This window comes from Oncorhynchus kisutch, linkage group LG1 (genome assembly GCF_002021735.2).
Source record: "Oncorhynchus kisutch isolate 150728-3 linkage group LG1, Okis_V2, whole genome shotgun sequence".
NCBI lineage: Eukaryota > Metazoa > Chordata > Actinopteri > Salmoniformes > Salmonidae > Oncorhynchus > Oncorhynchus kisutch.
In genome coordinates, this window is record NC_034174.2 from 11574297 (window position 1) to 11697553 (window position 123257).

Consider the following 123257-nt stretch of genomic DNA (forward strand, 5'->3'; position numbering starts at 1 on the left):
GACAGAGAGCCCAGCTACATGGTGAAGTTAGACAGAGAGCCCAGCTACATGGTGAAGTTAGACAGAGAGCCCAGCTACATGGTGACAGTTAGACAGAGAGCCCAGCTACATGGTGAAGTTAGACAGAGAGCCCAGCTACATGGTGACAGTTAGACAGAGAGCCCAGCTACATGGTGAAGTTAGACAGAGAGCCCAGCTACATGGTGAAGTTAGACAGAGAGCCCAGCTACATGGTGAAGTTAGACAGAGAGCCCAGCTACATGGTGAAGTTAGACAGAGAGCCCAGCTACATGGTGAAGTTAGACAGAGAGCCCAGCTACATGGTGACAGTTAGACAGAGAGCCCAGCTACATGGTGAAGTTAGACAGAGAGCCCAGCTACATGGTGACAGTTAGACAGAGAGCCCAGCTACATGGTGAAGTTAGACAGAGAGCCCAGCTACATGGTGAAGTTAGATAGAGAGCCCAGCTACATGGTGAAGTTAGACAGAGAGCCCAGCTACGTCCATCAAAGAGAGCCCAGCTACGTCCATCAGAGAGCCCAGGCACGTCCATCAAAGAGAGCCCAGCTACGTCCATCAGAGAGCCCAGGCACGTCCATCAAAGAGAGCCCAGCTACATCCATCAAAGAGAGCCCAGCTACGTCCATCAGAGAGCCCAGCCACGTCCATCAGAGAGCCCAGCTACGTCTATCAGAGAGCCCAGCCACGTCCATCAGAGAGCCCAGGCACGTCCATCAGAGAGCCCAGCCACGTCCAGAGAGCCCAGCCACGTCCATCAGAGAGCCCAGCCACGTCCATCAGAGAGCCCAGGCACGTCCATCAGAGAGCCCAGCTACGTCCATCAGAGAGCCCAGCCACGTCCATCAGAGAGCCCAGCTACGTCTATCAGAGAGCCCAGCCACGTCCATCAGAGAGCTATAAGTGAATCCACATGTAGTAGCTGAACAGAGACGGGAGACAGACAACACAGAGTCAGGAGGGTAGAGGTCAGGATAGATCTGGAGGTCTGGTCCAGCAGATACAGATACTGTGTGTTTGTGTGTGTGTGTCACTCATCCATCACACTGGGTTATTCTAGCTACACCTGCAGGATAAAAGTTGTGTCTGCCATCATCATTGTTACCTGAGTTTGTCCAATTTGTCATTTTTCAATGATGACCAGAAAATATTAACAAATAAACTAAAATATTGTGTAACTAACATTATAATGAGAACAGTATTTGGCGGAAGGCGTGTCACATGGTGAAGTTAGACAGAGAGCCCAGCTACATGGTGAAGTTAGACAGAGAGCCCAGCTACATGGTGACAGTTAGACAGAAAGCCCAGCTACATGGTGAAGTTAGACAGAGAGCCCAGCTACATGGTGACAGTTAGACAGAAAGCCCAGCTACATGGTGACAGTTAGACAGAGAGCCCAGCTACATGGTGACAGTTAGACAGAGAGCCCAGCTACATGGTGAAGTTAGACAGAGAGCCCAGCTACATGGTGAAGTTAGACAGAGAGCCCAGCTACATGGTGAAGTTAGACAGAGAGCCCAGCTACATGGTGAAGTTAGACAGAGAGCCCAGCTACATGGTGAAGTTAGACAGAGAGCCCAGCTACATGGTGACAGTTAGACAGAAAGCCCAGCTACATGGTGACAGTTAGACAGAGAGCCCAGCTACATGGTGAAGTTAGACAGAGAGCCCAGCTACATGGTGACAGTTAGACAGAGAGCCCAGCTACACGGTGACAGTTAGACAGAGAGCCCAGCTACATGGTGACAGTTAGACAGAGAGCCCAGCTAAATGGTGACAGTTAGACAGAGAGCCCAGCTACATGGTGAAGTTAGACAGAGAGCCCAGCTAGATGGTGAAGTTAGACAGAGAGCCCAGCTACATGGTGAAGTTAGACAGAGAGCCCAGCTACATGGTGAAGTTAGACAGAGAGCTCAGCTACATGGTGAAGTTAGACAGAAAGCCCAGCTACATGGTTACAGTTAGACAGAGAGCCCAGCTACATGGTGAAGTTAGACAGAAAGCCCAGCTACATGGTTACAGTTAGACAGAGAGCCCAGCTACATGGTGAAGTTAGACAGAAAGCCCAGCTACATGGTTACAGTTAGACAGAGAGCCCAGCTACATGGTGACAGTTAGACAGAGAGCCCAGCTACATGGTGACAGTTAGACAGAGAGCCCAGCTACATGGTGAAGTTAGACAGAGAGCTCAGCTACATGGTTACAGTTAGACAGAGAGCCCAGCTACATGGTGACAGTTAGACAGAGAGCCCAGCTACATGGTGAAGTTAGACAGAGAGCCCAGCTACATGGTGAAGTTAGACAGAGAGCCCAGCTAGATGGTGAAGTTAGACAGAGAGCCCAGCTACATGGTGAAGTTAGACAGAGAGCCCAGCTACATGGTGAAGTTAGACAGAGAGCCCAGCTACATGGTGAAGTTAGACAGAGAGCCCAGCTAGATGGTGAAGTTAGACAGAGAGCCCAGCTACATGGTGACAGTTAGACAGAGAGCCCAGCTACATGGTGACAGTTAGACAGTCTCAGTATCTGAAGCAGACGCGCTTTGATTTGAACATCACTCTTTCTCAGATTTACTTAGGCATCCTGCACCTTGTTTCTATGGAAACAGACTAAAAAAAGGGCAGAGAAAACGAGAGAGAGGAGGGGGGTGCTGAGAAGACACAAAAACGCTCTTAGGACAGAGTTAACACACATACACCCACACACACACACACACACACACACACACACACACACACACACACACACACACACACACACCTGGAAGAGTGCAGCATCAATGAATCACATGACTCTGGTCTGTCTGTCTCTACACCCCAGAGCCCAGGACACCAGCAGACCAACCCCATTTATATATGCAGATAGATATCTCTGTCTGTACAGACCTAAACCCATTAATATAGACAGGTAGATATCTCTGTCTGTACAGACCTAAACCCATTAATATAGACAGGTAGATATCTCTGTCTGTACAGACCTAAACCCATTTATATAGACAGGTAGACATCTCTGTCTGTACAGACCCAAACCCATTAATATAGACAGGTAGATATCTCTGTCTGTACAGACCCAAACCCATTTATATAGACAGGTAGATATCTCTGTCTGTACAGACCTAAACCCATTAATATAGACAGGTAGATATCTCTGTCTGTACAGACCTAAACCCATTTATATAGACAGGTAGATATCTCTGTCTGTACCCTCCTAAACCCATTAATATAGACAGGTAGATATCTCTGTCTGTACAGACCCAAACCCATTTATATAGACAGGTAGATATCTCTGTCTGTACCCTCCTAAACCCATTTATATAGACAGGTAGATATCTCTGTCTGTACAGACCCAAACCCATTTATATAGACAGGTAGATATCTCTGTCTGTACAGACCTAAACCCATTAATATAGACAGGTAGATATCTCTGTCTGTACAGACCCAAACCCATTAATATAGACAGGTAGATATCTCTGTCTGTACAGACCTAAACCCATTTATATAGACAGGTAGATATCTCTGTCTGTACAGACCTAAACCCATTAATATAGACAGGTAGATATCTCTGTCTGTACAGACCCAAACCCATTTATATAGACAGGTAGATATCTCTGTCTGTACAGACCTAAACCCATTTATATAGACAGGTAGATATCTCTGTCTGTACAGACCTAAACCCATTAATATAGACAGGTAGATATCTCTGTCTGTACAGACCCAAACCCATTTATATAGACAGGTAGATATCTCTGTCTGTACAGACCTAAACCCATTAATATAGACAGGTAGATATCTCTGTCTGTACAGACCCAAACCCATTTATATAGACAGGTAGATATCTCTGTCTGTACAGACCTAAACCCATTAATATAGACAGACATCTCTCTGTCTGTACAGACCCAAACCCATTTATATAGACAGGTAGATATCTCTGTCTGTACAGACCTAAACCCATTAATATAGACAGGTAGATATCTCTGTCTGTACAGACCTAAACCCATTTATATAGACAGGTAGATATATCTGTCTGTACAGACCTAAACCCATTAATATAGACAGGTAGATATCTCTGTCCGTACAGACCTAAACCCATTTATATAGACAGGTAGATATCTCTGTCTGTACAGACCTAAACCCATTAATATAGACAGGTAGATATCTCTGTCTGTACAGACCTAAACCCATTTATATAGACAGGTAGATATCTCTGTCTGTACAGACCCAAACCCATTTATATAGACAGGTAGATATCTCTGTCTCTACAGACCTAAACCCATTTATATAGACAGGTAGATATCTCTGTCTGTACAGACCCAAACCCATTTATATAGACAGGTAGATATCTCTGTCTGTACAGACCTAAACCCATTTATATAGACAGGTAGATATCTCTGTCTGTACAGACCCAAACCCATTTATATAGACAGGTAGATATCTCTGTCTGTACAGACCCAAACCCATTAATATAGACAGGTAGATATCTCTGTCCGTACAGACCCAAACCCATTTATATAGACAGACATCTCTCTGTCTGTACAGACCTAAACCCATTTATATAGACAGGTAGATATCTCTGTCTGTACAGACCTAAACCCATTTATATAGACAGGTAGATATCTCTGTCTGTACCCTCCTAAACCCATTTATATAGACAGGTAGATATCTCTGTCCGTACAGACCTAAACCCATTTATATAGACAGGTAGATATCTCTGTCTGTACCCTCCTAAACCCATTAATATAGACAGGTAGATATCTCTGTCCGTACAGACCTAAACCCATTTATATAGACAGGTAGATATCTCTGTCCGTACAGACCTAAACCCATTTATATAGACAGGTAGATATCTCTGTCTGTACAGACCTAAACCCATTTATATAGACAGGTAGATATCTCTGTCTGTACCCTCCTAAACCCATTAATATAGACAGGTAGATATCTCTGTCTGTACAGACCTAAACCCATTTATATAGACAGGTAGACATCTCTGTCTGTACAGACCTAAACCCATTAATATAGACAGGTAGAATAACTTGATTATAAACGGCCAACCTGAAGTGCTGAGCAATATCACTTAATAAAGCTGAGCGCATTGACACTAGGGAGCACACACAGTATACACACACACACACACACACACACACGCAGAGAGAGAGCACACACACACACACAGAGTACACACACACACACACACACACACAGAGAGAGCACACACACACACACAGAGAGAGAGCACACACACACAGAGAGAGCACACACACACACACAGAGTACACACACACAGTACACACACACACACACACACACACACAGAGCACACACACAGAGCACACACAGAGTACACACACACACACACACAGTGCACACACACACACAGAGTGCACACACACACACAGAGTACACACACACACACAGAGAACACACACACACACACGCACACACACAGAGTACACACACACACAGAGTACACACACACACACACAGAGTGCACACACAGAGTACACACACACACACACACACAGAGTACACACACACACACAGAGTACACACACACAGAGTACACACAGAGTACACACACACACACACAGAGTACACACACACACACAGAGTACACACACACACACAGTACACACACAGAGTACACACAGTACACACACAGAGTACACACAGTACACACACACAGAGTACACACAGTACACACACAGAGTACACACTACAACTATATAATGCAGGGATGCAAGACATTCTACTGGGTTGTGTTTCTCCTTCATGCTCAATACCGATTGGGTAGAGAATGAACACACCGGGTGTCCCAGTCTATCGAATCAAATTAATCCCTGTATCCTGTCTCAAATAGTTCCACTGAGCCTGTCGATTAACTACAAGTCAGCTTTGTTTGTGACCTGTTGATAACTGAGGGGTTATCTGATACACTGGATCACACTTAGTAAACAGGCTACTCCTCTCCAATCACAGGACACCCTCTTGTCCTTAGTTGACACAACAAACTTTTCCCTGGGGGAGAGAAGGACAGTTGCTGATGACAACTGCTGATGGGCATCATTGATTTATGTGGATAGGTCTTTCCCTTGTTCTTTCTTTCTCTCTCTATGCATGTCTCTCTCTCCCGCAATCTCTCTATGCATGTCTCTCTCTCTCTCTCTCTCTCTCTCCCTATGCATGTCTCTCTCTCCCGCAATCTCTCTATGCATGTCTCTCTCTCTCTATGCATGTCTCTCTCTCTCTATGCATGTCTCTCTCTCCCGCAATCTCTCTATGCATGTCTCTCTCTCTCTATGCATGTCTCTCTCTCCCGCAATCTCTCTATGCATGTCTCTCTCTCTCTCTCTCCATCTCTCTATGCATGTCTCTCTCCATGCATGTTTCTCTCTCTCTGCATGTCTCTCTCTCTCCATCTCTCTATGCATGTCTCTCTCTCCATCTCTCTCTCTCTATGCATGTCTCTCTCTCCCGCAATCTCTCTATGCATGTCTCTCTCTCTCTCTCTATGCATGTCTCTCTCTCTCTATGCATGTCTCTCTCTCCCGCAATCTCTCTATGCATGTCTCTCTCTCTATGCATGTCTCTCTCTCTCCCGCATCTCTTTATGCATGTCTCTCTCTCTCCCGCCAACTCTCTATGCATGTCTCTCTCTCTCTATGCATGTCTCTCTCTCTCTATGCATGTCTCTCTCTCTCCCGCCATCTCTCTATGCATGTCTCTCTCTCTCTCCCGCCAACTCTCTATGCATGTCTCTCTCTCTATGCATGTCTCTCTCTTTCTATGCATGTCTCTCTCTCTATGCATGTATCTCTCTTTCTATGCATGTCTCTCTCTCTCTATGCATGTCTCTCTCTCTATGCATATCTCTCTCTTTCTATGCATGTCTCTCTCTCCCGCCATCTCTCTATGCATGTCTCTCTCTCTCTCCCGCCATCTCTCTATGCATGTCTCTCTCTCTCTCCCATCATCTCTCTATGCATGTCTCTCTCTCTCTCCCATCATCTCTCTATGCATGTCTCTCTCTCTCTCCCATCATCTCTCTATGCATGTCTCTCTCTCTCTCCCATCATCTCTCTATGCATGTCTCTCTCTCTCTCCCGCCATCTCTCTATGCATGTCTCTCTCTCTCTCCATGCATGTCTCTCTCTCTCTCCCATCATCTCTCTATGCATGTCTCTCTCTCTCTGCCCAAACAGTGAGAAATATTACTATAAAAGTTGTTGTTATAGTTCCATAGTCTTCTGGTAGACTATGTGTATAGCTAGAATGGATAAGTTGTTATAGTTCCATAGTCTTCTGGTAGACTATGTGTATAGCTAGAATGGATAAGTTGTTATAGTTCCATAGTCTTCTGGTAGACTATGTGTATAGCTAGAATGGATAAGTTGTTATAGTTCCATAGTCTTCTGGTAGAGTATGTGTATAGCTAGAATGGATAAGTTGTTGCTGTAGAATTATCCCAGTATTCATAGAGTTATCACATTTAATCATTTTATCGCATATTAGTCGGCCCATTTCCTAAACATAAAAATTACATTTGTATGACATTTAACGTCTATTCTATTCAAAAAAAAAAAGGCCTTCATTATCAGTGGAAGCAGATGGTCATTTCCCTCAGAGAGGAAGAGGAGAAGCAGATGGTCATTTCCCTCAGAGAGGAAGAGGAGAAGCAGATGGTCACTTCCCTCAGAGAGGAAGAGGAGAAGCAGATGGACACTTCCCTCAGAGAGGAAGAGGAGAAGCAGATGGACACTTCCCTCAGAGAGGAAGAGGAGAAGCAGATGATCACTTCCCTCAGAGAGGAAGAGGAGAAGCAGATGGACACTTCCCTCAGAGAGGAAGAGGAGAAGCAGATGGACACTTCCCTCAGAGAGGAAGAGGAGAAGCAGATGGACACTTCCCTCAGAGAGGAAGAGGAGAAGCAGATGGACACTTCCCTCAAAGAGGAAGAGGAGAAGCAGATGGTCATTTCCCTCAGAGAGGAAGAGGAGAAGCAGATGGTCACTTCCCTCAGAGAGGAAGAGGAGAAGCAGATGGACACTTCCCTCAGAGAGGAAGAGGAGAAGCAGATGGTCACTTCCCTCAGAGAGGAAGAGGAGAAGCAGATGGACACTTCCCTCAGAGAGGAAGAGGAGAAGCTAGTAGCCTTTTTTTGTTTCGCTCACCAAGCCAGGAGTTTTTGCATGGATGTCAACGAGATTGTGTTGAATTTGACAAAAAGCACATTTTTGTTTCATCCATTTTTAGGACATAGACAATTTGACTCTGTGATAACTAGTGGAAACCGTTGTGCCTGTTGTTCACACGCGTATCTGTCCTCTCATTGGCTAGCATGGTCCCACCTGCTCTTGCCTCCTCCCGAATACCATCCATTTTTTAAAGACATTTATTTTCATTGTTAGAACAATATAATGAATCAGCTGTGTTTCCGTTCGTCACGAGACGCGTGTCTTCCGTCTGGTGTTCTATCCATGAGAGGTGGCGCGCGCGGCGGCGGAGATGGATGCAGGAGCAGATGAGCGGTTATGGGTTTTTATTGATTTACCGGCGCTCCCACTAGATCGCAGCATTGTTCGATTTTCTCACGGCCTGTTAATTCGTTTCAATAATCCTGACATATTGTGAAATTATGCGACAAGGCAGACGCCGGTTACTATGCTTTGCCTATAATTCTCCTTTAATGTCATGATCATCTGCACATGTCATTGTGAGAGTTGACAGTGATCATGCAAAAATAATGTAATATGCAAATGAGGGTAATTTCATGGGCACTGGGCCTAATAAATGTTGGGGTGGACAGATGGATCTCTCAGTTTAAAAATAGTCAAAAGAAAAGCACCATCCATCTGTTTCTGTTTGTATGATGATTAACATTTTAGATGTACCCATAGCCTCTTACCAAATTTAGGAATAGACCTATGTTTTCTGATTTTAGTCTGACTGTTCATGTGTGTGAAGACCCATTAAAGAGAACTGCAGCTATTTCAATTATAAAGCTATAGCGTCACCTACTGGTGAACATGGCCCTGAACTGAACCTCCAATTTGAATTAAACTATAAAATAGCCCAACATGGCAATCGACCTTTTCACATCCTATACCACTATTGTAACATCGTCATGACATTGTCATGCATGATAGGCCTTCATATAGGCTATAAGACGACACCATTCTGTATACGTCTGGCCCTTCTTTGGTCACTGTGTTAACTAACCCCCAGATGAGCTTCAATGCCATACAACTCTCCTTCCATGGCCTCCAACTGCTCTTACATGCAAGTAAAACTAAATGCATGCTCTTCAACCGATCGCTGCCTGCACCTGCCCGCCCGTCCAACATCACTACTCTGGACGGTTCTGACTTAGAATATGTGGACAACTATAAATACCTAGGTGTCTGGTTAGACTGTAAACTCTCCTTCCAGGTCTCTGCTGCTGGAACGAATGACTGGAACGAACTGCGAAAATCACTGAAGCTGGAGACTCATATGTCCCTCACTAACTTTAAGCATCAGCTGTCAGAGCAGCGTACAGATCATTGCACCTGTACACAGCTCATCTGTAAAATAGCCCACCCAACTACATCATCCCCATATTGTTATTATTTTGCTCCTTTGCACCCCAGTATCTCTACTTGCACATCATCTTCTGCACATCTATCACTCCAATGTTTAATTGCTCAATTGTAATTATTTCGCCACTATGGCCTATTTATTGCCTTACCTCCCTAATCTTACTACATTTGCACACACTGTATATATACTTTTCTATTGTGTTATTGACTGTGCGTTTGTTTATTCCATGTATAACTCTGTGTTGTTGTTTGTGTCGCACTGCTTTGCTTTATCTTGGCCAGGTCACAGTTGTAAATGAGAACTTGTTTTCAACTGGCCTACCTGGTGAAAAAAAAATAATAATAAATAAACTCACTAACTCGACTAACCGGTGCCCCCGCACATTGACTCTGTACCGGTACCCCCTGTATATAGTCTCCACATTGACTCTTTACCGGTACCCCCTGTATATAGCCTCCACATTGACTCTGTACTGGTACCCCCTGTATATAGCCTCCACATTGACTCTGTACTGGTACCCCCTGTATATAGCCTCCACATTGACTCTGTACCGGTACCCCCTGTATATAGTCTCCACATTGACTCTTTACCGGTACCCCCTGTATATAGCCTCCACATTGACTCTGTACTGGTACCCCCTGTATATAGCCTCCACATTGACTCTGTACCGGTACCCCCTGTATATAGCCTGCACATTGACTCTGTACCGGTACCCCCTGTATATAGTCTCCACATTGACTCTGTACCGGTACCCCCTGTATATAGCCCCCGCACATTGACTCTGTACCGGTACCCCCTGTATATAGCCCCCGCACATTGACTCTGTACCGGTACCCCCTGTATATAGCCCCCGCACATTGACTCTGTACCGGTACCCCCTGTATATAGCCCCCGCACATTGACTCTGTACCGGTACCCCCTGTAAATAGTCTCCACATTGACTCTGTACCGGTACCCCCTGTATATAGTCTCCACATTGACTCTGTACCGGTACCCCCTGTATATAGTCTCCACATTGACTCTGTACCGGTACCCCCTGTATATAGTCTCCACATTGACTCTGTACCGGTACCCCCTGTATATAGTCTCCACATTGACTCTGTACCGGTACCCCCTGTATATAGCCTCCACATTGACTCTGTACCTGTACCCCCTGTATATAGTCTCCACATTGACTCTGTACCGGTAGCCCCTGTATATAGTCTCCACATTGACTCTGTACCGGTACCCCCTGTATATAGTCTCCACATTGACTCTGTACCGGTAGCCCCTGTATATAGTCTCCACATTGACTCTGTACCGGTACCCCCTGTATATAGTCTCCACATTGACTCTGTACTGGTACCCCCTGTATATAGTCTCCACATTGACTCTGTACCAGTACCTCCTGTATATAGTCTCCACATTGACTCAGTACCAGTACCCCCTGTATATAGCCTCCACATTGACTCTGTACCGGTACCCTCTGTATATAGTCTCCACATTGACTCTGTACCGGTACCCCCTGTATATAGCCTCCACATTGACTCTGTACCGGTACCCCCTGTATATAGTCTCCACATTGACTCTGTACCGGTACCCCCTGTATATAGTCTCCACATTGACTCTGTACCGGTACCCCCTGTATATAGCCTCCACATTGACTCTGTACCGGTACCCCCTGTATATAGTCTCCACATTGACTCTGTACCGGTACCCCCTGTATATAGTCTCCACATTGACTCTGTACCGGTACCCCCTGTATTTAGCCTCCACATTGACTCTGTACCAGTACCCCCTGTATATAGCCTCCACATTGACTCTGTACCAGTACCCCCTGTATTTAGCCTCGCTATTGTTATTTTACTGCTGCTCTTTCATTATTTGTTACTGTTATTTTTATTTTCTACTTATCTATTCATTACTTAACACTTATGTTTTCTTAAAACTACATTGTTGGTTATGGCCTTGTAAGTAAGCAGTTGTATTCGGCACAGGTGACAAATAACATTTGATTTGAAGTGTCTGAAACTCACCTGTATGACATGGATGTTTTCAGATGCCTGAGTAGAGATGCCTGAGTAGAGATGCCTGAGTAGAGATGCCTGAGTAGAGATGCCTGAGTAGAGATGCCTGAGTAGGGATGCCTGAGTAGGGATGCCTGAGTAGGGATGCCTGAGTAGAGATGCCTGAGTAGGGATGCCTGAGTAGGGATGCCTGAGTAGGGATGCCTGAGTAGGGATGCCTGAATAGGGATGCCTGAGTAGGGATGCCTGAATAGGGATGCCTGAGTAGGGATGCCTAGGCTACCTTGCCTTTTCTCTGTAGACAACAAAATGATCAGTGTCATCGTCACCAAATGACTCTCACTATCCATGTCACTATTACTCTCACTATCCATGTCACTATGACTCTCACTATCCATGTCACTATTACTCTCACTATCCATGTCACTATCCATGTCAACTGTACGAGTCTGTCTTTTATCCGTCCATGATCATTAAGTGAAAGTAGCCAAGCGTTTTCCCCGCTCTCCATCTGGTTGCCAGGGGGAGCGATGTCATTCTATTCCAAGGATCTGTTTCCCACCATCAATTAATCATTATTTGACATTATTTGATAATAGAGGCGTTACCCACTAGGACCATTTATTATGAGTGAGTTTTCTTAAATTATTTTTTTACCTTTATTTAACTAGGCAAGTCAGTTAAGAACAAATTCTTATCTTCAATGACGGCCTAGGAACAGTGGGTTAACTACCTGTTCAGGGGGCAGAACGACAGATTTGTACCTTGTCAGCTCGGGGGTTTGAACTTGCAACCTTCCAATTACTAGTCCAACGCTCTAACCACTAGGCTACCACTAGGCTACCCTGCTGCCCCAATTAGTGAGTGAGTGAGTGAGTGAGTGAGTGAGTGAGTGAGTGAGTGAGTGAGTGAGTGAGTGAGTGAGTGAGTGAGTGAGTGAGTGAGTGAGTGAGTGAGTGAGTTGAGAGCGAGAGAGTGTGTGAAACAGCGAAGGGACTCAGGGGGTATGCTAATGTTGTATAGAGCAGTCCTAACTCACTCATTTAAATGAATCAAAACAGGAACATTTAACATTTGGCTAGAAATTCAAAAGGAAATGAATCTTAGCAGAGAAAAATGTCCTGGAGGGGAAAATCAATCATTTCCAGGCCCAGGGACAAGTACTAGTCCGTGGCAACCTAAATGCCAGAACCGGACAAGAACCTGACACCCTCAGCACACAGGGGGACAAACACCTGCCTGGAGGTGACAGCATTCCCTCCCCCATATGCCCCCCTAGGCACAACTATGACAACATAACCAACAAAAACGGGCCACAACTCCTGCAGCTCTGTCAGACGCTGGGTATGTACATAGTCAGTGGTAGGCTGAGGAGACTATAGCTGGTAGGTACAGCTATAGCTCATCTCTTGGCAGTAGTACTGCAGACTACTTTATCACTGACCTCAACCCAGAGTCTCTTAGAGCGTTCACAGTCAGCCCACTGACCTCAACCCAGAGTCTCTTAGAGCGTTCACAGTCAGCCCACTGACCTCAACCCAGAGTCTCTTAGAGCGTTCACACTCAGCCCACTGACTTCAACCCAGAGTCTCTTAGAGCGTTCACAGTCAGCCCACTGACCTCAACCCAGAGTCTCTTAGAGCGTTCACAGTCAGCCCACTGACCTCAACCCAGAGTCTCTTAGAGCGTTCACAGTCAGCCCACTGACCTCAACCCAGAGTCTCTTAGAGCTTTCACAGTCAGCCCACTGACTTCAACCCAGAGTCTCTCAGAGCGTTCACAGTCAGCCCACTGACCTCAACCCAGAGTCTCTTAGAGCGTTCACAGTCAGCCCACTGACTTCAACCCAGAGTCTCTTAGAGCGTTCACAGTCAGCCCACTGACCTCAACCCAGAGTCTCTTAGAGCGTTCACAGTCAGCCCACTGACCTCAACCCAGAGTCTCTCAGAGCATTCAGTCAGCCCACTGACCAGCCAATCAGATCACAGTCTATTTGAACAGAGCAAGACTCAATCTTGAGGCATCAAATCCAAAGGAACTGAGTAATATTAAATAAAATAAAATAAATGTATTCATTTAAGCCCTTCTTACATCAGCTGATATCTCAAAGTGCTGTATAGAAACCCAGCCTAAAACCCCAAACAGCAAGCAATGCAGGTGTAGAAGCACGGTGGCTAGGAAAAACTCCCTAGAAAGTAAAGCTATAAGAAATGCTATAGATGGAAGGAATGTAGTGTGGAAACCTACCAAAAAACAATTAGGCAACAACAAATTGAATTTCTTTGAGACAAATTCCTGGACAAAACGTTCCACTGTAATAGTGAAGGTGTAAACTTGGCAGGAGAAATTCTAAACAGTATATTTGACCTCTCAGCTTCCATAACAAATCTAAACATTTCAAACAGAAAACCAAAAGATAATGAACAACAAAAGGTGACAAATGGTTTGATGAAGAATGCAAAAACCTAAGAAAGAAATTGAGAAACCTGTCCAACCAAAAACATAGAGACCCAGAAAACCTGAGTCTACGCCTTCACTAATGGTAATAAAAAAAAGTATATTTGTATATATATATATATATAAGTATATATATTGTCACGTGCCGAATACAACAGGTACAGCCTTACCTGTGAAAATGCTTCCTCTAACCAATAGTGCAAAAAGGTGTTAGGTGAACAATAGGTAGGTAAAGAAATAAAACAACAGTAAAAAGACTACTATATAGAAACTACTATATACAGTAGCTAGGCTACATACAGACACCGGTTAGTCAGGCTGATTGAGGTAGTATGTACATGTAGATATGTATGATCTACCCGGACAACGAGGAGGTGAAGAGGATGTGTGGACAGAGAACAGATAAGTACATCCTGGCAGCATGGACTCTCTCATCCTCTCCTTCCTAGCTTTCCCCCTGGGGAACAAACAGGACTAACTACTGCCTGACAACTTTCAGGTGGAGGGGAAAGAAAAATAATACATGTATGGAGAGATGAGGAGGAAATGTATGGAGAGATGAGGAGGAAATGTATGGAGAGATGAGGAGGAAATGTATGGAGAGATGAGGAGGAAATGTATGGAGAGATGAGAAGGAAATGTATGGAGAGATGAGGAGGAAATGTATGGAGAGATGAGGAGGAAATGTATGGAGAGATGAGAAGGAAATGTATGGAGAGATGAGGAGGAAATGTATGGAGAGATGAGGAGGAAATGTATGGAGAGATGAGGAGGAAATGTATGGAGAGATGAGGAGGAAATGTATGGAGAGATGAGGAGGAAATGTATGGAGAGATGAGAAGGAAATGTATGGAGAGATGAGGAGGAAATGTATGGAGAGATGAGGAGGAAATGTATGGAGAGATGAGGAGGAAATGTATGGAGAGATGAGAAGGAAATGTATGGAGAGATGAGGAGGAAATGTATGGAGAGATACCAGTACAGAGTCAATGTGGAGGCTATATACAGGGTGTTACGGTACTGAGTCAATGTGGAGGCTATATACAGGGTGTTACGGTACCGAGTCAATGTGGAGGCTATATACAGGGTGTTACGGTACCTAGTCAATGTGGAGGCTATATACAGGTGGTACCGGTACAGAGTCAATGTGGAGACTATATACAGGGTGTTACGGTACCCAGTCAATGTGGAGATTATATACAGGGGGTACAGGTACAGATTCAATGTGGAGGCTATATACAGGGGGTAAAGAGTCAATGTGGAGGCTATATACAGGGGGTACCAGTACAGAGTCAATGTGGAGGCTATATACAGGGTGTTACGGTACTGAGTCAATGTGGAGGCTATATACAGGGTGTTACGGTACCGAGTCAATGTGGAGGCTATATACAGGGTGTTACGGTACCTAGTCAATGTGGAGGCTATATACAGGTGGTACCGGTACAGAGTCAATGTGGAGACTATATACAGGGTGTTACGGTACCCAGTCAATGTGGAGGTTATATTCAGGGGGTACAGGTACAGAGTCAATGTGGAGGCTATATACAGGGGGTACCGAGTCAATGTGGAGGCTATATACAGGGGGTACCGAGTCGATGTGGAGGTTATATACAGGGTGTTACGGTACCCAGTCAATGTGGAGGCTATATACAGGGGGTACCGAGTCAATGTGGAGGCTATATACAGGGGGTACCGAGTCAATGTGGAGGCTATTTACAAGGGGTACCGAGTCAATGTGGAGGCTATATACAGGGTGTACCGAGTCAATGTGGAGGCTATATACAGGGGGTACAGGTACAGAGTCAATGTGGAGGCTATATACAGGGGGTGCCGGTACAGAGTCAATGTGGGTGCTATATACAGGGGGTACAGGTACCGAGTCAATGTGGAGGCTATATACAGGGGGTGCCGGTAGCGAGTCAATGTGGAGGCTATATACAGGGTGTTACGGTACCGAGTCAATGTGGAGGCTATATACAGGGGGTACCGGTACTGAGTCAATGTGGAGGCTATATACAGGGGGTACCGGTACTGAGTCAATGTGGAGGCTATATACAGGGGGTACCGGTACTGAGTCAATGTGGAGGCTATATACAGGGTGTTACGGTACTGAGTCAATGTGGAGGCTATATACAGGGGGTACCGGTACAGAGTCAATGTGGAGGCTATATACAGGGTGTTACGGTACTGAGTCAATGTGGAGGCTATATACAGGGGGTACCGGTACTGAGTCAATGTGGAGGCTATATACAGGGTGTTACGGTACTGAGTCAATGTGGAGGCTATATACAGGGTGTTACGGTACTGAGTCAATGTGGAGGCTATATACAGGGTGTTAAGGGTACTGAGTCAATGTGGAGGCTATATACAGGGTGTTACGGTACTGAGTCAATGTGGAGGCTATATACAGGGTGTTACGGTACTGAGTCAATGTGGAGGTTATATACAGGGTGTTACGGTACTGAGTCAATGTGGAGGCTATATACAGGGTGTTACGGTACTGAGTCAATGTGGAGGCTATATACAGGGTGTTACGGTACTGAGTCAATGTGGAGGCTATATACAGGGTGTTACGGTACTGAGTCAATGTGGAGACTATATACAGGGTGTTACGGTACCCAGTCAATGTGGAGTTTATATACAGGGGGTACAGGTACAGAGTCAATGTGGAGGCTATATACAGGGGGTACCGAGTCAATGTGGAGGCTATATACAGGGGGTACCAGTACAGAGTCAATGTGGAGGCTATATACAGGGTGTTACGGTACTGAGTCAATGTGGAGGCTATATACAGGGTGTTACGGTACCGAGTCAATGTGGAGGCTATATACAGGGTGTTACGGTACCTAGTCAATGTGGAGGCTATATACAGGTGGTACCGGTACAGAGTCAATGTGGAGACTATATACAGGGTGTTACGGTACCCAGTCAATGTGGAGGTTATATACAGGGGGTACAGGTACAGAGTCAATGTGGAGGCTATATACAGGGGGTACCGAGTCAATGTGGAGGCTATATACAGGGGGTACCAGTACAGAGTCAATGTGGAGGCTATATACAGGGTGTTACGGTACTGAGTCAATGTGGAGGCTATATACAGGGTGTTACGGTACCGAGTCAATGTGGAGGCTATATACAGGGTGTTACGGTACCTAGTCAATGTGGAGGCTATATACAGGTGGTACCGGTACAGAGTCAATGTGGAGACTATATACAGGGTGTTACGGTACCCAGTCAATGTGGAGGTTATATACAGGGGGTACAGGTACAGAGTCAATGTGGAGGCTATATACAGGGGGTACCGAGTCAATGTGGAGGCTATATACAGGGGGTACCGAGTCGATGTGGAGGTTTAATACAGGGTGTTACGGTACCCAGTCAATGTGGAGGCTATATACAGGGGGTAACGAGTCAATGTGGAGGCTATATACAGGGGGTACCGAGTCAATGTGGAGGCTATTTACAAGGGGTACCGAGTCAATGTGGAGGCTATATACAGGGTGTACCGAGTCAATGTGGAGGCTATATACAGGGGGTACAGGTACAGAGTCAATGTGGAGGCTATATACAGGGGGTGCCGGTACAGAGTCAATGTGGGTGCTATATACAGGGGGTACAGGTACCGAGTCAATGTGGAGGCTATATACAGGGGGTGCCGGTAGCGAGTCAATGTGGAGGCTATATACAGGGTGTTACGGTACCGAGTCAATGTGGAGGCTATATACAGGGGGTCCCGGTACCGAGTCAATGTGCAGGGGTACAGGTTAGTTGAGGTTAGTGTTTTTTGTTATTTTCCTGCTGAAAGGTGGATTCATCTCCCAGTGTGGTGGAAAGCAGACTGAACCAGGTTTTCCTCTAGGATTTTGACTGTGCTTAGCTCTATTCAGTTTCTTTTTTCATCCTGAAAAACTCCCGGTCTTTAACGACTACAAGCATATCCATAACATGATGCAGCCACAACTATGCTTGAAAAGAAGGAGAGCGGTACTCAGTAATGTGTTGTATAAGGACTGCATCCTTATGTAATACATGTATCACTAGCCACTTCAACTATGCCACTTTGTTTACATACTCATCTCATATGTATATACTGTACTCGATATCATCTACTGTATCTTGCCTATACTGCTCTGTACCATCACTCATTCATATATCCTTATGTACATATTCTTTATCCCCTTACACTGTGTATAAGACAGTAGTTTTTTGGAATTGTTAGTTAGATTACTTGTTCGTTATTACTGCATTGTCGGAACTAGAAGCACAAGCATTTCGCTACACTCGCATTAACATCTGCTAACCATGTGTATGTGACAAATACAATTTGATTTGATTTGATTTGATTTATTACATTTGCCCCAAAAATAACACAATGTGTTTAGGACAAAAAGTTAATCGCTTTGCCACATTTTTTAAAGTATTACTTTAGTGCCTTGATGCAAGCAGCATGCATATTTTTAAATATTTGTTATTATGTACAGGCTTCCTTCTTTTCACTGTCAATTAGATTAGTATTGTGGAGTAACTACAGTGTTGATCCATCCTCAGTTTTTTATTTTATTTTTTACCTTTATTTAACACGGCAAGTCAGTTAAGAACAAATTCTTATTTTCAATGACGGCCTAGGAACAGTGGGTTAACTGCCTGTTCAGGAGCAGAACAACAGATTTGTACCTTGTCAGCTTGGTGGTTTGAACTTGCAACCTTACAGTTACTAGTCCAACACTCTAACCACTAGGCTACCCTTTGCCCTATCATAACCATTAAACTCTGTAACTGTTTTGAAGTCACCATTGGCCTCATGGTGAAATCCCTGAGCGGTTTCATCCCTCTCCGGCAACTGAGTTATAAAGGACACCTGTATCTTTGTAGTGACTGGGTGTATTGATACACCATGCTCAAAGGGATATTCAATGTCTGACCTCCCTGGTCTTTGTGGTGGAAAAGGTGTTTGAAATGTACTGCTCGACTGAGGGACTCCACATATTATTGAATGTCTGGGGTACAGAGACAAGGTCGTATTTCAAAAAACAAGTTATTAATCAAGTTACTATTATTGCACACAAGAGTACATACAACTTGTGAAGCACATCTTTACTCCTGAACTTAATTAGGCCTGTTGTAAATAAGTGGTTAAATACTAATTGACAATTCAGCTTTTCATTTTTAATTAATTTGTTAACAATTGTAATATATATAATTCCACTTTGCCATTATGGGGTATTGTGTTTAGGCCGGAGATGCAAAATAATTTTTACATTCAGGCTGTAACAACATGTTGGTGTGAACACTGAGGGCTCTGTATTCACTGGGAGAATATAACGTAGTATTGGCTTTATAGAAATGTGACAACATATTAAGAACACCTTCCTGATACTGAGTTGCAGCCCCTTTGCCCTCAGAACAGCCTCAATTCGTCAGGGCACTGACTCTACAAGGTATTGAAAGCGTTCCACAGGGATGCTGGCTCCTATGCTTCCCACAGTGGTCAAGGTGCTTCTACACCTGCATTGCTTGCGGTTTGGGGTTTCAGGCTGGGTTTCTGTACAGCACTTTGAGATATCAGCTGATGTACAAAGGGCTTTATAAATACATTTGATTTGATGTCCTTTGGGTAGATCATTCTTGATACACAGGTAACTGTTGAGTGTGAAAAACCCAGCAGTGTTACAGTTCTTGACACAAACCGGTGCGCTTGGTACCTACTACCAAACCCCGTTCAAAGGCACTTACAGATTTTGTTCCTTGTCCATTCACCCTTTGAATGGCACACATTCACAATCCATGTCTCAATTGTCTCAAGGATTAAACATAATGAACCAGTCTCCTCCCCTTTATCTACACCAGGTATGAGCAACTGACGGGTGGGGGACACAAAAAAACAAAACTCATCATGAGGGGCCGCAGTGGCTCCTGGGTCTGTGTACCCACATCCATAACCCCCTACACATTTTGTCCTGGGGTGTAGATAAAAATTTTTTTTTAAAAAACGTTTTAAAGTTTGCTGTAATTTTACACAATGGACCCCATCCTGGTCGGTAATTCAACCAGGCTTTACTACAGGTTTAGATAGCTGGCCACTAGACTAAGTTGCCACTAGACTAAGTTGCCACTAGACTAAGTTACCACTAGACTAAGTTGCCACTAGACTAAGTTGCCACTAGACTAAGTTACCACTAGACTAAGTTACCACTAGACTAAGTTACCACTAGACTAAGTTACCACTGGACTAATTTACCACTAGACTAACTTACCACTAGACTAATTTACCAATCTAAAACATGTTAGCTGACATGGGCTAATTGAGTGACTGTGTACAACCAACATTTCTAATTTCTGCGATAATCTATTATTCTAAATCTCAACAGTAAATTCCCCAAAAATACAAATCGTTTACTTCTTTTTGTTGTATTTGACCTTTTTCTCCCCAATTACGATCTTGTCTCATCGCTGCAACTCCCCAACAGGCTCTGTAGAGGCGAAGGTGGAGTCATGCGCCCTCCGAAATATGACCCGCCTGTCCACGCTTCTTAACACCTGCCTGCTTAACCTGGAAGCCAGCCGCACCAATGCGTTGGACGGAGGAAAGAACGTGCAAACTGACGACCAAAGCCCGGACCGCCAAAACGAGATGCTAGAGCGCTATGAGCCAAGTAACCCTCCCCTAACCAGGACGACACAGGGACAATTATGCGCCGCCCTATTGGACACCGCCTGGGATCGAACCCGGGTCTGTAGTGATGCCTCAATCAGTGCGATGCAGTTCCTTAGACTGCTGTACCACTCGGGAAGCCCAAACTTATTTTTGCATTTAAATGTTTTTTTTTACTCATTGGTACGCAGGCCGCCAGCTGCCCATCCCTGATCTACAGAGTGAAGTGGATTTAACAAGTGACATCAATAAGGGATCATAGCTGTCACCTGGTCAGTCTATCATAGAAAGAGCAGGTGTTCCTAATGTTTTGTACACTCAGTGTATGTTCCATTCAGAAGAGAACGAGGCTAGTCTAGCACACAGGATGTAATAGAGAAATCATATTTTTTGTCATAGAAAGAGCAGGTGTTGCTAATGTTTTGTACTCAGTTCCATTCAGAAGAGAACGAGGCTAGTCTAGCCCACACAGGATGTAATAGAGAAATTATATTTTAGCTTTGAACTTTGCCCCCTGCAGTTCTAGTCATTAGGATACTCATCCAAACCACTAATGACCACTTATCTTCCTCCGAGTCTTCAACATGACCAAACTTTAGTCATGTAGTTTCTTCAGTGCAGTAGTTACTGTAGAATGTCCGTGGTGTACTAACAGATACCAGTGTGTAAAATGTTGTGAATACCACTAACTAGTGTGTAATAACCACAAATACCACTCCAATAGTATTGTCTTGCATCAGATCGCATGAGAGCCTGCCCTCATTGTCGGTTGAGGAACGAGCGTCGCACACGAGTGAGGCCACCTGTCTGGAAGAGAATGTCCTCATGTTGTAACAGTCAGAGAGAACTATTTCAGAGGCAGCCTGAGGTAATCGAAGACAGACTTACTACATTAACATGAGTGAAGGCTCAGAAGTGGTGTTGATTGAGTAAAGCCCAGCTAGTTGATAGGCAATATAAACTCCGATACAAGGACTCCTTTCCAATAATTCATGTAGACAGTAGATAATAAAAATGTTCCAGACTAATATTTGCCAATCGTATGTAATGACGTTTCCCCAACCTGGGCTCGAACCATGGACCCTCTGAACATAGACAACTTTCACCCACCAAGCATCGGGTACCTCACACCCCTAAATTAGCAAGCATTTGACACATCGGCAACAGATATTTTACTGGAATATAGAAAATACTATACAGCATCCTAACAATTACAAGTCAGCCATTTTTAAAATGTTCATTTTTTTATTAAGTACAGAAAAGAGGCTCGATTTAGCAGTAAACAATCAAAGGCAGAGGAGGAGGAAGAGGCAAGGGGCGGTCAGGGAAAGAGAGAAGGGAGAGAGGCTTCTAGAAAAAGAGCAACAGGTGAGGGGGGGGGGGGAGCCTTCAAAGCCTTATTCCAGCCTCATTATTATTACAATCCACGATTTAGTTTCTCTTCGATGCAGTTAAAACAGCAGACCACTGCAAGCGGGGCAACATCAGTATGAAAATATGCTTTTAAATGCAGCAAAAAACTAGCAAATGCGTCTCAAGGCATCAGTTGACACCCTAAACGACGCAGACATGTTCCGTCCCGAGTAGCACCCTATTCCCTATATAGTGCACCACTTTTGAACTGGGCCCTTAAGAATCTGGTCAAAAGTAGTGCACTATGTAGGGAGTAGGGTGCCATTTGGGACGTAGGCAGCATCCTCTCAGCGGTGTAAACGTACACCGTTGAAACAGCAGCTGTTCTGTAGAGGGAAAGCAGAGAACCAAGGGCAACGTTTTGAGCACAGATATGTACAACACAGGGGGCCGTTCAAAATGGCACCCTGTTCCTAACTTTATAGGGAACAGGGTGGACATTTTTGGAAGGCAACCACGACCTTCTGAATAGAAAATAAAAATCGGATGTTCTTGAATCAGATACAGTAGTACTCCCATTCTGATTATATTGTGAAAGTGGAAACTTCTCATGATATTGTATCACACCACCTAGCTAACACCCAAAGATTTTTTTCTTCTTTTCTTTCTGAGGCAAACCTTGTCTGGAACGTTAAACACCACAGGAGAGAACATATGAAACATGGTTATTCAGTAGCATTAGTCATGGTCTGTGGACCCATGCAGGTAACAAAGTAGAAAATTACATTTGGTTCATGGTACTATCCCCACATTGTGCGAAGTGCTATTACAAAGCTGCTACCCGGAGCGTGACAACGAAGGACAGGGACGATCTTACGGAACCAGACGGTTCCATTCCGTTCAGGAAGTTTCAGTTCATTCACATCGGTTCCCAGTTCAGGAAGATTTCATGGAGAATCCTTAGAATCTATGACAGTCCAAACCTTCTTTATCGTATTCTAGGTAGCTACTCTTCCCCACAAACACAAAATAAAGATCCAAACTAACCTCTATCAATACTGTACATAAAAAAAAAACAATTCTGATGTGCTAGTCTAGTGGTACAGACAGTTGGTGTTCTGGAGATATGATCCATTGGAGGTCTGTAAGGTTTGATCTTAACTCTTGACAGGTGTGTATTCAAACAAGACAAAAAACAAAAAAAAAGACAGGATATTCTCAGAACAAAAAGAGAGTTACCTAGGTGTCATCGTTGGTACAGAGAGAAAAGACATTGATACTCAAGTGATATCCAGTCAGTTGAAACAAGGAACCAAATAACAGACGAACAGATAAGAGTTCTACTGGATTATACCTAGGACACGAGGGTGTTCAGCAGTGTGTGTGTGTTGAACCACTAGGTGGAGATGCAGTCATAGTGAAAGCCCTGGCTCTCCGTTGAGGTGTGTTTACGTATGTTTGAATGTGTGTTTATGCACATGTCTGTCTGTATGTACTGCATATGTGCTGCTTGTGGCTGTGGTAGCGCCGGGGATCCTCTAGGGGGCGATCCATGCGTGTCGGAGGCACTCCGCAGCCGTGGCTCTCTTCTCTGGTATCAGGTCTAACATTGGGAGCAGGAAGCTGGAGAAGGTAGCTGCCTCCTCTTTAGACCACTCATACTTCTCTACCAGCACCTCCAACAGACCCCACGGCTTCAGCTTGGTGATGTGCCGGAGGTCCCCTACACAGAGAGAAGGGAGTTAACTCCACACATACCGCGGACAGACATACACCCTCACACGTAGACAAGGCTCAACATTAAATCAAACTTTGTCACATGCGCCGAATACAACGCAGTTAAGAAAATATTTACAAAAATATAGTAAAAAAAATCGAATTGAAAAAGAACTAATACTTTAAAGAGCAACATTAAAATAACAAAAGCAAGATACAGGGGGTACCAGTACAGTGTCAATGTGGAGGCTATATACAGGGGGTACCAGTACAGAGTCAATGTGGAGGCTATATACAGGGGGTACCAGTACAGAGTCAATGTGGAGGCTATATACAGGGGGGTACCAGTACAGAGTCAATGTGGAGGCTATATACAGGGGGGTACCAGTACAGAGTCAATGTGGAGGCTATAGACAGGGGGTACCAGTACAGAGTCAATGTGGAGGCTATAGACAGGGGGTACCAGTACAGAGTCAATGTGGAGGCTATATACAGGGGGGTACCAGTACAGAGTCAATGTGGAGGCTATATACAGGGGGGTACCAGTACAGAGTCAATGTGGAGGCTATAGACAGGGGGTACCAGTACAGAGTCAATGTGGAGGCTATAGACAGGGGGTACCAGTACAGAGTCAATGTGGAGGCTATATACAGGGGGGTACCAGTACAGAGTCAATGTGGAGGCTATATACAGGGGGGTACCAGTACAGAGTCAATGTGGAGGCTATAGACAGGGGGTACCAGTACAGAGTCAATGTGGAGGCTATATACAGGGGGGTACCAGTACAGAGTCAATGTGGAGGCTATATACAGGGGGGTACCAGTACAGAGTCAATGTGGAGGCTATATACAGGGGGTACCAGTACAGAGTCAATGTGGAGGCTATATACAGGGGGGTACCAGTACAGAGTCAATGTGGAGGCTATATACAGGGGGGTACCAGTACAGAGTCAATGTGGAGGCTATATACAGGGGGGTACCAGTACAGAGTCAATGTGGAGGCTATATACAGGGGGTACCAGTACAGAGTCAATGTGGAGGCTATATACAGGGGGGTACCGGTACAGAGTCAATGTGGAGGCTATATACAGGGGGTACCGGTACAGAGTCAATGTGGAGGCTATATACAGGGGGTACCAGTACAGAGTCAATGTGGAGGCTATATACAGGGGGGTACCAGTACAGAGTCAATGTGGAGGCTATATACAGGGGGTACCGGTACAGAGTCAATGTGGAGGCTATATACAGGGGGGTACCAGTACAGAGTCAATGTGGAGGCTACAGACAGGGGGTACCAGTACAGAGTCAATGTGGAGGCTATATACAGGGGGTACCAGTACAGAGTCAATGTGGAGGCTATATACAGGGGGGTACCGGTACAGAGTCAATGTGGAGGCTATATACAGGGTGTTACGGTACCTAGTCAATGTGGAGGCTATATACAGGTGGTACCGGTACAGAGTCAATGTGGAGACTATATACAGGGTGTTACGGTACCCAGTCAATGTGGAGATTATATACAGGGGGTACAGGTACAGAGTCAATGTGGAGGCTATATACAGGGGGTAAAGAGTCAATGTGGAGGCTATATACAGGGGGTACCAGTACAGAGTCAATGTGGAGGCTATATACAGGGTGTTACGGTACTGAGTCAATGTGGAGGCTATATACAGGGTGTTACGGTACCGAGTCAATGTGGAGGCTATATACAGGGTGTTACGGTACCTAGTCAATGTGGAGGCTATATACAGGTGGTACCGGTACAGAGTCAATGTGGAGACTATATACAGGGTGTTACGGTACCCAGTCAATGTGGAGGTTATATTCAGGGGGTACAGGTACAGAGTCAATGTGGAGGCTATATACAGGGGGTACCGAGTCAATGTGGAGGCTATATACAGGGGGTACCGAGTCGATGTGGAGGTTATATACAGGGTGTTACGGTACCCAGTCAATGTGGAGGCTATATACAGGGGGTACCGAGTCAATGTGGAGGCTATATACAGGGGGTACCGAGTCAATGTGGAGGCTATTTACAAGGGGTACCGAGTCAATGTGGAGGCTATATACAGGGTGTACCGAGTCAATGTGGAGGCTATATACAGGGGGTACAGGTACAGAGTCAATGTGGAGGCTATATACAGGGGGTGCCGGTACAGAGTCAATGTGGGTGCTATATACAGGGGGTACAGGTACCGAGTCAATGTGGAGGCTATATACAGGGGGTGCCGGTAGCGAGTCAATGTGGAGGCTATATACAGGGTGTTACGGTACCGAGTCAATGTGGAGGCTATATACAGGGGGTACCGGTACTGAGTCAATGTGGAGGCTATATACAGGGGGTACCGGTACTGAGTCAATGTGGAGGCTATATACAGGGGGTACCGGTACTGAGTCAATGTGGAGGCTATATACAGGGTGTTACGGTACTGAGTCAATGTGGAGGCTATATACAGGGGGTACCGGTACAGAGTCAATGTGGAGGCTATATACAGGGTGTTACGGTACTGAGTCAATGTGGAGGCTATATACAGGGGGTACCGGTACTGAGTCAATGTGGAGGCTATATACAGGGTGTTACGGTACTGAGTCAATGTGGAGGCTATATACAGGGTGTTACGGTACTGAGTCAATGTGGAGGCTATATACAGGGTGTTAAGGGTACTGAGTCAATGTGGAGGCTATATACAGGGTGTTACGGTACTGAGTCAATGTGGAGGCTATATACAGGGTGTTACGGTACTGAGTCAATGTGGAGGTTATATACAGGGTGTTACGGTACTGAGTCAATGTGGAGGCTATATACAGGGTGTTACGGTACTGAGTCAATGTGGAGGCTATATACAGGGTGTTACGGTACTGAGTCAATGTGGAGGCTATATACAGGGTGTTACGGTACTGAGTCAATGTGGAGACTATATACAGGGTGTTACGGTACCCAGTCAATGTGGAGTTTATATACAGGGGGTACAGGTACAGAGTCAATGTGGAGGCTATATACAGGGGGTACCGAGTCAATGTGGAGGCTATATACAGGGGGTACCAGTACAGAGTCAATGTGGAGGCTATATACAGGGTGTTACGGTACTGAGTCAATGTGGAGGCTATATACAGGGTGTTACGGTACCGAGTCAATGTGGAGGCTATATACAGGGTGTTACGGTACCTAGTCAATGTGGAGGCTATATACAGGTGGTACCGGTACAGAGTCAATGTGGAGACTATATACAGGGTGTTACGGTACCCAGTCAATGTGGAGGTTATATACAGGGGGTACAGGTACAGAGTCAATGTGGAGGCTATATACAGGGGGTACCGAGTCAATGTGGAGGCTATATACAGGGGGTACCAGTACAGAGTCAATGTGGAGGCTATATACAGGGTGTTACGGTACTGAGTCAATGTGGAGGCTATATACAGGGTGTTACGGTACCGAGTCAATGTGGAGGCTATATACAGGGTGTTACGGTACCTAGTCAATGTGGAGGCTATATACAGGTGGTACCGGTACAGAGTCAATGTGGAGACTATATACAGGGTGTTACGGTACCCAGTCAATGTGGAGGTTATATACAGGGGGTACAGGTACAGAGTCAATGTGGAGGCTATATACAGGGGGTACCGAGTCAATGTGGAGGCTATATACAGGGGGTACCGAGTCGATGTGGAGGTTTAATACAGGGTGTTACGGTACCCAGTCAATGTGGAGGCTATATACAGGGGGTAACGAGTCAATGTGGAGGCTATATACAGGGGGTACCGAGTCAATGTGGAGGCTATTTACAAGGGGTACCGAGTCAATGTGGAGGCTATATACAGGGTGTACCGAGTCAATGTGGAGGCTATATACAGGGGGTAGAGGTACAGAGTCAATGTGGAGGCTATATACAGGGGGTGCCGGTACAGAGTCAATGTGGGTGCTATATACAGGGGGTACAGGTACCGAGTCAATGTGGAGGCTATATACAGGGGGTGCCGGTAGCGAGTCAATGTGGAGGCTATATACAGGGTGTTACGGTACCGAGTCAATGTGGAGGCTATATACAGGGGGTCCCGGTACCGAGTCAATGTGCAGGGGTACAGGTTAGTTGAGGTTAGTGTTTTTTGTTATTTTCCTGCTGAAAGGTGGATTCATCTCCCAGTGTGGTGGAAAGCAGACTGAACCAGGTTTTCCTCTAGGATTTTGACTGTGCTTAGCTCTATTCAGTTTCTTTTTTCATCCTGAAAAACTCCCGGTCTTTAACGACTACAAGCATATCCATAACATGATGCAGCCACAACTATGCTTGAAAAGAAGGAGAGCGGTACTCAGTAATGTGTTGTATAAGGACTGCATCCTTATGTAATACATGTATCACTAGCCACTTCAACTATGCCACTTTGTTTACATACTCATCTCATATGTATATACTGTACTCGATATCATCTACTGTATCTTGCCTATACTGCTCTGTACCATCACTCATTCATATATCCTTATGTACATATTCTTTATCCCCTTACACTGTGTATAAGACAGTAGTTTTTTGGAATTGTTAGTTAGATTACTTGTTCGTTATTACTGCATTGTCGGAACTAGAAGCACAAGCATTTCGCTACACTCGCATTAACATCTGCTAACCATGTGTATGTGACAAATACAATTTGATTTGATTTGATTTGATTTATTACATTTGCCCCAAAAATAACACAATGTGTTTAGGACAAAAAGTTAATCGCTTTGCCACATTTTTTAAAGTATTACTTTAGTGCCTTGATGCAAGCAGCATGCATATTTTTAAATATTTGTTATTATGTACAGGCTTCCTTCTTTTCACTGTCAATTAGATTAGTATTGTGGAGTAACTACAGTGTTGATCCATCCTCAGTTTTTTATTTTATTTTTTACCTTTATTTAACACGGCAAGTCAGTTAAGAACAAATTCTTATTTTCAATGACGGCCTAGGAACAGTGGGTTAACTGCCTGTTCAGGAGCAGAACAACAGATTTGTACCTTGTCAGCTTGGTGGTTTGAACTTGCAACCTTACAGTTACTAGTCCAACACTCTAACCACTAGGCTACCCTTTGCCCTATCATAACCATTAAACTCTGTAACTGTTTTGAAGTCACCATTGGCCTCATGGTGAAATCCCTGAGCGGTTTCATCCCTCTCCGGCAACTGAGTTATAAAGGACACCTGTATCTTTGTAGTGACTGGGTGTATTGATACACCATGCTCAAAGGGATATTCAATGTCTGACCTCCCTGGTCTTTGTGGTGGAAAAGGTGTTTGAAATGTACTGCTCGACTGAGGGACTCCACATATTATTGAATGTCTGGGGTACAGAGACAAGGTCGTATTTCAAAAAACAAGTTATTAATCAAGTTACTATTATTGCACACAAGAGTACATACAACTTGTGAAGCACATCTTTACTCCTGAACTTAATTAGGCCTGTTGTAAATAAGTGGTTAAATACTAATTGACAATTCAGCTTTTCATTTTTAATTAATTTGTTAACAATTGTAATATATATAATTCCACTTTGCCATTATGGGGTATTGTGTTTAGGCCGGAGATGCAAAATAATTTTTACATTCAGGCTGTAACAACATGTTGGTGTGAACACTGAGGGCTCTGTATTCACTGGGAGAATATAACGTAGTATTGGCTTTATAGAAATGTGACAACATATTAAGAACACCTTCCTGATACTGAGTTGCAGCCCCTTTGCCCTCAGAACAGCCTCAATTCGTCAGGGCACTGACTCTACAAGGTATTGAAAGCGTTCCACAGGGATGCTGGCTCCTATGCTTCCCACAGTGGTCAAGGTGCTTCTACACCTGCATTGCTTGCGGTTTGGGGTTTCAGGCTGGGTTTCTGTACAGCACTTTGAGATATCAGCTGATGTACAAAGGGCTTTATAAATACATTTGATTTGATGTCCTTTGGGTAGATCATTCTTGATACACAGGTAACTGTTGAGTGTGAAAAACCCAGCAGTGTTACAGTTCTTGACACAAACCGGTGCGCTTGGTACCTACTACCAAACCCCGTTCAAAGGCACTTACAGATTTTGTTCCTTGTCCATTCACCCTTTGAATGGCACACATTCACAATCCATGTCTCAATTGTCTCAAGGATTAAACATAATGAACCAGTCTCCTCCCCTTTATCTACACCAGGTATGAGCAACTGACGGGTGGGGGACACAAAAAAACAAAACTCATCATGAGGGGCCGCAGTGGCTCCTGGGTCTGTGTACCCACATCCATAACCCCCTACACATTTTGTCCTGGGGTGTAGATAAAAAAATTTTTTTTAAAAACGTTTTAAAGTTTGCTGTAATTTTACACAATGGACCCCATCCTGGTCGGTAATTCAACCAGGCTTTACTACAGGTTTAGATAGCTGGCCACTAGACTAAGTTGCCACTAGACTAAGTTGCCACTAGACTAAGTTACCACTAGACTAAGTTGCCACTAGACTAAGTTGCCACTAGACTAAGTTACCACTAGACTAAGTTACCACTAGACTAAGTTACCACTAGACTAAGTTACCACTGGACTAATTTACCACTAGACTAACTTACCACTAGACTAATTTACCAATCTAAAACATGTTAGCTGACATGGGCTAATTGAGTGACTGTGTACAACCAACATTTCTAATTTCTGCGATAATCTATTATTCTAAATCTCAACAGTAAATTCCCCAAAAATACAAATCGTTTACTTCTTTTTGTTGTATTTGACCTTTTTCTCCCCAATTACGATCTTGTCTCATCGCTGCAACTCCCCAACAGGCTCTGTAGAGGCGAAGGTGGAGTCATGCGCCCTCCGAAATATGACCCGCCTGTCCACGCTTCTTAACACCTGCCTGCTTAACCTGGAAGCCAGCCGCACCAATGCGTTGGACGGAGGAAAGAACGTGCAAACTGACGACCAAAGCCCGGACCGCCAAAACGAGATGCTAGAGCGCTATGAGCCAAGTAACCCTCCCCTAACCAGGACGACACAGGGACAATTATGCGCCGCCCTATTGGACACCGCCTGGGATCGAACCCGGGTCTGTAGTGATGCCTCAATCAGTGCGATGCAGTTCCTTAGACTGCTGTACCACTCGGGAAGCCCAAACTTATTTTTGCATTTAAATGTTTTTTTTTTACTCATTGGTACGCAGGCCGCCAGCTGCCCATCCCTGATCTACAGAGTGAAGTGGATTTAACAAGTGACATCAATAAGGGATCATAGCTGTCACCTGGTCAGTCTATCATAGAAAGAGCAGGTGTTCCTAATGTTTTGTACACTCAGTGTATGTTCCATTCAGAAGAGAACGAGGCTAGTCTAGCACACAGGATGTAATAGAGAAATCATATTTTTTGTCATAGAAAGAGCAGGTGTTGCTAATGTTTTGTACTCAGTTCCATTCAGAAGAGAACGAGGCTAGTCTAGCCCACACAGGATGTAATAGAGAAATTATATTTTAGCTTTGAACTTTGCCCCCTGCAGTTCTAGTCATTAGGATACTCATCCAAACCACTAATGACCACTTATCTTCCTCCGAGTCTTCAACATGACCAAACTTTAGTCATGTAGTTTCTTCAGTGCAGTAGTTACTGTAGAATGTCCGTGGTGTACTAACAGATACCAGTGTGTAAAATGTTGTGAATACCACTAACTAGTGTGTAATAACCACAAATACCACTCCAATAGTATTGTCTTGCATCAGATCGCATGAGAGCCTGCCCTCATTGTCGGTTGAGGAACGAGCGTCGCACACGAGTGAGGCCACCTGTCTGGAAGAGAATGTCCTCATGTTGTAACAGTCAGAGAGAACTATTTCAGAGGCAGCCTGAGGTAATCGAAGACAGACTTACTACATTAACATGAGTGAAGGCTCAGAAGTGGTGTTGATTGAGTAAAGCCCAGCTAGTTGATAGGCAATATAAACTCCGATACAAGGACTCCTTTCCAATAATTCATGTAGACAGTAGATAATAAAAATGTTCCAGACTAATATTTGCCAATCGTATGTAATGACGTTTCCCCAACCTGGGCTCGAACCATGGACCCTCTGAACATAGACAACTTTCACCCACCAAGCATCGGGTACCTCACACCCCTAAATTAGCAAGCATTTGACACATCGGCAACAGATATTTTACTGGAATATAGAAAATACTATACAGCATCCTAACAATTACAAGTCAGCCATTTTTAAAATGTTCATTTTTTTATTAAGTACAGAAAAGAGGCTCGATTTAGCAGTAAACAATCAAAGGCAGAGGAGGAGGAAGAGGCAAGGGGCGGTCAGGGAAAGAGAGAAGGGAGAGAGGCTTCTAGAAAAAGAGCAACAGGTGAGGGGGGGGGGGGGAGCCTTCAAAGCCTTATTCCAGCCTCATTATTATTACAATCCACGATTTAGTTTCTCTTCGATGCAGTTAAAACAGCAGACCACTGCAAGCGGGGCAACATCAGTATGAAAATATGCTTTTAAATGCAGCAAAAAACTAGCAAATGCGTCTCAAGGCATCAGTTGACACCCTAAACGACGCAGACATGTTCCGTCCCGAGTAGCACCCTATTCCCTATATAGTGCACCACTTTTGAACTGGGCCCTTAAGAATCTGGTCAAAAGTAGTGCACTATGTAGGGAGTAGGGTGCCATTTGGGACGTAGGCAGCATCCTCTCAGCGGTGTAAACGTACACCGTTGAAACAGCAGCTGTTCTGTAGAGGGAAAGCAGAGAACCAAGGGCAACGTTTTGAGCACAGATATGTACAACACAGGGGGCCGTTCAAAATGGCACCCTGTTCCTAACTTTATAGGGAACAGGGTGGACATTTTTGGAAGGCAACCACGACCTTCTGAATAGAAAATAAAAATCGGATGTTCTTGAATCAGATACAGTAGTACTCCCATTCTGATTATATTGTGAAAGTGGAAACTTCTCATGATATTGTATCACACCACCTAGCTAACACCCAAAGATTTTTTTCTTCTTTTCTTTCTGAGGCAAACCTTGTCTGGAACGTTAAACACCACAGGAGAGAACATATGAAACATGGTTATTCAGTAGCATTAGTCATGGTCTGTGGACCCATGCAGGTAACAAAGTAGAAAATTACATTTGGTTCATGGTACTATCCCCACATTGTGCGAAGTGCTATTACAAAGCTGCTACCCGGAGCGTGACAACGAAGGACAGGGACGATCTTACGGAACCAGACGGTTCCATTCCGTTCAGGAAGTTTCAGTTCATTCACATCGGTTCCCAGTTCAGGAAGATTTCATGGAGAATCCTTAGAATCTATGACAGTCCAAACCTTCTTTATCGTATTCTAGGTAGCTACTCTTCCCCACAAACACAAAATAAAGATCCAAACTAACCTCTATCAATACTGTACATAAAAAAAAAACAATTCTGATGTGCTAGTCTAGTGGTACAGACAGTTGGTGTTCTGGAGATATGATCCATTGGAGGTCTGTAAGGTTTGATCTTAACTCTTGACAGGTGTGTATTCAAACAAGACAAAAAACAAAAAAAAAGACAGGATATTCTCAGAACAAAAAGAGAGTTACCTAGGTGTCATCGTTGGTACAGAGAGAAAAGACATTGATACTCAAGTGATATCCAGTCAGTTGAAACAAGGAACCAAATAACAGACGAACAGATAAGAGTTCTACTGGATTATACCTAGGACACGAGGGTGTTCAGCAGTGTGTGTGTGTTGAACCACTAGGTGGAGATGCAGTCATAGTGAAAGCCCTGGCTCTCCGTTGAGGTGTGTTTACGTATGTTTGAATGTGTGTTTATGCACATGTCTGTCTGTATGTACTGCATATGTGCTGCTTGTGGCTGTGGTAGCGCCGGGGATCCTCTAGGGGGCGATCCATGCGTGTCGGAGGCACTCCGCAGCCGTGGCTCTCTTCTCTGGTATCAGGTCTAACATTGGGAGCAGGAAGCTGGAGAAGGTAGCTGCCTCCTCTTTAGACCACTCATACTTCTCTACCAGCACCTCCAACAGACCCCACGGCTTCAGCTTGGTGATGTGCCGGAGGTCCCCTACACAGAGAGAAGGGAGTTAACTCCACACATACCGCGGACAGACATACACCCTCACACGTAGACAAGGCTCAACATTAAATCAAACTTTGTCACATGCGCCGAATACAACGCAGTTAAGAAAATATTTACAAAAATATAGTAAAAAAAATCGAATTGAAAAATAACTAATACTTTAAAGAGCAACATTAAAATAACAAAAGCAAGATACAGGGGGTACCAGTACAGAGTCAATGTGGAGGCTATATACAGGGGGTACCGGTACAGAGTCAATGTGGAGACTATATACAGGGGGTACCAGTACAGAGTCAATGTGGAGACTATATACAGGGGGTACCAGTACAGAGTCAATGTGGAGGCTATATACAGGGGGTACCAGTACAGAGTCAATGTGGAGGCTATATACAGGGGGTACCAGTACAGAGTCAATGTGGAGGCTATATAGAGGGGGTACCAGTACAGAGTCAATGTGGAGGCTATATACAGGTGGTACCAGTACAGAGTCAATGTGGAGGCTATATACAGGGGGTACTGGTACAGAGTCAATGTGGAGACTATATACAGGGGGTACTGGTACAGAGTCAATGTGGAGACTATATACAGGGGGTACCAGTACAGAGTCAATGTGGAGACTATATACAGGGGGTACCAGTACAGAGTCAATGTGGAGGCTATATACAGGGGGTACCGGTACAGAGTCAATGTGGAGGCTATATACAGGGGGTACCGGTACAGAGTCAATGTGGAGGCTATATACAGGGGGTACCGGTACAGAGTCAATGTGGAGGCTATATACAGGGGGTACCAGTACAGAGTCAATGTGGAGGCTATATACAGGGGGTACCAGTACAGAGTCAATGTGGAGACTATATACAGGGGGTACCAGTACAGAGTCAATGTGGAGGCTATATACAGGGGGTACTGGTACAGAGTCAATGTGGAGACTATATACAGGTGGTACCAGTACAGAGTCAATGTGGAGGCTATATACAGGGGGTACTGGTACAGAGTCAATGTGGAGGCTATATACAGGGGGTACTGGTACAGAGTCAATGTGGAGACTATATACAGGGGGTACCAGTACAGAGTCAATGTGGAGACTATATACAGGGGGTACCAGTACAGAGTCAATGTGGAGGCTATATACAGGGGGTACCGGTACAGAGTCAATGTGGAGGCTATATACAGGGGGTACCGGTACAGAGTCAATGTGGAGGCTATATACAGGGGGTACCGGTACAGAGTCAATGTGGAGGCTATATACAGGGGGTACCAGTACAGAGTCAATGTGGAGGCTATATACAGGGGTACCAGTACAGAGTCAATGTGGAGACTATATACAGGGGGGTACCAGTACAGAGTCAATGTGGAGGCTATATACAGGTGGTACCAGTACAGAGTCAATGTGGAGGCTATATACAGGGGGTACTGGTACAGAGTCAATGTGGAGACTATATACAGGGGGTACCAGTACAGAGTCAATGTGGAGGCTATATACAGGGGGGTACCAGTACAGAGTCAATGTGGAGACTATATACAGGGGGTACCAGTACAGAGTCAATGTGGAGGCTATATACAGGGGGTACCGGTACAGAGTCAATGTGGAGGCTATATACAGGGGGTACTGGTACAGAGTCAATGTGGAGGCTATATACAGGGGGTACTGGTACAGAGTCAATGTGGAGGCTCTATACAGGGGGTACCAGTACAGAGTCAATGTGGAGGCTCTATACAGGAGGTACTGGTACAGAGTCAATGTGGAGGCTATATACAGGGGGTACCGGTACAGAGTCAATGTGGAGGCTATATACAGGGGGTACCAGTACAGAGTCAATGTGGAGGCTATATACAGGGGGTACCAGTACAGAGTCAATGTGGAGGCTATATACAGGGGGTACCAGTACAGAGTCAATGTGGAGACTATTTACAGGGGGTACCAGTACAGAGTCAATGTGGAGGCTATATACAGGGGGTACCGGTACAGAGTCAATGTGGAGACTATATACAGGGGGTACCGGTACAGAGTCAATGTGGAGGCTATATACAGGGGGTACCAGTACAGAGTCAATGTGGAGGCTATATACAGGGGGTACCAGTACAGAGTCAATGTGGAGGCTATATACAGGGGGTACCAGTACAGAGTCAATGTGGAGGCTATATACAGGGGGGTACCAGTACAGAGTCAATGTGGAGGCTATATACAGGGGGTACCAGTACAGAGTCAATGTGGAGGCTATATACAGGGGGTACCAGTACAGAGTCAATGTGGAGGCTATATACAGGGGGTACCAGTACAGAGTCAATGTGGAGGCTATATACAGGGGGTACCAGTACAGAGTCAATGTGGAGGCTATATACAGGGGGGTACCAGTACAGAGTCAATGTGGAGGTTATATACAGGGAGTACCGGTACAGAGTCAATGTGGAGGCTATATACAGGGGGTACCAGTACAGAGTCAATGTGGAGGCTATATACAGGGGGTACCGGTACAGAGTCAATGTGGAGGCTATATACAGGGGGTACCAGTACAGAGTCAATGTGGAGGCTATATACAGGGGGTACCAGTACAGAGTCAATGTGGAGGCTATATACAGGGGGTACCAGTACAGAGTCAATGTGGAGGCTATATACAGGGGGTACCAGTACAGAGTCAATGTGGAGGCTATATACAGGGGGGTACCAGTACAGAGTCAATGTGGAGGCTATATACAGGGGGTACCAGTACAGAGTCAATGTGGAGGCTATATACAGGGGGTACCAGTACAGAGGTCAATGTGGAGGCTATATACAGGGGGTACCAGTACAGAGTCAATGTGGAGACTATATACAGGGGGTACCAGTACAGAGTCAATGTGGAGGCTATATACAGGGGGTACCAGTACAGAGTCAATGTGGAGACTATATACAGGGGGTACCGGTACAGAGTCAATGTGGAGGCTATATACAGGGGGTACCAGTACAGAGTCATGTGGAGGCTATATACAGGGGGTACCAGTACAGAGTCAATGTGGAGGCTATATACAGGGGGTACCAGTACAGAGTCAATGTGGAGGCTATATACAGGGGGTACCAGTACAGAGTCAATGTGGAGACTATATACAGGGGGTACCAGTACAGAGTCAATGTGGAGGCTCCCCTCCTGTCTCAGCCTCCAGTATTTATGCTGCAGTAGTTTATGTGTCGGGGGGCTGGGGTCAGTTTGTTATATCTGGAGTACTTCTCCTGTCCTATTCGGTGTCCTGTGTGAATCTAAGTGTGCGTTCTCTAATTCTCTCCTTCTCTCTTTCTTTCTCTCTCTCGGAGGACCTGAGCCCTAGGACCATGCCCCAGGACTACCTGACATGATGACTCCTTGCTGTCCCCAGTCCACCTGGCCATGCTGCTGTTCCAGTTTCAACTGACCTGAGCCCTAGGACCATGCCCCAGGACTACCTGACATGATGACTCCTTGCTGTCCCCAGTCTACCTGGCCATGCTGCTGCTCCAGTTTCAACTTCCACCTGACTGTGCTGCTGCTCTAGTTTCAACTGTTCTGCCTTATTATTATTCGACCATGCTGGTCATTTATGAACATTGAACATCTTGACCATGTTCTGTTATAATCTCCACCCGGCACAGCCAGAAGAGGACTGGCCACCCCACATAGCCTGGTTCCTCTCTAGGTTTCTTCCTAGGTATTGGCCTTTCTAGGGAGTTTTTCCTAGCCACTGTGCTTCTCCACCTGCATTGCTTGCTGTTTGGGGTTTTAGGCTGGGTTTCTGTACAGCACTTTGAGATATCAGCTGATGTACGAAGGGCTATATAAATAAATTTGATTTGATTTGATTTGATATATACAGGGGGTACCAGTACAGAGTCAATGTGGAGGCTATATACAGGGGGTACCAGTACAGAGTCAATGTGGAGGCTATATACAGGGGGTACCAGTACAGAGTCAATGTGGAGACTATATACAGGGGGTACCAGTACAGAGTCAATGTGGAGGCTATATACAGGGGGTACCAGTACAGTGTCAATGTGGAGGCTATATACAGGGGGTACCAGTACAGAGTCAATGTGGAGGCTATATACAGGGGGTACCAGTACAGAGTCAATGTGGAGGCTATATACAGGGGGGTACCAGTACAGAGTCAATGTGGAGGCTATATACAGGGGGTACCAGTACAGAGTCAATGTGGAGGCTATATACAGGGGGTACCAGTACAGAGTCAATGTGGAGGCTATATACAGGGGGGTACCAGTACAGAGTCAATGTGGAGGCTATAGACAGGGGGTACCAGTACAGAGTCAATGTGGAGGCTATAGACAGGGGGTACCAGTACAGAGTCAATGTGGAGGCTATATACAGGGGGGGTACCAGTACAGAGTCAATGTGGAGGCTATATACAGGGGGGTACCAGTACAGAGTCAATGTGGAGGCTATAGACAGGGGGTACCAGTACAGAGTCAATGTGGAGGCTATAGACAGGGGGTACCAGTACAGAGTCAATGTGGAGGCTATATACAGGGGGGTACCAGTACAGAGTCAATGTGGAGGCTATACAGGGGGGTACCAGTACAGAGTCAATGTGGAGGCTATAGACAGGGGGTACCAGTACAGAGTCAATGTGGAGGCTATATACAGGGGGTACAGTACAGAGTCAATGTGGAGGCTATATACAGGGGGGTACCAGTACAGAGTCAATGTGGAGGCTATATACAGGGGGGTACCAGTACAGAGTCAATGTGGAGGCTATATACAGGGGGTACCAGTACAGAGTCAATGTGGAGGCTATATACAGGGGGGTACCAGTACAGAGTCAATGTGGAGGCTATATACAGGGGGGTACCAGTACAGAGTCAATGTGGAGGCTATATACAGGGGGGTACCAGTACAGAGTCAATGTGGAGGCTATATACAGGGGGTACCAGTACAGAGTCAATGTGGAGGCTATATACAGGGGGGTACCGGTACAGAGTCAATGTGGAGGCTATATACAGGGGCGTACCGGTACAGAGTCAATGTGGGTATGGCTATATTACCAGGGTGTACCAGTACAGAGTCAATGTGGAGGCTATATACAGGGGGGTACCAGTACAGAGTCAATGTGGAGGCTATATACAGGGGGTACCGGTACAGAGTCAATGTGGAGGCTATATACAGGGGGTACCAGTACAGAGTCAATGGTGGAGGCTACAGACAGTGGGTACCAGTACAGAGTCAATGTGGAGGCTATATACAGGGGGTACCAGTACAGAGTCAATGTGGAGGCTATATACAGGGGGGTACCGGTACAGAGTTCAATGTGGAGGCTATATACAGGGGTACCAGTACAGAGTCAATGTGGAGGCTATATACAGGGGGTACCGGTACAGATTCAATGTGGAGGCTATATACAGGGGTACCAGTACAGAGTCAATGTGGAGGCTATATACAGGGGTACCAGTACAGAGTCAATGTGGAGGCTATATACAGGGGGTACCAGTACAGAGTCAATGTGGAGGCTATATACAGGGGGTACCAGTACAGAGTCAATGTGGAGGCTATATACAGGGGGGTACCAGTACAGAGTCATGTGGAGGCTATATACAGGGGGGTACCAGTACAGAGTCAATGTGGAGGCTATATACAGGGGGGTACCAGTACAGAGTCAATGTGGAGGCTATATACAGGGGGGTACCAGTACAGAGTCAATGTGGAGGCTATATACAGGGGGGTACCAGTACAGAGTCAATGTGGAGGCTATATACAGGGGGTACCAGTACAGAGTCAATGTGGAGGCTATATACAGGGGGGTACCAGTACAGAGTCAATGTGGAGGCTATAGACAGGGGGTACAGGTACAGAGTCAATGTGGAGGCTATATACAGGGGGGTACCAGTACAGAGTCAATGTGGAGGCTATATACAGGGGGTACCAGTACAGAGTCAATGTGGAGGCTATATACAGGGGGTACCAGTACAGAGTCAATGTGGAGGCTATATACAGGGGGTACCAGTACAGAGTCAATGTGGAGGCTATATACAGGGAGTACCAGTACAGAGTCAATGTGGAGGCTATATACAGGGGGTACCAGTACAGAGTCAATGTGGAGGCTATATACAGGGGGTACCAGTACAGAGTCAATGTGGAGGCTATATACAGGGGGTACCGGTACAGAGTCAATGTGGAGGTTATATACAGGGAGTACCGGTACAGAGTCAATGTGGAGGCTATATACAGGGGGTACCGGTACAGAGTCAATGTGGAGGCTATATACAGGGGGTACCGGTACAGAGTCAATGTGGAGGCTATATACAGGGGGTACCGGTACAGAGTCAATGTGGAGGTTATATACAGGGAGTACCGGTACAGAGTCAAGGTGGAGGCTATATACAGGGGGTACCAGTACAGAGTCAATGTGGAGGTTATATACAGGGGGGTACCAGTACAGTGTCAATGTGGAGGCTAGATACAGGGGGGTACCGGTACAGAGTCAATGTGGAGGCTAGATACAGGGGGGTGCCAGTACAGAGTCAATGTGGAGGCTATATACAGGGGGGTACCAGTACAGTGTCAATGTGGAGGCTAGATACAGGGGGGTACCAGTAGAGTCAATGTGGAGGCTATATACAGGGGGGTACCAGTACAGTGTCAATGTGGAGGCTATATACAGGGGGGTACCAGTACAGTGTCAATGTGGAGGCAAGATACAGGGGGGTACCAGTACAGTGTCAATGTGGGGGCACTGGTTAGTTGAGGTAAAATGTACATGTCGGTAGAGTAATTAAAGTGACTATAGATAATAAACAGAGTAGCTGCAGCGTAAAAATGGGGGAGGGGGGGGGGATTAGCTGTTCGGGAGTCTTATGACTTGGGGGTAGAAGCTGTTAAAAAGCCTTCTGGACCTAGACTTGGTGCTCTGGTACCGCTTGCCGTGCAGTAGCAGAGAGAACAGTCTATGACTAGGGTGGCTGGAGTCGTTGACAATTTTATGGGCCTTCCTCTGACACCGCCTGGTATAGAGGTCCTGGATGGCAGGAAGCTTGGCACCAGTGATGTACTGGGCCATACGCACTACCCTCTGTAGTGCCTTGCAGTCGGAGGCCAAGCAGTTGAATAGTGGGCAGTGATGCAACAAGTCAGGATGCTCTCGATGATGCAGCTGTAGAACCTTTTGAGGATCTGAGGACCCATGCCAAATCTTTTCAGTTTCCTGAGGGGGAATAGGTTTGGTTGTGACCTCTTCATGGCTGTCTTGGTGTGTTTGGACCATTCTAGTTTGTTGGTGATGTGGACACCAAGGAACTTGAAGCTCTCAACCTGCTCCACTACAGCTCCGTCGATGAGAATGGGGGCGTGCTCGGTCCTCCTTTTCCTGTAGTCCACAATCATCTCCTTTGTCTTGATCAAGTTAAGGGAGAGGTTGTTGTCCTGGCACCACACGGCCAGGTCTCTGACCTCCTCCCTATAGGCTGTCTCAATGTTGTCGGTGATCAGGCCTACCACTGTTGTGTCGTCGGCAAACTTAATGGTGTTGGAGTCGTACCTGTCCATGCAGTCGTCAGTGAACAGGGAGTAAAGTATGGGACTGAGGGAGAAAGTTACCTATGCAAAGACCTTGTATAGGAAAGAGCAAAAAGACAGAAAAACATCACACACACTAACAGACACACAGTAAGAAACAGCAGATGTTATGTTTGTTTACCTTTCTTGGTGAAGAATTCCTTGGAGTATTTTCCTGCTAGGATCAGCTTCCTAGGAACTTTACCCAGCAGCTCAATGATCAGCGCGATGTGGTCTACACACAGGATGAAGAGAGGAAGAGGAGGAGTGAATAAGACAACACAGACATACAGAATCCTCCTCGGAGACAGCAGCAGGATGACATGGGATGCCAGTGTCTAAAGTAGGGCCCTGTGTTTTGTGCAAACATGACATACTTGGATTTATTTAAAAATCTATTTTTTTTATTTTCAAACTGACCCCTTTTCTTTTTATGTCAGACTGTCTTGCACCTCAGACAATTGCTTTTCGTTTTGGGGTAATTTTCACTTCTTGATTAAGCTTAAAATACAGGATAAAATCTTGCTATGTCACATAAATCGCTCAAAACACACGGTCCCTAACTTTGAGGTACAAAATATGACAGACTTTTAAAGGCACAATCTGTAAGATTTAAATAAGAAGGGGAGGGGTGGAACATACCTTCATCTCTGGTGTAGTCCTGTCCGGAGTGAGGCTCAAACAGGTAGTCCCCTGTAGCCAGCTCAAAGGCCTGGTTAAAACACACAGTCACAACGGTTCATATAAAACACACAGTCACAACGGTTCATATAAAACACACAGTCACAACGGTTCATATAAAACACACAAGTCACAACGGTTCATATAAAACACACTGTATAAACACAGTCAAAATAACTTGTCCTTGTACCATTACTGTCCTGTCCTCTGTGTTTTCCCTCCATAACATCTCACATTCCTTTGTGGTTGAACTGCCTTCTGAATGTCAGCACACGCCTCCTGTCCTTCAGGGACGGCTGATCTCCTGTGTGTGTGTCCTTCAGGGAACGCTCTCCTTTATGCGGCTGTGTATGTAACTAATGAACTAGACCATAGCCAGCCCTTATTGTTGTTTTGAAACACTCAGTCATACCAGACAGGGTAGACTGATGACTAGCCAGCCGGGCAGCTCAATACAAGCCCATATCAAAGAACTGTCTGCTAGGCTAGTTAGACTTACTGAGGCTATACATTTACTGAGGTGTTTCAAGTTCCTGGGGGACCTCCTTAGGAAACTAACCCATTTATTAAACATGCTTGTATTTGGAAGTTGTAACAGGCATTCATTTTTTGTGGTGCAGTGAAATGACTTAGTCAACATCATACAGCCCATCTGACCTGCGTTATTTCTAACAGATGAAAAACACAGAAACATTCCACGTTCATTTCAACTGACGGGAACACAGAAACATTCCACGTTCATTTCAACTGACAGGAACACAGAAACATTCCACGTTCATTTCAACTGACGGGAACACAGAAACATTCCACGTTCATTTCAACTGACGGGAACACAGAAACATTCCACGTTCATTTCAACTGACAGGAACACAGAAACATTCCACGTTCATTTCAACTGACGGGAACACAGAAACATTCCACGTTCATTTCAACTGACGGGAACACAGAAACATTCCACGTTCATTTCAACTGACAGGAACACAGAAACATTCCACGATCATTTCAACTGCCGGGAACACAGAAACATTCCACGTTCATTTCAACTGCCAGGAACACAGAAACATTCCACGTTCATTTCAACTGCCAGGAACACAGAAACATTCCACGTTCATTTCAACTGCCGGGAACACAGAAACATTCCACGTTCATTTCAACTGCCAGGAACACAGAAACATTCCACGTTCATTTCAACTGCCAGGAACACAGAAACATTCCACGTTCATTTCAACTGCCAGGAACACAGAAACATTCCACGTTCATTTCAACTGCCAGGAACACAGAAACATTCCACGTTCATTTCAACTGCCAGGAACACAGAAACATTCCACGTTCATTTCAACTGCCAGGAACACAGAAACATTCCACGTTCATTTCAACTGCCAGGAACACAGACAGGCAGGTTTTGGGTTGATATTACATGCAGGAGGAGTGTGTGTGTGTGTTCACCCACCATAGCAGCAGTACTCCAGATATCAGCAGGCGTCCCGTAGCCCGCTCCCATCAACACCTCCAGAGAACGGTACTGGCGAGTTTGTATGTCATCTGTAAAGTGTTTGTGCTGAGGGATGGAGAGAGAGAAAAGGACAGAGAGATAAAGGGTTCACTGATCTGAAATGACTGGCGTTAGTAAAACTGTTGTTATTCAGTCATTAGTTTCATCATCTGGAGTTGATGAGAAGTGAAACTTCCTGATTAATAATTAAAACCTCTTGAGGATCAAAACCTTTTTCTTTTCAATTTTGGCCTAAAAACAACATACCCAAATCTAAGTGCCTGTAGCTCAGAACCTGAAGCAAGGATATGCTGATTCATGATACCACTTGAAAGGAAACACTTGAAATGTGAAATTAATGTAGGTAGGAAGTATTGAAGGATGCATTTAAATGTTTCTAAACAGTCTGGTCCAGTGGTCCAGTGGTCTAGGGTGGTCCAGTGGTCTAGGGGGGGTCCAGTGGTCTAGGGGGGTCTAGGGCTGTCCAGTGGTCTAGGGTGGTCCAGTGTGGTCTAGGGTGGTCCAGGGTGGTCTAGGGTGGTCCAGTGGTCTAGGGTGGTCCAGTGGTCTAGGGTGGTCCAGTGGTCTAGGGTGGTCCAGTGTGGTCTAGGGTGGTCCAGTGGTCTAGGGTGGTCCAGTGTGGTCTAGGGTGGGCCAGTGGTCTAGGGTGGTCCAGTGGTCTAGGGGGGTCCAGTGTGGTCTAGGGTAGTCCAGTGGTCTAGGGTGGTCCAGTGGTCTAGGGTAGTCCAGTGGTCTAGGGTGGTCCAGTGGTCTAGGGTGGTCCAGTGTGGTCTAGGGTAGTCCAGTGGTCTAGGGTGGTCCAGTGGTCTAGGGTGGTCCAGTGGTCCAGGGGTCCAGTGGTCTAGGGTGGTCCAGTGGTCTAGGGTGGTCCAGGGGTCCAGTGATCTAGGGTGGTCCAGTGGTCTAGGGTGGTCCAGTGGTCTAGGGTGGTCCAGTGTGGTCTAGGGTGGTCCAGTGGTCTAGGGTGGTCCAGTGGTCTAGGGTGGTCCAGTGGCCCAGGGTGGTCCAGTGGTCTAGGGTGGTCCAGTGGTCTAGGGTGGTCCAGTGGTCTAGGGTGGTCTAGGGTGGTCCAGTGGTCTAGGGTGGTCAAGTGGCCTAGGGTGGTCCAGTGGCCTAGGGTGGTCCAGTGGTCTAGGGTGGTCCAGTGGCCTAGGGTGGTCCAGTGGCCTAGGGTGGTCCAGTGGCCTCGGGTGGTCCAGTGGTCTATGGTGGTGCAGTGGCCTAGGGTGGTCCAGGGGCTTAGGGTGGTCCAGGGGCCTAGGGTGGTCCAGGGGCCTAGTGGTCTAGGGTGGTCCAGTGGTCTAGGGTGGTCCAGTGGCCTAGGGTGGTCCAGGGGCCTAGGGTGGTCCAGGGGCCTAGTGGTCTAGGGTGGTCCAGTGGTCTAGGGTGGTCCAGTGGTCTAGTGTGGTCTAGGGTGGTCCAGTGGTCTAGGGTGGTCCAGTGGTCTAGGGTGGTCGTGTGGTCCAGTGGTCTAGGGTGGTCCAGTGGTCTAGGGTGGTCCAGTGTGGTCTAGGGTGGTCCAGTGGTCTAGGGTAATCCAGTGTGGTCTAGGGTGGTCCAGTGGTCTAGGGTGGTCCAGTGGTCTAGGGTGGTCCAGTGGTCTAGGGTGGTCCAGGGTGGTCCAGTGTGGTCTAGGGTAGTCCAGTGGTCTAGGGTGGTCCAGTGGTCTAGGGTGGTCGTGGTCTAGGGTGGTCCAGTGTGGTCTAGGGTAGTCCAGTGGTCTAGGGTGGTCCAGTGTGGTCTAGGGTAGTCCAGTGGTCTAGGGTGGTCCAGTGTGGTCTAGGGTAGTCCAGTGGTCTAGGGTGGTCCAGTGGTCTAGGGTGGTCCAGTGGTCTAGGGTGGTCCAGTGGTCTAGGGTGGTCTAGGGTGGTCCAGTGTGGTCTAGGGTGGTCCAGTGTGGTCTAGGGTGGTCCAGTGGTCTAGGGGGGTCCAGTGTGGTCTAGGGTAGTCCAGTGGTCTAGGGTGGTCAAGTGGTCTAGGGTGGTCCAGTGGTCTAGGGTGGTCCAGTGTGGTCTAGGGTAGTCCAGTGGTCTAGGGTGGTCCAGTGTGGTCTAGGGTAGTCCAGTGGTCTAGGGTGGTCCAGTGTGGTCTAGGGTAGTCCAGTGGTCTAGGGTGGTCCAGTGTGGTCTAGGGTAGTCCAGTGGTCTAGGGTGGTCCAGTGGTCTAGGGTGGTCCAGTGGTCTAGGGTGGTCCAGGGTAGTCCAGTGGTCTAGGGTGGTCCAGTGGCCCAGGGTGGTCTAGGGGTGGTCCAGTGGTCTAGGGTGGTCCAGTGGTCTAGGGTGGTCCAGTGGTCTAGGGTGGTCCAGTGTGGTCTAGGGTGGTCTAGGGTGGTCCAGTGTGGTCCAATCAAATCAAATTTATTTATATAGCCCTTCGTACATCAGCTGATATCCCAAAGTGCTGTACAGAAACCCAGCCCAAAACCCCAAACAGCAAGCAATGCAGGTGTAGAAGCACGGTGGCTAGGAAAAACTCCCTAGAAAGGCCAATACCTAGGAAGAAACCTAGAGAGGAACCAGGCTATGTGGGGTGGCCAGTCCTCTTCTGGCTGTGCCGGGTGGAGATTATAACAGAACATGGTCAAGATGTTCAATGTTCATAAATGACCAGCATGGTCGAATAATAATAAGGCAGAACAGTTGAAACTAGAGCAGCAGCACAGTCAGGTGGAAGTTGAAACTGGAGCAGCAGCATGGCCAGGTAGACTGGGGACAGCAAGGAGTCATCATGTCAGGTAGTCCTGGGGCATGGTCCTAGGGCTCAGGTCAGTTGAAACTGGAACAGCAGCATCCAGTGGTGGTCCAGTGGTCTAGGGTGGTCCAGTGTGGTCTAGGGTGGTCCAGTGGTCCAGGGTGGTCTAGGGTAGTCCAGTGGTCTAGGGTGGTCCAGTGGTCTAGGGTAGTCCAGTGGTCTAGGGTGGTCCAGTGGTCTAGGGTGGTCCAGTGGTCTAGGGTGGTCCAGTGGTCTAGGGTGGTCCAGTGTGGTCTAGGGTAGTCCAGTGTGGTCTAGGGTGGTCCAGTGTGGTCTAGGGTAGTCCAGTGGTCTAGGGTGGTCCAGTGTGGTCTAGGGTAGTCCAGTGGTCTAGGGTGGTCCAGTGGTCTAGGGTGGTCCAGTGGTCTAGGGTGGTCCAGTGTGGTCTAGGGTAGTCCAGGGTGGTCCAGTGGTCTAGGGTGGTCCAGTGGTCTAGGGTGGTCCAGTGGTCTAGGGTGGTCCAGTGGTCTAGGGTGGTCCAGTGTGGTCTAGGGTGGTCCAGTGGTCTAGGGTGGTCCAGTGGTCTAGGGTGGTCCAGTGTGGTCTAGGGTGGTCCAGTGGTCTAGGGTAGTCCAGTGGTCTAGGGTGGTCCAGTGGTCTAGGGTGGTCCAGTGTGGTCTAGGGTAGTCCAGTGGTCTAGGGTGGTCCAGTGTGGTCTAGGGTAGTCCAGTGGTCTAGGGTGGTCCAGTGTGGTCTAGGGTAGTCCAGTGGTCTAGGGTGGTCCAGTGGTCCAGTGTGGTCTAGGGTAGTCCAGTGGTCTAGGGTGGTCCAGTGGTCTAGGGTGGTCCAGTGGGCCAGGGTGGTCCAGTGGTCTAGGGTGGTCCAGGGGTCCAGTGGTCTAGTGTGGTCCAGTGTGGTCCAGTGATCTAGGGTGGTCCAGTGGTCTAGGGTGGTCCAGTGGTCTAGGGTGGTCCAGTGTGGTCTAGGGTGGTCCAGTGGTCTAGGGTGGTCCAGTGGTCTAGGGTGGTCCAGTGGTCTAGGTGGTCAGGGTGGTCCAGTGGCCCAGGGTGGTCCAGTGGTCTAGGGTGGTCCAGTGGTCTAGGGTGGTCCAGTGGTCTAGGGTGGCCCAGTGGCCTAGGGTGGTCCAGTGGCCTAGGGTGGTCCGGTGGTCTAGGGTGGTCCAGTGGCCTAGGGTGGTCCAGTGGCCTCGGGGTGGTCCAGTGGTCTAGGGTGGTGCAGGGGCCTAGGGTGGTCCAGGGGCCTAGGGTGGTCCAGGGGCCTAGTGGTCTAGGGTGGTCCAGTGGTCTAGGGTGGTCCAGTGGCCTAGGGTGGTCCAGGGGCCTAGGGTGGTCCAGGGGCCTAGTGGTCTAGGGTGGTCCAGTGGTCTAGTGTGGTCTAGGGTGGTCCAGTGGTCTAGGGTGGTCCAGTGTGGTCTAGGGTGGTCCAGTGGTCTAGGGTGGTCCAGTGTGGTCTAGGGTGGTCCAGTGGTCTAGGGTGGTCCAGTGTGGTCTAGGGTGGTCCAGTGGTCTAGGCGGGTCCAGTGGTCTAGGGGGGTCCAGTGGTCTAGGGGGGTCCAGTGGTCTAGGGTGGTCCAGTGGTCCAGTGTGGTCTAGGGTAGTCCAGTGGTCTAGGGTGGTCCAGGGTGGTCCAGTGGTCTAGGGTGGTCCAGTGTGGTCTAGGGTAGTCCAGTGGTCTAGGGTGGTCCAGTGTGGTCTAGGGTAGTCCAGTGGTCTAGGGTGGTCCAGTGGTCTAGGGTGGTCCAGTGGTCTAGGGTGGTCTAGGGTAGTCCAGGGTGGTCCAGTGGTCTAGGGTGGTCCAGTGGTCTAGGGTGGTCCAGTGGTCTAGGGTGGTCCAGTGTGGTCTAGGGTGGTCCAGTGGTCTAGGGTGGTCCAGTGGTCTAGGGTGGTCCAGTGTGGTCTAGGGTGGTCCAGTGGTCTAGGGTAGTCCAGTGGTCTAGGGTGGTCCAGTGGTCTAGGGTGGTCCAGTGGTCTAGGGTGGTCCAGTGTGGTCTAGGGTAGTCCAGTGGTCTAGGGTGGTCCAGTGTGGTCTAGGGTAGTCCAGTGTGGTCTAGGGTAGTCCAGTGGTCTTGGGTGGTCCAGGGTGGTCCAGTGTGGTCTAGGGTAGTCCAGTGGTCTAGGGTGGTCCAGTGGTCCAGGGTGGTCCAGTGTGGTCTAGGGTAGTCCAGTGGTCTAGGGTGGTCCAGTGGTCTAGGGTGGTCCAGTGGGCCAGGGTGGTCCAGTGGTCTAGGGTGGTCCAGGGGTCCAGTGGTCTAGTGGTCTAGGGTGGTCCAGTGTGGTCCAGTGATCTAGGGTGGTCCAGTGGTCTAGGGTGGTCCAGTGGTCTAGGGTGGTCCAGTGTGGTCTAGGGTGGTCCAGTGGTCTAGGGTGGTCCAGTGGTCTAGGGTGGTCCAGTGGTCTAGGGTGGTCCAGTGGCCCAGGGTGGTCCAGTGGTCTAGGGTGGTCCAGTGGTCTAGGGTGGTCCAGTGGCCTAGGGTGGTCTGGTGGTCTAGGGTGGTCCGGTGGTCCAGTGGCCTAGGGTGGTCCAGTGGCCTCGGGGTGGTCCAGTGGTCTAGGGTGGTGCAGGGGCCTAGGGTGGTCCAGGGGCCTAGGGTGGTCCAGGGGCCTAGTGGTCTAGGGTGGTCCAGTGGTCTAGGGTGGTCCAGTGGCCTAGGGTGGTCCAGGGGCCTAGGGTGGTCCAGGGGCCTAGTGGTCTAGGGTGGTCCAGTGGTCTAGTGTGGTCTAGGGTGGTCCAGTGGTCTAGGGTGGTCCAGTGTGGTCTAGGGTGGTCCAGTGGTCTAGGGTGGTCCAGTGTGGTCTAGGGTGGTCCAGTGGTCTAGGGTGGTCCAGTGTGGTCTAGGGTGGTCCAGTGGTCTAGGCTGGTCCAGTGGTCTAGGGGGGGTCCAGTGGTCTAGGGGGGTCCAGTGGTCTAGGGTGGTCCAGTGTGGTCTAGGGTAGTCCAGTGGTCTAGGGTGGTCCAGGGTGGTCCAGTGGTCTAGGGTGGTCCAGTGTGGTCTAGGGTAGTCCAGTGGTCTAGGGTGGTCCAGTGTGGTCTAGGGTAGTCCAGTGGTCTAGGGTGGTCCAGGGTGGTCCAGTGTGGTCTAGGGTAGTCCAGTGGTCTAGGGTGGTCCAGTGGTCCAGGGTGGTCCAGTGTGGTCTAGGGTAGTCCAGTGGTCTAGGGTGGTCCAGTGGTCTAGGGTGGTCCAGTGGGCCAGGGTGGTCCAGTGGTCTAGGGTGGTCCAGGGGTCCAGTGGTCTAGGGTGGTCGTGGTCTAGGGTGGTCCAGTGTGGTCTAGGGTAGTCCAGTGGTCTAGGGTGGTCCAGTGTGGTCTAGGGTAGTCCAGTGGTCTAGGGTGGTCCAGTGTGGTCTAGGGTAGTCCAGTGGTCTAGGGTGGTCCAGTGGTCTAGGGTGGTCCAGTGGTCTAGGGTGGTCCAGTGGTCTAGGGTGGTCTAGGGTGGTCCAGTGTGGTCTAGGGTGGTCCAGTGTGGTCTAGGGTGGTCCAGTGGTCTAGGGGGGTCCAGTGTGGTCTAGGGTAGTCCAGTGGTCTAGGGTGGTCAAGTGGTCTAGGGTGGTCCAGTGGTCTAGGGTGGTCCAGTGTGGTCTAGGGTAGTCCAGTGGTCTAGGGTGGTCCAGTGTGGTCTAGGGTAGTCCAGTGGTCTAGGGTGGTCCAGTGTGGTCTAGGGTAGTCCAGTGGTCTAGGGTGGTCCAGTGTGGTCTAGGGTAGTCCAGTGGTCTAGGGTGGTCCAGTGGTCTAGGGTGGTCCAGTGGTCTAGGGTGGTCCAGGGTAGTCCAGTGGTCTAGGGTGGTCCAGTGGCCCAGGGTGGTCTAGGGGTGGTCCAGTGGTCTAGGGTGGTCCAGTGGTCTAGGGTGGTCCAGTGGTCTAGGGTGGTCCAGTGTGGTCTAGGGTGGTCTAGGGTGGTCCAGTGTGGTCCAATCAAATCAAATTTATTTATATAGCCCTTCGTACATCAGCTGATATCCCAAAGTGCTGTACAGAAACCCAGCCCAAAACCCCAAACAGCAAGCAATGCAGGTGTAGAAGCACGGTGGCTAGGAAAAACTCCCTAGAAAGGCCAATACCTAGGAAGAAACCTAGAGAGGAACCAGGCTATGTGGGGTGGCCAGTCCTCTTCTGGCTGTGCCGGGTGGAGATTATAACAGAACATGGTCAAGATGTTCAATGTTCATAAATGACCAGCATGGTCGAATAATAATAAGGCAGAACAGTTGAAACTAGAGCAGCAGCACAGTCAGGTGGAAGTTGAAACTGGAGCAGCAGCATGGCCAGGTAGACTGGGGACAGCAAGGAGTCATCATGTCAGGTAGTCCTGGGGCATGGTCCTAGGGCTCAGGTCAGTTGAAACTGGAACAGCAGCATCCAGTGGTGGTCCAGTGGTCTAGGGTGGTCCAGTGTGGTCTAGGGTGGTCCAGTGGTCCAGGGTGGTCTAGGGTAGTCCAGTGGTCTAGGGTGGTCCAGTGGTCTAGGGTAGTCCAGTGGTCTAGGGTGGTCCAGTGGTCTAGGGTGGTCCAGTGGTCTAGGGTGGTCCAGTGGTCTAGGGTGGTCCAGTGTGGTCTAGGGTAGTCCAGTGTGGTCTAGGGTGGTCCAGTGTGGTCTAGGGTAGTCCAGTGGTCTAGGGTGGTCCAGTGTGGTCTAGGGTAGTCCAGTGGTCTAGGGTGGTCCAGTGGTCTAGGGTGGTCCAGTGGTCTAGGGTGGTCCAGTGTGGTCTAGGGTAGTCCAGGGTGGTCCAGTGGTCTAGGGTGGTCCAGTGGTCTAGGGTGGTCCAGTGGTCTAGGGTGGTCCAGTGGTCTAGGGTGGTCCAGTGTGGTCTAGGGTGGTCCAGTGGTCTAGGGTGGTCCAGTGGTCTAGGGTGGTCCAGTGTGGTCTAGGGTGGTCCAGTGGTCTAGGGTAGTCCAGTGGTCTAGGGTGGTCCAGTGGTCTAGGGTGGTCCAGTGTGGTCTAGGGTAGTCCAGTGGTCTAGGGTGGTCCAGTGTGGTCTAGGGTAGTCCAGTGGTCTAGGGTGGTCCAGTGTGGTCTAGGGTAGTCCAGTGGTCTAGGGTGGTCCAGTGGTCCAGTGTGGTCTAGGGTAGTCCAGTGGTCTAGGGTGGTCCAGTGGTCTAGGGTGGTCCAGTGGGCCAGGGTGGTCCAGTGGTCTAGGGTGGTCCAGGGGTCCAGTGGTCTAGTGTGGTCCAGTGTGGTCCAGTGATCTAGGGTGGTCCAGTGGTCTAGGGTGGTCCAGTGGTCTAGGGTGGTCCAGTGTGGTCTAGGGTGGTCCAGTGGTCTAGGGTGGTCCAGTGGTCTAGGGTGGTCCAGTGGTCTAGGGTGGTCCAGTGGCCCAGGGTGGTCCAGTGGTCTAGGGTGGTCCAGTGGTCTAGGGTGGTCCAGTGGTCTAGGGTGGCCCAGTGGCCTAGGGTGGTCCAGTGGCCTAGGGTGGTCCGGTGGTCTAGGGTGGTCCAGTGGCCTAGGGTGGTCCAGTGGCCTCGGGGTGGTCCAGTGGTCTAGGGTGGTGCAGGGGCCTAGGGTGGTCCAGGGGCCTAGGGTGGTCCAGGGGCCTAGTGGTCTAGGGTGGTCCAGTGGTCTAGGGTGGTCCAGTGGCCTAGGGTGGTCCAGGGGCCTAGGGTGGTCCAGGGGCCTAGTGGTCTAGGGTGGTCCAGTGGTCTAGTGTGGTCTAGGGTGGTCCAGTGGTCTAGGGTGGTCCAGTGTGGTCTAGGGTGGTCCAGTGGTCTAGGGTGGTCCAGTGTGGTCTAGGGTGGTCCAGTGGTCTAGGGTGGTCCAGTGTGGTCTAGGGTGGTCCAGTGGTCTAGGCGGGTCCAGTGGTCTAGGGGGGTCCAGTGGTCTAGGGGGGTCCAGTGGTCTAGGGTGGTCCAGTGGTCCAGTGTGGTCTAGGGTAGTCCAGTGGTCTAGGGTGGTCCAGGGTGGTCCAGTGGTCTAGGGTGGTCCAGTGTGGTCTAGGGTAGTCCAGTGGTCTAGGGTGGTCCAGTGTGGTCTAGGGTAGTCCAGTGGTCTAGGGTGGTCCAGTGGTCTAGGGTGGTCCAGTGGTCTAGGGTGGTCTAGGGTAGTCCAGGGTGGTCCAGTGGTCTAGGGTGGTCCAGTGGTCTAGGGTGGTCCAGTGGTCTAGGGTGGTCCAGTGTGGTCTAGGGTGGTCCAGTGGTCTAGGGTGGTCCAGTGGTCTAGGGTGGTCCAGTGTGGTCTAGGGTGGTCCAGTGGTCTAGGGTAGTCCAGTGGTCTAGGGTGGTCCAGTGGTCTAGGGTGGTCCAGTGGTCTAGGGTGGTCCAGTGTGGTCTAGGGTAGTCCAGTGGTCTAGGGTGGTCCAGTGTGGTCTAGGGTAGTCCAGTGTGGTCTAGGGTAGTCCAGTGGTCTTGGGTGGTCCAGGGTGGTCCAGTGTGGTCTAGGGTAGTCCAGTGGTCTAGGGTGGTCCAGTGGTCCAGGGTGGTCCAGTGTGGTCTAGGGTAGTCCAGTGGTCTAGGGTGGTCCAGTGGTCTAGGGTGGTCCAGTGGGCCAGGGTGGTCCAGTGGTCTAGGGTGGTCCAGGGGTCCAGTGGTCTAGTGGTCTAGGGTGGTCCAGTGTGGTCCAGTGATCTAGGGTGGTCCAGTGGTCTAGGGTGGTCCAGTGGTCTAGGGTGGTCCAGTGTGGTCTAGGGTGGTCCAGTGGTCTAGGGTGGTCCAGTGGTCTAGGGTGGTCCAGTGGTCTAGGGTGGTCCAGTGGCCCAGGGTGGTCCAGTGGTCTAGGGTGGTCCAGTGGTCTAGGGTGGTCCAGTGGCCTAGGGTGGTCTGGTGGTCTAGGGTGGTCCGGTGGTCCAGTGGCCTAGGGTGGTCCAGTGGCCTCGGGGTGGTCCAGTGGTCTAGGGTGGTGCAGGGGCCTAGGGTGGTCCAGGGGCCTAGGGTGGTCCAGGGGCCTAGTGGTCTAGGGTGGTCCAGTGGTCTAGGGTGGTCCAGTGGCCTAGGGTGGTCCAGGGGCCTAGGGTGGTCCAGGGGCCTAGTGGTCTAGGGTGGTCCAGTGGTCTAGTGTGGTCTAGGGTGGTCCAGTGGTCTAGGGTGGTCCAGTGTGGTCTAGGGTGGTCCAGTGGTCTAGGGTGGTCCAGTGTGGTCTAGGGTGGTCCAGTGGTCTAGGGTGGTCCAGTGTGGTCTAGGGTGGTCCAGTGGTCTAGGCTGGTCCAGTGGTCTAGGGGGGTCCAGTGGTCTAGGGGGGTCCAGTGGTCTAGGGTGGTCCAGTGTGGTCTAGGGTAGTCCAGTGGTCTAGGGTGGTCCAGGGTGGTCCAGTGGTCTAGGGTGGTCCAGTGTGGTCTAGGGTAGTCCAGTGGTCTAGGGTGGTCCAGTGTGGTCTAGGGTAGTCCAGTGGTCTAGGGTGGTCCAGGGTGGTCCAGTGTGGTCTAGGGTAGTCCAGTGGTCTAGGGTGGTCCAGTGGTCCAGGGTGGTCCAGTGTGGTCTAGGGTAGTCCAGTGGTCTAGGGTGGTCCAGTGGTCTAGGGTGGTCCAGTGGGCCAGGGTGGTCCAGTGGTCTAGGGTGGTCCAGGGGTCCAGTGGTCTAGTGTGGTCCAGTGTGGTCCAGTGATCTAGGGTGGTCCAGTGGTCTAGGGTGGTCCAGTGGTCTAGGGTGGTCCAGTGTGGTCTAGGGTGGTCCAGTGGTATAGGGTGGTCCAGTGGTCTAGGGTGGTCCAGTGGTCTAGGGTGGTCCAGTGGCCCAGGGTGGTCCAGTGGTCTAGGGTGGTCCAGTGGTCTAGGGTGGTCCAGTGGTCTAGGGTGGCCCAGTGGCCTAGGGTGGTCCAGTGGCCTAGGGTGGTCCGGTGGTCTAGGGTGGTCCAGTGGCCTAGGGTGGTCCAGTGGCCTCGGGGTGGTCCAGTGGTCTAGGGTGGTGCAGGGGCCTAGGGTGGTCCAGGGGCCTAGGGTGGTCCAGGGGCCTAGTGGTCTAGGGTGGTCCAGTGGTCTAGGGTGGTCCAGTGGCCTAGGGTGGTCCAGGGGCCTAGGGTGGTCCAGGGGCCTAGTGGTCTAGGGTGGTCCAGTGGTCTAGTGTGGTCTAGGGTGGTCCAGTGGTCTAGGGTGGTCCAGTGTGGTCTAGGGTGGTCCAGTGGTCTAGGGTGGTCCAGTGTGGTCTAGGGTGGTCCAGTGGTCTAGGGTGGTCCAGTGTGGTCTAGGGTGGTCCAGTGGTCTAGGCGGGTCCAGTGGTCTAGGGGGGTCCAGTGGTCTAGGGGGGTCCAGTGGTCTAGGGTGGTCCAGTGGTCTAGGGTGGTCCAGTGTGGTCTAGGGTAGTCCAGTGGTCTAGGGTGGTCCAGGGTGGTCCAGTGGTCTAGGGTGGTCCAGTGTGGTCTAGGGTAGTCCAGTGGTCTAGGGTGGTCCAGTGTGGTCTAGGGTAGTCCAGTGGTCTAGGGTGGTCCAGTGGTCTAGGGTGGTCCAGTGGTCTAGGGTGGTCTAGGGTAGTCCAGGGTGGTCCAGTGGTCTAGGGTGGTCCAGTGGTCTAGGGTGGTCCAGTGGTCTAGGGTGGTCCAGTGTGGTCTAGGGTGGTCCAGTGGTCTAGGGTGGTCCAGTGGTCTAGGGTGGTCCAGTGTGGTCTAGGGTGGTCCAGTGGTCTAGGGTAGTCCAGTGGTCTAGGGTGGTCCAGTGGTCTAGGGTGGTCCAGTGGTCTAGGGTGGTCCAGTGTGGTCTAGGGTAGTCCAGTGGTCTAGGGTGGTCCAGTGTGGTCTAGGGTAGTCCAGTGTGGTCTAGGGTAGTCCAGTGGTCTTGGGTGGTCCAGGGTGGTCCAGTGTGGTCTAGGGTAGTCCAGTGGTCTAGGGTGGTCCAGTGGTCCAGGGTGGTCCAGTGTGGTCTAGGGTAGTCCAGTGGTCTAGGGTGGTCCAGTGGTCTAGGGTGGTCCAGTGGGCCAGGGTGGTCCAGTGGTCTAGGGTGGTCCAGGGGTCCAGTGGTCTAGTGGTCTAGGGTGGTCCAGTGTGGTCCAGTGATCTAGGGTGGTCCAGTGGTCTAGGGTGGTCCAGTGGTCTAGGGTGGTCCAGTGTGGTCTAGGGTGGTCCAGTGGTCTAGGGTGGTCCAGTGGTCTAGGGTGGTCCAGTGGTCTAGGGTGGTCCAGTGGCCCAGGGTGGTCCAGTGGTCTAGGGTGGTCCAGTGGTCTAGGGTGGTCCAGTGGCCTAGGGTGGTCCGGTGGTCTAGGGTGGTCCGGTGGTCCAGTGGCCTAGGGTGGTCCAGTGGCCTCGGGGTGGTCCAGTGGTCTAGGGTGGTGCAGGGGCCTAGGGTGGTCCAGGGGCCTAGGGTGGTCCAGGGGCCTAGTGGTCTAGGGTGGTCCAGTGGTCTAGGGTGGTCCAGTGGCCTAGGGTGGTCCAGGGGCCTAGGGTGGTCCAGGGGCCTAGTGGTCTAGGGTGGTCCAGTGGTCTAGTGTGGTCTAGGGTGGTCCAGTGGTCTAGGGTGGTCCAGTGTGGTCTAGGGTGGTCCAGTGGTCTAGGGTGGTCCAGTGTGGTCTAGGGTGGTCCAGTGGTCTAGGGTGGTCCAGTGTGGTCTAGGGTGGTCCAGTGGTCTAGGCTGGTCCAGTGGTCTAGGCTGGTCCAGTGGTCTAGGGGGGGTCCAGTGGTCTAGGGTGGTCCAGTGTGGTCTAGGGTAGTCCAGTGGTCTAGGGTGGTCCAGGGTGGTCCAGTGGTCTAGGGTGGTCCAGTGTGGTCTAGGGTAGTCCAGTGGTCTAGGGTGGTCCAGTGTGGTCTAGGGTAGTCCAGTGGTCTAGGGTGGTCCAGTGTGGTCTAGGGTGGTCCAGTGGTCTAGGGTGGTCCAGTGGTCTAGGGTGGTCCAGTGTGGTCTAGGGTAGTCCAGATGTCTAGGGTGGTCCAGTGGTCTAGGGTGGTCCAGTGGTCTAGGGTGGTCCAGGGTGGTCCAGTGGTCTAGGGGTCCAGTGGTCTAGGGTGGTCCAGGGGTCCAGTGATCTAGGGTGGTCCAGTGGTCTAGTGTGGTCCAGTGGTCTAGGGTGGTCCAGTGGTCTAGGGTGGTCCAGGGTGGCCCAGTGGTCCAGGGTGGTCCAGTGGTTTAGGGTGGTCCAGTGGTCTAGGGTGGTCCAGTGGTCTAGGGTGGTCCAGTGGCCTAGGGTGGTCCAGTGGCCTAGGGTGGTCCGGTGGTCTAGGGTGGTCCGGTGGCCTAGGGTGGTCCAGTGGCCTCGGGTGGTCCAGTGGCCTCGGGTGGTCCAGTGGTCTAGGGTGGTCCAGTGGCCTAGGGTGGTCCAGGGGCCTAGGGTGGTCCAGGGGCCTAGGGTGGTCCAGGGGCCTAGGGTGGTCCAGGGGCCTAGGGTGGTCCAGGGGCCTAGTGGTCTAGGGTGGTCCAGTGGTCTAGGGTGGTCCAGTGGTCTAGTGGTCCAGGGTGGTCCAGTGGCTTAGGGTGGTCCAGTGGCCTAGGGTGGTCCAGTGGTCTAAGCCACTGCCTCCAGAACATACACCACTGCAGAATGGGTGCCAAGTCGACCCACCACTATTATAACACCATCTTTCAGAATGTCTGATGTACTCACCACCCAGCAGGCGTTCCCCAGGTCAGCGATTTTGATCTGGATCTTGTCTGCATTGAGAGGTTCCAGAGGGTTGACCAACAGACTACCTGCTGCTACTTTATCTAGAGACGAGAGAGAGAGAGAGAGAGAGAGAGAACGAGAGATGGACAAGGAGAGAGGAACACAATGCATTAGCCAAGAGAACATACCTACATGACCAAAAGTAAGTGGACACCTGCTCGTCAAACATCTCATTCCAAAATCATGGGCATTAATATGGAGTTGTTTCCCCCTTTGCTGCTATAACAGCCTCCGCTCTTCTGGGAAGGTTTTCCACTAGATGTTGGAACATTGCTGCTATAACAGCCTCAGCTCTTCTGGGAAGGTTTTCCACTAGATGTTGGAACATTGCTGCAGGGACTTTCTTCCATTCAGCAACAAGAGCATTAGTGAGGTCGGGCCCTGATGTTGGACGATTCGGCCTGGCTCGCAGTCGGTGTTCCAATTCATCCCAAATGCGTTAGATGGGGTTCAGGTCAGGGCTCTGTGCAGGCCAGTCAAGTTCCTCCACACCAATCTTGACAAAACATTTCTCTACGGACCTCGCTTTGTGCACGGGGCGGCAGGTAGCCTAGTGGTTAGAGCGTTGGACTAGTAACCGAAAGGTTGCAAGATCGAATCCCCGACAAGGTAAAAATCTGCCCTTCTTTCCCTGAGCAAGGCAGTTAACCCACTGTTCCTATGCCGTCATTGAAAAAAAATAATTTGTTCTTAACTGACTTGCCTAGTTAAATAAAAGGTCAAATAAAAAAATGAATTGTCATTGCCTTTCCCAAACTTGCCACAAAGTTGGAAGCACAGAATCGTCTAGAATGTCAAGATTTCCCTTCACTGGAACTAAGGGACCTAGCCTGAACCAAGAAAACCAGCCCCAGACCATGACTCCTCCTCCACCTAACTTTACAGTTGGCACTTTGCATTGGGGCAGGTAGCGTTCTCCTGGCATCCGCCAAACCTAGATTAGTCCGTAGGACTTCCAGATGGTGAAGTGTGATTTTTCACTCCTGAGAACGCGTTTCCATGTAGCTCACAACGAACAGTTCTTGTGCTGACGTTGCTTCCAGAGGCGGTTTGGAACTCGGTAGTGAATGTTGCAACAGAGTACAGACGATTTTTACTCGCTTCAGCACTCGGTGGTTCTGTTCTGTGACAGAACACTTCTCAGTTCCTATGCTTCCTGGCTGATGTTTTGGTCACTTTTGAATGCTGGCGGTGCTTTCACTCTAGTGGTAGCATGAGACGGAGTCTACAACCCACACAAGTGGCTCAGGTAGTGCAGCTCATCCAGGATGACCATCAATGCGAGCTGTGGAAAGAAGGTTTGCTGTGTCTGTCAGCGTAGTGTCCAGAGCATGGAGGCGCTACCAGGAGACAGGCCAGTACATCAGGAGACGTGGAGGAGGCCGTAGGAGGGCAACAACCCAGCAGCAGGACCGCTACCTCCGACTTTGTGCAAGGAGGAGCACTGCCAGAGCCCCGCAAAATGACCTCCAGCAGGCCACAAATGTGCATGTGTCTGCTCAAACGGTCAGAAACAGACTCCATGAGGGCCCGACGTCCACAGGTGGGGGTTGTGCTTACAGCCCAACACCGTGCAGGACGTTTGGCATTTGCCAGAGAACACCAAGATTGGCAAATTCGCCCTGGGCTCTTCACAGATGAAAGCAGGTTCACACAGAGCACATGTGACAGACGTGACAGAGTCTGGAAATGCCGTGGAGAACGTTCTGCTGCCTGCAACATCCTCCATCATGACCGGTTTGGCGGTGGGTCAGTCATGGTGTGGGGTGGCATTTTTCCTCCATGTGCTCGCCAGAGGTAGCCTGACTGCCATTAGGTACCGAGATGAGATCCTCAGACCCCTTGTGAGACCAAATGCTGGTGCGGTTGGCCCTGGGTTCCTCCTAATGCAAGACAATTCTAGACCTCATGTGGCTGGAGTGTGTCAGCTGTTCCTGCAAGAGGAAGGCATTGATGCTATGGACTGGCCCGCCCGTTCCCCAGACCTGAATCCAACTGAGCACATCTGGGACATCATGTCTCGCTCCATCCACCAACAGACTGCACCACAGACTGTCCAGGAGTTGGCGGATGCTTTAGTCCAGGTCTGGGAGGAGATCCCTCAGGAGACCATCCGCCACCTCATCAGGAGCATGCCCAGGCGTTGTAGGGAGGTCATACAGGCACGTGGAGGCCACACACACTACTGAGCCTCATTTTGACTTGTTTTAAGGACATTACATCAAAGTTGGATCAGCCTGTAGTGTGGTTTTCCACTTTAATTTTGAGTGACTCCAAAAATCAGACCTCCATGGGTTGATAAATTTGATTTCCATTGATAATTTTTGTGTGATTTTGTTGTCAGCACATTCAACTATGTAAAGAAAAAAGTACTTAAGAATATTTCATTCATTCAGATCTAGGATGTTATTTTAGTGTTCCCTTTATTTTTTTGAGCAGTGTATATACAGTGCCTTGTGAAAGTATTCGGCCCCCTTGAACTTTGCGACCTTTTGCCACATTTCAGGCTTCAAACATAAAGATATAAAACTGTATTTTTTTGTGAAGAATCAACAACAAGTGGGACACAATCAGGAAGTGGAACAACATTTATTGGATATTTCAAACTTTTTTAACAAATCAAAAACTGAAAAATTGGGTGTGCAAAATTATTCAGCCCCCTTAAAAACCTCTTCATCCTACTTGAGACATTTGCGTCCCAACTAGACATCTGGAAATGCAAATGCGCTACGCTACATGCTAATAGCACTCGTTAAAACTCAAACGTTCATTAAAATACACATGCAGGGTATTGAATTAAAGCTACACTCGTTGTGAATCTAGCCAACAAGTCAGATTATTAAAATGCTTTTCGGCGAAAGCATAAGAAGCTATTATAAGAGAGCATGCAACACCACGAAATACCTGAATGCTACGTAAACAAAAGATTTTGCGTAGCCGGCGCTACCCAAATAGCAAAAATAAAATATAAAACTTTCATTACCTTTTAAGATCTTCTTTGTTGGCACTCCTATATGCCCCATAAACATCACTATTGGGTCTTTTTTTCGATTAAATCGGTCCATACATACCTAAAATAGCCATCTATGGAAACTGTGTGATTCAGAAAAAACACAGTTTGAAAACGCTACGTCATTTTTTTAAATTAAAAAAGTTGACGATAAACTTTCACAAAACACTTCGAAATACTTTTCTAATCCAACTTTAGGTATCAGTAAACGTTAATAATCTATCAAAATGAACACGGGGCGATGTGTATTCAATAGCTCCACGATTTCAAATCATCTTCCAAAAATCTCTCTTCCAAACCTTCCAGTCGGAGACCGGATGGAAAGTGATCTCCCAGGTTGGTTTGCCCAAGAAATAAACAGACCGAAAATGACGAGACTGGCGACATCGTGTGGAAGCTGTAGGGATTGCAACCTTGACCATAAGTAATATGGTTTCCATTTAACAAACAATTGAACTGGCGGATTGATACTTTTTCAGTTTTCAGTGACCAGATTTTCTTGCGCTTTTCGCTGAAACACACGCTCTGTTCAAGTCACAGCGGTGATTTAACCAGCTTTAGAAACGTCAGAGTGTTTTCTATACACACATACTAATCATATGCATATACTATATTCCTGGCATGAGTAGCAGGGCGCTGAAATGTTGCGCGATTTTTAACAGAATGTTCGAAAAAGTAGGGGGTAGGAGCAACAGGTAATACTTTGTAGCGCCACCTTTTGCTGCGATTACAGCTGTAAGTCGCCTGGGGTATGTCTCTATCAGTTTTACACATCGAGAGACTGACATTTTTTCCCATTCCTCCTTGCAAAACAGCTCGAGCTCAGTGAGGTTGGATGGAGAGCATTTGTGAACAGCAGTTTTCAGTTCTTTCCACAGATTCTCGATTGGATTCAGGTCTGGACTTTGACTTGGCCATTCTAACACCTGGATATGTTTATTTTTGAACCATTCCGTTGTAGATTTTGCTTTATGTTTTGGATCATTGTCTTGTTGGAAGACAAATCTCCGTCCCAGTCTCAGGTCTTTTGCAGACTCCATCAGGTTTTCTTCCAGAATGGTCCTGTATTTGGCTCCATCCATCTTCCCATCAATTTTAACCATCTTCCCTGTCCCTGCTGAAGAAAAGCAGGCCCAAACCATGATGCTGCCACCACCATGTTTGACAGTGGATATGGTGTGTTCAGGGTGATGAGCTGTGTTGCTTTTACGCCAAACATAACGTTTTGCATTGTTGCCAAAAAGTTCAATTTTGGTTTCATCTGACCAGAGCACCTTCTTCCACATGTTTGGTGTGTCTCCCAGGTGGCTTGTGGCAAACTTTAAAAGACACTTTTTATGGATATCTTTAAGAAATGGCTTTCTTCTTGCCACTCTTCCATAAAGGCCAGATTTGTGCAATATACGACTGATTGTTGTCCTATGGACAGAGTCTCCCACCTCAGCTGTAGATCTCTGCAGTTCATCCAGAGTGATCATGGGCCTCTTGGCTGCATCTCTGATCAGTCTTCTCCTTGTATGAGCTGAAAGTTTAGAGGGACGGCCAGGTCTTGGTAGATTTGGTTCGGCAGTGTAGCCTAGTGGTTAGAGCATTGGACTAGTAACCGAAAGGTTGCAAGTTCAAATCCCCGAGCTGACAAGGTACAAAATCTGTCGTTCTGCCCTTGAACAGGCAGTTAACCCACTGTTCCTAGGCCGTCATTGAAAATAAGAATTTGTTCTTAACTGACTTGCCTAGTAAAATAAAGGTTAAAAAAAAAACTTCTGGAGAGAGTTTGCTGCACTGAAAGTAAAGGGGCTGAATAATTTTGCACGCCCAATTTTTCAGTTTTTGATTTGTTAAAAAAGTTTGAAATATCCAATAAATGTAGTTAATCCACTTCATGATTGTGTCCCACTTGTTGTTGATTCTTCACAAAAAAAATACAGTTTTATATCTTTATGTTTGAAGCCTGAAATGTGGCAAAAGGTCGCAAAGTTCAAGGGGGCCGAATACTTTCGCAAGGCACTGTATATATATATATATTTTTGCTGTCCACAAAAAGTCCCTGTGAAGAGAGGAAAGAGAGGAGGAAAACGAAGAGGAGATTGAAAGAGTACCGAAGAGGTGATATTAGAAGCACTTAGGAGGTTAGTGGGGAGACTAACATACCACCTCGCCTACAGATACCACTACAGATACCACCGCGCCCACAGACAACACTACAGATACCACTACAGATACCACCGCGCCCACAGATAACACTACAGATACCACCACGCCTACAGACAACACTACAGATACCACCACGCCTACAGACAACACTACGGACAACACTACAGATTAGAGGTAGACCGATTAATCGGAATGGACGATTAATTAGTGCCGATTTCAAGTTTTCATAACAATCGAAAATCTGTATTTTTGGGCGCCAATTTCCGGTTATTAAAAGAAAATATATATATATATTTTATACCTTTTATTTAACTAGGCAAGTCAGTTAAGAACACATTCTTATTTTCAATGACGGCCTGGGAACAGTGGGGTTAACTGCCTTGTTCAGGGGCAGAACGACAGATTTTCACCTTGTCAGCTCAGCACAGTTAACTAGTCCAACGCTCTAACCATTGCACTCCACGAGTAGCCTGCCTGTTACGCGAATGCAGTAGAAGCCAAGGTAAATTTCTAGCTAGCATTAAACTTATCTTATAAAAACAATCAATCATAATCACTAGTTATAACTACTAATCCAGTTTAGCAGACAATATTAACCAGGTGAAATTGTGTCATTTCTCTTGCGTTCTTGGCACGCAGAGTCAGGGTATATGCAACAGCTTGGGCTGCCTGGCTCATTGAGAACTAATTTGCCAGAATTTTACATAATTATGACATACATTAAAGGTTGTGCAATGTAACAAGAATATTTAGACTTCTGGATGCCACCCGTTAGATAAAATACCGAACGGTTCCGTATTTCACTGAAATAAACGTTTTGTTTTCGAAATGATAGTTTCCGGATTCGATCATATTAATGACCAAAGTCTCATATTTCTGTGAGTTATTATGTTATAATTAAGTCTATGATTTGATAGAGCAGTCTCACTGAGCAGCAGCAGGCCCGTAATCATTCATTCAAACAGCACTTTCGTGCGTTTTGCCAGCAGCTCTTTGCAAGCACAACGCTGTTTATGACTTCAAGCTTATCAGCCTAATGGCTGGTGTAACCAATGTGAAATGGCTAGCTAGTTAGCCACGCCTACAGATACCACCAGATACCACTACAGATACCGCCGCGCCCACAGATACCACCAGATACCACCACAGATACCACTACAGATACCACCACAGATACCACCAGATACCACTACAGATACCACCAGATACCACCACAGATACCACCAGATACCACTACAGATACCACCACAGATACCACCACATACCACCACATACCACCACAGATACCGCCGCACCCACAGATACCACCACAGATATCACCAGATACCACCACAGATACCACCAGATACCACTACAGATACCACCAGATACCACCACAGATACCACTACAGATACCACCAGATACCACTACAGATACCAGCTGGAGTGTATTCAGTGAGGTGAAACATTCAGAATGTCGCAGAAAGACACGTAAGGAGTAGATCTGACGATCATTTAATCTAAATGTTAGAGAGACGTGTGATCTACATGACACCTCTGTTCCATCTGAATGTTCTGTAACGCTGCGGCTTCCTGATGAAGTACCCAGCAAAGTGCCACTTCACCACCACTAACCGTTCCTCTCCTCCTCCTCCTCCTCTTCATCCTCTATTCCAGGCATCACCTCAGTCTCCATCTCGCTCTCCTTCCCCTGCTCTCTCTCTTGTTTACCGTCTGTACCAGGATCGTGTGGGTCACCGGGACCTTTGCCGTTGTACTCTGGGTAAGTTGCATTGACCGGGAGGTCACTACCCTCCGTGCTGGCGTTGAGTTTGTTGGCTTTCTGTTGGTCCTCTTCGTCTTTCTCCTCTTCTTCCTCAGTCCTCTGTACCTCCTGGCTTGCAGCGTCTTCCTCTGCGTGGCCGTTGCAGGTCACCTCCATCCTGCTCTCCTCCTCCTCCTGCTTCTCTTCCGGTTTATCTGGACCTGGGTCAATGCAACAGATCAGCCAGTCAGTCACACGAATAGCAATCGATACACTGCCGTGATCGCCAAACGGAAGAAAACTGCCTGAAACAGGGAAGGGACTACGTCAACGTATGCAAGAACTGGCAGAAATGTTTTGCTGTAGCGTGTCCTAATGTACACGATCCAGGTCACCAACTCTGGTCCCATAATATATGGTTAAAATAAACATGTGCCTTTCAGTTCCTTTAAAAAAGGAAACAGAATCTAATAGTGGTCCGCAGCATCGTTCTGATCTAGATTAAAGGTGAAGCACAGTCCCCGGGTGGGTTTACCTGCTGTGAAATCATTAGCCGTGTCCTGTAGCGTGTCAGACGAGGGCGGGGGGGTGTCTGCAGTGGTCTCTTCCTCCCCCTCCTCCTCTTCCTCTCCTCCTTCCGGCGCTCCCTCCATCTCCTGAATCCTCTTCTCTAACATCTCTGCCTGCTTCTTCTGTTTCTTCTTCATCTTCTTCTTCTTGTTCTTAGACATCTTCACCGTCTGAGGGGCGAGGAGAGAGACGACGAGAGGAGAGAGACAACGAGAGGAGAAGGACGATGAGAGGAGAGAGACGACGAGAGGAGAAGGACGACGAGAGGAGAGAGGAGAAGGACGACGAGAGGAGAGAGAAGGACGACGAGAGGAGAGAGAAGGACGACGAGAGGAGAGAGACGACGAGAGGAGAGAGACGACGAGAGGAGAGAGACGACGAGAGGAGAGAGACGACGAGAGGAGAGAGACGACGAGAGGAGAAGGACGACGAGAGGAGAGAGGAGAAGGACGACGAGAGGAGGAGAGGGACGACGAGAGGAGGAGAGGGACGAGGAGGAGAGGGACGAGGAGGAGAGGGACGAGAAGAGGGACGAGGAGAGTTAAGGAGAGGGGTGATGAGAAGAGGGGGGAGAGAGGGGATGGATAAGGGGGAGAGGATACGGATAAGGAGAGGAGACGGATAAGGGGGAGAGGGATGAGGAGAGGATATGGATAATGAGAGAATGATAAGGGGGAGAGGGATAAGATGAGGGGGTAAGGAGAGGATATGGATAATGAGAGAATGATAAGTGGGAGAGGGATGAGATGAGGGGGTAAGGAGAGGATATGGATAAGGAGAGCATATGGATAATGAGAGAATAGATAAGGGAGAGAGGGATGAGATGAGGAGGGGGCAAGGAGATGGAGATAAAAAATTTAAAAAATGGGAAGAGAAGAAGGTGTAAGGTTTGGACTACTGTACCATTTGTAAAACCATTGCCCAGTGTGAACAGAACCACCCACTCCAACACATTATCTGGTAGATACAGCTGGTAGCAGCCACCACACACACAAAATAACATGCTTTCAGAAATAACACAAAGACTGATAGACTCACTGGTTTGGGTGCTGGAGCTGTGCTCACTGTGAAGAGAGAGAACATTTTAGTCAGTGTTATATCCTCAGCAAAATAACAACTAAACCAGCAGCAAAGGTGATATGTCAAATCTGCCTCAATAATTAGCATGCAGTTTCAGTCATACAGTGTGTGTGTGTGTGTGTGTGTGTGTGTGTGTGTGTGTGTGTGTGTGTGTGTGTGTGTGTGTGTGTGTGTGTGTGTGTGTGTGCATATGTGCTCTGATTCACACACAGCTGTTCTGATACCCTCTCCAGTGTCGTGGACCAGCGGGACTCTCACACCATCTCCGCCTGAGATGGTTATTTCTGCACCAAAACCCAGTGACTCACTGAACACCTATTTTTTTATAGCCTTCGTGGTTTTGCATAATGGCCTGTTCTCTCGTGTCTTCTCCTCTGTCTGTTGAATAATGGCCTGTTCTCTCGTGTCTTCTCCTCTGTCTGTTGAATAATGGCCTGTTCACTCGTGTCTTCTCCTCTGTCTGTTGAATAATGGCCTGTTCTCTCGTGTCTTCTCTGTTGAATAATGGCCTGTTCTCTCGTGTCTTCTCTGTTGAATAATGGCCTGTTCTCTCGTGTCTTCTCCTGTCTGTTGAATAATGGCCTGTTCTCTTGTGTCTTCTCCTGTCTGTTGAATAATGGCCTGTTCTGTCGTGTCTTCTCCTCTGTCTGTTGAATAATGGCCTGTTCTCTCGTGTCTTCTCCTCTGTCTGTTGGATAATGGCCTGTTCTCTCGTGTCTTCTCCTCTGTCTGTTGGATAATGGCCTGTTCTCTCGTGTCTTCTCCTCTGTCTGAGGCTGTTAGAGTTAGAACTACAGCAGCTCTCCCTCATAATGTCACCCCTACCATTCATTACAGCTGGATCAGCATCAGACAGCTAGATAAAAGGGTCGTTTCATCACTTCAACACCACACCGGAACAAAGCCCAGTCTCATCTCAATCCATATCTACCATCAACTACTTTTATCACCAATCTAAACGCTAGGCTCAGTCTTTAGATATCAAGTCTCTCAGTAAATCGTCAGATGATTTGCCTCTGATGTTTGTGTGTCTGAATTTCCCTACAAAACTCTTGATGTACCAGCAAAACAGGAATCGAGACAATTAATACATAACCTCAATGTTTTTTCCTATTTGTTCTGATCATTCTCCTAGACTGAAACGCTGAATGTCTGACTTGGCTTGGCAGGGCTCACCCTTTTTGTTCAGAACATTGGGACAAAGCACCATACAAAAAAATATGATCCTTTGAAGAGCTTAGAATTAAGAACTTCGAGTGAAAAGCACTAATTAATACAATCTCATTATTCACCAGCATGCCAAGCCCTGATGGTGATGGGATTATGTCCATGTTTATACAGCTTTCCAACACTGCACCGTGTTCATTCAAAATGGTGGATGTGAGGGGTCAGTTACCAGCAGCCATCTTCCTGACATATTGTGTGTGTGTGTGTGTGTACCTGCGGAACCGGAGGGGGGTGGAGCTCCAGTCCTCTGCCATTCTGTTGCCTCGGCAGCCATCTTCTTGATGTAGGGCTCGTTGACCGTCAACAGGATGTTCTCTGGCTTGATGTCTGTATGGATGATCTTACACTTGGAGTGAAGGTAGTCCAGGCCCTGGAGAACCTACAGGAGGGCAGAGGATCGGTAAGACCACGGCTGTATCGGGGGTTTCAACATTGAGGGAACATTCTCCAAATTCCAGTTGGAGGACTCCTGGAACCATGGAAACGTTTGGTAAAGTTTCTGGAATTTTAAACCTGCTTTCAATAACAATTACTAACAGTTTCAGCGGTAAAATTCTGTAGAGTCAAATGTTTGTTTTTGCAATCAAGACCTGGAACGCACCCAATGTTGTGTGAGAAATAAGTTGTGTTGTTTTTACCTGTCGTATGATGCTCTTGACGCAGGGCAGAGGAAGGCCCTGGTAGTTAGACTTGATGATCCACTTCAGCAGGTGATGACCCAGAACCTCAAACACCATACAGACATCTGACAGGAGAGGTCAAGGACCTGTACAGGACTAGTACAGGACAGCATGGGAGAGGTGGGAAGCCTAACTCAAAACACACACCCCCTTGTCATTCACCCTTATGCATTTGGCTTACACCTACGCAATATAAAATGTGAACACCTAAAAGGGCGTGTTGCCTGGACACCCAGCTGTGATCAGGATGTAACGGTCTCTAGCTAGGGGGGATAGAGAAACTGTCAGTACAATTGTGCTTCTGTGTGTGTCCTCTAGCTGGAATGTGTTGTGTTGCCAAACGTCCAGACAATGCTGGCCAAACGTCCAGACAATGCTGGCCAAACGTCCAGACAATGCTGGCCAAAAGTCAGCAAGGCAGGGACACGTCTGTAAACCACCAATAGTTAGTGGCAGGACTTGGGCAATGAATCTTTTAAGGCTCATAATATTGACCAATAGCAGGAATAATGGAATATGCCGGTTCTCTCTTGCTGTCAGTTTTCATACTATGTTGAACAGCAGTGTTCTTGTGGACTGAGGATACGAGTTCCGTTCATGCCAGAGATCTTGAAGTCATCCAGTAACTGAACTACCCTCTCCCTGCTGGGGTCCTTCTGGTCCGTGTTCCTGACCTGAAACACACATTAATACTTATTGAGTAGAAGTGAGTGAGAGAGTGAGAGAGAGTGAGAGAGTGAGTGAGAGAGTGAGAGAGTGAGTGAGAGAGTGAGAGTGATAGAGAGTGATAGAGAGTGAGAAAGAGTGAGAGGCAGAGAGTGAGAGAGAGAGAGAGAGAGAGAGAGAGAGAGAGAGAGAGAGAGAGAGTGAGAGAGAGAGTGAGAGACAGAGAGTGAGAGAGAGTGTGAGAGAGAGTGTGAGAGAGAGTGAGTGAGAGTGAGAGAGAGAGAGTGAGAGAGAGAGAGAGAGTGAGAGAGAGTGAGAGAGAGTGAGAGAGAGTGAGAGAGAGAGAGAGAGAGAGAGAGAGAGAGAGAGAGAGAGAGAGAGAGAAAGAGAGAGAGAAAGAGAGAGAGAAAGAGTGAGAGAGAGAGTGAGAGAGAGAGTGAGAGTGAGAGAGTGAGAGAGAGTGAGAGAGAAAGAGAGAGAGAGAGAGAGAGAGAGAGAGTGAGAGAGAGAGTGAGAGTGAGAGAGTGAGAGAGAGTGAGAGAGAGTGAGAGAGAGAGAGAGAGAGAGAGAGAGTGAGAGAGTGAGAGAGAGTGAGAAAGAGTGAGTGAGAGAGTGAGAGAGAGAGAGTGAGAGAGAGTGTGAGAGAGAGTGAGAGAGAGAGTGAGAGAGTGAGAGAGAGTGAGAGAGAGAGAAAGAGTGAGAGAGAGAGAAAGAGTGAGAGAGAGTGAGAGAGAGAGAGTGAGAGAGAGTGAGAGAGAGAGAGTGAGAGAGAGTGAGAGACAGAGAGTGAGAGAGAGTGAGAGTGTGAGAGAGTGAGAGAGAGTGAGAGAAAGAGTGAGTGCGAGTGAGAGAGAGAGTGAGAGTGAGAGAGAGAGTGAGTGAGTGAGAGAGTGAGAGAGAGTGAGAGAGAGAGTGAGAGAGTGAGAGACAGAGAGTGAGAGAGAGTGAGAGTGTGAGAGAGTGAGAGAGAGTGAGAGAAAGAGTGAGTGCGAGTGAGAGAGAGAGTGAGAGTGAGAGAGAGAGTGAGTGAGTGAGAGAGTGAGAGAGAGTGAGAGAGAGAGTGAGAGAGTGAGAGAGAGAGTGAGAGAGAGTGAGAGAGAGTGAGAGAGAGTGAGAGAGAGAGAGTGAGAGAGAGTGAGTGAGTGAGAGAGAGTGAGAGAGAGAGAGTGAGTGAGTGAGAGTGAGTGAGTGAGAGAGAGTGAGAGAGAATATGTGTTCCTCACTGATCTCAGCAGCTTGATCTCATCCAGCGCTGTCTCAGTGTAATGCTCTGCACTCTTCACCACCTTCATGGCCACAAAACACTTCCCTCTAGAAATAACAGGACAACATATGTTACACACTGAAACACACACTGAAACACACACTGAAACACCAATAAGCCTCTACCACTTTAACAGGCCTTGACTCAGCACCATTTACACAGACATAACTTACTGTATGTCCCAGGCCAACCACACAGTGGAACAGACAGAACTTACTGTATGTCCCAGGCCAAACACACAGTGGAACAGACATAACTTACTGTATGTCCCAGGCCAACCACACAGTGGAACAGACAGAACTTACTGTATGTCCCAGGCCAACCACACAGTGGAACAGACAGAACTTACTGTATGTCCCAGGCCAACCACACAGTGGAACAGACAGAACTTACTGTATGTCCCAGGCCAACCACACAGTGGAACAGACAGAACTTACTGTATGTCCCAGGCCAACCACACGGTGGAACAGACAGAACTTACTGTATGTCCCAGGACGACCACACAGTGGAACAGACAGAACTTACTGTATGTCCCAGGCCAACCACACAGTGGAACAGACAGAACTTACTATATGTCCCAGGCCAACCACACATTTACACAGACAGAACTTACTGTATGTCCCAGGCCAACCACACAGTGGAACAGACAGAACTTACTGTATGTCCCAGGCCAACCACACGGTGGAGAAATGTCCCCAGCCCAGCTTCCTGATCACATGGTATCTTCCATTGAACAGGTCTCCTATCTTCACATGGTGGTAACCTCCTGCAATAGTAACACATAATAGTTGGATGTGTGTGTGTATCATACCTCTACAGTAGTCGGTACGTGTGTGTCTGTGTGTATCATACCTCTACAGTAGTCAGTATGTGTGTGTGTATCATACCTCTACAGTAGTCAGTATGTGTGTGTGTATCATACCTCTACAGTAGTCAGTATGTGTGTGTGTATCATACCTCCACAGTAGTCAGTATGTGTGTGTGTGTCTGTGTGCATCATACCTCTACAGTAGTCAGTATGTGTGTGTATCATACCTCTACAGTAGTCAGTATGTGTGTGTGTATCATACCTCCACAGTAGTCAGTATGTGTTTGTGTCTGTGTATCATACCTCTACAGTAGTCAGTATGTGTGTGTGTGTCATACCTCTACAGTAGTCATTGGGGTCTTCCTGCTCCTCATCGTCAGAGCCCAGTATCTCCTCATCCTGGTCTGGGAGAGGAGAGTCATTCTGCTGGGACGCAGGGTCTGGCCTGGAGAGAGAGAGAGAGGGAGAATAGAGAGAGAAGGGTGAAGGGGGAGAGAGAGAGAAAGAGAGATGGAGAGACAGACGGCGAGAGAGAAAGATTAGACAAAGCTTATCTTTTTCATTAAAATGGCAGAAATTTCTCTAATTTTGTGCACAAGTTTATTTACATCCCTATTGGTGAGGATTTCTCCTTTCTCAAAACAATCAATCCACCTTACAGGTGTGGCATAGCAAGAAGCCTGGGACAATAAACGGCCACTTCAAAATGTACAGTTTAAAATGTACCGTCTCCAAGATGAGGGAGCGTGCTATTGGCATGCTGACTGTGGTAATGCCAGTCAGCAATGCTCATTTCTCTACCATAAGCCACCTCTAATGTTGTTTTAAAGAATTTGGCAGTATGTCCAACCGGCCTCACAACCGCAGACCACGTGTAATCACACCAGCCCAGGACCTCCACATCTGGCTTCTTCACCAGCGGGATGATCTGAAGGGTTGAGAAGTATTTCTGGAATTATGTCCCAGTGGGCACTGCCCAGTGACACGAGCCTACCAGACGAGCTAAATAACTTCCATGCTCGCCTCGAGGCAAGTAACACTGAAACACGCATGAGAGCATCAGATGTTCCGGACGACTGTGTAATCACACGCTTATCGGCTGCAGAGAGCAAGACCTATAAACAGGTTAACATTCACAAGGCCGCAGGGCCAGACGGATTACCAGGACGCGTACTCAGAGCATGCGCTAACCAACTGGCAAGTGTCTTCACTGACATTTTCAACCTCTCGCTGTCTGAGTCTAATACCAGCATAGTCCCTGTGCGCAAGAACACTAAGGTAACCTGCCTAAATGACTACTGACCCGTAGCACTCACGTCTATAGCCATGAAATGCTTTGAAAGGCTGGTCATGGCTCACATCAACACCATTATCCCAGAAATCCTAGACCCACTCCAATTTGCATACAGACCTAACAGAGCCTCAGATGATGCAATCTCTATTACCCTCCACACTGCCCTTTCACACCTGGACAAAAGGAACACTTATGTGAGAATGCTATTCATTAACTACAGCTCAGTGTTCAACAGCATAGTGCCCTCAAAGCTCATCAATAAGCTAAGGACCCTGGGACTAAACACCTCACTCTGCAAGGACCGAGCACGCCCCCATTCTCATTGACGGGGCTGTAGCGGAGCAGGTTGAGAGCTTCATGTTCCTTGGTGTCCACATCACCAACAAACTAACATGGTCCAAGCACACCAAGACGGTCATGAAGAGGTCACAACCAAACCTATTCCCCCTCAGGAGACTGAAAAGATTTAGCATGGGTCCTCAGGTCCTCAAAAGGTTCTTCAGCTGCACCATCGAGAGCATCCAGACGGATTGCATCACTGCCTTGTATTGCATTTGCTCGGCCTCACTACAGAGGGTAGGGAGTACGGCCCAGTACATCACCGGGGCCAAGCTTCCTGCCATCCAGGACCTCTATAGCAGGCGGTGTCAGAGGAAGGCCCTAAAAATTGTCAAAGACTCCAGCCACACTAGTCATAGACTGTTCTCTCTGCTACCACATGGCAAGCGGTACCGGAGCACCAAGTCTAGGTCCAAAAGGCTTCTTAACAGCTTCTACCCCCAAGGCATAAGACTCCAGAACAGATAATCAAATGGCTACCCAGTTATAGTATATAGTTCTGATGTATTCACTACTATTCTGTACAAAATAGTAAAAATAAAGAAAAACCTTGGAATGAGTAGGTGTCCAACTGTTTGACTGGTACTGTATAAACATGTGACAGGCGTGAAGATGAAATTGACAACCATTAGAAAACAGAAACACTTGCACACAACCTGTCCAAAGCCTAATGATCAGGTACATTTTAGTGAAGCAATGGGTGGTTGACAGTGATTTATCTAAATCTGTGCAACCACATTGATAAGGGTGACTGCAGGCAGATATTATTTTTCTCTGTCTTTTAGGGTTGACTATACATAAGTGGTCACCTACATTCACTTTAGCGAACGAAGGCATTAATATTTGTTTCACCGTTCCCTTTTTGCGTAACTCAGGCATCTTGACTGGCCCATCCCTTCCCCCTAACTCTAGCGCTTGAACGGGTAATATATATTAGAGGTCGGCCGATTAATCGGAATTGCCGGTTATTTAGGGCCGATTTCAAGTTTTCATAACAATAGGAAATCTGTATTTTCTGATGCCAATTTTGCAGAATTAAAAAATATATATATATTTTGAACACCTGTATTTCATATTTATTTAACTGGGCTTAAGAACACATTCTTATTTTCAATGACGGCCTAGGAACGGTGACTTAACATTTTCACCTTGTCAGCTCGGGGATCCAATCTTACAGTTAACTAATCCAAAGCAATAACGACCTGCCTCTCTCTCATTGCACTCCACAGGGAGACTGCCTGTTACCTTTGCTTACTGCATTTGCGTAAGTTGCTAGCTAGACTTCAAGTCTATCAACTCCCGAGATGAGGCTGGTGTAACCGAAGTGAAATGGCTGGCTAGTTAGCACGCGCTTATAGCGTTTCAAACGTCACTCGCTCGGAGCCTGTGGTTGTTCCCCTTGTTCTGCATGGGTAACCCTGCTTCGAGGGTGGCTGTTGTCGTTGTGTTCCTGGTTCGAGCCCAGGGAGGAGCTAGGAGAGGGACGGAAGCTATACTGTTACACGGGCAATACTAAAGTGCCTATAAGAACATTCAATAGTCAATATGTATATGATATGAGGTATATGAAATACAAATGGTATAGAGGGAAATAGTCCTATAATTCCAATAATAACTACAACCTAAAACTTCTTATCTGGGAATATTGAAGACTCATGTTAAAAGGAACCACCAGCTTTCATATGTTCTCATGTTCTGAGCAAGGAACTGAAACGTTAGCTTTCTTACATAGCACATATTGCACTTTTACTTTCTTCTCCAACACTTTGTTTTTGCATTATTTAAACCAAATTGAACATGTTTTATTATCTACTTGAGGCTAAATTGAATTTATTGATGTATTATATTAAGTTGAAATAAGTGTTCATTCAGTATTGTTGTAATTGTCATTATTACAAATACAAATAAATTTTTTTATTTTTCATTTAAAAATCGGACGATTAAATCGGTATCGGCTTTTTTGGTCCTCCAATAATCGTTATCGGTGGTGAAAAATCACAATCGGTCGACCTCTAGCCTATATATAGACTATCAACAGCAATATAATTGGAAACTTATTTCATGCAATTTTTTTCAACTATGGCCTATTTGAGGAGAGAAGCATCGATCCATCCTATTGCTTGCTGAATGGCTATAAAAATAGGCTGCAGCTTTGACAATGAACAGACAGGGCGGTTTGAATGACGAGAGTGACATGTAACCTAGCTCTGCGGTGACGTGATCACATTGGCTAAACTGATACCTTACAAATGTAAAAACAGGCACAGAGATATGAATTAATTCAGTCACACAACAAATACACAGACCTGTCATTCGCAGTGCACAGCCTGTCAGTGGCAGCTTCCCAGAAAACAATTTATATTGGTCAACAGCTTATGTTGCAAAAATATTCAAATATCAAACCTGTTCTGAATAAATAATTGACGGATTGTGGCAGAACGATATTTCACAATTGGTGTGAAGGACTTCATAAACAAAGACGTGGCTTCTGTTTATTTCTTCCTAATTATTCGGTCGAAAACAACAGACTTGGTGAGAAAGGGCCTTTAATGAAAATAGACCTTTTTCAAGATGAAATCATGACAGGAGCGTTTGATTCTTATTAAAAGAGAGAGTCCAGACTGGCTACTTTAGGAAACGTTCTGAATAGACATAAAGGCCTATATAGAGAATAAGAATGGACATATAGGCCTATATAGAGAATAAGAATGGACATATAGGCCTATAGAGAGAATCAGAATGGACATATAGGCCTATAGAGAGAATCAGAATGGACATATAGGTCTATAGAGAGAATCAGAATGGACATATAGGTCTATAGAGAGAATCAGAATGGACATATAGGTCTATAGAGAGAATCAGAATGGACATAAAGTCCTATAGAGAATATCAGAATGGACATATAGGCCTATAGAGAATATCAGAAGGGACAAAGGCCTATAGAGAATATCAGAAGGGACAAAGGCCTATAGAGAATATCAGAAGGGACAAAGGCCTATAGAGAATATCAGAATGGACATATAGGCCTATAGAGAATCAGAATGGACATATAGGCCTATAGAGAATCAGAATGGACATAAAGGCCTATAGAGAATCAGAATGGACATAAAGGCCTATAGAGAATATCAGAATGGACATAAAGGCCTATAGAGAATATCAGAATGGACATAAAGGCCTATAGAGAATCAGAATGGACATAAAGGCCTATAGAGAATCAGAATGGACATAAAGGCCTATAGAGAATATCAGAATGGACATAAAGGCCTATAGAGAATATCAGAATGGACATAAAGGCCTATAGAGAATCAGAATGGACATACAGGCCTATAGAGAATCAGAATGGACATACAGGCCTATAGAGAATCAGAATGGACATAAAGGCCTATAGAGAATATCAGAATGGACATATAGGCCTATAGAGAGAATCAGAATGGACATAAAGGCCTATAGAGAATCAGAATGGACATAAAGGCCTATAGAGAATCAGAATGGACATATAGGCCTATAGAGAGAATCAGAATGGACATAAAGGCCTATAGAGAGAATCAGAATGGACATATAGGCCTATAGAGAATATCAGAATGGACATATAGGCCTATAGAGAATATCAGAATGGACATAAAGGCCTATAGAGAATCAGAATGGACATAAAGGCCTATAGAGAATATCAGAATGGACATATAGGCCTATAGAGAGAATCAGAATGGACATAAAGGCCTATAGAGAATCAGAATGGACATAAAGGCCTATAGAGAATCAGAATGGACATATAGGCCTATAGAGAGAATCAGAATGGACATAAAGGCCTATAGAGAGAATCAGAATGGACATATAGGCCTATAGAGAATATCAGAATGGACATATAGGCCTATAGAGAATATCAGAATGGACATAAAGGCCTATAGAGAATATCAGAATGGACACATAGGCCTATAGAGAATCAGAATGGACATAAAGGCCTATAGAGAGAAACAATGTTCACAGCACCACCCCCTGTAAAAAGACCAGTCAATCAAAGCCACCAGTGTATGTCAGACACAAGAGCAAATATTCTTTCCGTAAAACCTATTAAAAAACCTAGGCCTACCTTAGGCTTTCTGAAAGTAGGCTACAAGATAATGAATTGACAAGGACAGTACGCAGGGAGACAGCTATGATATAGTATGAAGATGAAACTGAGAATCATTCAAATAGAAACAAATACACGCAACATGTCCATAACCTATTTATCAGCATAGATTAGTCTATACATAATTAACAGATTCCATATCATACCATGCCTGGAGGGATAGCATTGTCTATTTGACACAACATTGGTGTATTATAGGGCTCAGAGCCAGAACCTTGTCGACTGCTGTTGAATAATTAAATGAATAAATCAGACGCACCCAACCTGTTTTAAAAGACAGCTTTATTTATTTACTAGCAAGCAATGTACACGTGCACTGCATAAAAGACCGTCCACACATCAAAGACTGAAGTGCCATAGCCTATAGCACTTCCACACCCCCGCGCATCTAGCCAATTAGCTGCTGGAGCATCAAACGACCGTTGGCATGAGGAGACGTAGAATGCTTAATAAGAGACAGACTTCAAAATTCGCAAAAAACAATTGGTTATAATCGTTCGTAAGCAATTGCGATATTAGGTCAAGTTTATCTAGATGGAAAATAAAGTTAATAAAAATAATGGAAAAAATGAATGTATGACTATTTAAACTGCTCACTCACACATACTGTTGTTACCCAAACACACTGCTCACTCACCCAAACACACTGCTCACTCACCCAAACACACTGCTCACTCACCCAAACACACTGCTCACTCACCCAAACACACTGCTCACTCACCCAAACACACTGCTCACTCACCCAAACACACTGCTCACTCACCCAAACACACTGCTCACTCACCCAAACACACTGCTCACTCACCCAAACACACTGCTCACTCACCCAAACACACTGCTCACTCACCCAAACACACTGCTCACTCACCCAAACACACTGCTCACTCACCCAAACACACTGCTCACTGACACAAACACACTGCTCACATACTGGTCTCACCCAAACACACTGCTCACCAACACAAACACACTGCTCACTCACACATACTGGTCTCACCCAAACACACTGCTCACTCACACATACTGGTCTCACCCAAACACACTGCTCACTCACACAAACACACTGCTCACTCATACACACTGGTCTCACACAAACACACTGCTCACTCACACATACTGGTCTCACCCAAACACACTGCTCACTCACCCAAACACACTGCTCACTCACCCAAACACACTGCTCACTCATACACACTGGTCTCACCCAAACACACTGCTCACTCATACACAATGGTCTCACCCAGAGGCAGGCGGCTTGTTGATGCTGATGCTTGTCCTCCAGCCTCATCATTACATCTACCGTATTAACCCTGAATAAGTAACCAACCATTCACACCACTTCAATTAAGAGGCTTAAAGACACACCAGTGAATTATTAAACCATTAACCCCACCTTTGAGGTAACAGCAGAGCCCCAGTTCATTAAGTGGAAAACATGGAATCCATTTTATATACGGTAGGCTACATTGGGGTTCATTAAAGAGGCTGTTGAAATATTGAAGGTGGAAACGGCATGTAACCAGTCCAAACAAGCTAGAGGGAGAGAGGGATGGGAAACCAGTCCAAACCAAGATAGAGAGAGAAAAGAGATGGGAAACCAGTCCAAACCAAGATAGAGAGGGGGAGGGAGAGAGGGATGGGAAACCAGTCCAAACCAAGCCGGAGAGCGAGAGAGAGATGGGAAACCAGTCCAAACCAAGCTAGAGAGAGAGAGAGATGGGAAACCAGTCCAAACCAAGCTAGAGAGAGAGAGAGAGAGAGAGAGAGATGGGAAACCAGCCCAAACCAAGCTAGAGAGAGAGAGAGAGAGAGAGAGAGAGAGAGAGAGAGAGAGAGATGGGAAACCAGTCCAAACCAAGCTAGAGAGAGAGGAGAGAGAGAGAGAGAGATGGGAAACCAGTCCAAACCAAGCTAGAGAGAGAGAGAGAGAGATGGGAAACCAGTCCAAACCAGCTAGAGAGAGAGAGAGAGAGATGGGAAACCAGTCCAAACCAAGCTAGAGAGAGAGAGAGAGATGGGAAACCAGTCCAAACCAAGCTAGAGAGAGAGAGAGAGATGGGAAACCAGTCCAAACACAGCTAGAGAGAGAGAGAGAGAGAGATGGGAAACCAGTCCAAACCAAGCTAGAGAGGGAGAGAGAGAGAGATGGGAAACCAGTCCAAACCAAGCTAGAGAGAGAGAGAGAGAGAGATGGGAAACCAGTCCAAACCAAGCTAGAGAGAGAGAGAGATGGGAAACCAGTCCAAACCAAGCTAGAGAGAGAGAGAGATGGGAAACCAGTCCAAACACAGCTAGAGAGAGAGAGAGAGAGAGATGGGAAACCAGTCCAAACACAGCTAGAGAGAGAGAGAGAGAGAGAGATGGGAAACCAGTCCAAACCAAGCTAGAGAGAGAGAGAGAGAGAGAGATGGGAAACCAGTCCAAACCAAGCTAGAGAGAGAGAGAGAGAGAGATGGGAAACCAGTCCAAACCAAGCTAGAGAGAGAGAGAGAGAGAGATGGGAAACCAGTCCAAACCAAGCTAGAGAGAGAGAGAGATGGGAAACCAGTCCAAACCAAGCTAGTGAGATAGAGAGATGGGAAACCAGTCCAAACCAAGCTAGAGAGAGATGGGAAACCAGTCCAAACCAAGCTAGAGAGAGAGAGAGAGAGATGGGAAACCAGTCCAAACCAAGCTAGAGAGAGAGAGAGAGAGATGGGAAACCAGTCCAAACCAAGCTAGAGAGAGAGAGAGATGGGAAACCAGTCCAAACCAAGCTAGAGAGAGAGAGAGAGATGGGAAACCAGTCCAAACCAAGCTAGAGAGAGAGAGAGAGATGGGAAACCAGTCCAAACCAAGCTAGAGAGAGAGAGATGGGAAACCAGTCCAAACCAAGCTAGAGAGAGAGAGAGAGAGATGGGAAACCAGTCCAAACCAAGCTAGAGAGAGAGAGAGAGAGAGAGAGAGAGAGAGAGAGAGAGAGAGAGAGAGAGAGAGAGAGAGAGAGAGAGAGAGAGAGAGAGAGAGAGAGAGAGAGAGAGAGAGAGAGAGAGAGAGAGAGAGAGAGAGAGAGAGAGAGAGATGGGAAACCAGTCCAAACCAAGCTAGAGAGAGAGATGGGAAACCAGTCCAAACCAAGCTAGAGAGAGAGATGGGAAACCAGTCCAAACCAAGCTAGAGAGAGAGATGGGAAACCAGTCCAAACAAAGCTAGAGAGAGAGAGATGGGAAACCAGTCCAAACAAAGCTAGAGAGAGAGAGAGAGAGATGGGAAACCAGTCCAAACAAAGCTAGAAAGAGAGAGAGAGAGTAATGGGAAACCAGTCCAAACAAAGCTAGAGAGAGAGAGAGATGGGAAACCAGTCCAAACCAAGCTAGAGAGAGAGAGAGAGAGAGAGAGAATGGGAAACCAGTCCAAACCAAGCTAGAGAGAGGGAGGGATGGGAAACCAGTCCAAACCAGAGGGAGAGATGGGAAACCAGTCCAAACCAAGCCAGAGGGAGGGAGGGATGGGAAACCAGTCCAAACCAAGCTAGAGAGAGAGAGGGAGAGAAAGATGGGAAACCAGTCCAAACCAAGCTAGAGAGAGAGGGAGAGAAAGATGGGAAACCAGTCCAAACCAAGCTAGAGAGGGATGGGAAACCAGTCCAAACCAGAGGGAGAGAGGGAGAGATGGGAAACCAGTCCAAACCAAGCTAGAGGAAGGGAGGGAGGGAGGGAGGGAGGGAGGGAGGGAGGGAGGGAGGGAGGGAGGGAGGGAGGGAGGGAGGGAGGGAGGGAGGGAGGGAGGGAGGGAGGGAGGGAGGGAGGGAGGGAGGGAGGGGAAACGAGTCCAAACCAGAGGGAGAGAGGGAGGGATGGGGAAACCAGTCCAAACCAGAGGGAGAGAGGGAGGGATGGGGAAACCAGTCCAAACCAGAGGGAGAGAGGGAGGGATGGGGAAACCAGTCCAAACCAGAGGGAGAGATGGGGAAACCAGTCCAAACCAGAGGGAGAGAGGGAGGGATGGGGAAACCAGTCCAAACCAAGCTAGAGAGAGAGAGGGAGAGAAAGATGGGAAACCAGTCCAAACCAAGCTAGAGAGAGGGATGGGAAACCAGTCCAAACCAGAGGGAGAGAGGGAGATGGGAAACCAGTCCAAACCAAGCTAGAGGGAGGGAGGTATGGGGAAACCAGTCCAAACCAGAGGGAGAGAGGGAGGTATGGGGAAACCAGTCCAAACCAGAGGGAGAGAGGGAGGTATGGGGAAACCAGTCCAAACCAGAGGGAGAGAGGGAGGTATGGGGAAACCAGTCCAAACCAGAGGGAGAGAGGGAGGTATGGGGAAACCAGTCCAAACCAGAGGGAGAGAGGGAGGTATGGGGAAACCAGTCCAAACCAGAGGGAGAGAGGGAGGTATGGGGAAACCAGTCCAAACCAGAGGGAGAGAGGGAGGTATGGGGAAACCAGTCCAAACCAGAGGGAGAGAGGGAGGTATGGGGAAACCAGTCCAAACCAGAGGGAGAGAGGGAGGTATGGGGAAACCAGTCCAAACCAGAGGGAGAGAGGGAGGGATGGGGAAACCAGTCCAAACCAGAGGGAGAGAGGGAGGGATGGGGAAACCAGTCCAAACCAGAGGGAGAGAGGGAGGGATGGGGAAACCAGTCCAAACCAGAGGGAGAGAGGGAGGGATGGGGAAACCAGTCCAAACCAGAGGGAGAGAGGGAGGGATGGGGAAACCAGTCCAAACCAGAGGGAGAGAGGGAGGGATGGGGAAATCAGTCCAAACCAGAGGGAGAGAGGGAGGTATGGGGAAACCAGTCCAAACCAGAGGGAGAGAGGGAGGGATGGGGAAACCAGTCCAAACCAGAGGGAGAGAGGGAGGGATGGGGAAACCAGTCCAAACCAGAGGGAGAGAGGGAGGGATGGGGAAACCAGTCCAAACCAGAGGGAGAGAGGGAGGGATGGGGAAACCAGTCCAAACCAGAGGGAGAGAGGGAGGGATGGGGAAACCAGTCCAAACCAGAGGGAGAGAGGGAGGGATGGGGAAACCAGTCCAAACCAGAGGGAGAGAGGGAAGGATGGGGAAACCAGTCCAAACCAGAGGGAGAGAGGGAGGGATGGGGAAACCAGTCCAAACCAGAGGGAGAGAGGGAGGGATGGGGAAACCAGTCCAAACCAGAGGGAGAGACGGAGGGATGGGGAAACCAGTCCAAACCAGAGGGAGAGAGGGAGGGATGGGAAACCAGTCCAAGCCAAGCCAGTGGGAGAGAGGGAGAGATGGGAAACCAGTCCAAGCCAAGCCAGTGGGAGAGAGAGATGGGAAACCAGTCCAAGCCAAGCCAGTGGGAGAGAGAGATGGGAAACCAGTCCAAGCCAAGCCAGTGGGAGGGAGAGATGGGAAACCAGTCCAAGCCAAGCCAGTGGGAGGGAGAGATGGGAAACCAGTCCAAGCCAGAGGGAGGGAGAGATGGGATGTCCCTGTGTGTGGTCATATCACAGTACCAAAACATCATGATACTCACGATAAACATTTTAGAATACCGTAGTACTGTTTCATATGATACTACCACCTTTTTCAGCCCTACCAACCCAAAGAACCTGCTGGCGCCTGTTTATAAAGTCAGTTTTGTTTATAAATTAATTTGAATTGAAACAACAGCCTCCTATCTCTTGTATGTTCAGGTCTAATCATATCCACTTCACTTTCAAATCACGTGTGGCAGCTGTGATCAGACATCCTCATCCTCAACCAGCCCTCACGCCTGCTTCTCTCCGTCCACTCTTCACACGCGTCTATTTCGCCTTCATTTATTTTGGGCTATATCATTTAGCAGTGAAGGCGAGCAGGGTTCCAGACGAGTCTTTTGTTAGATTTGTACATTTGTTACATAAGAGCAGAGCAAAAAGCGAGCATTGTTGATACATTGTATCATTTCATCGCCTGTTATAATTAAGAGCACATATCAAACGGAGTAGACTGTGCAAGTTCACTGTCATACTGCCTGAGTGTCAAGACTGAAAATGGAGCACAGGCAGGCCTGCAGTTTTACAGCAAAGAAAACGGATTGTTTCTAATCTAAACAGTTATAGAAATGTGACCCATGTTACCAGGTCTTGTTTCTAGTCTAAACAGTTATATTAATGACCCATGTTACCAGGTCTTGTTTCTAGTCTAAACAGTTATATTATAATGACCCATGTTACCAGGTCTTGTTTCTAGTCTAAACAGTTATATAATAATGACCCATGTTACCAGGTCTTGTTTCTAGTCTAAACAGTTATATAATAATGACCCATGTTACCAGGTCTTGTTTCTAGTCTAAACAGTTATATAATAATGACCCATGTTACCAGGTCTTGTTTCTAGTCTAAACAGTTATATAATAATGACCCATGTTACCAGGTCTTGTTTCTAGTCTAAACAGTTATATAATAATGACCCATGTTACCAGGTCTTGTTTCTAGTCTAAACAGTTATATTAATGACCCATGTTACCAGGTCTTGTTTCTAGTCTAAACAGTTATATAATAATGACCCATGTTACCAGGTCTTGTTTCTAGTCTAAACAGTTATATAATAATGACCCATGTTACCAGGTCTTGTTTCTAGTCTAAACAGTTATAGAAATGTGACCCATGTTACCAGGTCTTGTTTATAGTCTAAACAGTTATATAATAATGACCCATGTTACCAGGTCTTGTTTCTAGTCTAAACAGTTATATTAATGACCCATGTTACCAGGTCTTGTTCCTAGTCTAAACAGTTATATAATAATGACCCATGTTACCAGGTCTTGTTTCTAGTCTAAACAGTTCTAGAAATACAACCCATGTTACCAGGTCTTGTTCCTAGTCTAAACAGTTATATTAATGACCCATGTTACCAGGTCTTGTTCCTAGTCTAAACAGTTATATAATAATGACCCATGTTACCAGGTCTTGTTTCTAGTCTAAACAGTTATATAATAATGACCCATGTTACCAGGTCTTGTTTCTAGTCTAAACAGTTATATAATAATGACCCATGTTACCAGGTCTTGTTTCTAGTCTAAACAGTTATATAATAATGACCCATGTTACCAGGTCTTGTTTCTAGTCTAAACAGTTATATAATAATGACCCATGTTACCAGGTCTTGTTTCTAGTCTAAACAGTTATATAATAATGACCCATGTTACCAGGTCTTGTTTCTAGTCTAAACAGTTATATAATAATGACCCATGTTACCAGGTCTTGTTTCTAGTCTAAACAGTTATATTAATGACCCATGTTACCAGGTCTTGTTTCTAATCTAAACAGTTATATTAATGACCCATGTTACCAGGTCTTGTTTCTAATCTAAACAGTTATATAATAATGACCCATGTTACCAGGTCTTGTTTCTAATCTAAACAGTTATATTAATGACCCATGTTACCAGGTCTTGTTTCTAGTCTAAACAGTTATATATTAATGACCCATGTTACCAGGTCTTGTTTCTAGTCTAAACAGTTATATTAATGACCCATGTTACCAGGTCTTGTTTCTAGTCTAAACAGTTCTAGAAATACAACCCATGTTACCAGGTCTTGTTTCTAGTCTAAACAGTTATATATTAATGACCCATGTTACCAGGTCTTGTTTCTAGTCTAAACAGTTATATAATAATGACCCATGTTACCAGGTCTTGTTTCTAATCTAAACAGTTATATAATAATGACCCATGTTACCAGGTCTTGTTTCTAATCTAAACAGTTATATAATGACCCATGTTACCAGGTCTTGTTTCTAGTCTAAACAGTTATATAATAATGACCCATGTTACCAGACACACCTTTTTCTTTCCAGCGGGATTTGCCTTTTATATAATTTGACCAATCATGTTGCGTGCTGCTTTAAACTAGTCCCGGGTCGCTGATTATTGGTTTGATAACAATCAACATAGTTCAGTCACTTTACCGAGCTAGCTAACTACCTGGTAACTTGACCGTAGGTCTAGGCAAATTTCATTGGCACAGAAAGAAAAAGGGTCTGCTACTCATGAGGTGTGATTCATATAGATGTGATTCATATAGGTGTGATTCATATAGGCCTGGAAGACTAAACTACACTGAACAAAATATAAACATAACAATGCAACAATTTAAAATATTTTACTGAGTTAGTTCATAAAAGGAAATCAGTCAATTGAAATACATTTTATTAAGCCCGAATCTATGGATTTCACATGACTGAGAACACAGATATGCATCTGTTGGTCACAAATACCGTAAAAAAAAATAAAGTATGAGTGTGGATCAGAAAACCAGTCCGTATCTGGTGTGACCACTATTTGCCTCATGCAGAGCGATAGAGTTGATCAGGTTGTTTATTGTGGAATGTTGTCCCACTCCTCTTCAATTGGTGTCGCTGGATATTGGCGGGAACTGGAACACAATGTCGTACACGTCGATCAATAGCAACCCAAACATGCTCAACAGGTGACATGTCTGGTGAGTATGCAGGCCATGAAGAACTGGGACATTTTCAGCTTCCAGGAAAACCCATGCATTATCATTGTGAAACGTGAGCTGAAGGCACACACTAATGGGCCTCAGGACCTCGGCGCGATACCGCTGTTTATTCAAATTGCCATCGATAAAATGAAATTGTATTCGTTTACCGTAGCTTAGCCAGCCCATGCCATAACCCCACCGCCATCACAAGGCACTCTATTCACAAGGTTGACATCAACAAACCGCTCGCCCACATGACGCTATGCACGTGGTCTGAGGTTGTAATGGTGGTTGGACGTACTGCCAAATTCTCTATAACGCCATTGGAGGCGACTTACTAACAATTCTCCAGCAACAGCTCTGGTGGACATTCCCGCAGTCAGTATGCCAATTGCACACTCCCTCAAAACTTGAGACATCTGTGGCATTGTGTTGTGTGACAAAACTGCACATTTTAGAGTGGCCTTTTATTGTCCCCAGCACAACGTTCATCTATGTAATGATTCGAGGTCGACCGATTATGATTTTTCATTGCCGATACCGATTATTGGAGGACCAAAAAAAAGACAAGAACGAAATTTATATATATATATATTTTTTTTTTACGCCAATTTCTTTTATATATATATTTGTAATAATGACAATTACAACAACACTGAATGAACTTCTATTTTAACTTAAAATAATACATAAATAAAAACTATTTAGTCTCAAATAAATAATGAAACATGTTAAATTTGGTTTAAATAATGCAAAAACACATTGTTGGAGAATAAAGTAAAAGTGCAATATGTGCCTTGAAAAAAAGCTAACGTTTAAGTTCCTTGCTCAGAACATGAGAACATATGAAAGCTGGTGGTTCCTTTTAACACGAGTCTTCAATATTCCCAGGTAAGCTGTTTTAGGTTGTGGTTATTATAGGAAATATAGGACTATTTCTCTACAACATTTGTATTTCATATACCTTTGACTATTAGATGTTCTTATAGGCAAAATAGTATTGCCAGCCTAATCTCGGGGGTTGATAGGCTTGAAGTCAAAAACAGCGCAATGCTTGACGCACAGCGAAGAGCTGCTGGCAAATGCAGGAAAGTGCTGTTTGAATGAATGCTTACGAGCATGCTGCTGCCTACCACCACTCAGTCCGACTGCGCTATCAAATCATAGACTTAATTATAATATTATAAAACACAGAAATATGAGCCTTAGGTCATTAAAACCCCTTGGGGATAGGGCTGATTGCTGCCCCCTTTGGGGTGATTGCGTGCCCATAGTAAACAGAAAAAAAATCTGTAAAAAATTGCTAATACATGCAATTAAAAATGATTATTGAATAGAAAACACTCTAAAGCTTCTAAAACCGTTTAAATTATGTCTGTAAGTAAAGCAGAACTCTCAGGGCACTCATTCTCCCAAACTCTCTCTTGTCATCATAAAAGTTGGCCCAACTTTGACGTCATCGCCCCCACCCTTCCCAAGCACCTACAGTCCTGGGAACAGTTTCTGTGCCTTCAGCGCGGTGTCCGCTTTCAATGGGGCTTCTCATTGTGTGAATCGCGCGCTCACGAGAGTTTTGGCGGGCCGAAACCTTTCGGTCACGCGAGAAAACAGGTTACTCTGATGCGCTTTCTGCTCCGGTGATGTCTTTCTTCCAAGATTGATTAAACGATGCGTGTGTTTCTCTTCGTCCTGAGAATTGCTGTGAAGCTATATAACATGCTAACGCTGTGTTCTGAACATAGTTTGACAAGTTTAGTCGACATATAATATGTAATTTCGACGTTTTGGTGCGCACCCACTTTACTTTTTGGCTGCATTTCAACCGAAATATGTCGTGTTTGATAACCGAAAGACACAGACTTCAAAACTAAAGCTGTTTTTGGTAAGTATAAACCCTTCCAGGTCTTCTGATGGAAGAACAGCAAAGGTAAGGGAATATTTATGTGTTAAATTTGGGTTTCTGTGGACTCCGAGATAGAGGAGCCAAAATGCTAATTCCTGAGCGCCGACTCATATTATAGCTTAGTGAACGAAATCTGTAACGTTAAAAATAAATGTAACACAGCGATTGCATTTAGAAGAAGTGTATCTTTCTATATATATATGTAGAACATGCATATTTAGTCAAAGTTTATGTTGTGTATTCCATGTTAGCTGACGGCATCTGCCGACGCAATCGTCATTTCTCCGGACATTTGAGTAGCATTTTTTTAACATGGCGTCATTGTAAACAGAGATTTATGGATATTTATAGCATATTATTGGAAAAAACATAAATGTACTGTGTAACATGTTATATTACTGTCATCTGATGAAGATTTCAAAAGTTTAGTGAAATTATTTTTCTTTTAATCCTGCGTTTGGTGATTGCATATTTTGTTCAATTTGGCTATGGAAATTAGCTGTGTCTTCGGTGGTGGTTTGACATAAATATGTGCTATGTTTTCACCGTAAAACATTTTAGAAATCTGACTTGCTGGCTAGATAAACAAGTGGTTTATCTTTCATTTGAGCTATTGGACTTGTTAATGTGTGGAGGTTAAATATTTCTAAGAATATTTTTGCATTCCGTGCGCCACCGTTCCAGCTGACGGTGGGGGGGCTGATCCCCAATTGGGAACCAACATCTTTGTCAGGTTTATGGTCAAATCCGGAAACTGTAATCTCGAAAACAAAACTTTATTCTTTCAGTGAAATACGGAAACCGTTCCGTATGTTATCTGACGGGTGGCATCCAAGTATAAGTATTGCTGTTACATTGCACAACCTTCAATGTTGTGTCATTATGTAAAATATTGGTAAATTAATTACGGTCTTTGTTTGGAATAAATGGTCTTCACACAGTTCGCAACGAGCCAGGAGGCCCAAACTGCTGCATATACCCCGACTCAGCTTGCACAGAACGCAAGAGAAGTGACAATGTCCCTAGTTAAAAGAAATTCATGTTAGCAGGCAATATTAACTAAATATGCAGGTTTAAAAATATATACAAATTGTGCTCCTTAAATTATATTTCTTTCTAGTGCTCCTTAAATTCTGTTTAGGGAGACAGTGTGGGGGAGATAGTGTGTCTTAACTGAAGAGTAAAGAAGGTTTCGTGCAGTATTTTCCCCCTACTGACACAATGACATGCAGATCAAAATGTTGGTATCGTGACAAGCCTAGTGTGTGTGTGTCAGGGTGGGGTTATGAATTATATCAAATCCTGAACAGGACTGACAAGGGGAACAGACTTGTTTGAAAAGGAAAGACAAGTTGTTAACACAGAGTCATAAACAAGAGAGAAAGCACTCAACGTTAACAACAGTTACCTCAGACAGGCTCCCGTCGACCACTAGACAATACACTGAGGCCGGGATTCGTCTGCATCGCATGTTTGAAAAGAAAATGTTCCCGCGCTCGCAGGGGTGACATTCACTGTAAATGCTGCATATGTCAGCCCAATAGGAAACAACCTTTAAATGGCACATTGTCCAAGTCCCCGATAGCACTGAATCCCAGCCAGAATCTAAACCAGGGATTTCAGATCCTCCTCTCTCTGTCACAACTGTCAGGGTAGACAGCGTCAACTTCAACAATAAATCATTTAACGATGTTATGTGCTGCTGCCGGTGGCTAGGCAAGACACTCCCAAGAATGTCATATAGACATTCCAATTAGACACATGGGACCACAGCCCAAATAACTAGAATTCTATTCCTATGCCCTAGTTCTATTCAGAACCCAACCCATAGACATTCTAACACCACACACAGGCATCATGCTTCTAGAATATTCTGAACATTCTGATTCTATAGACAAAGACATGCCTTTAGAATGTTTACTATGCGTTTTCCTTTTCCCATCAGAAGCTGTTCCACTGCCCACCAACCAATCAGCAAATAGCTAGGCTATATAGTCACAGCCTCACCATACTCAGAAGAACCCAACATCTGATCTGTGAGACCACTGTCGGGTTTTCCTGTCAGCTCAATGTCAGCTGTGATTGGCTAGCTGAGAGGGGCCAGGGGTCAAGTACAGCAGCACTATGTTGAACTTCAGAGACAATGACAAGGGATGTTTCTCAACTCATCTCCACTCGATTCCTTGCATGCCATCTCCTTGCGTCCTTCTTAACCGTATTGGAGGATAAGTCCAAGGTCCCTTCCCTCGGACCTTCTCCAATAGTATATGTTTTGAAAAAGGCGGCAAAGTGAGAGGGTGCGAGGCATCAGGGAAATATAAAGAGAGAAAGAGCCAAGGTCATTGTCCACAGGGTTCCATCATCATACATAACCACACTAGCTGGTGGTAATATTCCTCTACTGGCTCCACGTCTAACACTGTAGGGGGAGGTGGTATTTTTATCACGCACTTCCTTGGCAACCACTTACAGATAATTCTATTGCTATTCATCATCTTCACACCCACAGATATCACATAGAGGAACACTGCTCCATCGGTCTACACATCTTCCATCACTTCTCTTTATGATTGAGAAAAGATAACTCTGGAGTCGAGTACAATAAGGCAGGAGAAGGTGCGTGTGAGTCCATGTGTGTCGCCTGCGCGGGCCAGTCTGGGCGCCTGGTATTGAAGAGGGTTAAATCAATGTGAGCCTTGGCTTTCAGAAATGTTCCAGCCCACACACACCTTAAGTTGTACAGCAGCAGGAGAAACACTGCCTGCAAACCCCCCCCCAAACCCAAAATTGTAGTCTGCTATATTCCGTCCCACCTCCGCTACATTCTCTCCCTCCAACACGGTCGTTATGGATGGGCCCCCCAAAAGAATCCTGAATTAAAATATTGATTGTAATGAAAATATGTAATGAAAATATTGAAATAATGATTGAGCTGTTATACAACACATAGAAGGGGAAAAAAATAAGATTTAAGATGTCTTTAGTGCATCAATGGTCTAGCCTATACCACGATGGCAAAAAACATTTGAGTGTGCTGAACCTGGTGCTAGATGGAGTAGGCCGCTGGAGGTTGAATGTTTGAAGGAGTAGGCAGCTGGAGGTTGAACGTTTGAAGGAGTAGGCAGCTGGAGGTTGAACGTTTGAAGGAGTAGGCCGCTGGAGGTTGAACGTTTGAAGGAGTAGGCAGCTGGAGGTTGAACGTTTGAAGGGGTACGGGACTATATAATGTTTGGGAACCACTGGTCTAGCCTATACTTCAAAATTCTAGTAAATCGACTTTGTGTTGTGTTTGGACTGTATTATGCATTCTGGGTGGACTTCAAACGTTCTATCCATGAGTCTGGGAGAGAACGTATAGGCCTAGGTGATGCCGTTGGATCATTGATTGTGCAGCGCAGCTTACTGTTAGCCTACAATTATAGTGAATTTGTACTTGAATAGCCTAGAAAGTAATAGTTTAGTTTTTTCCATAATTAAATAGACTGACACATTATCTTTAGCTACAGAATCTAACCGCCTTGCGTTTCTATCCCTCTCCTTCATTCCTCGAGTGTGCAGGGAGAGAGGCAGAGAGAGCGAGAGGCAGAGAGACAGAGACAGAGAGAGAGAGGGAGAGAGAGACAGAGAGAGACAGAGAGAGACAGAGAGAGACAGAGAGAGACAGAGAGAGACAGAGAGAGACAGAGAGAGACAGAGAGAGACAGAGAGAGACAGAGAGAGACAGAGAGAGACAGAGAGAGACAGAGAGAGACAGAGAGAGAGACAGAGAGAGACAGAGAGAGACAGAGAGAGAGAGAGAGAGAGAGAGACAGAGAGAGACAGAGACAGAGAGAGAGAGAGAGAGAGAGGACCCATCAAGTTGAATGAAATATGTTCCGTTGTGAAAACATGTTACTATCCCATGACAATAATCGGGAAACAAAACGTCGCCACAGCCGCACTCCAATCCTCACACCTGCCGGAGTGATGGAGGGTAAAACAGACCCACCTGAACACCTGCCTCTGTTGATGCTTACCCAACATGGCACTACGCAGGTCTTAATCAGAAAGGAGAGAGCGTGCCAGATAATCATACAAATGTCATAGCCTTTTCCCATCTCCATTGGTGAGCAACCGTCACACATTTAGCATTTTTACCCAACACACACACACACACACACACACCTCCTTCCTTTACTGTCCCGTTTCTGTCTAACCGTGACCTGATTCAAACATCAGAGCAACAAGACCTCCCCTGAGCACCATTACATACCCAGTTAGGTTAGAGCAGTGATTCCCCACTCCAGTCCTCCAGTACACATGTTTATTGTAGACCCGGACAAACACACCTCATTCAACTGATCATGGTTGTGATGATTAACTGACAAGTTGAATCAGTTGTGCTTGACCGGGGTTACTGTTGGGGGGGGGGGGGGGGGGGGTTACTTGAGGACTGGAATTGGAAAACAGACCGTGTTTGCAGACAAACTCTCCTCTCCCTAAATCCCTGAACTGTCTCTCCCGCGTCCTCAAACCTGGAGGACCACCGGAGAGGACAGAGTCCAGCTGTTACAGCTCAAACACACTCACCGCAGTGGTACTTCAAGGACATGCAAGTGCAGAGACCCCCGACAGACTCTCTCTCTCCGCTTACCTGCAGGATGCTCGGACGCCCATGGAGGGAGGTGGAGAGGGATGCAGGTGGGGGCCAGAGACCCTCTCTCCATGCACCAAAAGAGGACAGGAGAGGGGAATGAGATGGAGAGAAAGAGGGGGTGAGTGTGAGGAGTAAGAAGAGAGCAGACGGTAGTTGTTCGGGGGAAAAATGAGTGGAAAAGTACAGGGAAAGAAAGAGAAAGAAGAGCACAGCAATGGGAAAGGAGGAGAAGGGAGCAATGCAGAGAGGATGAGAGAGGAGAAATCTGTGAGCATCAGTGTCGCCACAGGCTCAGGCAAAGTAGAGCTTGACGCTGCTTCTCCCTCTCGCTCATTCACGCTCTCCCTCTCTGACAAGAAATCTCCTTGGCTGTAGTCAGTGCCTGGCCCCACCCCCTATCCTCTCTGCTTAGCTCTGATTGGTTGACTCAGCCTCGCACTGCATTGCAGGTGAAGAACGCTCTCGCTTCCTCCTCCTCAGACCAAAACATCCCCTGCTCTCATTCCACCCAGTCCCTCTTCTATTTTCAACACATTTTCACCATCTGTACCATCTCTGTCTCTTTTCAAATCGCTCTCCCATTTTCTCTTTCGCTCGTTGTACACTCCTCTCTGTTTGGCTTTATCTGACTGCTTCTATCTTCTCTTGTCGTACTGTGAGTGAATTCATATATTACTCAGTAGGGATGTGACGAATGGAACCATTTTCTTAATGCTTAAAAATACGTTTTCTGATAAGAACAATTTATTAGTATTCCACGTGAATTCACAATGCAGAATATGGTCATATTGCGTAATGTCCACTAGGGAGCAATGAAGTTCTATCTACAGCAGTCAAGGGCTGAATCTAAAACCCAACACTTTGCCCCTAAAGACGTCCGCATGCTTCCCAGCCGAAACAGTTTGGTAGAGTTTGTGCATATATTACGACATTGATGTTATTCCTCCTTTTGGACTTCGGTGAGGGATTTAATCGGCTGTTTGGGAACACTTTTTCTGGAGCCGAAGCCTACGCCTCTTCATCGGTGATTGGTCAACAGTAAGGGATTCCTCAAAGTATTGTCATTCAACAAGAGACGACTCGTATTGCACCAAACAGTAAAATTGCACGATTAAGAACTCTTTGGCCAAAATATAAAAATTGATTAGATTTCTTGAGTTATCTTAGATGAATTCTGACCATTCTGAGGTAGTGTATAATGGCTACGGTTATATTGACAAAACGTAGTATTGTCGATTTTTTTTTTCAATTCTTTTTTTAAGTGAATGTCTTTTGAGTATGGGAGCACAGTAGTTTGGTTCTGTTAGGAAAATGAGGCGCCGGACATTTGACCTGCAGCATTTTAAATTAACCGGCATTTGAGAAATGTATCAGACCCATATGCTTTGGGTGCTTAACCTGATTAGGGAGTCCACCCACAGTGCTCAGAATGACAGAAACCATATTTATATTATGGTAATTCATTCAAATTAACAGAACATGCAAGTCGAGGATGCAATGATGGGCCTTGGCTCCTTCTTAGCAAATTCTGATAGCCACTTTGAAGATGTTAGAATGACTGTCCAAATGTACTTTTCCACAGCCAACATGATGAGTAACTTACAGCAAAATCACTAGCCTGTCAATCTATTATCCACCATAGTGGAAAGGTTTCCCTATTCTATTGCCTATTCCAAACAGACCCTGGTACAGTAGTCGGAAAATAGATCCCAAATTCATTCAACCTAGCTGGACTACATTTAAAAAAAAAAAACATTTAAAAAGCAATGCCACAGATCAGACTACTAAAACTATTATTTCTTAACATAAGTAGGGACGCACAATATATTGGTGAACATATCGATTTCGGGCGATATTAGCTAAAAATGCCAACATTGGTATCGGCCAATGTCTAGTTTAACACCCTGATGTGCAAAACCGATGTCAAAGCTGACGTGCATACCTAAATACCATAGGTACACGAAGTAATGACGCCATGGAAAATTTTCCGCTAAGCCTGCAGCACAGCATTCTTAAACTAGCCCACAATGTCTGCTGGGTGGGTCGAGCAGTCATTTGAAAGATTAACAACATTTCTGCGGGACAACTCAAAAGGCGAAATCCATTAAAGCCAAGATAATGGAATTCACTGCCCTTGACAATAAACCGTTCTCTGTTGTGGGAGATGTTGGCTTTCGCCGACTGGTCGAGCACCGGTACACACTACCAAGTGAGCTATTTTTCAGATGTTGCCCTAACAGAGTTACACAGTAATAGCGTCACTGCTATCAGCTTCACGACATACACACTATGGAACGCCGTTTGGGTCTCTGCGTGTCAAAAAAGATACAGTAGCACTGTCAAAGTTGTACAAAAAAAAATCTGCAAACAAGCAAACACCGGCCACAAACAATGGGTTTACAATACCGCGTTGGTAATAAAGCATAATTTGTTCAACCGCAACTTCTGGGGTAGCTAGCTTTAGCTTGGTACCTAGCTAGCACCAATACAACCAGCCTGAAAACAATGACCAGCAGAACGTGCAGTCATTTGAATTATTCTTAACAATGATTTAGGAATTCTTGTGATTAAGTATAGCTATTTGTTGTTCGCCTATTGAAATTGAACTTCAGTTCATGAAAATAAATAGCTAGTCAGTAACATCACCCTGTTTCCCAAAGCTAACATTATAAGCAGCCAGGTAGCTTCATCTGGCTAGTGAGGCTCGACTGCACCGGGTTATATGTTGTGAAGCTAGCCACAATAAGGATTAAGCACTAGCGGAATTTGCTGTTTGCCTTCAAAGTAAGGCATAATTCTAATATTTGTATTCATTTGCATTACTGTCAATGACATACTTTTATTTTGAAGGCAAAACAGAAATTCCAGTATGTCATTGACGGTAATGCAAATTAATACAAATAGTAGAATTAAGCCATACTTTTATTTTGAAGGCTAACCGCAAAGTCCACTATTGTGGCTAATCCTTATTGTGGCTAGCTTCATATAGATGAGTCCGACCATTAATCAATTAAGAACTGTCTTATAAATTAGGGTTATTTTAGATGACACCTAGCTATGTAGTTAGCTAGCTAACTATAACTACTGAAACAGATCTGTTATTTGACGTGCATCTTCTTTGACACGCAAAGACCCAAACAGCGTTCAATAGAAATCCAAGATGAGAATAAAACTGAACAAATGAACAACGAAACAACACAGCAAGTAAGTGAAAAAAATTGGTTTTGATTATGTTTTACTGATAATGGGGACATAGGTAAATGCCAACAAAATAACTTGTTGGTCAATGTGGTGTGTAACCTTAAACTAGGCAAGTCAGTTAAGGACAAATTATTATTTACAATGACGGCCTGACGTCGCTGGGCCAATTGTGCACCGTACTATGGGACTCCCAATCACTGCCGGATGTGATGCAGGATCATATCACCTGCACCCTACCTGACACCCTAGACCCACTCCAATTTGCATACCGCCCAAATAGGTCCACAGACGACGCAATCACTCTCACACTGCCTTAACCCATCTGGAGAAGAGGAATACCCATTTAAGAATGTGGTTCTTTGACTACAGCTCAGCATTTAACACCATAGTACCCTCCAAACACGTCATCAAGCTCGAGACCCTGGGTCACGAATCCCTCCCTGTGCAACTGGGTCCTGGACTTTGACGGGCCGCCCCCAGGTGGTGAGGGTAGGAAACAACATCTCCACCCTGCTGATCCTCAACCCTGGGGCCCCACAAGGATGCATTCTCAGCCCTCTCCTGTACTCCCTGTTCACCCACGACTGCGTGGCCATGCACGTCTCCAACGCAATCATCAAGTTTGCAGACGACACTACAGTGGTAGGCTTGATACCAACAATGACAAGACAGCCTACAGGGAGGAGGTGAGGGCCCTCGGAGTGTGGTGTCAGGAAAATAACCTCACACTCAACGTCAACAAAACGAGATGATCGTGGACTTCAGGAAACAGTAGAGGGAGCACCCCCCTATCCACAGCGACGGGACAGTAGTGGAGAAGGTGGAAAGTTAAGTTCCTTGGCGTACACATCACGGAAAAACTGAAATGGTCCACCCACACAGACAGCGTGGTGAAGGCGGCGCAACAGCGCCTCTTCAACCTCAGGAGGCTGAGGAAATTAGGCTTGTCACTAAAAACACTCAAACTTTTACAGATGCACAATCGAGAGCATCCTGTCGGGCTGTATCACCGCCTGATACAGCAACTGCTCCGCCCACAACCATAAGGCTCTCTCTACATTACTCATCTCATGTGTATACTGTACTCTATACTAGAGGTCGACCGATTAATTAGGGCCGATTTCAAGTTTTCATGACAATCGGAAATCGGTATTTTTGGAGACCGATTTGGCCGATTTTTTTCACCACACATTTATTTAATCTTTATTTAACTAGGCAAGTCAGTTAAGAACACATTCTTATTTTCAATGACGGCCTAGGAACAGTGGGTTAACTGCCTCGTTCAGGGGCAGAACGACAGATTTTCACCTTGTCAGCTCGGGGGATTCAATCTTGCAACCTTACAGTTAACTAGTAGTACAGTTAACTAGTCCAACGCTCTAACCACCTGCCTCTCATTGCACTTCACGAGGAGACTGCCTTTTACACGGATGCAGTAAGCCAAGGTAAGTTGCTAACTAGCATTAAACTTATCTTATAAAAAACAATCAATCATAATCACTAGTTAACTACACATGGTTGATGATATTACTAGTTTATCTAGTGTGTCCTGCGTTGCATATAATCGATGCGGTGCGTATCGTTGCTCCAATGTGTACCTAACCATAAACATCAATGCCATTCTTAAAATCAAGACACAGAAGTATATATTTTTAAACCTGCATATTTAACTAAAATAAATCCAGGTTAGCAGGCAAAATTAACCAGGTGAAATTGTGTCACTTCTCTTGCGTTCATTGCACGCAGAGTCAGTGTATATGCAACAGTTTGGGCCGCCTAATTTGGCAGAATTTTACGTAATTATGACATAACATTGAAGGGTGTGCAATGTAACAGGAATATTTAGACTAATGGATGCCACCCCTTAGATAAAATACGGAACGGTTCCGTATTTCACTGAAAGAATAAACGTCTTGTTTTCGAGATGATAGTTTCCGGATTCGACCATATTAATGACCTAAGGATCGTATTTCTGTGTGTTATTATGTTATAACTAAGTCTATGATTTGATAGAGCAGTCTGACTGAGCGGTGGTAGGCAGCAGCAGGCTCGTAAGCATTCATTCAAACAGCGCTTTTGTGCGTTTTGCCAGCAGCTCTTTGTTGTGGGTCAAGCATTGCGCTGTTTATGACTTCAAGCCTATCAACTCCCGAGATTAGGCTGGCAATACTATAGTGTGTGGTGTGTTGGTGTAACCGATGTGAAATGGCTAGCTAGTTAGCGGGGTGCGCGCCAATAGCGTTTCAAACGTCTCACACTCGGAGACTTGGAGTGGTTGTTCCCCTTGCTCTGCATGGGTAACGCTGCGAGGACAGGGACGGAAGCTATACTGTTACACTGGCAATACTAAAGTGCCTATAAGACCATCCAATAGTCAAAGGTTAACTTCTTAAGATATAGGGGGCAGCATTTTCACTTTTGGATAAATAGCGTGTCCATTTTCAACAACCTGCTACTCATGTCAAGAATATATGATATGCATATTATAGAAATAGATAGAAAACACTGAAGTTTCTAAAACTGTTTGAACCATGTATGTGAGTATAACAGAACTTATGTAGCAGGCAAAACCCAGAGGACTTTTTTTTTGGTCTGTCTGTTCTCATTGGCAAACGATATTTCTTAGGAACTTGTTTTCAGTTCCTACCGCTTCCACTGGATGTCACCAGTCTTTGGAATTTGGTTGAGGTTATTAATTTGTGCAATGAAGAAGTAGGGCCATCCTAGAAAAGGGTAACGCTGTTGAGAGTTGGCCAAGACTTGAAAAGTAGCATTAGTTTCCTCTCGTCCTCTATTGAAAACAGATAGACCAGTCTTCAATTTGTTCGATTATTAACGTTTAAAAATACCTAAAGTTGTATTACAAAAGTAGTTTGAAATATTTTGGCAAAGTTTATAGGCAACTTTTGAAATATTTTTTTGTGACATTACGCATTTTGGAAGCTGTTTTTTTCTGGATCAAACGCGTCAAATAAATTGACAATTTGGATATATATGGACGGAATTAATCTAACAAAAGGACTAAATGTGATGTTTATGGGACCTATTGGAGTGTCAACAAAAGACGCTCGTCAAAGACATCTTTTATATTTTATTTCTGCGTTTTGTGTAGCGCCTGCAGGGTTGAAATATGCCAGCCTTTTTGTTTACTGTTGTGCTATCAGATTATGCTTTTGCCGAACAGCCTTTTGAAAATCTGACATGTTGGCTGGATTCACAACGAGTGTAGCTTTAATTGAGTATCTTAAATGTGTGATTTAATGAAAGTTTGATTTTATATCAATTTATTTGTATTTACCGCGCTGCATTTTCCCTGGTTTTTGGCCAAGTGGGACTCAAGCATCCCCTATACCAGAAGAAGTTAAAGAAAGCAGAATTCTGCATTAACGCGACTCCTGACTCAAAACGTATTTAGAAAATTGATTATTCAGAAGCGGCATTGCGGCCAAGCCCTGCTTGACAGATCACTCTTCAGTCAGACTAAAACATCCAATTAACACTCATTAAGAGCAGTCCCAATTTAGGCCACTCCATCAGTGCTTTATCAACAACTAGGCCCAATCAGCCATTAATCAGGTATTCATTTCTTCCATTAGTGGCTAAATAGATATCATGTATTCTATGTCCAAATGCCACCCTATATAGTACACTACTTTTAGTAGTGCACTATATAGTATATAATAGTAGTGCACTATATAGTATATAGTAGTAGTGCACTATATAGGAGGGTCATTTGGGATGCACACATACATACAGAATGGTGTGGCTGTATTATTCCCTCCAGACTGTGGTTAAAAGTGATTGTGAAATGTCAAGTGTACACCCCCACCACCTAAACGCCAGAGGAATCAATGCCTCAACAGCTGAGCTCCATGCTGAGACAAACAGCAGAGAGACAAACAGCAGGGTAATAGCTGGAGTGTTAGAGCTAGGCTAGCTACCAGCTATTCAAACCACTGGATATATGCTAACAACATTAAAAGCTGGTATTCTACCAAAGTCTTGCTGTGCCGATGCAGCACAGAGAAACAGCAACGCGGGAAAAAGCAGAGCAGGGCAATAGCTGGAGCTGGATGTGTTGGCTCCGCTACCTGGCTGCCATTCCAAGTTAAACCACCTGAGATATGCTAACATTTCACATAAAACAACTTGTCAGGTCAACAAACATGACATCTTGATCTCCCTGTGCATCGTGAGCCCTGAGAAGATCTACAACAAACACCTCAGCAGAAATTCTAAATGTTCTGAGGATTCTGACTGAATGAGCTTAACTTCTGGCAGAGAAAACACGAGAATGTGACTCACCAGCTAGACCAAGAGGCGGCCTATCAGTCAGTCAGCTAGTCAGTCAGTCAGTGAGCCGGCCAGCGAGCCCGCCAGTCAGCGAGCCCGCCAGTCAGCGAGACAACCAGCCAGCCACCCAGCCCGGAGACAGCCAGACAGAGAAACAGTTGGCCAGTGAGCCAGCGAGACAGTTGGTCAGTGAGCCAGACGGCCAACGAGACAGCCAGCGAGCCAGCCAGCTAGCCCGGAGACACCCAGCCAGTCAGCGAGACAGTCGGCCAGTGAGCCAGCGAGACAGTCGGCCAGTGAGACAGTTGGCCAGTGAGCCAGCGAGACAGTCGGCTGGTCGGCCAGTGAGCCAGCCAGGAGCCAGTCAGCCTGCGAGATAGCCAGCCAGCCACCCTGCGAGACAGCCAGCCAGCGAGACAGCCAGCCAGCGAGACAGCCAGCCAGCCAGCCAGCCTGCGAGACAGCCAGCCAGCCAGCCTGCGAGACAGCCAGCCAGCCTGCGAGACAGCCAGCCAGCCAGCCAGCGAGACAGCCAGCCAGCCAGCCTGCGAGAGTCAGCCAGCCAGCCTGCGAGAGTCAGCCAGCCAGCCTGCGAGAGTCAGCCAGCCAGCCTGCGAGACAGCCAGCCAGCCAGCCTGCGAGACAGCCAGCCAGCCAGCCTGCAAGACAGCCAGCCAGCCAGCCTGCGAGACAGCCAGCCAGCCAGCCTGCAAGACAGCCAGCCAGCCAGCCTGCGAGACAGTAGTTCTGTAGCCTTCTATCTGCACACACAGTCTGCAGTGCTCCTTCCTCAACCCACCCCCTACCACCCTTTCTCCTCATGTCCTAACGTCCTAACAAACTCCCTCTCACTGCTTGGGGCTTGGTTACACTAGCTCTCTCTCAGCAGTCAAACACACACACACACACACACTGCAGAAAGAAATGGGTTATATAATGAGCAGGAGCAGCAGCTATGCAGAAAGAGAGAGAAAGGGGAAGATAGAAAGTTAGGGGGGAAAGAGATCATATGAGAGAGGCCAAGAGGGAAAGGGAAGAAAGATTAAGCGGGGGGGGGGGATTGAGAGACAAGAGAGAGGAGGGAAATGCAGCAGAGAATTACAGTGTGTTAGAAAAACACTGCAGTAACACACAGTCCAATGCCCTGGATAACACAACTGGAACTGACTGGTCTTCCCATTCTAAATCTGTGGGACAATGGTCAGCATTGGGAGGCAGGGAAAGACTAGAGCAGTGATGGGCAACTTAGATGGGGGTGGGGGCCACGGTGGGGGCCACCGCGGGGGGTGGACGCCACCACTGCTCTTCCCACAATGGGCGTCGGGGAGGTGTTGTTGTTGGGGTTAACTGCCTTGCTCAAGGGCAGAACCAGAGATTTTTCAACGTGTTGGATATTTTCTCCAAACGATTTCCGAGGGAGTGTACACATGAAACTATTGTGTGGATCGGTTAACGAAGAAACAGGTCCTCCTATATGCTTAACTTGAGTGTAGGGGGCAGGATTTTCGTTTATATTTTTATAAACGTACCCATTTGAAACTGCCTATTTCTCAGGCCCAGAAACTAGAATATGCATATAATTGTCAGATTAGGATAGAAAACACTCTAAAAAGTTTCCAAAACGGTCAAAAATATTGTCTGTGAGTATAATAGAACTGATATTGCAGGCGAAAACCTGAGGAAAATCAAACCAGGAAGTGCTGTTTTTCCTGAAAGCTCTCTTTTCCATTGGATGCCTTGCCTCCATTTAAAGTGATATCAACCAGATTCCTTTTCCTATGGCTTCCTCAAGGTGTCAACAGTCTATAGACATAGTTTCAGGCTTTTATTTTGAAAAATGAGCAAGAAAGATATCGCGCCAGTGGATAGTGGGGCAGCCATTGTCTCTCCCTCTCCTATTGAAAAAGCGACAGTCCCGGTTGATATAATATCGATTATATATTTTAAAAACAACCTGAGGATTGATTATAAATAACGTTTGACATGTTTCTGTGGACATTACGGATACTATTTGGAATTTTTGTCTGCGATGTCGTGACCGCTCGAGCCTGTGGATTTCTGAACATAACGCGCCAAACAAATGGATGTATTTTGGAGATTTAAAAAAAACTTGGAACAAAAGGAACATTTATTGTGTAACTGGGAGTCTCGTGAGTGCAAACATCCGAAGATCATCAAAGGTAAGCGATTTAATCTATTGCTTTTCTGACTTTCGTGACCAATCTACTTGGCTGCTAGTGTTTGTAATATTTTGTCTACTTAGAGAGATGTTCTTACATTAACGCTTGTTATGCTTTCGCTGAAATCTATATTCAAATCTCACATGCCAGGTGGATTAACAACAAGCTAAACTGTGTTTTGCTATATTGCACTTTATAGTAATTTAATTTGAATGTGGCGCACTGCAATTCAGAGGGTGTTGATGAAAATGATCCCGCTAAAGGGTTGGATGCGTCAAGAAGTTAATTTAGAGTTATTTGTGCAACTTTAATTGAGATCTAAACATGTAGCCCAACGTTTGTATGTCTAATACATTCTGAGGCTGCATAATGCGACTAATGAGAAATTGAAAAAAGTTGCATGAAAGACATGAGCTCTGCTTCGTTTCTTGTGCAGGCGGTACACACTTCCATCAGTCGCTCATTAACAATTTGACAAGCGCTTGATAATATTCTCACCAGGCCTCGAATTTCCCGGCGGCATCCCCCTTTTCTGGCTGCCAATCGCCGCGCTCTGAAGCAACTCTCAATCACATAGCTCTCTCAGATATCGCAATTCTTATTATCAAATGCCTGTCACGTGATCGGGCCCTTCTCACCGGCATCTCAGCTACTTATTTATTTAACTAGGCAAGTCAGCTAAGAACAAATTCTTATTTACAATGACGGCCTAGGAACAGTGGGTTAACTGCCTTGTTCAGGGGCAGAACGACAGATTTTTACCTTGTCAGCTCAGGGATATTCCCTTCCCCAGTTTGGGAAAGTTGGCTGTCTTTGTTAGGAAGAAATGGTCTTGACACAGTTTGCAACGAGCCAGGTGGCGAAAAACTGCTGCATATAGCCTGGCTCTGTTGCACAGAACGCAAGAGAAATGACACAATTTCCCCAATTAAAAGAAGTTCTCATTTACAATTGCGACCTGGCCAAGATAAAGCAAAGCAGTTCGACAGATACAACGACACAGAGTTACACATGGAGTAAAAACAAACATACAGTCAATAATGCAGTATAAACAAGTCTATATACAATGTGAGCAAATGAGGTGAGAAGGGAGGTAAAGGCAAAAAAGGCCATGATGGCAAAGTAAATACAATATAGCAAGTAAAATACTGGAATGGGGTGCAAAGGAGCAAAATAAATAAATAAATTAAAATTAAATACAGTTGGGAAAGAGGTAGTTGTTTGGGCTAAATTATAGGTGGGCTATGTACAGGTGCAGCAATCTGTGAGCTGCTCTGACAGTTGGTGCTTAAAGCTAGTGAGGGAGATAAGTGTTTCCAGTTTCAGAGATTTTTGTAGTTCGTTCCAGTCATTGGCAGCAGAGAACTGGAAGGAGAGGCGGCCAAAGAAAGAATTGGTTTTGGGGGTGACTAGAGAGATATACCTGCTGGAGCGTGTGCTACAGGTGGGAGATGCTATGGTGACCAGCGAGCTGAGATAAGGGGGACTTTACCTAGCAGGGTCTTGTAGATGACATGGAGCCAGTGGGTTTGGCGACGAGTATGAAGCGAGGGCCAGCCAACGAGAGCGTACAGGTCACAATAGTGGGTAGTATATGGGGCTTTGGTGATAAAACGGATTGCACTGTGATAGACTGCATCCAATTTGTTGAGTAGGGTATTGGAGGCTATTTTGTAAATGACATCGCCAAAGTCGAGGATTGGTAGGATGGTCAGTTTTACAAGGGTATGTTTGGCAGCATGAGTGAAGGATGCTTTGTTGCGAAATAGGAAGCCTTAGAAAGGCACGGTAGGATAGATATAGGTCTGTAGCAGTTTGGGTCAAGAGTGTCCCCCCCTTTGAAGAGGGGGATGACCGCAGCTGCTTTCCAATCTTTGGGAATCTCAGACGACACGAAAGAGAGGTTGAACAGGCTAGTAATAGGGGTGGCAACAATTTCGGCAGATAATTTTAGAAAGAAAGGGTCCAGATTGTCTAGCCCGGCTGATTTGTAAGGGTCCAGATTTTGCAGCTCTTTCAGAACATCAGCTGAATGGATTTGGGAGAAGGAGAAATGGGGAAGGCTTGGGCGAGTTGCTGTTGGGGGTGCAGTGCTGTTGTCCGGGGTATATCTGTTCCTGGTTCTAAATTTCTTGAATGGGGCATGTTTATTTAAGATGGTTAGGAAGGCATTTAAAAAAAATATCCAGGCATCCTCTACTGACGGGATGAGATCAATATCCTTCCAGGATACCCCGGCCAGGTCGATTAGAAAGGCCTGCTCGCAGAAGTGTTTCAGGGAGCGTTTTACAGTGATGAGTGGAGGTCGTTTGACCGCTGACCCATTACGGATGCAGGCAATGAGGCAGTGATCGCTGAGATCTTGGTTGAAGACAGCAGAGGTGTATTTAGAGGGGAAGTTGGTTAGGATGATATCTATGAGGGTGCCCGTGTTTAAGGCTTTGGGGAGGTACCTGGTAGGTTCATTGATAATTTGTGTGAGATTGAGGGCATCAAGTTTAGATTGTAGGATGGCTGGGGTGTTAAGCATGTTCCAGTTTAGGTCGCCTAGCAGCACGAACTCTGAAGATAGATGGGGGGCAATCAGTTCACATATGGTGTCCAGAGCACAGCTGGGGGCAGAGGGTGGTCTATAGCAGGCGGCAACGGTGAGAGACTTGTTTTTAGAGATGTGGATTTTTAAAAGTAGAAGTTCAAATTGTTTGGGTACAGACCTGGATAGTAGGACAGAACTCTGCAGGCTATCTTTGCAGTAGATTGCAACACCGCCCCCTTTGGCAGTTCTATCTTGTCTGAAAATGTTGTAGTTTGGAATTAAAATTTCAGAATTTTTGGTGGTCTTCCTAAACCAGGATTCAGACACAGCTAGAACATCCGGGTTGGCAGAGTGTGCTAAAGCAGTGAATAGAACAAACTTAGGGAGGAGGCTTCTAATGTTAACATGCATGAAACCAAGGCTATTACGGTTACAGAAGTCGTCAAAAGAGAGCGCCTGGGGAATAGGAGTGGAGCTAGGCACTGCAGGGCCTGGATTCACCTCTACATCGCCAGAGGAACATAGGAGGAGTAGAATAAGGGTACGGCTAAAAGCTATGAGAATTGGTCGTCTAGAACGTCTGGAACAGAGTAAAAGGAGGTTTCTGGGGGCGATAAAATAGCATCAAGGTATAATGTACAGACAAATGTATGGTAGGATGTGAATACAGTGGAGGTAAACCTAGGTATTGAGTGATGAAGAGAGAGATATTGTCTCTAGAAACATCGTTGAAACCAGGAGATGTCATTGCATGTGTGGGTGGTGGAACTAATAGGTTGGATAAGGTATAGTGAGCAGGACTAGAGGCTCTACAGTGAAATAAGCCAATAAACACTAACCAGAACAGCAATGGACAAGACATATTGACATTAAGGAGAGGCATGCTTAGTCGAGTGATCAAAAGGGTCCGGTGAGTGGAGAGGTTGGTTGGTGATTTAGACAGCTAGCCAGGGCATCGGTAGCAAGCTAGCATAGGATGGAGGACTGTTGTTAGCCACCTCTTGCGTTCCGTCAGTAGATTAGTGGGGTTCCGTGTGGTAGAGGGGATTAATCCAAATCACACAACAACAACAAAAATAAAAACAATAGATATAGTTATAGAGGCCCAAGAAGAAAACATAATAATAATAATTTAAAAAAAATAAAAATTGTCCGATTGTCTATTCAGATAGCAGCCGGTATGACAGCTAACGGTTAGCAGGCCGCAGATGGGCGTTCAGGTAACGTCGCGACGGAGGAGCCAGCCGAATAACTCCTTCGGGTAGATAACGTCGGCAGTCCAGTTGTGAAGGCCCGGTGGGGCTCCGCGAAGGCAGTAAAACGGGTCCGGATAGGTGACTGCAGCCCAGGTGTGATTGATGGAACTCAGGAGTGCTTGACGGAGCTTGCTAGCTCCGGAATAATTGATGTTTGCTCCGGAATCGACGAAGGCCGATAGTCACACGGATAGCAGCTAGCTAGCTGTGAGATCCGGGTATGAATGTCCAGAGAGCAGTCGAAATCCAGGGACATGGAGAGAAAAATTGGTCCGGTATGTTCCGTTCCGAGCCGCGCTGTGCCGTACAGAACTGGCGATAGATTTTCGAGCTAAAGGATAGCTGATGACCACAAACCGTGGTTAGCTGAATACTAACGATTTGCCAGTAAAGGAGCTAACTAGCTTCTGAACTAGCTTCTGGCTAGTTTCTGGCTAGCTTCTTGGAGGATTACAGATCTGAGGTAAATAATACTTTTTTATAAATATACATTGGTGAGGCGGGTTGCAGGAGAGTGTTTTGAAGATGAGTTGATGGAAAATAAAAATAAAATGTATGTGAAAAAGTTGTAAATATATATATATATATATATATATATATTTACAACTTTTTCACATACATTTTATTTTTATTTTCCATCAACTCATCTTCAAAACACTCTCCTGCAACCCGCCTCACCAATGTATATTTATAAAAAAGTATTATTCGATGCGTTTCGATATATATATATATATATATATTTTTTTTTTTATTTCACCTTTATTTAACCAGGTAGGCTAGTTGAGAACAAGTTCTCATTTGCAACTGCGACCTGGCCAAGATAAAGCATAGCAGTGTGAGCATACAACAAAGAGTTACACATGGAGTAAACAATTAACAAGTCAATAACACAGTAGAAAACAAAGGGGGGGTCTATATACAATGTGTGCAAAAGGCATGAGGAGGTAGGCAAATAATTACAATTTTGCAGATTAACACTGGAGTGATAAAAGATCAGATGGTCATGTACAGGTAGAGATATTGGTGTGCAGAAGAGCAGAAAAGTAAATAAATAAAAACAGTATTTATTTATTTATTTATTTTATTTTACCTTTATTTAACCAGGTAGGCAAGTTGAGAACAAGTTCTCATTTACAATTGCGACCTGGCCAAGATAAAGCAAAGCAGTTCGACAGATAAAACGACACAGAGTTACACATGGAGTAAAAAACAAACATACAGTCAATAATGCAGTATAAACAAGTCTATATACAATGTGAGCAAATGAGGTGAGAAAGGAGGTAAAGGCAAAAAAGGCCATGATGGTATGGGGATGAGGTAGGTGAAAAGGGTGGGCTATTTACCAATAGACTATGTACAGCTGCAGCGATCGGTTAGCTGCTCAGATAGCTGATGTTTGAAGTTGGTGAGGGAGATAAAAGTCTCCAACTTCAGCGATTTTTGCAATTCGTTCCAGTCACAGGCAGCAGAGTACTGGAACGAAAGGCGGCCGAATGAGGTGTTGGCTTTAGGGATGATCAGTGAGATACACCTGCTGGAGCGCGTGCTACGGATGGGTGTTGCCATCGTGACCAGTGAGCTGAGATAAGGCGGAGCTTTACCTAGCATGGACTTGTAGATGACCTGGAGCCAGTGGGTCTGGCGACGAATATGTAGCGAGGGCCAGCCGACTAGAGCATACAAGTCGCAGTGGTGGGTGGTATAAGGTGCTTTAGTGACAAAACGGATGGCACTGTGATAGACTGCATCCAGTTTGCTGAGTAGAGTGTTGGAAGCCATTTTGTAGATGACATCGCCGAAGTCGAGGATCGGTAGGATAGTCAGTTTTACTGTTGCGGAATAGAAAGCCGACTCTTGATTTGATTTTCGATTGGAGATGTTTGATATGAGTCTGGAAGGAGAGTTTGCAGTCTAGCCAGACACCTAGGTACTTATAGACGTCCACATATTCTAGGTCGGAACCATCCAGGGTGGTGATGCTAGTCGGGCATGCAGGTGCAGGCAGCGACCGGTTGAAAAGCATGCATTTGGTTTTACTAGCGTTTAAGAGCAGTTGGAGGCCACGGAAGGAGTGTTGTATGGCATTGAAGCTTGTTTGGAGGTTAGATAGCACAGTGTCCAAAGACGGGCCGAAAGTATATAGAATGGTGTCGTCTGCGTAGAGGTGGATCAGGGAATCGCCCGCAGCAAGAGCAACATCATTGATATACACAGAGAAAAGAGTCGGCCCGAGAATTGAACCCTGTGGCACCCCCATAGAGACTGCCAGAGGACCGGACAGCATGCCCTCCGATTTGACACACTGAACTCTGTCTGCAAAGTAATTGGTGAACCAGGCAAGGCAGTCATCCGAAAAACCGAGGCTACTGAGTCTGCCGATAAGAATATGGTGATTGACAGAGTCGAAAGCCTTGGCAAGGTCGATGAAGACGGCTGCACAGTACTGTCTTTTATCGATGGCGGTTATGATGTCGTTTAGTACCTTGAGTGTGGCTGAGGTGCACCCATGACCGGCTCGGAAACCAGATTGCACAGCGGAGAAGGTACGGTGGGATTCGAGATGGTCAGTGACCTGTTTGTTGACTTGGCTTTCGAAGACCTTAGATAGGCAGGGCAGGATGGATATAGGTCTGTAACAGTTTGGGTCCAGGGTGTCTCCCCCTTTGAAGAGGGGGATGACTGCGGCAGCTTTCCAATCCTTGGGGATCTCAGACGAGATGAAAGAGAGGTTGAACAGGCTGGTAATAGGGGTTGCGACAATGGTGGCAGATAGTTTCAGAAATAGAGGGTCCAGATTGTCAAGCCCAGCTGATTTGTACGGGTCCAGGTTTTGCAGCTCTTTCAGAACATCTGCTATCTGGATTTGGGTAAAGGAGAACCTGGAGAGGCTTGGGCGAGGAGCTGCGGGGGGGGCGGAGCTGTTGTCGTGTCCTGTATATATATACACAGGACACGACAAGACGAGGACAAAAGACGTCTGAACTGCTATGCCACCTTGGAACTGCTATGCGCTATGAATGCGCTTGTTAAATCCCCCATTTGGCAAGGTGGGCTTTGATTCAATGATAAATTAACAGGCACCGCATTGATTATGAGCAACGCAGGACAAGCTAGTTAAACAAGTAATATCATCAACCATGTGTAGTTAACTAGTGTTTATGTTAAGATTGTTTTTTATAAGATATGTTTAATGCTAGCTAGCACCTTACCGTGGCTCCTTGCTGCACTCGCATAACAGGTAGTCAGCCTGCCACGCAGTCTCCTCGCGGAGTGCAATTGGCCGTGATCGGTGTCAAAAAATGCAGATTACCGATTGTTACGAAAACTTGAAATCGGCCCTAATTAATCGGCCATTCCGATTAATCGGTCGACCTCTAGTTGGAGGCGGCTTATGGTAGAGGAATTAACATTAAATTATCAGGCAACAGCTCTGATGCACATTCCTGCAGTCAGCATGCCAATTGCCCACTTCCTGAAAACTTGAGACATCATGTCATTGTGTTGTGACAAACTTGCACATTTTAGAGTGGCTTTTTATTATCCCCAGCACAAGGTGCACCTGTGGTAATGATCATGCTGTTTTAATCAGTTTCTTGATATACACCTGTCAGGTGGATGGAATATCTAGGCAAAGGAGAAATGCTCACTTACAGGGATGTAAACACATTAGTGCACAAAATTGGAGAGAAACACTTATGTTTTTTATTTTATTTTACCTTTATTTAACCAGGCAAGTCAGTTAAGAACACATTCTTATTTTCAATGACGGTCTAGGAACAGTGGGTTAACTGCCTGTTCAGGGGCAGAACGACAGATTTGTACCTTGTCAGCTCGGGGGTTTGAACTCACAACCTTCCGGTTACTAGTCCAACGCTCTAACCACTAGGCTACCCTGACGCCCCAATGTGCATATTTCTGGGATTGTTTATTTCAGCTCATGAAACATGGGACCAACACTTTACATTTATATTTTTGTCCAGCGTAAATGAGATTTCTGTATTTTAATTTGCAAACATTTCTAAAAACATGGTTTTCAATGTGTCATTATGGGGTATTTTGTGTAGACGGGTGAGAATTTCATTTAAGGTTAGTGAGGCAATTCAAATGTGATGACTAAAACAAAATAAGATTTAGCTGACTAAAACGGCCCACTGTCATTTTGACAATAACTAGACTAAATCGTTATTTAAATGACAAATGACTAAGACTTAATTATATTTTAGTCAAAAAAAAGGGCCAAAATTAGGCCTAACAGGGATGGAGTCAGAGCCGGCCCTAGATTTTTGAGGAGAAAGGGAGAACAAGAGACTAGAGGAGAGAGGGATGAGGGCAGAAAGAGAGAGAAAGAGAAGGAGGGAGGGGGGAGGAGCGAGCGGGAGGGAGGGGGGGAGGAGCGAGCGGGAGGGAGGGTGGGTGGGTGGGAGGGGAGCAATTGAGAACGAGAGAGATGGGATAATCAAGTCTTACTTAATGAAAACAGTCAAATCTGCCACTCACTTGCACCTCAGGCCGGTGGCCAGCTTGACCACGGTGGTATTGAGAGAGACGATCCAGTCAAGGAGCCACATGGCCCAGGGGACTCTCGGCCAGGCTAACCAAGGAACGGTGCTATAATCTGGGGCTCGCTCACCACGCCGCTCCCCGGCTCTCCTCTTCTCTGTACCACACCAGAACTGAACACACTGCGCTGCCTGCACAGCTAATATTACTGAGCTACTGAGGTGGGGGGGTGGGGTGGGGGGGGGGGGGGGTGAGAGAGGAAGAGAGAGAAGGGGAGGGTGAGCAGGGAGGGAAGAGAGAGAAGGGGAGGGGAGGGTGAGGAGGGAGGGAAGCGAGCAGGACTCAGACAGACGAATGGGAGGGGGAAAGAGGCAAGTTGTGAGAAATGAGAGAAGAGTGAATGAGCGAGAGGGGGCATGGTAAGAGGCAAAGGGAGAGAGGGCGAGGTAAGATGTGAAGAGAGAGAGGGCGAGGTAAGAGGCAAAGGGAGAGAGGGCGAGGTAAGATGCAAAGGCAAAGAGGAAGAGGTAAGAAGCAAAGTAGGTGTGTGTGCGCGCCGTGTGAGAGACAGTGAGATCTGCAGTATCCCAAAAAGACAGCCAAACAGACTAGGCAGACGCGCAGTCCCTCTTCATACTGAAGCTACCAAGACCCTAGGCACTAGTTACAAGGATTGGGATTGGTGTGTACCATAGTGATCTCACTTCGGCAGCCTTACGTAACAGAGTCCTCTGAGGGCCGGGGCTCAGCCGTTTGGAGAGCAGCCGCCAACCTAGACACTTTTTTATTTAACCCTCATTTTACCAGGTAAGTTGACCGAGAGCACATTCTCATGTACATCAACAACCTGGGGTATAGTTACAGGGGATGAATGAGCCAATGGGAAGCACACACACACGCTTTTAGAGAGCAAACCCCATCCCCAATCAACTTCACAAGCGTCCTGAAACTAATCCAAGCCTCTCTGGGACCACAAAACTCTGTTCCAAGGGGCGACACTCGAAGACAACACACCATCTATCTCTGTCTGTCGGTCAGTCAGTCCTCTACATACAACACAACCCTACAGCTCCACAGGCCTTCAGGCCCTATGAGCACTGCTATGTCCCTCAGAACCCAAAACACCAGAGCAGTTGAGTATGTGTGAGCTGTAGATTCAAGCCGTCTCCCGGAATCTCAAAAGGCAGAGCTCTGGCTAGAGAGCCGTCTCCCTGAATCTCAGAGGCTAGAGGTGTACATGGAGTAGCCAGCCAGGCCCCACTGGTTCGTCATGTGTTTATGCCCTATAAGCTCTATTTTTGTGGCCTCTGGTACATTCTAAATGCATCGACTCCATCTGAAAAGTACAACACTGAGTTCACCTCCCAGATCAGAAAAATGTTGTGGTATTGTGTAGAAAGACATGACTTTTGAATTTAAAAATGACTGAGAATGTATGAATTCAGTGCGTTGGTTATTTTGGAAATTGTCTACGTCTAGATGATCATGGTTGTGTTTCCCAAAAGCATTATACCATTCAGATCATTTAGTTTCAGTGGAATTAACATGCACTAAAGATCTCAGTACTGCCACACTTTAGGGAAATACAACCACGGGCTATTTTCTAACTAAGATAACATTAAAACACTTAACTTGTCTTCTCTTGAGATTAACCCCTAGAGAGTCTATTTCCGTAGCCCCTCAGAAATCTAATTAGCATAATAATACTAAATCCACATCTGCCAGTTTAAGCTACATCCGCCAATGTTCCCCTTGCACATCTGAGGTGAAAGGTGACAGAGCTAAACGCGAAGTTTGTCAGACCGTGAGAGATCACGAATAAAACGTCTGTAGCGTCCAAACGGTTTGGGCCTAGAAACTATTATGACCCATCAGTGTCACGGGACTAGTCTGAAGTCGGTACATCCGATCTGCTATCAGTACCATCCAAACAGTTTGGGCTACACACTAATATGCAGAGTCTCACACAAACGTGTAGATGTCGGTTGTTTTGTTCTAGGACACCCACAAGCCTCACAAGACTAGTCTGAAGGTAGCTGGGTACCAGTTAAACACATTCAGTGCTTAAAATAGGAGGATAAATACATTTGGGGAAATGGTTTCCTGATCTTTCTTATACATCTCAGATACAGGACAGACAAACTTCATTTAGATTTTTTGGGGGGGACAGTCCGTTTATCCATGTATGATGCTGTTTTTCAATGTGTTTATGGGCTAGAAGCATTAAGGTCAAAAATCAATGTTTCATCAAATAATTGTTTTATACCTTAAGGGGGTTCATAAAACTCCAGATCAAATAGTCATACCAAGGATCATTTATCTTAAAACAATTCCATATGTTATCTTAGTAGAAACCCCCTCCCCTGGCTTAGACTCCATGGTTTTAGTCTTATTTACACTTTTACTGCAAGATATGAAATGCCACAATCTTTGTTTTTCAAATGATGTATTTTATTAAAACAGAAAAATGAAGTAAATAGCCCACATTCAAAAAATAAATTGATGGTTTTGTTTTTCCAGGTTTCCATTTGACCAATTTTTCCTCACTCTCTAAATAGGAAGTGGAAAATGTAGCTAGCTAAAAAAAATGTGTAAGCAGCTGATTAGCCGACGCTAATGAAAACACTGGTGTATGTATGGTTGGGGGGGGCACAATGGGGACAGGCTGAAGACAGATGTGTCTCTAATGAAAAGGCTCTTTGCCGTTAACCCTGTAGTGATTGCAGCCAGAAGTTCCCTCCAGACACAGGGGGTATTCAGTGATAAGAATGACTATCGTCATAGGAACACCACTGTCATCAGGAACCATGTCAACGGTCGTTTAAATATATTCATTAAAGATCAGTAACAGCAGCACTCAGGACTGGCGACTTATCTACTACCACCCGAGGTATATATCACATACACACACACACACACACACACACACACACACACACACAACTGGTCAAAATGTTTATAACAACTACTCATTTAAGGGTTTCTTTATTTTTACTATTTTCTACATTGTAGAATAACAGTGAAGAAGTCAAAAATATGAAATAACACATATGGAATCATGTAGTAACCAAAAAAAGTGAAATCTAAATATATTTTATATTTGAGATTCTTAAAATAGCCACTCTGCGTTGATGACAGCTTTGCACACGCTTGGCATTCTCTCAACCAGCTTCATGAGATAATCACCTGGAACTCATTTCAATTAACAGGTGTGCCATAAAACATAAAAATGAATTTGTGAAATTTCTTTCCTTCTTAATGCGTTTGAGCCAATCAGTTTTGTTGGGACGTGGTGTGTGTGTGGTGACGACGTGACACCATGTGGGTGAACGGATGATCTCCGCATGTGTGGTTCCCACCACGAAGCATGGAGGAGGAGGTGTGATGGTGTGTGGCTGTTATGCTGGTGACACTGTGAGTTACTTAGAATTCAAGGCACACTTAACCAGCATGGCTACCACAGCATTCTGCAGCGATACGCCATTTCATCTGGTTTGGGCTTAGTGGGACTATAATTCATTTTTCAACAGGACAATGGCCCAACACACCTCCAGGCTGTGTAAGGGATATTTGACCAAGGAGAGTGATGGAGTGCTGCATCAGATGACCTGGCCTACACAATCACCTGACATCAACCCAATTGAGATGGTTTGGGATGAGTTGGACCGCCGAGTGAAGGAAAAGCAGCCAACAAGTGCTCAGCATATGTGGGAACTCCTTTTTTTATTCTTTACTTAATTTAAGTAGGCAAGTCGGTTAAGAACAAATTCCTATTTATAACGACGGCCTACCAAAAGGCAAAAGGCCTCCTGCGGGGACGGGAGCCTGGGATTTAAAAAAATATTTAAAATATATACAATATAAACATAGGACAAAAACACACATCACAACAAGAGAGAGACAACACTACATAAAGACAGACCTAAGACAACAACAAGGCAGCAAAACATGACAACATGGTAGCAACTAGAGGTCGACCGATTAATTAGGGTCGAATTCAAGCTTTCATAACAACCGGTATTTTTGGATGCCAATTATGGCAGATTACATTGCACTCCACGAGGACACTGCGTGGCAGGCTAACCACCTGTTAGCACAGCAAGGAGCCAAGCTAAGTTGCTATCTAGCATTAAACTTATCTTAGAAAAAAACTATCAATCTTAACATAATCACTAGTTAACTGCGGTGCCTGTTAATTTATCATCACATCACAGCTTACCTCACCAAACAGGTGATGATTTAACAAGCGCATTCGCTAAAAAAGCACCGTCGTTACACCAATGTGTACACAACCATAAACATCCATGCCTTTCTTACAATCAATACACAAGTATATTTTTTTTTACCTGCATATTAAGTTAAAAGAAATTCATGTTAGCAGGCAATATTAACTAGGGAAATGGTCACTCCTCTTGCGTTCTGTGCAAGCAGAGTCAGGGTATATGCAGCAGTTTGGGCCGCCTGGCTCGTTGCGAACTGTGTGAAGACCATTTCTTCCTAACAAAAAATGTAATTAATTTGCCAGAATTGTACATAATTATGACAGAACATTGAAGGTTGTGCAATGTAACAGCAATATTTAGACTTATGGATGCCACCCGTTAGATAAAATACGGAAAGGTTCCGTATTTCACTGAAAGAATAAACGGATTTGACCATATTAAATGACCTAAGGCTCGTATTTCTTTGGGTTTATTATATTATAATTAAGTCTATGATTTGATATTTGATAGAGCAGTCTGACTGAGCGGTGGTATGCAGAAGCAGGCTTGTAGCATTCATTCAAACAGCACTTTCCTGCATTTGCCAGCAGCTCTAAGCAATGCTTGAAGCAGCGCTGTTAAACTTCAAGCCTATCAACTCCCGAGATTAGGCTGGCAATACTATATTGCCTATAAGAACATCCAATAGTCAAATATATATGAAATACAAATGGTACAGAGAGAAAGTCCAATAATAAGTACAACCTAAAACTTCTTAACTGGGATTATTGAAGACTCATGTTAAAAGGAATCACCAGCTTCCATATTTTCTCATGTTCTGAGCAAGGAACTTAACCTCTCTTGGGTAGGGGGCAGCATTCGGAATTTTGGATGAAAAGCATGCCCAAATTAAACGGCCTGCTACTCAGGCCCAGAAGATATGATATGCATATAACTGGTAGATTTGGATAGAAAACACTCTAAAGTTTCCAAAACTGTTAAAATAGTGTCTGTGTGTATAACAGAACTGATTTACCAGGCGAAAACCCGAAAAAGTCCATCAGGAAGTAGTTTTTTTTTCTTTTCCTTTTTTTCTATTCAATACCATTACAGTATCCATTGACTTAGGACTCCATTTGCAGTTCCTATGCCATCCACTAGATGTCAACAGTCTTTAGAAATCATTTCAGGCTTGTATTCTTATAAATGAGGGAGTAAGACCAGTCTGAACGAGTGGACCCTACAGTGTTGCAGAGCTTTTTCATGCACATTTGCATTTCTTGTTTACCTTTTATATTGACGACGTTATTGTCCAGTTGAAATATTGTAGATCATTTAGGCTAAAAAACAACATGAGGATTGAATACAAACATCGTTTGACATGTTTCTATGAACTTTACGGATACAATTTGGATTTTATGTCTGATTGTTTTGACTGCGTTTGAGCCTGTGGATTACTGAAGAAAACGCGCTAACAAAACGGAGGTTTTTGGATATAAAGAGAATTCATCGAACAAAAGGAACATTTATTGAGTAAATGAATGTCTTCTTATTGCCACCATATGAAGATCAAAAGGTAAGGGATTCATTTTCTCTATTTCTGAGTTTTGTAACACTTCTGCTTGGCTGGTTACTATTTGTAATAATTTGTCAACTGGACTATGTTCTGGGCTAGGTATGCTTTTTGCCGAAAAGCATTTTATAAATATGACACTGTGGTTGGTTTAACAAGAAGTTCATCTTTAAACCTATGTAAAATATGTTTTGTTTTCTGAATTTTTATAATGAGTTTTTCTGTAATTAAATTTGGCGCTCTGCAATCTCACTGGCTGTTGGCCAGATCCCTATTTAAACAAAATTGAACATGTTTCATTATTTATTTGAGACTAAATTGATTTCTATTTATGTATTACATTAAGTTATAATAAAAGTGTTCATTCAGTATTGTTGTAATCATTATTACAAAACATATAAAAATATGCCGATTAATAGGTATCGGCTTTTTTTGGTCCTCCAATAATCGGTATGGTTGTTGAAAAATCATGATCGGTCAACCTCTAGTAGCAACTCAAAAACATGGTACAAATATTGGGCAAAGTCAACAGCACAAAGGTCAAGAAGGTAGAGACAATAATACATCATACAAAGCAGCAACAACTGTCAGTAAAACTGTTCAAGACTGTTGGAAAAGTATTCCTCATGAAGCTGATTAAGAGAATAGCAAGAGCGTGCAAAGCTGTCATCAAGGCAAAGGGTGGCTACTTTGAAGAATCTCAAATATACAATATATTTAGATTTGTTTTAACACTTTTGGTTACTACATGATTCCATATGTGTTATTTCATAGTTTCGATGTCTTCACTATTATTATACAATGTAGAAAATAGTACAAATAAAGAAAAGCCCTTGAATGAGGAGGTGTGTCCAAACTTTTGACTGGTACTGTATATTTATGAGAAAAAATACATTTGATTTTCAGAAAAACAACAACTTCATTTAGTTGATGCATTTCCAAACCTGTTGGTGCACAATCCTAACAGGGTGGAAATTTGGAGCCTAAATTTGCCAGAGCTCTGCAAGATTGAGCTAGCAAAATGGTGAACACTAACAAGATTTTAACCTCTATAAAGCATACTTCTACATTTGAATTATGTCTATGGAAGGCTTTCCACTAGATGTTGGAACATAGCTGAGGCTGTTATAGCAGCACTTCTGGGAAGGCTTTCCACTAGATGATGGAACATTGCTGCTATAACAGCCTCAGCTCTTCTGGGAAGGCTTTCTACTAGATGTTGGAACATTGCTGCGGGGGACTTGCCTCCATTCAGCCACAAGAGCATTAGTGAGATTGGGCACTGATGTTAGACATGGAACTGGTGAACATTAAAGCAATAATTTATGTACACTATATTTCTGTATAGCACTTTGACATCTGCTGATGTAAAATGGGAATTATAAATATGTTGGGCGATTAGTCTTGGCTCGCAGTCGAAGTTCCAATTCATCCCAACGGTGTTCAACGGGGTTGAGGTCAGGGCTCTGTGCAAGCCAGTCAATTTCTTCCACACTGATAGACAAACCATTTCTACACGGCCCGTGCTTTGTGCATGAGGGAATTGTCGTGCCGACACAGGAAAAGGCCTTCCCTAAACTGTTGCCACAAAGTTGGAAGCACAGAATCATCTAGAATGTCATTATATGCTGTCAGATGAAGAGTGATTCATCATTCAAAAGAACGCGTTTCCACTGCTCCAGAGTCCAATGGCGGCAAGCTTTCCACCACTCCAGCTGATGCTTGGCATTGCGCATGGTGATCTTAGGCTTGTGTGCGGCTGCTCGGCAATGGAAACCCATTTCATGAAGCTCCCAAAAAACTGTTATTGTGCTGACGTTCCATACCATCTCTGGAAGCAACTCGGTAGTGAGTGTTGCAATAGAGGGCAGACCATTTTCAGCACTTGGCGGTGCCATTCTTTGAGCTTGTGGCCTACCACTTTGCGTCTGAGCCGTTATTGCTCCTAGACGTGTCCACTTCACAATAACAGCACTTACAGTTGACCAGGGCAGCTCTAGCTGCTCAGACATTTGGCGAACTTACTTGTTGGAAAGCTGGCATCCTATGACGTTGAAAATCTCTGAGCTCTTCAGTAAGGCCATTCTACTACCAATGTTTGTCTGTGAAGATTGCATGGCTGTATGTTTGATTATATACAACTTTCAACAGCGATTGAGGCTGAAATAGCCAAATCTACTAATTTGAAGGGGAGTCCACATACTTTTTATATGTAAAAGGATATATAGTCATCAATCCAACATATTTATAATTCCCATTTTACATCAGCAGATGTCAAAGTGCTATACAGAAATATAGTGTACATAAATTATTGCTTTATCTAATTCACCAGTTCCATGTCTGGACTGTCATGGCAGTGCATGACGGCCCGCGTGCTGCTCAGCTGACCCTACACTTTCACGAGTGCTGCCCAGCTGACCCTACACTTTCAAATCAGTTATGCACAGCCTTTACAAAAAAATATTAATGTTTTGAAACTGCAGTAGACTGTGGTATTTTGAACGCAGTAATTGGAGAATAACTGCACTCTTGACTGCAATGTTTTTTTTCGTAAGGGAGAGAAGCACTCGACAGTTCATATGGCTAACCAACAAAAGTTACTAGCTAGGTACTCACTTTTTGCCGGGTTTCTTAGTCTTTGTCCTTTTCTTCCTCGCCTGCAGTGCAAGAACTGTCACGGGGATAGATGACAAAATACCATTTAATTCAGGAGAACCCTCACTTTCATGAAAATATTAGTTAGCTAGCAGGCGGTTTATCGAGCTAGCTAGTTACATATAATATTGATCGCAGGCTATAGCCAAAACACCAGTGAGACTTTTTGCATAGCGAAAACCAGGGATACAAAGTGGTTGCATAAATTACAAGTGTGGAGGTAACTATCGTTAGCGATAACGACAGTTGCTAAAAAATGGACAGACTTAGCTAGCTACAAAATTTAACTAGTTATAGTTAACAGGTGGGTTTTGTTTATTCAATTACACAAACGAGTTTAATAATCTGTTTATAATCGTCAGAAATCAGGATGAAGCAAACTGAGATGGTCGACTTGGACTCATGCTGAAAACACAGGGCACGCCTGACGCACAAACCGATATTTATTTCCAGAATGTAGTTATACAATCTGAGTAAGGGTTTGGTTAAAGCAGTGGTTAGTTTCAGTTTTTTTTGCTAGTCTGTTTAAGCGTCAGCGGTGTCCTTACCCCCCCACCCCCCACTCAAGCGCTGTGCAAATTAGCAATGCTAGCTAGCTTTTACAGCTCATTTTAGTTAGCATGTGGTGGCTAGCCAGCTACAACGCGTGGTTCGCTATTGTTCAGTTTAGCAAAAAATGACAACACCTTTAATAACAGTCATATGTCCAAAATCAACAGTCTCAGTATGTTGGCGTATTACTGTGCGAATTCACTGATACTATTCATTTAGCATCCCTATTCTTTGGGCAGGTTACCTTTCCTTTCCATGCTGTAAGCGAGGCGGCTGGAGTTCAGCGGTAGGTTTTTAGTGTAGCAGTCTACGCAGGCGCACTTTCACAAGGAAAAGTTCTACTAACTTTCACTATTGACCACGCCCACCTATTGTCCTTGCCCCTTGGTAGACAAAAACAAAAATAATAATTTATGCCAAATATATCCTATTAGAAAATAAATGTGTTTAGGGATCCTTATGCTTTATGATTATATCGAATCTTATTACCTGAATAAACCGTAGTATTGGTTCACTTGCCCCAAAAATCGATCATCGTTAATCAACCAGATGTGGCCTACTGTAGGCCAAGTCTAGGTCTACTTTATTTGTAACAGAAGTTTGTCATGCATTTGATCTATTCTGTACATTTTCCACACGCCTTCGTGGCATGCAGGTTGGATGATGCACTGTCAAGTGCCAACCTGTCCAACACCAGTCTAGTAGCTGCACCTAGTGGTACCAGTATGCACACACACAGATCAGTACAAGTATAGATTCTTAAATGGCTAGTTTCCCCTATTCATCTGCGGTAAAAGTGTTACTTTCCTACTATATATGTCAGGGGAGGGGGAACATGTCGTTGTCGCTAACAATGACTAGGAACTGCTATTTGGGGAATCGTAAGTGACTTGCTTCAGCTAGTTTCATCTTGATACCAGGGGTGAAAGTAAGTTAGTACGGTCAGGTACGGCATCCCGTCAAAAATAAATCCTGGGGATACGCGGTACCAGTAAAACGTGAGCCTATCACAATCAATGCAACATTACTAATAAACTATAGGCTATTATACCATTATTTATGTCAGCCGCATGAAACATTTACGAATTGTCTGGAAACCGGGTGGTATATGCTACAAATTGTGTTGCGGTTTCAGGAGATGAGTGGTGGAGACGCTCCAGCAAAAGCCAAGATCAGTGGCTGAGAACGAGGCGCGCGTGGACAGTGGATGCATCAATTCCGGATACAAGTGTAGGCAATCGCATAATGTCATTACAATGTCTCTTTCCATTCATCAAATTGCGGATGCACAAGTGCTCTGTTGGGGTTAGGATGCTGAAATTATTTTGTGAGTGGCCATGCGCGGGTAGCCTGCAGGAGCGCCTTTGTTATTAAGTGATTGTTTGACAATCAGATGAAAACGTCATGAATGGTTTATGCCACATTAAAAAGGCCCCTAAAGTAAGCTTCTTTAAAAAAAAGCTGTTGATTGTTTTACATTGTATAGCCTATAGTCTGAAGGGCCCACAATTTTGGCAGTGCCTGCTGCAAATACACTGAACTAAAATATAAATGCAATATGTAGTGTTGGTCCCATGTTTCATGAGCTGAAATAAAACATCCCAGACATTTTTCCACATGCACAAAAATATGATTTCTCTCACATTTCGTATATAAATTGGTTTACATCCCTGTTAGTGAGCATTTCCTCCTTTACCAAAGGAATCCATCTATCTGACAGGTATGGCATATCGAGAAGCTGATTAAACAGCATGATCATTACACAGGTGCACCTTGTGCTGGGGACAATAAATTGTCACTCTAAAATGTGCAGTTTTGTCACGCAACACAGTGCCACAGACGTCTCAAGTTTTGAGGGAGCGTGCAATTGGCAAGCTGACTTCAGGGTTGTCCACCAGAGCTGTTGACAGATAATTTATTGTTAATTTCTCTACCGTAAGCCACCTCCAACATAATTTTGGAGAATTTGGCAGTACGTCCAGCCGGCCTTTCACCCGCAGACCACGTGAATGTCGTCGTGTGGGCGAGCGGTTTGCTGATGTCATCGTTGTGAACAGCTGGCTCCATGGTGGCGGTGGGCTTATGACGAGATCCTGCGGCCCCATTGTGAGGCCCATTTTCTTTAAGTTATGTGTGAACAACATGCATATATGTGTTCCCACATTCTGGGACTCATCCACAAACAGGACCAAGCCTGGCCTGCTGAGGAGTGATGGACTCCATCCTAGCTGGAGGGGTGCTCTCATCTTACCTATGAACATAGACAGGGCTCTAACTCCTTAAGCTCCACAATGAGATAGGATGCATGCCAGTCTGCAAGCTGTCCAGCCTGCCAGCTTAGTGGAGTCTGCCACTAACATAGTCAGTGTAGTCAGCTCAGCGTTCCCCATTGAGATCGTGTCTGTGCCTCGATCTAGGTTGGGCAAAACTAAACATGGCGGTGTTTGCTTTAGCAATCTCACTGGAATAAAGACCTCCTCCATTCCTATCATTATTGAAAGAGATTGTGATATCTCACATCTCAAACTAGGGCTACTTAAGTTAGATCCCTCACTTCCAATGAACTAATTACTGATCATAATCTTGTTGTGATTAGCCTGACTGAAACATGGTTTAAGCCTGATGAATTTACTGTGTTAAATGAGGCCTCTCCTAGTTACACCAGTGACCATATCTTCAGCGCATCCCGCAAAGGCGGAAGTGTTTGTATCATTTACGATAGCAAATAAAAATTTACAAAAAAAATGACTGCATTTGCATCTTTTGAGCTTCTAGTCATAAAATCTCTGCAGCCTACTCAATCACTTTTTATAGCTACTGTTTACAGGCCTCCTGGGACGTATACAGCGTTCCTCACTGAGTTCTCTGAATTCCTATCGGACCATGTAGTCATGGCAGATAATATTCACATTTTTGGTGACTTTAATATTCACATGGAAAAGTCCACAGACCCACCCCAAAAGGCTTTCGGAGCCATCGTCAGTAGGTTTTGTCTCCAGACCTACTTACTGCCACAGTCATACTCTGGACCTAGTTTTGTCCTGTGGAATAAATATTATGGATCTAAATGTTTTTTCTTATATTCCTGGACTATTGGACCACCATCTTATTACATTTGCAATCGCTTCAAATAATCTGTTTAGACCCCAACCAAGGATCATCAAAAGCCGTGCTATAAATTCCCGGACAACCTAAAGATTCCTATATGCCCTTAGAGACTCTCTCCACCTATCCAAGGACGTCAGAGTACAAATATCGGTTAACCACCTAACTGAGGAACTAAATGTAGCCTTGCGTAATACCCTAGATGCAGTCGCACCCCTAAAAACAAAAACCATTAGTCATATGAATCTAGCTCCCTGGTATTCAGACAATAACTGAGACCTGAAGGAGGCTTCCAGAAAATTGGGAGGGAAATGGTGCTCCACCAAACTGGAAGTTTTCCAAATAGCTTGGAAAGACAGTACCGTGCAATATCGAAGAGCCCTCACTGCTGCTCGATCATCCTATTCTTCCAAATTAATTGAGGAGAATAAGAACAATCCTAAATGTATTTTTGATACTGTCATAAAGCTTACTAAAAAGCAGCATTCCTAAGAGAGGATGACTTTCACTTCAGCAGTGATAAATTAATGAATCTCTTTGATGAAAAGATCTATAGAAAGCAAATTACGGACTCCTCTTTGAATCTGCGTATTTCTCTAAAGCTCAGTTGTCCTGAGTCTGCACAACTTAAACAGGACTTAGCATCAAGGGAGACACTCATGTTTTTAATCCTATATCTCTTGACACATTCATGAAAATAGTCATGGCCTCTAAACCTTCAAGCTGCATACTGGACCCTATTCCTATTAAACTACTGAAAGAGGTTCTTCCTGTGCTTGGCCCTCCTATGTTGAACAAAATTAACAGCTCTCTATCCACCGGATGTGTAACAAACTCACTAAAAATGGCAAACCTTGGCCCAGAAAACTTAAAAACTATCGAACTGAATTGAATCTCCCATTCCTGTCAAAAAAATGTTAACAAGCTGTTGCACAGCAACTCATTGCCTTCCTGAAGACAAACAATTTACACCCAATCATAGTATTGAGACTGCACTCGTGAAAGAGGTAAATTACCTTTTAATGGCGCCAGACCAAGGCTCGGCATTTAACACCATAGTACCCTCCAAGCTCGTCATCAAGCTCGAGACCCTGGGTCTCGACCCCGCCCTGTGCAACTGGGGACTGGACTTACTGACGGGCCGCCCCCAGGTGGTGAGGGTAGGCAACAACATCTCCACCCCGCTGATCCTAAACACTGGGGCCCCACAAGGGTGCGTTCTGAGCCCTCTCCTGTACTCCCTGTTCACCCACGACTGCGTGGCCACGCACGCCTCCAACTCAATCATCAAGTTTGCGGACGACACAACAGTGGTAGGCTTGATTACCAACAACGACAAGACGGCCTACAGGGAGGAGGTGAGGGCCCTCGGGGTGTGGTGTCAGGAAAATAACCTCACACTCAACGTCAACAAAACTAAGGAGATGATTGTGGACTTCAGGAAACAGCAGAGGGAACACCCCCCCATCCACATCGATGGAACAGTAGTGGAGAGGGTAGCAAGTTTTAAGTTCCTCGGCATACACATCACAGACAAACTGAATTGGTCCACCCACACAGACAGCATCGTGAAGAAGGCGCAACAGCGCCTCTTCAACCTCAGGAGGCTGAAGAAATTTGGCTTGTCACCAAAAGCACTCACAAACTTCTACAGATGCACAATCGAGAGCATCCTGGCAGGCCATATCACCGCCTGGTACGGCAACTGCTCCCTCCACAACCGTAAGGCTCTCCAGAGGGTAGTGAGGTCTGCACAACGCATCACCGGGGGCAAACTACCTGCCCTCCAGGACACCTACACCACCCGATGTTACAGGAAGGCAATAAAGATCATCAAGGACAAGAACCACCCGAGCCACTGCCTGTTCACCCCGCTATCATCCAGAAGGCGAGGTCAGTACAGGTGCATCAAAGCTGGGACCGAGAGACTGAAAAACAGCTTCTATCTCAAGGCCATCAGACTGTTAAACAGCCACCACTAACATTGAGTGGCTGCTGCCAACACACTGACTCAACTCCAGCCACTTTAATAATGGGAATAGATGGGAAATGATGTAAAATATATCACTAGCCACTTTAAACAATGCTACCTAATATAATGTTTACATACCCTACATTATTCATCTCATATGTATACGTATATACTGTACTCTATATCATCTACTGCATCTTTATGTAATACATGTATCACTAGCCACTTTAACTATGCCACTTTGTTTACATACTCATCTCATATGTATATACTGTACTCGATACCATCTACTGTATCTTGCCTATGCCGCTCTGTACCATCACTCATTCATATATCTTTATGTACATATTCTTTATCCCCTTCCACTTGTGTCTATAAGGTAGTAGTTTTGGAATTGTTGTTTGGATTACTTGTTGGTTATTACTGCATTGTCGGAACTAGAAGCACAAGCATTTCGCTACACTCGCATTAACATCTGCTAACCATGTGTATGTGACAAATAAAATTTGAACAAAATACTTGTGAACCTCTAAATA

General features: G+C 46.1%; 1 protein-coding gene across 4 annotated transcripts; it reads right to left on the minus strand.

Annotated features, from left to right (window-relative positions):
- Positions 1-31958: 31958 nt before the first annotated feature.
- LOC109878956 (SRSF protein kinase 1) lies at positions 31959-117986 on the minus strand. Of its 4 annotated transcripts, none has more exons than XM_031827021.1 (16): positions 117889-117986; positions 117054-117108; positions 70300-70406; positions 69811-69919; positions 69113-69200; positions 67810-67897; positions 67182-67288; positions 66757-66922; positions 65275-65300; positions 64202-64406; positions 63633-63887; positions 56699-56799; positions 43482-43589; positions 41993-42062; positions 41493-41585; positions 31959-33824 (listed from the first exon to the last, which is right to left on the minus strand). In XM_031827021.1, the coding sequence occupies exons 1-16, from the start codon at positions 117899-117901 to the stop codon at positions 33640-33642; spliced, it is 1776 nt and encodes a 591-aa protein (XP_031682881.1). In that variant the 5' UTR covers positions 117902-117986; the 3' UTR covers positions 31959-33639. The 4 variants fall into 4 exon arrangements, with proteins under 4 accessions (XP_031682881.1, XP_031682802.1, XP_031682911.1 ...); XM_031826942.1 differs by having other exon boundaries at positions 63537-63887; XM_031827051.1 differs by lacking the exons at positions 117054-117108; positions 117889-117986 and adding an exon at positions 90694-91039.
- Positions 117987-123257: the final 5271 nt, after the last annotated feature.

Coding starts and splice junctions, on each gene's coding strand:
- LOC109878956 (XM_031826988.1), bottom strand. CDS start 90,971: ATGCTCACAGATTTCTCCTCTCTCATCCTCTCTGCATTGCTCCCTTCT. Junction 70,407..90,693: donor GGCGTCCGAGCATCCTGCAG/GTAAGCGGAGAG, acceptor CTCTCTCTCCAG/GCCAGACCCTGCGTCCCAGC. Junction 65,301..66,756: donor ACCCCCCTCCGGTTCCGCAG/GTACACACACAC, acceptor CTCTCTTCACAG/TGAGCACAGCTCCAGCACCC.